The sequence below is a fragment of the Heptranchias perlo genome, chromosome 6 (genome assembly GCF_035084215.1).
Source record: "Heptranchias perlo isolate sHepPer1 chromosome 6, sHepPer1.hap1, whole genome shotgun sequence".
In the NCBI taxonomy this organism is placed as follows: Eukaryota; Metazoa; Chordata; class Chondrichthyes; order Hexanchiformes; family Hexanchidae; genus Heptranchias; species Heptranchias perlo.
Genome location: NC_090330.1, coordinates 62,738,555 through 62,882,733, shown reverse-complemented (window position 1 = coordinate 62,882,733; position 144,179 = coordinate 62,738,555). Strand labels below are relative to the sequence as shown.

At 45.1% G+C, this 144,179-nt stretch overlaps 1 protein-coding gene and 1 long non-coding RNA gene across 2 annotated transcripts; one reads left to right on the top strand and one right to left on the bottom strand.

Moving 5' to 3' along the window:
* Nucleotides 1-83,873: 83,873 nt before the first annotated feature.
* Nucleotides 83,874-123,256, top strand: LOC137323037 (matrix metalloproteinase-20-like). The gene is made up of 10 exons (XM_067986400.1): nt 83,874-83,990; nt 84,129-84,367; nt 84,454-84,602; nt 96,386-96,511; nt 97,555-97,710; nt 118,111-118,231; nt 118,338-118,471; nt 118,802-118,961; nt 122,797-122,900; nt 123,156-123,256. The coding sequence occupies exons 1-10, from the start codon at nt 83,874-83,876 to the stop codon at nt 123,254-123,256; spliced, it is 1,407 nt and encodes a 468-aa protein (XP_067842501.1).
* LOC137323038 (uncharacterized) lies at nt 96,358-143,764 on the bottom strand. The gene is made up of 4 exons (XR_010963279.1): nt 143,423-143,764; nt 126,841-126,994; nt 118,383-118,441; nt 96,358-96,788 (listed from the first exon to the last, which is right to left on the bottom strand). It is a non-coding gene; the product is annotated as an uncharacterized lncRNA (long non-coding RNA).
* Nucleotides 143,765-144,179: the final 415 nt, after the last annotated feature.

Below are 144,179 nucleotides of genomic sequence, written 5' to 3'. Positions count from 1 at the left end.
TTGCAGATCATACCCCCAACACCTACATCTAGATCATTAATAAAAATAGTGAAGAGCAACGTTCCCTGCGGGACACCACTGATGACTGGTTTCCAAACAGATCTAAATCCCTCTATAACTAGTTTCTGCCTACGTCCTTCCAGCCAGTTCTCAATCCAGCTCAATATATTACCACTAATACTGGAGGCTTTGATCTTGTAGAGAAGCCTCTTGTGCAATACCTTGTCAAACACTTTTTGGAAGTATAAGTAGACAATGTCTACTGGGCTTCCCTCATCCACCATCTTGGTGACTTCTTCAAAAAATATAATCAAATTTGTTAGACATGACCTTTTTTTTTGCTTCAAGTCATGTTGGGTGGCCCCAGTATGTCCGTCTCTATCCAAGTAATCATATATTACATCCCTAATGATACCCTCAAGCATATTTCCTTTTACTGATGTCAGACTAATGGGCCTATAGTTATCCGGGTCCGTCTTGTTTCCTTTTTTAAAGATGGGGACTACATTAGCCTCCTTCCAGTCTACAGGAACCATCCCAGAGCGCAGTGAGCTATTAAAAATATGGGGAAGGGGCTCGCACAGCTACTTTGAAAGTAGATAAATCGTCAGGCCCAGATGAAATGTATCCCAGGCTGTTTAGAGAAGCAAGGGAGGAAATAGCAGAGGTCTGACCATCATTTTCCAATCCTCCCTGGCTATAGGCATGGTGCCAAAGGATTGGAGGACTGCTACCATTGTACCGTTGTTTAAAAAGGGAGAAAAAGATAGACTGAGTAATTATAGGCCAATCAGTCTAACCTCGGTGGTGGGCAAATTATTGGAATCAATTCTGAGGGACAGCATAAATCGTCATTTAGAAAGGCTTAGGTTAATCAAGGACAGTTAGCATGGATTTGTTAAGGGAAGGTTGTGTCTGACTAACTTGATTGAATTTTTTGAAGAGGTAACAAGGAGGGTCAATGAGGGTAGTGCATTTGATATAACGTACATGGATTTTAGCAAGGCTGTTGACAAGGTCCCACATAGTAGACTGGTCAAAAAAGTAAAATCCCATGGGATCCAAGGGAAAGTGGCAAGTTGGATCCAAAATTGGCTTAGTGGCAGGAAGCAAAGGGTAATGGTTGACAAGTGTTTTTGCGACTGGAAGGCTGTTTCCAGAGGGGTCCCGCAAGGCTCAGTACCAGGTCCCTTGCTTTTTGTGGTATATATTAATAATTTGGACTTGAATGTGGGGGGGCTTGATCAAGAAGTTTGCAGATGATGCAAAAATTGGTCGTGTGGTTGATAGCGAGGAGGAAAGCTGTAGACTGCAGGAAAATATCAATGGGCTGGTCAGGTGGGCAGAAAAGTGGCAAATGGAATTCAATCCAGAGAAGTGTGAGGTAATGCATTTGGGGAGGGCAAACAAGGCAAGGGAGTACACAATAAAAGGGAGGATACTGAGAGGTGTAGAGGAAGAGAGGGACCTTGGAGTGCATGTCCATAGATCCCTGAAGGTAGCAAGTCAGATAGATAATGTGGTTAAAAAGGTATACGGGATTCTTTCCTTTATTAGCCGAGGAATAGCATATAAGAGCAGGGAGGTTATGTATAATGTATATGTAACTGTATAAAACATTGGTTAGGCCACAGCTTGAGTATTGCATACAGTTCTGGTCACCACATTACAGGAAAGATGTGATTGCACTAGAGAGGGTACAGAGGAGGTTTACGAGGATATTGCCAGGACTGGAGAATTTTAGCTGTGAGAAAAGATTGGATAGGCTGGGGTTGTTTTCTTTGGAGCAAAGGAGGCTGAGGGGAGATTTAATTGAGGTGTACAAAATTATGAGGGGACTAGATAGAGTGGATCGGGAGGACCTATTTCCCTTAACAGTGAGGTCAGTGACCAGGGGTCATAGATTTGAAGTAATTGGTAGAAAGATTAGAAGGGAGCTGAGAAGAAATGTTTTCACCTAGAGGGTGATAGGGGTTGGGAACTCACTGCTGAAAGAGTGGTAGAGGCAGAAACCCTCAGCTCATTTAAAACATATTTGAATGTGCACTTGAAGTGCCGTAACCTCCAGAGCTATGGCCCAAGTGCTGGAAAGTGGGATTAAGCTGGAAAGCTCTTTTTCAGCCAGCATGGACACGATGGCCTCCTTCCATGCCATAACTTTCTATGATTCTGTGATGCTATGTCCCATCTCCCTGAGGACCACTAGTGAATATCATCTGGCCCGGCTGCTCTATCTATTTTCAGGTTCTTAATTCTATCTAAAACAATATGTTCATCTATGATAATATTTCTAGTTTTATTATTTCCATCTTAAATTGTAGCAGTCGAACTTTGTCTTCAAGAGTGAAGACCATTACAAAGTACACATTTAATATTTCTGCCTTACTCAGTGAGTCCTTTGTAACCTGTTCTTGAGCATCCTTTAATGGCCCATTACAGTCTTTTACAGTCCTTTGACACTTCACATAACTGAAAAAGTTTTCCCCAATACTTCCATAATTGTCTACAATCCTTTTTTCCCATTATCCTTTTAGCTGATCTAATAGCAGCCTTTGTTTTCTTTAGCTGTTCTTTGTACTTAACTCTGCATAGTTGATTATTAGATGCCTTAAGATTGTAGAAACATTTTTGTTTACATCTTATGGGCTCGAATTTAGCAGGCCTGCGGGTTCCCAGCGGGTGGTCCTCCGGGAGCGTGGAAAACGCGGACGGCTAATTGTGTGCGTCCCCCACGCGATCGCGGGATAATTGGACCCATTAAGCCCAGCTTCCGGGTTCTGCGCTCCCCAGCTGCGTGCCGGCCGGCTGCGCATGCGCAGTACCGTCGACGCGATGTAGGAGCTCCAGTTAAAGGGGCAGTCTCCCAAAGCCCCTCCTGCTGCAAGCAAGAGGTCTGGGAGAATGGCTCAACAAAGGGGAAAGGCTGCGCCCCGTTTTTCAGATCTGGCACTGCAGCTGATGCTGGAGGGCGTGAGGAGGAGGAGGGAAACACTCTTCCCAGAAGATGGGCGCAAGTTCCCTGCCGCCGCAACCAGGAAGGCATGGGCAGAGGTGGCGGCGGAGGTGAGCAGCAGGGGCAACACCCCAAGGACTTGGGAGCAGTGCCGCAAGCGCTTCAATGACCTGACTAGGTCTGGCAAGGTGAGTACACCAACGCACCCTCCCACATCCCGTCCCCATTATCACGCCAAGCAGATCACAACCCCCTCCTGCACAGCCACGACTGCGCTCCATCAGCAATCCTCACAGCCACTCATTCACCATCCTCGCCGTGCACGCAAGTACCCACCATCCCTGACCCCACCCGAACACTACCACACACCCCAATCCCCATGCAATGGGATGGCCACGTGGCCCACGCTTCCTCCCATCCGTTCCGCGCCACGCTCAACCCAACCACACCGATGCTCGATGCGTCTCACGATGCAAGACGCACCCACTCACACATCTGTGTTTTGCCTTCACAGGAGAAGAGAAGCAAGAACAATAGGGAAAGGGCACGCACCGGAGGTGGGCCGCCGCAAGTGGTGGAGCTCAGCGACGCAGAGGTGGAGGCGCTCGACCTCGCCCGCACGCGACATTGCCTGTCGGTGGCCGATGGCGAGTGTGTCGCTGCCGAAACGGCCGGTAAGGGAAAGCTGACACTCAACACCCATGATCGCGAGTTACCGTCTCATCACCTGCCATCAGGCGCACTGTCAAGTTGGTCCACATGCCTCAAAGTGCCCTCTGTTCTCTTGCAGGTCCGTCTTTGGGTCAAGCGAGCGTGGAGGGCGATTCCTCAGAGGACATGGCGGTCTCTGAGGGTGCATCGTCACATCAGAGCCAACCATCCACCAGCGCAGAGACACGCACCTCGGTGGGTCCCCCTCGCCAACTAGTTGGGGTAGCACTTGGTGAGTCACTGCGCACGAGTGAGCATGAGCAGACCCTGGTGGCAGGGGCAGCCGCGGAGGGTCCGCGACGGAGGGAGCACTCATCTCCAGGCTCTGCTCAGCCGGACCCAGATGCTGAACCCAGGGGGCCACCAGTGAAAAGGAGAGTCGTCGAGGGCCACCAGCTAATTGCTGAGGTACTGGCAGAGGTGCCGCGCGCATTGTCCACAATAGCGCAGGCGATGGAGGAGTCCACCTCCTGCATGTGGGCATTGGTGGCGCAGGCACAGGAGGGTACCGGCGACACAGTGTCGCGGGTAGGTGCGGGACTGTCTGCGGTGGAGGACAGGCTGGCCTCCCTTGAGCGTCACGCACAGCTCCACTTCGAGTCCTTGCAGGCCCTGACAACGTCTGTACGGATTCAGGGTGAGCAACATTCCGACGCCACCAACAGGCTGAGGGATACACTAGGGGTGGCCTTGCAAGGCCTCACACATGCCATCCAAACTGCCGTCCAGCAGGGTGGAAGGGGTGATGTGGGCCGAGGCCAAGAGAGGGATGATGGTGACCGGGGACATGGAAGCGGGGACGCCTCTCAAGGCGTCCCCACGTCCCACCCGTCGCCCACCTCTCAACCAGTACCCGCAATGGTGCCTCCTCTCCAGGTGGCCGAGTCTGCCCCTGCCCCGGTGCAGGAGGAGCAGTCTGTGGAGGTGCCCTCACGGGCACCGAAACCCAGGGGCCGTCCGCCAAAAGCATCTACCTGGTCAAGGCAAGAAGACGAGCAACCTGCCACTACCTCTGCTGGAGCCACAGGGGTAGCACCACGTAGGGGTTCCCGGAGAAGAATTGCAAAGGCCTTATAATCACAAAGGGAATACACCAGGGTGTTTATTATTTTGTACTTTGTTTCTTATATAATGTCACATTCCAGATATTAAATAGTCTATTCTCACCACTCCTGCCACCTCTCGTCCATTCTTCCGCGGCTTGTGCAATAGGTGCGTTCCGTGGAGGCCATCATGACGGCGAACACCTGCTGCCACCCATTGGGCACACTGCTGTGGGTGCAGGATTACTGGCAGCACTCTTCAGTGGAGGGGGCTGGTATGGCCGTTCGCATGTGCAGGTGAGGAGATGCGAGCGCCTCGCAGTGTCTGACTCTAGGAGAACCGTTGACGTATGAGTGCGTCCCTGGCCCGGCGACCATCCCGGTGAGTCGCGGCTCGGCGCATGGGTCGCCCAACATCCTCTGGCGCATCCTCCTCCTCCGCCTCCTCCTCCTCCGCCTCCTCCTCCTCCGCATCCTCCTCCTCCTCCTCGCCCTCGCCTTCCTCAATGTGGGTGGCGGGTGTGGATGGGGCCTCCTCCAGCGGCACCCCTCTCTGTTGGGCCATGTTATGCAGGGCACAGCAGACAACTATGATTCGTCCCACTCTGAATGGTGTGTATTGGAGCGCTCCCCCAGAACGATCAAGGCACCTGAAGCGCATCTTGAGAAGCCCTATGGTCTGCTCAATTGTAGACCTGGTAGCAATGTGGCTGTCATTGTACCGACGCTCCGGCTCGGTGATGGGGTTCCTCAGAGGTGTCATGAGCCACGTGTGGAGGGGATACCCCTTGTCGCCGAGGAGCCAGCCGTTGCCGGCGTTGGGTGCCTGCAGGATGGGCGGGACGGCGGACTCCCTGAGGACGAAGGCATCGTGGCAGCTGCCGGGGTATCTGGCGCACACGTGTAGGAATCTCTGGCGGTGGTCACAGATGAGCTGGGCGTTCATGGAGTGATACCCCTTCCTGTTGATGAACAGCCCTGGCTCATGCGGAGGTGCCCGTATTGCGATGTGGGTGCAGTCGATTACACCCTGCACCCGTGGGAAGCCGGCCATGGCATGGAATCCAACCACCCTCTCCATCTGGCTGCGCTCGTCCATGGCGAAGTTGATGTAGTGGGAGGCCCTGCGGAACAACCCATCGGTGACCTGCCTTATGCACTTGTGTGCAGAGGACTGACAGACCCCGGTGATGTCCCCGGTGGCACCCTGGAAGGAACCGGATGCGAAGAAGTTGAGGGCAGTGGTGACTTTGACGGCGACGGGTAAGAAGATGCTGCTTGGTCCATCAGGGAGCAGCTCGTCGTTAAGGAGGCTGCAGATGTCGGCGACTACCTGGCGATTGACTCTGAGCCTCCGTATGCACTGCTCCTCGGAGAGGTCCATGAAGCTGAGCCTCGCTCTGTACACCCTGTGCGGAGGGTAGTGCCTCCTGCGACGCATCTCTCTCTGCGGTTGCCCTCCCTCCTGCTGTGCAGGTGGGTGTGCCGCAGCACCGTGTTGGGGGGCCCCACCTCTCGGAGGCGGACGGCGTGGACTGTGAGGCTGCTGGGGCTGGTCATCCTGTTCGTCCTCCGACGATGTCAACGCACCACCCATCTGGCAGGTGTTGGTGTGAGGGGTTGTGCAGGGTAGGTGGGTGGGTCCTCGGACTGGGGCTGCGGTTTCGTGTCGGTCTGTCCTCTGGCTTGGCGGGGGGTGGTGGGGGGAGGGGTTGCCCTATGTGACGCGGTGGCCTCCTGCGTGGGTGAGGGCTCTCCCCCGTGGAGCGCACCTTGGCACCTGCCACAGGCTGCTGGCTGCAACACGCCTGGTTTGAAGGGTACTGTTTCCCCCAGTGTGGGAAACTGACTGCGTTGAACCTAAAATCCCACACTTCCTCTTTTGACAGCTGCTTCAGCTCATTAACTGACCACAACGAGCAAGTTAAGTGCTCTCAAGTGGAACCCCGCTGGCTTTAATTGCCTGCGGGATTCCCACCAGCGGGGCTTTCGCGCGCAGCCCCGCACGTCAGCGCGGTACCCGGAAGTGGCCGGGATTTCGTCCGAATCCGGTCACGTGATCGGAGATCGGGATTATCGGGGCCCCCCCGCTGGAAACCCGCAGGTAACCCGACCATAAAATCGAGCCCTATTTGTCTTTGTACATGACCAGTCAGCCACATTGGCTTTTTTTACCACATTCCCTTCTTTTGACTTTGGATACATATTTGCCTTCATCATTTTTTACCTTGTTCTTAAAAACTTTCCATTTGTATTCTACATTGGTCTCATCACCACCCAGCAGGGTTAGCCAATTAACCTGTTCCAAATCGTCTGCCATTTTAGCAAAGTTTGTCCTTCTGAAATCTGGTACGAATTGTAAATTTTCAGTACCTTTACTTCTAACAGCTAACTTACCTGTTGTAGATGGGTGGCCTCCAAGCTGTGTCATTTTCTGCTGCTTCCTGAAGACTTCCCACCTGGAACGGGTGGAATGTCAGTGGGCGGGATTTAAATAATGCCAGAGAAATACCTGGGCCTGATTTCTGGAGCAGCGTGTGAGTTTCTAACTCATGCCGCTGCTCACCCGCTGAAAACTGGCATGCAGTTAAAATCGGAGCCAATATTTATACATTAGTGAGAAGAGGCTAGATCAAAACACTAAGCTGTTTCATTGCTCAGATAGCAGATGAATGTACAAAGCAACAGTTATTATTAGACTCACTTAATTTGATCAGCACATGTCTTTGCATACCAATACAAAATAATGAACATGCTATGTTTCCCTACATCAGGTGGTCATATTGCTAAACTAAAAATGACTTCTAACTACCTTCCTGCACATTAACCTTCTGCGTCTGAACAAAAGTCTGCCCTAGCAACTTTCTGTTTTCAAAACCTGACTGTTAGTATGCGTTTCTCTCCCCCTTTTATCTCTTTGTGTTCATAACCAGAGAGGAGGGCCTTTGCCAGCCAACTCCCAACGAGTGCACAGGAACAAGGACTTTCCAATATAATGGATATGTGGTGTTTATTGATTACCATTGGAGACCAATAAATTGTTTATTATTTTCATTCTTTGGGGAAACAACTTCAATGCCTAGCTCATTAGTATTTTACCCATTTTTTATCTCAGTGCTTTTTAAAAAAAAAATACGTGAATACACTTTGCCTTAAAACACCAACATTTAAATATAACTCTTTTCTAAATCCTTCTATGGAAAAATGGTAATAAAGTCCTGAAATATGACACTTATCTTGATAAATAAAATCATAATGAACAATTATTTGTGATGAATCAAATAGAAAACTGTTAAAACAACTGGCACAAAGTAATTTCACCCGGACAATCAAAACAGAGGGCGGCTTTTCTTCTTTGCCGCAATGGCCGTCAATCTTCAGCGTCGCAGGACCTCTCTGCCACCATGTGCCTGTGCTCTAACCCAGGCCAATTGCCGAACTCAGGGTATTGTGAATAATTTGTGTAGGCTCCAGTGTCATTTCCACTACTGTTGGGTATCCCAGTTCAGTTGTGAGTGGAGGGAAATGGTTGCCATGCCTGTTGTAACGTAGTGTGACCAGCAAAGAGTGGCTGAACATTTCACTTTTTGTTTAGTTTAAATTTGATATTCTAATCCTTGCTGAGTGCAGTTGATTATTCCATGGTTGATTGTATTATGCAAGGCTGCCCGTAAAAATTGAAATACCTCCCTGCAGCCCATAGCAGCCCTGGATACCAGGATCGTGCTGGTGTTCCTAGTGCCCAGCATTGCTAAGATACAAATGATGGTAAGTGCATCATGTGATGTATTCCCACCAATTGCAACCAATTGCCTGTCTCTATGTTTGGGGCGTCATATTGTACACCTGACTTCACTTTCGATGGGAAATTACGGAGGTGAACATAGGCTGCTGGGGAATCGGTAGAATGGCTCCCCACACACCCAGATGACACTAGTCTTCCAGCATAATTGAAGAGAATGTTCAGCTGCCCCTGAAAATATTCAGATTCATGAAATGCGCCAACATTGTCATAGAGCCATAGAAGTATACAGGACGGGAGGTTATTCAGCCCAATGTGCCAGATCTTTGCAAGAGCAATGCAAAACTAACCTGACTGCCCTGCTGTGTCCTCATAGCCCCATATCTTCCTCTACTTCAAATGTTTATCCACTTTCCCTTTAAAAAATGCAATGGTTCGTACCTCAATGACTTTCTGTATCAAAGCACGCTCTATTACCTCTTTGCATAAAGAAATTTCTCCTAACCTCTCCTCACTGCCTCCACAAACAGGGGAAATAGTCTTTCCCTATTCACTATCAAAATCCGTCACAATTTTAAATGTTCATTAAATCTCCTCTTGGCCCTCTCTATTCCAGTTGAAATAGTCCCAGTCCGTTGTCTCTCCATGTAATTATAATTTCTCTTCCCTGGTATCATCATGGTGAATCTACCCTGTCCATTCTCCATGGCTTTAATTTTCTTTCTATAATGAGATACCCAAAACTGCATACAATACTTTAACTGTTGCCTAATTATTGCCTTGTACAAATTTATCCTTACCTCTTTACATGTTGAATTCTGTTTCCCCATTAATAAAAGTCAAAGTGGGTGGTCTTAGGAGGCAATTGTGGATCAGTTGTGGGGTGGGGGGGGGGGGGGCTCCAAAAATCGTGGCGTTTGGGTTTGGGTTTGGAAGCCGGATCCAAACCGCCGACTTCCGAGTTTCCCAGAGTGCGCCCGGGTGACCCGAAAAATGAAGTCCCGCTGGCAATTAAAGCCGGTGGGATGACAGCTAATGAGCCAATTGAGGTACTTAAGGCACTTTACCTGTGACAGATTAAACACTTAGAACGATTTTTAACCAACCTGGGCGGCTTGCCCAACCCTTCTGATTCACACTTGAAGGGCCGGATCAGGGAACAACAAACTAAATAAAAAACCATAGACAGAAGTGAAAACACTAAATGAACCTATCTTTGCACCCCGCTCCGATGTCCGATGTCTCCCGCTCCGATGTCCCCCTCTTCAGCCCCCCGATGTCCCCCCGGTATCCCCCTCTTCACCCCCCCCCCCCCCCCCCGATGTCCCCCCGATCTTCCCCTCTCCCCCCTGATCTTCCCTTTCCCCCCCCGCCCTCCGATCTTCCCCTCTCCCCCCACCCCGGTCTTCCAGTCCAGCGCCGGATCTTCCATTCTCTCCCCACCCCGGTCTTCCGTTCCCGTGCTGGATGACGTCTTGCTCTCTCTCTTTCTCGCCACCCCCCCTCGCGTTGCAGCTCCTGATGGCAGCCAGCCTGTCAATCAGGCTAGCTGCTGGGTGTAAAACCCGGAGAGGATGTTAATCATCAGCAATCAACGTGCGATCGCGACGGAAATGGTAAGTTTTGTTCATGCGAGTTTGCCACGCACACCTTCACCCCCCCGCTACCAACCTGCCACCATTGTAAAATCGAGCCCAAAGTGTTTTGTATTTGAAAATGCATTTGAATCCCCAAGTTTTCTGTTAATTCACTCTCCTCTGTATTTTTCCATTAATTGTATACTCCCATTCCTTGTTTTCCTCTCAAAATATATTACCTCACACATATCTACATTAAATTGGATCTGCTACCCAACTACCCATTCTGCTAACGTTTCTTTATTCTCATGAAGTCTTGCTGTTTGCCAAAAGTCCTACTTTTTGTTGTCAGCAAATTTCAATATGATGCTTCCTATGCTCAAGTCGAAATCATCAATATATATCAATAACGAAAGTGGAGCCAGCACTGACCCCCAAGGCATACCATTTCCAATCCTCTTCCAATCCGAGTACACCCAGTGAGCTGAATGCAATAGTCCCAGTTTTAAAGGGAGGGTGGGTACAGTGGCCTCTTCTCAGCGATTCCCACCATGGTTCGGCTGTTGGGGTTGGCCTCATGTGGGCCTCCTCAATCCCAAAGTTAAGATGCGGTCGCACCACCGATGACATCATCAGCTGTGACTTTTCGATGCTAACTGGGGCAGCTCTCCCATGCCTGTTCTCAGATAACTTAAGATGGTGGGGGGCGGGGACGCTGTGTGATCACCCCCTCACCATCTTAACCCCCCTTCCCCGCCCGCACTGTTCCTACTGAGCGGGTTGGGGCAAGATTAACATCCACCCCTTTATTTCACCTAAACCTTCAGCTTCTATTCCAACAGATTTATTAATCCTGTTCACTCTAGTCCCAAGGCTAAACTTTCCCTGCCCCTGTAATATTAATTTAAATCCTTCCCACTGCTCTATTTAGCCTCTCCACTAGGACATTGATGCCATTTCAGTTCAGGTGAAGCTTGTGCATTTTGTATTGTCTTCCCTTGTTCCAGAACTCACTGCAATGCCCACAAATGTGAACTATTCCCTGTCCACCAGCTCTGCGGCCATGTGTTAACCTTCCTAATCTTTCTCTCATTAACCTGTCCAGTGCATGGCACTTGGAGATAACCACTCTTGAGGTCTTTTTCAATCTAGTGCTTAACTCCTTAAACTCAAGTATATTTCTATGTCATTGGTTCTGACATGGACTGCAACTTTTGGCTGCTTTCCATCCCATCTCATAAGTTTTTCTATCTGCTCTGTGTTCTCCTTCACCATGGAGATATTTGGGACTTAGTCATAACTGCAAAAAAAGGTTGTCTATTCCTCTGGCTATGAAACCTCTCATCACTGCTACTCTCCTATTCTAGTAATCTACTTGCCTTTCACTCCCCTTGGTAGTCCCCTGTTCCATGGTGCCACAGGTTTGCTCAGGACTATCTTCCCCAGCGTCACTGCCATTGTCCACCTCACACTTGTCCAACACAAAGTATCTATTGCACAGTTCCAGTAACTCAGGGTTTCCTTGCACCTGTATTGCCTTTCTCTCTCAGCTGCCCCTGCAGAATGTCCCGTATCTCTTTCTATATTATCTCTGCCTCTGTCTAGCAATTCCCATTAAGTGACCACATTCTGGACAGTAAGATCCAGAATCCTTTGTTCTCTCTGATGCTGCAGAGTATGGCCATTTGCTCCTCTAATACAGAGATCCTCTGCTCCCGAGATTCAATTTTCTAATGTTTAGTGTAAACATGATACTCCTGAATACACTGAGGATCCATGATGGCAAAACATTGCAAACATCACAAGGGTTCCCTGCACTGCTATTCCTCTATGTCTAACTGACTTACAAACATAGATAGTATTAGCCTGAACTCCCATTTACACCAAACTCCACTTCCTCACTTTATCACTGCTTCACTCCAGTGTTGTCTTGCACTTGAGAAATCTGGGAGCTACCTTCCTTTAAATACCTCTTCTCTCAGCAGATTTAGCAGTTGTTTGCATCTATTTTTTTTTATTCGTTCATGGGATGTGGGCATCACTGGCGAGGCCAGCATTTATTGCCCATCCCTAATTGCCCTTGAGAAGATGGTGGTGAGCCGCCTTCTTGAACCGCTGCAGTCCGTGTGGTGAAGGTTCTCCCACAGTGCTGTTAGGAAGGGAGTTCCAGGATTTTGACCCAGCGACGATGAAGGAACGGCGGTATATTTCTAAGTCGGGATGGTGTGTGACTTGGAGGGGAACGTGCAGGTGGTGTTGTTCCCATGTGCCTGCTGCCCTTGTCCTTCTGGGTGGTAGAGGTCGTGGGTTTGGGAGGTGCTATTGAAGAAGCCTTGGCGAGTTGCTGCAGTGCATCCTGTGGAAGGTACACACTGCAGCCACAGTGCGCCGGTGGTGAAGGGAATGAATATTTAGGGTGGTGGATGGGGTGCCAATCAAGTAGGCTGCTTTGTCCTGGATGGTGTCGAGCTTCTTGAGTGTTGTTGGAGCTGCACTCATCCAGGCAAGTGGAGAGTATTCCATCACACTCCTAACTTGTGCCTTGTAGATGGTGGAAAGGCTTTGAATACCCAGCCTCTGACCTGCTGTTGTATCCACAGTATTTATGTGGCTGGTCCAGTTAAGTTTCTGGTCAATGGTGACCCCCAGGATGTTGATTGTGGGGGATTTGGTGATGGTAAGGCCATTGAATGTCAAGGGGAGGTGGTTAGCCTCTCTCTTTTTGGAGATGGTCATTGCCTGGCACTTGTCTGGTGCGAATGTTACTTGCCACTTATCAGCCCAAGCCTGGATGTTGTCCAGGTCTTGCTGCATGCGGGCACAGACTGCTTCATTATTTGAGGGGTTGTGAATGGAACTGAACACCGTGCAATCATCAGCGAACATCCCCATTTCTGACCTTATGATGTTGGAAGGTCATTGATGAAGCAGCTGAAGATGGTTGGGCCTAGGACACTGCCCTGAGGAACTCCTGCAGCAATGTCCTGGGGCTGAGATGATTGGCCTCCAACAACCACTACCATCTTGGCGCTCTTCCTAGGCTGATTTACTCAACCTGTTCCATAATCTCCAATTAACACCTTAACTTGTTTACTCCACTGAGCCAGAAACCGCTTTCCTGCAGTGCAAAAATTTAAACCCAACAGAAAAGACTAAATTTGTCTTCAACTTAATCACTATCTACAACTGATCTCTTACAAGAATCAAAATTACTCACCCTGTAGCTGCCTCAATTTATTGTTGCCATGCTCAATATTATCCATTTACTGTGATGCTCTGTGAATACTTTTCGTCCTGTACGAATAATCATAATCACACTGAGGGTTCCCTGGTGCTGATCAGTGCAACCAGTGAATCACAAACCCATATACTGGACAGCGAATCAAGGTCCCCACTGTGAATTATGCACAAGCTAAGTTTTCATCACAGCCAGGTCATCTGCAGAGACACCAAGAGAAGGGATGTCCACTTCCAGAGGCAGAAACAAAAATGGTACTTAGCTCAATCCATGCCACTCTTGCATTTCATTGTGGCAACCGGTTCAGCAACGCAATTGGCAAAGCTCACCTGCTTGCCCTCTTGAGAGATTTAAAAATTGGGATAAAACAATTTTCAGAATGAAGGAGGAAGAATTGATAAATCAAACTAAAAACCGTTAGGCATGCCGAGAGGGTTAGATATTTCCGGATTTCAATTAAATAAAATAAATCATCAACTCCATATAAATTCAGATATGCAGATAACTGTTGATGATTTGATCACATTGATGGTGATCTTTAAAAATTGTTTACTAGTGGACCACATCTGAAAGTATTTAAAATGCTGTTTTTTTCCCTTTAATGTACATCCTGCATTTGATTCTATAGCCAAAGCTGACAAAGTAACTTTTCTACAATTTTAGCACCCACCAACTATTTCTTAGCCACATGAGTCACCCTGTTGTTGACTGGATAAAGAGTTACAGTATGTATGAAGGTTTATAGATAAGCCAGAAGGAGGAGGAGAGACAGATGATGCCTGTAATGATCTTTATTGAAGACAATGAGGATGATGTATCTTTGGTTTTCGATGCCATTTATTTAAATTTATTTAACATTTTCTTCTACTGTCCCGCTGCTTTCAGAAATAGAGAAAAATGAGGATGGCTGGCAATATGCAGAGGTACTGCGTGGAATACAACTAACAAAAACTGGTCAGATTTCACTTATTTTATTTGACACTGCTGGTAACAATTCTAACACTTTTTGCTGATAGACATATTTCAACCATCTGTACAAACTTGGAGATAATTATGCAGGACTCCTGAAGAAGAACGAGAATTCTCTCCCAGACAACTCAGTGTCGGAGCAGATTAGAGAAATGCAAAAGTTCTTTGGTCTCCAGGTGACTGGCAACCTTGATTGGAAAACTATGGAAGCTATGATGGAACCTCGATGTTGTTTAATATAATCAGATTCCAAGGAAATTTAAATGGGAAAAAAATGGTGCAACATACAGATAATGGGAGGGGAAAAAAAATTGGATAAGGGCCGTTTTTTGGCGTGGATAGCGTGAGGAGCTATTACCCCATGCCCAATGATCCCTGCGCAGGCAGGTCACGAGTTTTGGCCAGCCCGAGTACTAACCTGCAATCAGCGTTCCATTCCGGGCCTTGCACCTGGAATCAATGCAATTCGCACTTTCCATCAGTCGGGGGAACTCAATCTCTTAGAGGGAGGATGTTTCTTCGAAATCGCTTAAAGGTAGCTGTGTTGACCGGAAGTCACCGGTTAACGGTTTTGGCTTAGTACACAGAGGAAGAGTCAATTCTCTCTTAATTCTCAATTCGCTTTATTAACGTTATTAGATCATGTACATACCGCTTATACGTCTAGTTAGATATAGGCATGTAGTTTACAGCAGGTTATACAGGTTTATACTCAAACTAGGATTTAAACGCACACCCACTAAGTTTCCGGAGTAATACTCCCCGAGTATTAGGCTTTAAACGCACACCCACTAGGTTTTCCTGACAACACTCCCAGAGTGGTCCCAGAATAGAAAGGATATTATATTACCCGGAAAGGAGAGACGCTGCTGGCCAGGCAATTCTCCCTCTTACTCCCGACGTCATCTCCACGTCCCTGACGCAGTCTTTACGTCCCTGACGTAAGGTATTCACTTCCACGAGGGTTAGTCTCCAGAGTCTCCCAGAGTCTCCTTCACAAACAAAGACACAAACACACACCAACAAAAACACACACTGACTCTCTCTCTTGCTCACAAACAAACAAAGACACACACTGGGACCAAACCAGCAACTCTTCAGTTTTTATTCCCCAAGTCTGTCTTTTCAAATGATGCTGTCTTCTCCGGTTGGCTCAAAGTTTCTGGAGTGACCGATGTCATCCCCTGATTGGCTCTGTTCCAAGGGCTCAGGTAGCATCACCGTTCCTTTGTCTCTGTAAGAAGCGGAACGAATTCAAACCAGTTCTGGCCAGTTCAGACCAGTGACTGAACTCCAGGTCACCTCAGTTCAAAAGGTCAGTGTCTTTGTTAGCACTTCGAATTCAGCTCAGCAGTCTTCTGCAGCCTCTGGCCAACAGCTGGTACATGTCATTTGCTGAAAATAACAGTCTACTGTCTGCATGGAGTCTGAACGGAGATCAGACACCGCACACGTAAAACACAGATGCAGGTCCCATCCCTATGTTTACACACAGATGAGTTATGTTAAAACATTGAATAAAGGTTGCGCACTACTAAATCCCACATCCTCCAATCTGCACACCAGACCTCACCAATCTGCCGATCTTTAGTTGGTACCAGGCCTGCCAGAGTGCATGCACCAAGGTTCTCTGCTGATGCACCAGAGACCTTGGTGCCAGAGGTGGACAGAAGGGGGGACATCCTATATTCTGCAAGGGTGGGGGGGTGGGGGGCGCAAGAGGCCCTCCAGACGTATATCCAAAAGGCAGTGGGAGGCAGTGGGGGACGAAGTCAATGCCAGGATCACAGCATCATGAACATGGATGCAGTGCAGGAAGAAGTTCAATGCTTTGACATGAGTGGTCAAGGTGAGTGAGGTCAACTGACAAATGGCGTCTCCTACCAACTGCACCACGCACTACACCCCCCCATCCCCCACATACCAACAAACTCTTTCCATCAGTACTCAATTCTTCCAACCAGATGCTTCCTCTCACCCTTACACATTACCACTGTTTCAAGCCGCCCACCCACAACTCACAGGCCACACACACTGGCAGCTATTCATCCACAACAGGCACATCACCCAAGCACATGCCTCACTTTCTTGCAGGAGAAGGTGGCGCATATCAAGAGGCAGCAAGTGGCAGTGGCATTTTGCCCCTCGAGCCTGTTCCACCATTCAATAAGATCATGGTGGACCTGTGACCTAACTCCATATACCCGCCTTAGCCCCATATGCCTTAATACCCTTGGTTCACAGAAATCTATCAATCTCAGATTTAACATTCACAAGTGAATGAGCATCAACAGCCATCTGCAGAAGAGCGTTCCAAACGTCTGTCACCCTTTGTGTGTAGAAGCATTTCCTAACTTCACTCCTGCACGTCCTGGCTCTAAATGTTAGACTATGTCCCCGCGTCCTAGTATTCAAGTCTAGGAGACCTCCAAAAATGGTTACAAATGTCTTGGCAGCCAGAGGCAATAATCCAGCCACTAACCTGTAAATCCTGCATGGTCCCTTTAAATAGCACTGGTGGGGGGTCCTCCGGGCACTCTAAGACACATTCAGATAGTGGGGGTTAAGACTGTGCGTTGAGTTGAGCGTTAAGTCCCAAAATGGTGTCTATCACTTTAAATCAGCGTTGCACACTGATTGAAGCCATTTTCTCCTTACTTTACATGATTCCACCCTTCGTTATCTGCACCTGCGCTTACTCCTATACCAAGATGGCATCTGGCGCACGTCACGCTGGAAATATGCGTGCGCATCCAAGATGCCATCTTGGCCCAATTTAGCGTCCAATATATTTTCACAGTATTTAGTACTTTTTTTAGTAGCTTATTAAATTTATAGATTATGGAACAGTTCCTGCAGATTGGAGGGTGACAAATGTAACCCCACTATTTAAAAAAGGGAGAGAGAAAATAGGGAACTACAGACTGGTGAGCCTAACATCAGTAGTAGGGAAAATGCTAGAGTCTATTATAAAGGATGTGATAACAGGACACTTAGAAAATATCAACGGGATTAGACAAAGTCAACATAGATTTATGAAAGGGAAATCGTGTTTGACAAACCTTGAGGATGTAACTGGTAGAATAGACAAGGGAGAGCCAGTGGAGGTGGCGTATTTGGATTTTCAGAAGGCCTTTGATCAAGTCCCACATAAGAGATTAGTGTGCAAAATTAAAGCACATGGGATTGGGGGCAATATACTGGCATGGATTGAAAATTGGTTAACAGACAGGAAACAGTGAGCAGGAATAAATGGGTCTTTTTCCAGGTGGCAGGCGGTGACTAGTGGGGTACCGCAGGGATCAGTGCTTGGGCCCCAACTATTCACAATATATATCAATGATTTGGATGAGGGAACCAAATGTAATATTTCCAAGTTTGCTGATGACACAATACCAGGTGGGATTGTGAACTGTGAGGAGGGTGCAAGGAGGCTTCAAGGCAATTTAGACATGTTGAGTGAGTGGGCAAATACATGGCAGATGCAGTATAACATGGATAAATGTGAAGTTATCCATTCGGAAGGAGAAACAGAAAGGCAGAGTATTATTTAAATGATGATAGATTGGGAAATGTTGGTGTAGAAAGGGACCTGGGTGTCCTTGAACACCAGTCACTGAAAGCAAACATGCAGTTGCAGCAAGCAGTTAGGAAGGCAAATGGTATGTTGGCCTTCATTGCAAGAGGATTTGAGTACAGGAGCAAGGATGTCTTACCACACCTGGAGTATTGTGTACAGTTTTGGTCTCCTTACCTAAGAAAGGATCTACTTGCCATAGAGGGACTGCAGTGAAGGTTCACCAGACTGATTCCTGGGATGGCAGGACTTTCACATGAAGAGAGATTGGGTCAACTATGCCTGTATTCGCTAGTGTTTAGAAGAAGAATGAGAGGGGACCTCATTGAAACATATAAAATTCTGACAGGGCTAGACAGACTGGATGCAGGGAGGATGTTTCTCCTGGCTGGGGGGGTCCAGAACGAGGGGTCACAGTCTCAGGATACAGGGTAGAACATTTAGGACTGAGATGAGGAGAAATTTCTTCACTCAGAGGGTGGTGAACCTATGGAATTCTCTACCACAGAAGGCTGTGGAAGCCAAGTCACTGAATATATTTAAGAAGGAGAAAGATAGATTTCTAGACACAAAAGGCATCAAGGGGTATGGGGAGAGAGTGGGAATATGGTATTGAGATAGAGGATTAGCCATGATCATATTGAATGACGGAGCAGGCTCGAAGGGCCGTATAGCCTACTCCTGCTCCTATTTTCTATGTTTCTACATTATATCTGGAATTAAATTAAATCAATAAAGGGGGGAGAGGGCTCATATAGAAATAAAAATAAAAACAGCCTAAACATTTAAAAAAGTGATGAGAGTGAAGTCGATGTCATCAATTATGTTGAAGGTAATATAAATACTTTAAGCTCAGAAAAAAATGTAGGAAATAATAACAAATCCAACTGATCAAAATACAATAGAAGTGATAAAAAACAAGGAATGTGATAAGTTAAAATATGTGTTCTAAACATCAGGGCATAAAGGCAGGACTGGGTCTATTGCCAAATTAAAAGTTCTATACACTAATGCACGTAGCAAAAAAATAAAACAAGTGAAGTAGAAATGCAAATTCAGCTAAAAGGGTATGACGAAGTGGCCATCACTGAGACCTGGCTACAAGCAGGGCATAACTGGGAGATAAATATTCCAGGTTATAAGGTCTTTAGAAAGGACAGGGAAATTGGAAAAGGAGGAGGAGTAGCAATATTGATAAGGGACACTATTACAGCATCAGAAAGAAGGGATATCAGAAAGGGTGAACAGGCAGTAAAAATGCTGAGGGTAGAATTGAGGGATGAAAAAGGATGCATGATTTTGGTGGGAGTTGTTATAGACCTCCACATTGCAGTGATAAAATAGTCGGATACATAAAGTTGATCATAGAAACTTGTTGCAAAAACAGCAGTTATAATGGGAGACTTCAATTTTCACATAGATGGAGGGAAGCAGAACAACTCGAGTCCCAAAGGCATCGAATTTCTTGAGTGTATTCGGGACAGTTTTCTGGAATAGTATGTTCTTGAACCAACAAGGCCATCTTGGATTTATTAATGAGTAATGAGCCTGAATTAGTCAATAATCTAACAGTAAGGGAACACCTAGCTAACAGTGACCATAATATGATCGAATTTGATATTAGGCTTGAGAGGGAGAAGGTGAGTTACGAACCAAGGTTTTAAATTTAGGAAAGGCTGACTTTGGAGGGATGATGCAGAAATTCACCACAATAGGCTTGGCAGAACTTTTAATGGATAAAACTACAGATGAACAGTGGGAGGTGTTCAAAAAAATATTTGGTAGAAGACAAGACTTGAACATACCCCTAAAGGGCAAGAACTTGACTTGTGTAATTAACAACCTTAGTCAACAAGGGAAGTGAGAGATAGTATAAAACTAAAAGAAAGGGCTTATACAAAGGCAAAGAACAGTAGAGATCCTGTGGACTGGGAGAGAAATAAAGAACAGCAAAGGGATACAAAGAAAGTGGTAAGAGCTGCAAAAAGGGAATACGAGAAAAAGCTTACGAGGGATATCAAGGACAACACTAAAGGTTTTTATGAATATATTAAGAGAAAGCGGGTGGCTAAGAATAATGTGGGCCCCTTGATGACAAACGCAGGAATGCATTCGGGACAGTTTCCTAGAACAAATACATCATGGAACCAACCAGGGAACAGGTTATTTTAGATCTTGTCTTGTGTAATGAGATGGGGTTAATTAATAATCTCATAGTAAAGGGTCCTCTGGGGAAGAGTGATCATAATATGATAGAATTTCACATTGAGTTTGAAAGTGACACACTTAAGTCTGAAACTAGAGTCTCAAACTTAAATAAAGCCAATTACATAGGTATGAGGGGTGAGTTGGCTATGGTAGATTGGGAAATTAGATTAAAAGTTGTGATGGTAGATAAGCAATGACCAAACGTTTAAAGAAATATTTCAAAATTCTTAACATATATACATTCCATTGAGAAATAAAAACTCCAGGGGTAAGTGATCCATCCGTGGCTAACTAAAGAAGTTAAGGATAGTATTAGATTAAAAGAGGCTTATAATGTTGCGAAGTAGAGTAGTAAGCCTGAGGATTCGGAGGGTCTTAGAAACCAGCAACGGATGACCATAAAATTGATGAAAAGAGAGAAAATAGAATATGAGGGTACTCTAGCAAGAAATATAAAAACGGACTGTAAGAGCTTCTACAAGTATGTAAAAAGGAAGAGAGTAGAGAAAGTAAACGTCAGTCCCTTAGAGGCTGAGACAGGAGAAATTATAATGGGGAATAAAGAAATGGCAGAGACGTTAAACAAATATTTTGTATTGGTCTTCACAGTAGAAGACACGAAAAGCATACCAGAAATAATGGGGAACCAAGGGGCTAATGAGAGTGAGGAACTTAAAATAATTAATATTAGTAGAGAAAAAGTACTAGAGAAACTAATGGGACCAAAAGCCAACAAATCCCCTGGACCTGATGGCCTACATCCGAGGGCTCTAAAAGAGGTGGCTGCAGAGATAGTGGATGCATTGGTTGTGATCTTCCAAAATTCGTTAGATTCTAAAACGGTCCCAGCAGATTGGAAGGTAACAAATGTAACACCACTATTCAAGAAAGGAGGGAGAGAGAAAACAGGGAACTACAGGCAACTTAGCCTGACATCAGTCATTGGGAAAATGCTGGAATCCATTATTAAGGAAATAGTAATAGGGCATTTAGAAAATCATAACATGATTAGGCAGAGTCAACATGGTTTTATGAAAGGGAAGTCATGTTTGACAAATTTATTAGAGTTTTTTGAGGATGTAACTAGCAGGGTAGATAAAGGGGAACCAGTGGGTGTAGTATATTTAGATTTCCAATAAGGTGCCGCATAAAAGGCAAAGGCTCATGGGGTTGGGGGTAATATAATAGCATGGATGGAGGATTGGTTAACAGACAGAAAACAGAGTAGGGATAAACGGGTCATTCTCAGGTTGGCAGGCTGTAATTAGTGGGGTGCCACAGGGATCAGTGCTTGGGCCGCAGCTATTTACAGTCTATATTAATGACTTAGACAAAGGGACCAAATGTAATGTATCCAGGTTTGCTGACGATAAAAAGCTAGGTGGGAAAGTAAGCTGTGAGGAGGACACAAAGAGTCTGCAAAGTGAGTGGGCAAGAAGATGGCAGATGGAGTATAATGTGGGGAAATGTGAGGATATTCACTTTGGTAGGAAGAATAGAAAAACAGAATTTTTTTGAAATGGTGAGAAACTAGTAAATGTTAGTGTTCAGAGAGATTTGGATTTTCTTGTACAAGAAACACAAAAAGTTAGCATGCAAGTACAGCAAGCAATTAGGAAGGCAAATGGCATGTTGGCCTATATTGCAAGGGGGTTGGAGTACAAGAGTAAGGAAGTTTTGCAACAACTGTACAGGGCTTTGGTGAGACCATACCTGGAGTCCTGATTACAGCTTTGGTCTCCTTATCTAAGGAAGGATATATTTGCCCTAGAGGCGGTGCAACTAAGGTTCACTAGATTGATTCCTGGGATGAGAGGGTTTTCCTATGAGGAGAGATTGAGTAGAATGTGCCTATAGTCTCTGGAGTTTAGAAGAATGAGAGGTGATCTCATTGAAACATATAAAATTCTGAGGGCTTGACAGGGTAGATGTTGAGAGGTTGTTTCCCCTGGCTGGAGAGTCTAGAACTAGGGGGCATAGTCTCAGGATAAGGAGTTGGCCATTTAAGACTGAGATGAGGAGGACATTTTTCACTCAGAGGGTTGTGAATCCTTAGAATTCTCTACCCCAGAGGGCTGTGGATGCTGAGTCGTTGAGTATATTCAAGGCTGAGATAGATAGATTTTTGGACTGTAGGGGAATGAAGGGATATGGGGATCGGGCAGGAAAGTGGAGTTGAGGTTGAAGATCAGCCATGATCTTATCGAATAGTGGAGCAGGCTCGAGGGACTCCTATTTCCTATGTTCTTATATTGTAATTGGAAACCAGGAAATGGCCAACATACTAAATATCTACTTTGTATCAGCCATGTTTATAAAGGCAGATGGAGGTACATTAGTATTTATACACAACTTGGTAATTGGTGTTTCCCAATTTGGATTGCAATCCAGCTTTGCTGTACTGAGGATATAATTTTTGGAAACACATGTGAGTGCTAGGATGACACTTCACAAGTCTCCAGGATGGGAGCCTCTTTTGGGATACCCCTATATTTGTGTTATTTGGAGGAAGATAAGGCCTCCAAGTACCCCTGAGCTGCTCAAGCAATTTCTGTCAGAACTTGATTGAGGACAGGTTCTCAGGATCATCTGCTCAAGCCATTCCAGGTCCTCACATCCCAACATATTTCCCATAGCCAGCAATTAAACTGATCCCACAACATTTCAAAGGAATACGTACCTTGGTCCCCAGCAGTAGTATCCTCCCAACATAAATGTGACATCTCCCTCAAATTTAGCCCTCACACAGCATCTGCTGGTGTCACAATTGTTCTGGCAAGACTGCAGCTACATCTAAATCTAATGCTTGCCACCACATTCCCTTTCCTTCCAGTGGGTGTGTTGTGCTTGCCTAACTAATCTCGTGCTTCTTCCTGGTGTGGGAGGATGGTCGATGAATATCAGTGCCAGGGTTGGGATGATGAGGTGGCTCTCGGTCTCTGTGGGCATGGCGCCCAGATGGATTAGCTTTAAGTGGCTGCTCTTCCGTTGCTGCGATTGCAACCTGGCCCCTGCAGGCGTTCAAGCTCTTGTGCAGTCAAGGTGGGAGGAGAGGTGGCCTGTTGTGAATGTGTTGCAATCTGCAAAGACTGCAATGTCGTGCACTGGCAGCAGGGGGTGGGGGGGGGGAGTGGTTGGATTAATGCATGAACCTATGGAGCCATTGTCCCAGCCAAAAGCCCTGGGAAAAACTTACCATAACGCAGAAAAATTGCTGGATCAGTTTCATTTACGCGTAGTATATTGTGATATGATTTTCTTTATTATCAATGCATTCTACAGGACTATTACTCATTTTAATACATGTTTGTATTTCAATGGATCAGGGGAGGCGGTTGTGCAGGAGGTGCAGAGGGGCCCCGAATGTTCTTGATACCAAGAATTCTTAATCTGGTTCTGCTGGCAGCTCAGAACGACCCCTTCTCCTTTACTTCACTCTGTCCACTTATCTGAGGATTAGTCAATCGCAGTTGTGACATTGTGCAAGGCAGTTACTATTTCTCTCATAGCTTAGGTAAGCCTGTCCAGTGAGGAGGTCTAAAAATTCATGAGAGAACCTAAGAATTGCAAAAAGGTCTCTACTATGATGGATCATGTAGCAGATGGCCTCCCCTATCAAGGACACCTGTATGCTTTCAATACCGTGCACCAACTCCCCGTATATGCAGGTTTCCGACTCTTCCACACTTGTTGCCTCATAGCAGAAACTGCTAGGCACAACCCCCAAAGAGTGCAAAAATCTTTCATGATCCTAAACCTAGTGGCCACCAAATGTTGCAAAGATATCTCCCTATGGGTTACAAGGCTGTAAGGCTGAACCATGCCGCTGCTGTAAGATGATGATGTTGGCAGCAAATTCTCTTTGCCAATATTTGTAAAGAGTGGAGGAGGGGCTTCAGAAGAAATGATGGAAGGTGCTCCATGGCTTCTGATGAGAAAAATTTTAAAGGTGTTAATTGGAGGAGGGGACAGGGCAGGTCATGGTATTGCCTTTCCTGTCCTAGTGAGGTCATTGAATTTCTTCCTGCACCAAAGTCACATCCTGTGGACAGTGCTGCTTGTCTTAATCGTTTCCACCCTCTTGCCTTGTTCTGTGGGCCACTGTCTTGAGGACTTTGCGGGATCCTGCAGTAATTGCTGAATGGTTTTGTCACTGAAGCAGATTGGCCTGATTCTTCCACTTCTCCTAGTGGACAGTTCAGCCTACTGTGTAATGGGAGGACAATCCTTTGAATGTAGTCTCAAACCCAGGAAAGTTGCCAATAAGACTGCCAAAACATAGTTTTAGACAGTTCTGTAGCTGCAACAGTGCTACAAGGCTCAAAGTGTCTCGGCAAAAAGCTCCCATACCTCTCCCAGCTGCAGCAGCTCCTTTAATTTGCAACAGACCTTTAAGGCTTGTAGTGGCACTAACATTTCCAGTCCTTCATGTGCCCCTCCCAATCTCAGCTATTTGAATGTGGTGGTTTCATGTGACAATAGAGAATTGAGAAACTGCTTAAAAGGTCTTTAGGAAATGCAGGCAGGACCTCCTCCCTGTGCTGTAAAAGGCATTACAAGTACTTCTACTGTTCATCTAGTTGGTTATGATTGTTAAACATTAACCACAGTTCAGTGGTGAGTGAACAGTACAAAACAATGGCACTCAGATACTTTATGACCTCACTCCCAGATCATCTATTTCTAATAAAATACATTGATCTTGGAGCATTACAAGTCTGCATAAATTCTCATTAGTATTTCTCCCATAAAGTTCGTAGAGATTTTCTTTGAACTGTCAGCTGGAATTTCAGAAGTGCGTGGAAATCCCATTTACGTGTGCAAACAGGAGCCAGGAAATTTCTTGGGATTGCTCCCGCTCCACCAGCGTTACATTGCCGGAGGAGAGGTGGAAATCCTGTTTACTCGTGCAAACTGCTTTTCCACCGCACTTCCGCCAAAGTAATGCCGACGGAGGGGGAGCAGCTCCGAGGAATTTCTCGGCTGGAATTTCCACGACATGTCCGGTGAAGTTACAGATGTGGAGCAGGAACAGCTCCGAGGAATTTCTCAACACTGATTTTGTTTTGTGAATTTAATTCTGTCTATGGTACTGCAGCAGTTAAACTAGTGTGGAACCTGACTTTAATTTTATTTATTCTTTTCCGCAGGATACATTTACTTCTTCATTGGATTCACTCAACGTGATATCAAGAAACGGCTGAGTGCACTGGATACAGCAAAGGCTATGGGCCCCGACAACATCCCGGCTGTAGTGCTGAAGACTTGTGCTCCAGAACTAGCTGCGCCTCTAGCCAAGCTGTTCCAGTACAGCTACAACACTGGCATCTACCCGACAATGTGGATAATTGTCCAGGTATGTCCTGTCCACAAAAAGCAGGACAAATCCAATCCGGCCAATTACCGCCCCATCAGTCTACTCTCAATCATCAGCAAAATGATGGAAGGTGTTGTCGACAGTGCTATCAAGTGGCACTTACTCACCAATAACCTGCTCACCGATGCTCAGTTTGGGTTCTGCCAGGACCACTCGGTGCCAGACCTCATTACAGCCTTGGTCCAAACATGGACAAAAGAGCTGAATTCCAGAGGTGAGGTGAGGTGAGAGTGACTGCCCTTGATATCAAGGCAGCATTTGATCGAGTGTGGCACCAAGGAGCCCGAGTAAAATTGAAGTCAATGGGAATCAGGGGGAAAACTCTCCTGTGGCTGGAGTCATACCTATCACAAAGGAAGATGGTAGTGGTTGTTGGAGGCCAATCCTCTCAGCCCTAGAGCATTGCTGCAGGAGTTCCTCAAGGCAGTGTCCTAGGCCCAACCATCTTCAGCTGCTTCATCAATGACCTTCCCTCCATCATAAGGTCAGAAATGGGGATGTTCGCTGATGATTGCACAGTGTTCAGTTCCATTCGCAACCCCTCAAATAATGAAGCAGTCCGAGCCCGCATGCAACAAGACCTGGACAACAACCAGGCTTGGGCTGATAAGTGGCAAGTAACATTTGCGCCAGACAAGTGCCAGGCAATGACCATCTCCAACAAGAGAGAGTCTAACCACCTCCCCTTGACATTCAACAGCATTACTATTGCCGAATCATCCACCATCAACATCCTGGGGGTCACCATTGACCAGAAATTTAACTGGTCCAGCCATATAAATACTGTGGCTACAAGAGCAGGTCAGAGGCTGGGCATTCTGCGGTGAGTGACTCACCTCCTGACTCCCCAAAGCCTTTCCACCATCTACAAGGTACAAGTCAGGAGTGTGATGGAGTACTCTCCACTTGCCTGGATGAGTGCAGCTCCAACAACACTTACGGACTGCAACGGTTCGAGAAGGCGGCTCACCACCACCTTCTGAAGGGCAATTACGGATGGGCAATAAATGCCGGCCTCGCCAGCGACGCCCACATCCCATGAACGAATAAAAAAAAAGGATCAAAACAGTTCTTGTACAACTATAGAGGGGAATGAATCATTCAAATTTCACAAGGAAATGCCTGGGTTGGATGCTAACTTCATTTTTTTAATACAGTATCCTTACACTATAGCAACACAGTTAGGACTGCTACTAGAATCTTTGGTATAACATGCCATTTGTATTAGTCTCTCACTACTGAGGGAGTGCTGCACTGTTAGAGGTGCCTCTCAGGTGAATGTAAAAGATCCCATGGGACTATTTCGAAGAAGAACCGGGGAGTTCTCCCTGGTGTCCTGACCAATATTTATCGCTCAATCGACATTACTTAAAAAAAACAGATTATCACATTGCTGTTTGTGGGACCTTGCTGTGTGCAAATTGGCTGCTGCATTTCCTACATTACAACAGTGGCTGAAATTCAAAAGTACTTTTTTAAAATTTATTCGTTCATGGGATGTTGGTGTCACTGGCAAGGCCAGCATTTATTGCCCATCCCTTATTGCCCTTGAGAAGGTGGTGATGAGCCACCTTCTTGAACCATTGCAGTCCGTGTGGTGAAGGTTCTTCCACAGTGCTGTTAGGTAGGGAGTTCCAGGATTTTGACCCAGCGACAATGAAGGAACAGCGATATATTTCCAAGTCGGGATGGGGACCTGGAGGGGAACGTGCAGGTGGTGTTGTTCCCATGTGCCTACTGCCCTTGTCCTTCTAGGTGGTAGAGGTCGTGGGTTTGGGAGGTACTGTCAAAGAAGCCTTGGCTAGTTGCTGCAGTGCATCGTCTAGAGGGTACACACTGCAGCCACGGTGCGCCAATCAAGCGGGCTGCTTTGTCCTGGATGGTGTCAAGCTTCTTGAGTATTGTTGGAGCTGCACCCATCCAGGCAAGTGGAGAGTATTCCATCACACTCCTCACTTGTACCTTGTAGATGGTGGAAAGGCTTTGGGGGTCAGGAGGTGAGTTACTTACCGCAGAATACCCAGCCTCTGACCTGCTCCTGTAGCCACAGTATTTATGTGGCTGGTCCAGTTAAGTTTCTGGTCAATGGAGACCCCCAGGATGTTGATGGTGGAGGATTCGGCGATGATAATGCTGTTGAATGTCAAGGGGAGGTGGTTAGACTCTCTCTTGTTGCAAATGGTCATTGCCTGGCACACTTCATTGGTTGTAAAGTGCTTTGGGATGTCCTGAGATCGTGAACGGCACTATATAAATGCAAGTCGTTCTTTTTTCTTTTAGTAATGATTCATGCAAAAAGTTGCCTCTAGCATCATTATCAACTTGCTATCCATGTCTTCCAAAATTGTCACGATTATTGAAGGGTGTATGATAATCTTACTTTATATAGTATTCTTTAGCATATTTGTAAAATAGATACTCTTAAGGCCACAATGTTGTATAAATCTATAATTACGTCATTTACAACTTTGACCCATCATTCTTACTTTATTAGTGTGAAGTTTAGAAGTAATATTAACATTTACATTAATTATTTATGATTAAAACTTCATTCATGAATTAAACGCTTTACTGTGGAATAAGCATGCAACCTATGCTTTCAAAGGTCTGTCCACTCACCTTTGAGTTATTTCACTGCTATTTATATCCCTGGTAATTATACTTCTTTCTGTATATTAAATCACAACATTTTTGAATTTTAAAAAATTATTGCATCGAAATAGTTATTTTTCATTTGAATGTTTATTCTGATTCTTATCTGAATATAAAACCTACAAAACTCTATTTCGTAATAAAATAAACTGACCTCACTATTAACAACCCGAGGGCTGAATTTCCTTGGCCATTCCCACTGACTTCTGCCATAACTTCATCAGGAGTCCACTGTAACCGCTGCAAACACAGGCCCAGCAATCCATTCCCTCCCTACGAAACTCAACCATTGATAGTTACAAACTTTAAGGTCATAGGTGCCATTTAGTTTTGAACATTTCTGTCTGGAGGTGAAATGTATACAAGTGACCTTTGGAAGAATGCAAACATGTAGCCAGTGAAAATTGTGGAGTTTATTTTACACTTGTCCAGTTAGAACTGAAAATAAAACAGACACTTCCACAGTTGTGACAGAACCCACGGCTTTCTAGGACCATTTCCCCATCAGACAGGGCTAATGACCTCATCTGATCCCTGTCACAAGCTACATCATCAATTAATACAATAATTTTCAAATACAGATTTAATATATCAAATTAACTTCCACAACACATAACCTCAGTTCTGTCTGGAATCACTATTTCGTTCAACAATTACTACTGACTATCCCTTTTCACCTGACACACAGATCTATACCTGCTTTGCAACTGTATTACTACTGCTTATTCCAAAATTGGAAAATTTCCTTTTTCCTCCCCATCACAATTTCACAACAATTAGGCACATTTCATTGCATTTAGGACTTTGTGTCAAGTCTTAGTTTTAAAATGAAATGCAAAAGAAAAAATCTATTAATATAACTAAATTAAATCCAAAATTTAGACATAAAACATTGTAAAAAAAATAATAACCCACATTCCACATTTAACTATTTTTCCAATCTACATATCTCCTTTTTACCATCTTCTTCACAGTCGCACCATCTCGCGCACATTCATGCATTGTCATACACAACAAAGTTTATGGATACAATCACATATTGAAATAAGATATGGACTCGTGTGTCTACAACGGGAGGCGGAAGAATTTTCTTTAAGGCTGGTAACACCGCTGGAAATTGGCTGGACTGGGAACCGACCCATTTTTATACAGGGACCATTTCATATACAGGGCAGGCTTCCTGTGGTATCTCCACTCTCCAAAGGGAGTCCACCACTGTCAGGGAGGAAACATTTGTTGTGCTACAATGGGGCACTCATTGCAGCACCTGAAATGAGGGGTGGGGAGGTGTTATTTTAAAGAAAGCAGAAGCCCCTAAGTGATTCGGAACTAAATTTTGAATGGAATCTGAATGAGCCCAGCAGACAAACAGCAAGCGTCTGGCAAGGTTGGGAGAGTGGCCACCCCCTATGTTTCAGCCAGTATCCCAGTCTCCTTTCTCACGGTCTTCCGTCTATCAGTGAGCTAAGGTTGGAATGAATTGTAATTGGCCAGAATCTCAAGCCCTGCACTCTTGCCATATTTTACAAGTGGCAGGGGGTCAGTCAACATCATTGGCATGGGGAGAGGGAGGAGGAAAATGTTGTTGGTCATTTTTAGGGGCAGGGATTCAGTGGTAGGTCTCCCTGCTCCAATTTTCTCTGAATTACAGTCTGAAACTCGGTGAAAATGCTGGGATTCTCAGAAGAAAATCCAGCCCAGAGTCATTTATGAAAAAAATACATAATTATCACATATCCTGGAATCAACTTAAAGGGTCAGAGCTGCAATTGCTCTTCCTCAAAGTAAAGTAAAGCAAGACAGAAGAGAGCACTCAATACATTTAAGAATAAAGATGCCAGGGTTGTCGTCTCTGATTTGTTACCTGCCATTGCAGGATCATTGGTTGAAGGCACTGAGTAAAAAGGAGAACCTGGTGTTTGTAGGCAACTGAAGGACATTTGCTAATAAAGGTTAAGTTTATCAGGAGGGACAGGATTCACTTAAACTGAAGGTTGAAAGATTGACTCTGATTGTAGAACAAACAATTGGAAGGCCTTTAAACTAATGGCACTGGAACTAATATAGTTAACTCGGTGAAGTTCCTCTAGCAGCTGATTGTAGTATTAAAAACATAGTTCTGATTATATAGAACAAGGCAATTTGTATCAGGGAAACCATGTGAGGCACGTAAGGAAGTGAAGAAGGGTGTATCGGGAGAGTACTGGAGGAAATAATCTATTGGATTTAGCAGTGATCTCGGAATGATGTTAGATCTCTATTCGGGGGAACATCTGGGCAATAGTGATCACTATTTCATTAAATTACAGTTCATTAGGCAAATTACTGCAAATAATTTCATATCAGTTCCAGATTTCAGGAGATTTCAATATTCATGTATGAAAGAAGATTTTTGGAAGGTAGATTGAGGTATGCTGCTAGGTAGAAATAATTGCTACAGAAGAAGAATTAAGTTCATTTAAATCTATATCATGGACATGGAAACCTTGGATATTCCCAGATAAAAAGGAGGGTCCATGGTAAAATAAAAAATCACTATGTATAGGGTGAATAATTGTCAAGCGAGTAATGACGGAAAGTAACAGTTGAGGATCAATAAAGTCACTATTAAAAATACTAAAAAGGCATCAGAGAAAGGATAGTGGTCAGGTGTAGTAATGACAGTAAAGCTTTTTTCAGTTAAGTCAGAATCCAGGAAATGATTTAAAAACTACACAGATCCTTTGAGAAATTTAGCAGGGCAGGTTAATTATATGTATCAGGTTATGACAAAAGTGCTAAATAAAGTACTTTGCTTTGATTTTCACTACTGAAGATGCTAAAGTTGATTCAAAAGAAGTACTAAGATTAAGATGTTCAAGACTGAGCGTGATGTTGTACCTGCTAACATTTGCCCCACAGTGCTGAAGGAGATGTGAGGTGTATTATGTCAGACACTGGCTTGTATGTTTAATAGTTCTTTTAGGGCTGGGCTAATTGCAGTAAATTGGAGGGAGGCTCATGTTAAGAAATTAAACCTTGGGAATTATAGGTCAGTTTGACATTAGTTGTAGGGAAGATGCTGGAAGGCATTATAAGGGACATGTGATCACCTGGAGAATTTAGCAGTTATTAGGGAATCCTAACATGGCTCTAGGAAAAAGAGGTCCTGCTTCACTCATCTGTGAGTTCTTTGATGAAGTGACCAAATTAGTGGATAATGGCAGTTCAGTAGATATTATATACCCTGATTTCCAGAAAGCTTCTGATAAAATGCTGCATAGCTGGCTATTGTTGGCTGGGTTATTTGAGATGGATAGAGATTATAATACTAGGAGGCCTGCATATAAAATGCTTCATCAAAGGATTAAGTTAGATGTTAGGAAATATTTCTTTACACACTGAGCTTTGGAACAGATTACTGAAGGATACGGTGTGTATGATTTTGCAACAATTGTTCAAAAGGGAGATGGACAAGTTCTTGTGGGAAGAGGGTATTTTCATTTCTGGAGGATCAACTGCAGGTTAACTGAAATTAGAAGGATTTATGGGTTACTGCGGTATCCTGGAGCTTTGCTTCATTGTGGTCAATTTTACCACAACCCGTCTGGAGGACACTGGGAGGGTAGGCAGTTAAAATTGACTTACCTGCCAATGTCACACCTGGATTCCACAGTCTATAATTTTAACCTGCTCTCCTGGGCAGGTGGCAAAGGCATCCATCTGTTGCCAGCGGGGTCCTTCTTTAAATGTGCAGGTTGGGGTTCGGGCCCCGACCACAATTTTAACTCCGACCTGTGCGCGGAAGCTGTTGCGGTGTTCCCACTAGGTAAAATCAAATGAGAAGACGATCGGAAGTAGAAGAGGCCATTCAAGATATTTTTTTTACTATCCTTTGTGGGGCCAGGAGGAGCAGGAGTGCTCCTTATGGACCCACAAGGAATCTTAGGTCTCCCCTGCTCCTGACTCCCCCTGCCCCTCCCCCCCTCCACCCTCATAAAAAGATGCAAAAGACAATTCAATTTAATTTAATCATGTTATTGTGAAATAAGCATTTTTTATCTTTCTATTTTATTTTGAATGTTAGAATCTTCAGTTACCAAGAAGAAAAAAATGAGGGATCAAAGATTTTCAGATGAAGGTTGACAATACCAAATAGTTGTAGCAATGGTCAGAGATAACTGTAAAAAAGGAATTGGTTCTGAAAAAATGAGCAAAACTCAAGATGAATATGTGACTGGATTCTGATGATGTGCATCCTAGGCTGTTGAAAGAAGTCAGAGAAGAGATAGCAGAGGTTCTGGTCAGTTTTTCAATCCTCACTTAATATGTAAATTATGCCATTGGACCTGAGCATAGCCAATACAATACCTTTGTTCAAGAAGGGTGAGAAGGATAAACTGGGTAACTATAGGCTAGTTAATCTACTGTCAGTTGTGGGCAAACTCATGGAATCCATAATTTGAGATAAAGGCCGCAATATTAGAGTGGTGGCGGGATGGCAGCGGCGGGGGGGGGGGTGGGTGATTGGGCGTGTGGGTAAACCGCCCAATAAAAAATGTCCATTTTGCACGCGATCACGAGTCAATTGGAGCCCACTTAACGTGGCTTCCGGGTTTGCCGTCTGAAAGCTGCGCAGTGGGCGTTCTGCACACCCGCATCACAGGCTGTCAGCTGGAGGAGCTCTATTTAAAGGGGCATTCCTCCAATGGCTTTTCCTGGAGCAAACACCCACACACCACAATGGAGCAGCACAGGGGCAAGGTTGCTCCAAGATTCAGCGATGCCTCACTCCAGGTGCTACTGGATGGAGTGAGGAGGAGGAGGGATGTGTTTTACCTGGCAGACGAGAGGAAGTGGCCTGCCTCTGCCACCGAGAAGGCCTGGCTCGAGGTGCCAGAGGAGGTCACCAACAGCAGCAACATATCTCGCACCTGGATCCAGTGCAGGAAGCGCTTCAATGACCTAACTAGGTCAGCCAAAGTGAGTACACTTACTGATTCTCCTATATTCCGTCTTCCACATCACCGCCTCCACTCCCCAACTCATTCTGCACTGCCAAGACTACTCTATCACATCACTCCTCATACCCACTTAAGGCTCATCCTTAACTTACCTGCACTTCCTTAGCACTTCCTCATCTCCCCGTTAGTCACCCCACCACTACCACTCAACCCAATCCTCATACAATGTCATGGCTCCGTCTCATACTCACCCTCTGATGCATCTCTTTCACGGTCAGTCTCACCCAAACCAATGCATTCATTGGTTGGCCACATCACCGTAACTCACTCATGCACCTGTACTTTCTCCCCTTATAGAAGAAGAGAGCTCAGAATGCACGGGAGAGGGCGAGGACCGGAAGGGGGCCGCAAAAAATCGTCGTGCTCACAGACGTGGAGCAGGAGGCGCTGGAGCTCTGCCAAACCCTCGAGTGCCTGTCTGTTGGGGACGCCGAGACTGGCACCCGACCAAACGTCTGGTGACGTAACTTTAACATTCAGCACACACAATATGAATTGATGTTAACATGCCTTGCCATCTTCAGCACCGCAGTATGCTTATCACAACATGACACATCTGTGATGATGCTCAATATTGCCTTCTGTTATCTAACAGGGCCTTCAGCGACTGCTGTGAATGCAGAGGATGATTCCTTAGGGGACTTGCTGGCCTCTCAGTGTGCACCGTCACATCTTAGCGAGCCATTCACCAGTGGCCATTCACACCTTGGTGGGTCCTAGTCCTCAGTTAGTTGGGTTGGCACCTGGTGAGCTAGCACACAAATGTGAGCACGAGCAGACACTGGTGGCAGGGGCAGCTTCCACAAAAAGCAGAACAAATCCAATCCGGCCAATTACCGCCCCATCAGCCTACTCTCAATCATCAGCAAAGTGATGGAAGGTGTCATCGACAGTGCTATCAAGCGGCACTTATTCACCAATAACCTGCTCACTGCTGCTCAGTTTGGGTTCTGCCAGGACCACTCGGCTCCAGACCTCATTAAAGCCTTGGTACAAACATGGACAAATGAGCTGAATTCCAGAGGTGAGGTAAGAGTGACTGCCCTTGACGTCAAGGCAACATTTGACTGAGTGTAGCACCAAAGAGCCCTAGTAAAATTGAAGTCAACGGGAATCAGGGGGAAAACTCTTCAGTGGCTGGAGTCATACCTGACACAAAGGAAGATGGTAGTGGTTGTTGGAGGACAATCATCTCAGCCCCAGAACATTGCTGCAGGAGTTCCTCAGGGCAGTGTTCTAGGCCCAACCATCTTCAGCTGCTTCATCAATGACCTTCCCTCCATCATAAGGTCAGACATGGGGATGTTCACTGATGATTGCACTGTGTTCAGTTCCATTCGCAACCGCTCAGATAATGAAGCAGTCCGTGCCCGCATGCAGCAAGACCTGGACAACATCCAGGCTTGGGCTCATAAGTGGCAAGGATCATTCGCGCCAGACAAGTGCCAGGCAATGACCATTTCCAACAAGAGAGAGTCTAACCACCTCCCCTTGACATTCAACGGCATTACCATTGCTGAATCCCCCACAATCAACATCCTGGGGGTCACCATTGACCAGAAACATAACTGGACCAGCCACATAAACACTGTGGCTACAAGAGCAGGTCAGAGACTGGGTATTCTGTGGGGAGTGACTCACCTCCTGAATCCCCAAAGCCTTTCCACCATCTACAGGCACAAGTCAGGAGTGTGATGGAATACTCTCCACTTGCCTGGATGAGTGCAGCTCCAACAACACTCAAGAAGCTCGACACCATCCAGGACAAAGTAACCCACTTGGTTGGCACCCCATCCACCACCCTAAACATTCACTCCCTTCACCACTGGTGCACTGTGACTGCAGTGTGTACCATCCACAGGATGCACTGCAGCAACTCACCAAGGCTTCTTCGACAGCACCTCCCAAACCTGCGACCTCTACCACCTAGAAGGACAAGGGCAGCAGGCACATGGGAACAACACCACCTGCACGTTCTCCTCCAAGTCACAAAGCATCCCGACTTGGAAATATATCGCCATTCCTTCGTCGTCGCTGGGTCAAAATCCTGGAACTCCCTCCCTAACAGCACTGTGGGAGAACCGTCACCACACGGACTGCAGCAGTTCAAGAAGGCGGCTCACTACCACCTTCTCAAGGGCAATTAGGGATGGGCAATAAATGCTGGCCTCGCCAGCGACGCCCACATCCCATGAATGAATTTAAAAAAAGCTGCGGAGAGTCTGCGTCGGTGGGACCACTCCTCCCCAGGCTCCGCTCAGTTGGACGCAGATGCTGAACCCTGGAGGCCATCCTTTAAAAGGAGAATGATCGAGGTACAACAGCACATTTGTGAGGTGCTGGAACAGGTGCGACGTGCACTCTCCACAATAGCGCAGAGAATGGAGGAGTCCAACTCATGCATGAGTGGAATGGTGGCACAGGTACAGGAGGCAATCTCTGAGATAGTGTCACAGCGACATGAGCAATTCTCTGAGATAGTGTCGCAGGGATGTGAGGGAATCTCTGAAATAGTGTCACAGGGATGTGAGCAACTCTGTGAGATAGTGTCGCGGGTGAGTGCGGGAACGTCTGCGATGGAGAGAAGGCTAGCCTCCATTGAGCTTGAAGCACGGCTCATAAATGAGTCCATTCAGGCATGACAACGGCCGTTCAGACTCACAGTGAACAACATTCTGCCGCCTTAAACAAGCAGGCAGATACACTAGCACTGGCCTTACAAAGCTTCACACATGTCCTCCAAACTGTTGTCCAGCAGAGTGGTAGGAGTGATGGGGGCCTGGCCCAGGGGAGGGATGATGGCGAAAGGAGACATGGAAATGGGGACGCCACTCAAAGTGCTCCCACATCTCACCCGTTGCCCCTCTCTCAACCAGTACCCGCAATGCTCTCTCCTCTCCAGGTGGCCGAGTCTGCCCCTGCACAGTGGAGCAGTCTTCGGAGGAGCCCTCACAGACACCAAAACCTAGAGGGCAAGGCCCAAAGCATCTAAGCGGTCAAGGCATGAAGAAGAGCAACCTGCCACTACCTCTGCTGCAGCCACAGGGGATGCACCACGTAGAAGTGGTTGGAAGAGAAAGGCGAAGGTTTTGTAAGCACGAAGGGTATGCACGAGGGTGTTTGATGGTTGGTCATGGTTTTTATATATATTAGCTTTTTGTTAAATTCACATTAAATATTTTTATTGTCACCACTACTGCCATGTCTTGGCTATTCTTGACTGGCTTTTGTAATAGGGCCCTTTCGTGAGATTCACCATGAACGGCAATACTTGATGCCACCCATTGGGTCACTTTACAGTGGGTGTATGTGTAGTTGCGGGACTATTTTGTGCAGGGAGGGGTGGCACTGGTGTGGGTGCTGCTCTTTCCAGGTAGTCTGAGGACTGGATTCGTTCACACTTTCTGATGTTAGGAGAAGCGTTTACATATCAGTGACTCCCTGGCCTCACAAGCAGCCAGGTGAGCCGCTGCTCTGCCCATGGGTTCCTCCTGCGCCTCTTCCTCCTCTCCTCCGCCTCCTCCTCCTCAATGTGGGTCGCAGATGTGGATGGGGCCTCCTCAAGCGGCACCCCCATCTGTTGTGCCACGTTGTGTAGGGCACAACACACTACTATAATGCGTCTCACTCTGTCTGATGCGTATTGAAGCACTCCCCCAGAATGATCAAGGCACCTAAATCGCATCTTGAGCAGCCCTATAGCATGCTGAATTGTAGACCTGGTGGCAATGTGGCTGTCGTTATATGGACGCTGTTGCTCGGTGATGGGGATCCTCAGAGGTGTCATGAGCCACGTGTGCAGGGGGCATCCCTTGTCCCCGAGGAGCCAGCCCTTAAGAGTGTTCGGAGCGTGGAAGAGGGGTGGGATGTTGGATTCCCAGAGGATGAAGGAATCGTGCCAGCTGCCAGGGAATCTGGCGCACACGTGAAGGAATCTTTTGTGGTGGTCACAAACGAGCTGAGTGTTGATGGAGTGATACCCATTCCTGTTGATGAACAGTCCTGGCTCATGTGGAGGTGCTCGTATTGCTATATGGGTGCAATTGATTGCACCCTGCACCTGTGGGAAGCCAACCACAGCGTGGAATCCCACTGCCCGCTCCGTCTGGCTGAGGTCGTTCATGGGGAAATTAACATAGTGAGAGGCCCTGCGAAACAAACCGTCGGTGACCTGCCTTATGCACTTGTGTGTAGATGACTGAGAGACTCTGGCGACGTCCCCGGTGGCAGCCTGGAATGATCCGGAGGTGAAGAAGTTGAAGGCAATGGTGACTTTGGCAGCAACAGGTAAGGAGATGCTGCTCAGCCTAGCCGGGAGCAGCTCAGCATGAAGAAGGCTGCAGAGGTCTGCGACTACCTTGCGACTGACTCTGAGCCTCCATATGTACTGTTCCTCAGAGAGGTCCATGAAGCTGACCCTTGGTCTGTAGATCCTGTGGCGAGGGTAGTGCCTCCTGCGACGTCATTCTCTCTGTTGTTGCCCTCTGTGCTCTTGTGCAGGTGCCTGTGGCGCAGCGCTGTGTTGTGGAGCTCCAAGTGGCGGAGGTGGACGCCATGTTGGTATAGGAGTTAGGGCATGCGCTAATACCGGACGCTGAAAGCATGTAAAGTAGGGAGAAAATAGCTGCAATCAGTGTGCAACGCTGATTTAAAGTGACATACGCCATTTTCCACCTTAACGTTCAACTCAAAGCACAGTCTTATCCCCGACCATCTAAACATTTCTTACAGTGCCTGAAGGACCCCCCACCAGCGCTATTTAAAGGAGCAGTGCAGGTGTTGCAGGTTAGTTGCTGGATTATTGCTTCTGGCTGCTGGAGGAGTAGGAAGTGTTTTTTGAAGCTCCCTATTCTTATTCAGAGTTCCTACACTACTTTTGAGAGTGCTTTGGCAGGTATTGCCTTACGGGTCGGAAAGTTACAACCCTGGTGGAACAACATTCCTGCCAACCCTGGGCGGTTTGCTAGGGCTCCCATTGGGCATTAAGCATGACTGGGAGCATGGAGAGAGGCCACGCCCAGCAGGTCAAGCTGCTAGGAGACGGAGGACGAGAAGGCGCAGGCATTGAGCAGGAGGCCCTACCCAATGAGGGCCTTCAGGGATCAATTTTCTTACCTCAACATGGCCGAGGAGGATTGCATCCGACGCCTGAGGTTCACCAAAGAAGCCGTCACCGAGATCTGTCAACTGGTGTGGCCACAACTGCAGCCTCAGAGCAGGGCGAGGACAGCATTCCTATGGCTGTGAAGGCCACCGTTGCGCTGAATTTCTACGGCTCAGGAGCATTTTGGGCCTCTGCTGGTGACATGTGCAACATCTCGCAGTATGCAGTGCACTGCTGCATAAGGGAAGTCACAGAGGCACTGTACCACATAAGGAACAGGTTCATCACCTTCCCTCTCAACAGAGACAATCAGAACGAGCGAGCACGGGGGTTTGCCCGCATTGCTGGCTTCCCCATGGTGCAGGGTGCCATTGACTGCAGACATATTGCTCTGCTTGCCCCTCACATCAACTCGGCTGTCTTCGTCAACTGAAAGGAGTTCCACTCCCTCAACGTGCAGCTGGTGTGCGACCACACGCATTGCATCATGGAGGTCGATGCCTGCTACCCTGGGAGTAGTCACGACGCCTTCGTCATGCAGCAGTCCAACGTGCCAGCTATCTTTCATCCGACTTGGCAAGTCACAGGCTGGCTAGTGGGCGACAAGGGCTATCCCCTACAAAGTGGCTCATGACACCGGTCAGGAATCCACGCACACGTGCACAGCAGGCCTATAATGAGAGCCATGCTGCCACAAGCAACATCGTGGAGCACACCATAGGCCTCCTCAAACAACACTTCCGCTGCCTAGACCGGTCTGGAAGAGCCCAACAGTACTCCCCTGAGCGGGTGGGCAGATTTTATTGCTAGGGGGATAGAATATAAAAACAGGGAGGTATTGCTGCAGTTATATAAGGTATTGGTGAGACCGCACCTGGAATACTGCATACAGTTTTGGTGTCCATACTTAAGAAAAGACATACTTGCTCTCGAGGCAGTACAAAGAAGGTTCACTCGGTTAATCCCGGGGATGAGGGGGTGGACATATGAGGAGAGGTTGAGTAGATTGGGACTCTACTCATTGGAGTTCAGAAGAATGAGAGGCGATCTTATTGAAACATATAAGATTGTGAAGGGGCTTGATCGGGTGGATGCGGTAAGGATGTTCCCAAGGATGGGTGAAACTAGAACTAGGGTGCATAATCTTAGAATAAGGGGCTGCTCTTTCAAAACTGAGATGAGGAGAAACTTCTTCACTCAGAGGGTGGTAGGTCTGTGGAATTTGCTGCCCCAGGAAGCTGTGGAAGCTACATCATTAGATAAATTTAAAACAGAAATAGACAGTTTCCTAGAAGTAAAGGGAATTAGGGGTTACGGGGAGCGGGCAGGAAATTGGACGTGAATTTAGATTTGAGGTTAGGATCAGATCAGCCATGATCTTATTGAATGGCGGAACAGGCTCGAGGGGCCGATTGGCCTACTCCTGCTCCTATTTCTTATGTTCTTACGTTCTTATTTGTGGTGGTCTGCTGCACGCTGCACAACCTCGCCATCATGAGGGACCAGCCTTTGCCACCAATGATTGCAGAAGATCCTGAGCCAGAGGTGGAGGAGGAGGAGGAGGAGGAGGCTGAGAAGGAAGAGGTGGAGGAGCAGGAGGAGGAAGAGGCTGAGGAGGAGCAGGAGGAGGGGGTGAAGCCGGAAGAGGAAATGGAGGAAGACGCAAGGGTGCAGCAGGAACCATATGCCTTGTCTGCAAGGGCTGTGCGTGCTCGCCTGATCCGTGCCCGCTATCAATTAATAGAACTACATCCCCCAACTCACCAACAGTCCTACATTCCCCAACTTTCCCCTCCCACAAGACAATCAAATCATCCTCCATCTGATTACACATTGGTGTCCCTCTCAGCTCATTGCATAAATAAAACCCACCACCAAATGCACACCACCAAATGCAAAATCAAACTCTCATTTATGGATGAATAAATGAAATTATGCAAACATAACAGAACTATTCCCTTAGTGCCTGTTGTTCGTGTGCCTTTACCTATCCTAATGTTTCTACGAGGTGCTTCCCTAGTGGCTGGAGCATGGGTGGTGGAAGGATGCTGGCCTTCAATGGAGGAACGTCCAGATGGCCTTGGAGGACGACCTCGAGTAGCTCTGGGCCTAGAGGGCCCGGCTTCAGACTGCTCCATCTCAGCATGGGCTACAGCAGTCTGGCCGAGAGGCAACAACAGGGGAACTGGCGGAGTGGCAGGGGTGAGAGCAGGAATGCTATCGTCCTGAGAGAGGACAGCAGGTCTATCGTGGCGCCACTGCCACTCTCCTGGGGCGGCGCCTCAGCAATCCTGGTGATCGGCTGGAGAATGGATTGCTGGAGTGCTGTGACGCCCTGGAAGCCCCGTTCCACAGTGGTCCCCAGAGCCACGATAGCAGCATTCTGAGCTTCCAAGGCAGCAGTCTGAGCTGCAAATCCAGCAGTCAGACCTTGGATGGCAGATGTTTGTGCTGCAATGGATGCTGTGACATCAGTCATCAGACACTGCATCATGGTGGGTTCCACAGGTGTGCTGATGGAGGTGACCACCCGTTCCATTTTGGAAAGGATGGGCTCCAAGCTCTGCGCCAAGTTGGAGCTGGACTCCTCCATGCCCCTTCTCATTGTGCGCAGGCTTTCTGGCAGGCTTTCCAGTGCCCCAAGCATTTGTTGGTGTACGCCCAACAGCCATCTTCTGTAGCCTGGCCCATCGAAGTCCTCATCTGACTCCTCCTCAGCAGAACTATTGTAAACAATTTTACAACACCAAGTTATAGTCCAACAATCTTATTTTTAATCCCACAAGCTTTTGGGGGCTTTCCCCTTCCTCAGGCGGTGTGGAAATGACATTTTCGAATCCTTCGCATTTTAAGATCACATGACATTTTCGAATCCTTCGCATTTTAAGATCACTTGTTTTGTGATCTTAAAATGCGAAGGATTCGAAAATGTCATTTCCACACCGCCTGAGGAAGGGGAAAGTCCCCGAAAGCTTGTGGGATTAAAAATAAAATTGTTAGACTATAACTTGGTGTTGTAAAATTGTTTACAATTGTCAACCCCAGTCCATCACCGGCATCTCCACATCTCAGCAGAACTAGTGAGCGACCTTGCCCTCCGGCGAGCTGGCACCTGTGGTATCTGTTCCTTCCACCCCGGCTCCTGCGCACTTGTGCTCGGTGCCTCACCACGTGCAGATCCCTCCTCTAACCTAACCTCTAAAGGACGCGCAGTGTCAGTCTCTGAGCTGGTGGAAGCAAGTGTCAGATCGAATGACGGTGTGGCTTCAGTGTCCTCCCTCTCCTCCTCCTCCTTGGGTGCCGTCACGTGTTCTTGGGTATCTGCAATGACAAAGCGAAACAGGTTGAGTTGTGGAGTGGGGAGAGGAGCAAGTAAGAGGTGGTTGCTGACAGCATGTGCAGCACGTGAGTCAGAAAAGATTATGGGAGGAGGGAGATGTGAATAAGGCGAAGGAGCATTAGATACATAAAGACCCCCTTCACCGGGACCTCCAGCGCGGCACGTTGTGACGGCTGCAGCGATGGCCCGCCCAATGATCCGCAGCACCGTCTCTTCTAGGGGGGTGAGGAAGTGCACTCGTGCCCGTCCAGCCTCAGGTCCCTCCTGCTGCCGGGTGTTATACGCCACCTTCTTCTGCAAAACAGAGGACAGTGTGTCAGTGAGTGTCCTGCAAGGTGTGTGGGTGATGTGCCTGTCATGGTCGAACAGCTGCCTGTTTATGTGACTTGTGAGTGGTGGTTGTGTGGCCTGCAAGTGTGGTACTATGTGCGGGTGAGATGCGGCATTGCGTATGGACGGGCAGTGTTTCTTGGTGGGTGGGTGGGTGACGGGAGGTGTCGTGCATGGAGTATTGGCGCAGTTGGTAGGATGTGCCACTTGACACTTGTATTCACTCACCTTGACCATTCGTGTCAAATCATTAAACTTCTTCCGGCACTGCACCCACGTGCGTGGTGCAATGCTCCTAGCGTTCACCTCCTGTGCCACAGCCTGCCAATGCCTGAGCAGCTGTAGTCTGGAGGGTCTCTGGCCAACCTGGGGGTACATGCTTGCCCTCTTTTGGTCCACGCCTTCCACCAGAGCTTCGAGAGCATCGTCGGAGAATCGTGGTGCCCTCTCTCTTGCCGGTACAGCTACTCGCAATGCCATTTTCCCTTCTCTTAGTTAGCTGTGTATCTGCCATTTGAAATGTGCCTGCACCTTTAAGTAGTGCAGGCTACTGATGACGTGCGCTGTGCACGCCCCATTTCCAACTTCCCCATTCTCCGTGCAGCCTGTCAGCAGTGAGGGCTGCGCCTGTTGCACGGAGATTTCATGCTAAGTAGCAGGCAGCACTAAGTTCACGTACTGCCCGCGTAGGGTCCGTTGCGCGCGGGGTGGTGCCCAGAACGGACCCTTATCCAAATTTTCCCCCATAGGATTTGTCAATACCTGTGTGAAATCCACTCGATGCTCTTCTGTTTAGAAACAATAGAATTTGGGGATAAATTTGCATACTAGAGTTGATTTCAGGAAAGTCAGGGATGAGAAATGGCTTTTGGCTCATTGAAGCTCATTTCTCTAGTATGCTAAATATCCTAACAGTAAAGAAGAAGCGGCTCCAAAATTGAGAAGAGGGAGGGAGGAAGGAAAGGAGGGAATGGAGGGGGAGGGAGGGGCAGCATGGACAGAGAGTAAGGGGTGTCTGGGAAGCATGATCAACAGGGCGCATGGAGGAAGGTTTGGTCATCGTGGAACCAGGGTGGGGGAAAGGCTGGTCTGGAATGGAAAATGTTGATTGGGGGAAGGAATGAGGGAAAGGGGAAGGGGAGAGGTGGAAAGGGAGAAAGGAAGGTGGAATGGGAAAAGAGGGAGCAGGGGACTGTGAAGGGAAGGGGAGATGGAGAAGTAAAGGGGAGAGCAAAGGAGGAGGAAGTGGGAAAGGAAAGGAGAGGAGGGACAGGAGGGCGAATTAGAGATGAGAGGTAGAGAGGGGAAGAAGAAGGTGTCCGGGAAACATGTTCAGTGGGGAGGAATGCTGGGAAGGTTTGCATGATGTTGATCATTGTGGGTCCAAGGTAGGGGAAAGGCTCGTATGGATTTGGAAAATGTTGATCGGGGTGGGATTCAAACAACCAAAATGTTGCCAAATTTTGGGGGTTGGAGGAGAAGTGGGAAGGTAGGAGAAAGGCTGATCTGGATGTGAAAAGTGATGAACAGTGGGTGGGAAGGCATCTGCAAACAGTTGCTCAATGGAGGAGGGAGTTGAATTCACCAAAAAGGTGCTCAGTGGGGAGGGTACTAAAGAATTGTTAAGGTGGGCCATTAGGCTGTTCCTCAGACATGCTGAAGAGTGGGGAGGCATCATCAGATGTTTGCTACAGCTGTTGGACAGAGGTTTTACCAGGGCAACAGGCCCATGCAGCGGGACTGCTTATAATAGAAATGCAACAGAGTTTCCGCCAGAGGTTCATTACAGTGGTCTGTGCATACAATTGGTGCTGAATTCAGGGGAGGTGATGGGAAAAGTCAACAATGGGCCATTAGGCAAGATACGTGTGAGTCATCATTTTGAGGTTAGGGAGCATTAGGGGGAAAAGTCTCCAGGGTGTTTGCTTGCAGTTCAGCAGGGTGGTGAGGCTGGTGGAAAGACCAAAATTCAGTGGGCCCATTATGCCGAAATGCTTCGGGTCTATGATTCAACTCTGTCAATTGACAATATTAGGTTAGAATGGAGGTTATTAATTACTTTTGTGGCTCAAATGGATAGCAGAGCTGGAGAGAAAGTAAAATCACTTGACCTTATTTATCTTTACCAAGATGTTCGTCTTGCTCCAGTACTTTCACTGATGCAGTGGCATTTAGTGGTGAATGTTAGGAATTGCAGCGGAAGTGCAAATAAATAGATTAATACCAGTTGATTGACGGTTACATAACTTTAGGTGTCAGCTTTTTTTATACTCAATTAGTCATGTAATGTTACATTTACAGTGCCACCTACAGGCTCATTACTTGAGACCAGTCACCAATTTTAACATATAAAATTTTTGTGGCTTGTGGCAAATCTTGTAAGACTGCGTGGGAGAAATGCAACTAACACCAGTTTCCAGTGTGAAATGGTTGGAGCGATCCCAACACACGCTCAAAGACATTGACCGAGCAAAATTGGACCTCGGGCTTCATTTGCATTGAACTGGTGAGCTATGGACACCAATCGGCCATCCTGAATCAGCTCCCTGATCGGGGTCTGACCAATTCCAGCTGACACCGAGCTCACCTGCACTCCTGCTCTTCCTGTGTCAGAAATAAAAGTATTTAAAATTTTGCTTAATTTTTTGAGTGGCCTCCAGCGGTCCCTTTAAGGACCACTGGTTAGACCACTGAAGACCCGGAACAATGGGACAGAGCATGCGCAGTGTAAGCTCCACCCATTTACTGACCAATTTCAATTGGGGTCCCCCAACCAGCGTTACACGGCTTCCAATTACTCTCTCTCTCAGTTGAGAATAGGAATCAACCATATGTGATTAAAAACAACTTTTATTTGTGACTGAGGTGACTTCATCAAGTTGATCACACTACCAAAATTGAACAGCCTCGTAGAAAATGGTAATTACCTCAATAAACCAAAGGTCACATAACTTACTTTAAAACCTTTTCTTGTTTCCTTCATGTGTTGGTCTACAAAATGTAATGTTCTAAACAAAATTAATGTAAATCATGACATTCCAGAGATAGTGAACAAATTAGGCTTACCTACAAAATTGAACAAATTCTGATCCATGGGGCTAGGGGATGTTTGTTTTTATATACTGAGAATCAATAACCCAGAACTCAAGAAAATATTAATCCAACTGGCAACATCTCTTCTTCATCAACATTTCTGCAACAGGACTAATTGTTAAATATTATATCTAAACGCAGGACTATTAATATAGACATCTCCTTTTGAAAAATAGTACAGTCCTTCCAAGAGTTCAGGAATTCAACTCGCGCTGGCTTCCGGCACAAAATGGGCAGCACAATATCAATGAACACCTGAAAACATCAGCCTCAGGCCTGATCAAAATTGGGCCTTGGGTTTCAATTGCATTGAACCGGCAATCTGTGGATGCCAATTGAGCGTCCTAATGCAGTTTGCTGTAAGTGGCCTCAAGGTTTTCAGCTAGCTCCAACATCGGTCCAGCCCACAAGTAGGTCCTCAGATGGGGTGGGGGGCGAAATGAAGCAGGGGCGGTATGCCAGGCTGGCAGTGGCCAGCAGTATTTTTGTGGAGCCAGGAGGAACATTCCCGCTCTTGTTGGCTCCACAGAAATAATACTATTGTAGTTTTTATTTTACTTTTTCTGGAGTAGCCTCCAGCAGTCCCTTTAAGAAGCGCTGATGAGGCCATTCAAGACCTGGAACAACTGGGTGGAGCGTGCATGGTGCAAAACCTTTATAAATCACTGGTTAGGCCTCAGCTGGAGTATTGTGTCCAATTCTGGGCACCGTTCTTTAGGAAGGATGGCAAGGCCTTGCAGAGGTGCAAAGAAGATTTACTAGAATGGTATCAGGGATGAGGGATTTCAGTTATGTGGAGAGACTAAAGAAGCTGGGTTGGCAGAGAAGGTTAAGGGGAGATTTAATAGAGGTGTTCAAAATTATGAAGGGTTTTAATAGAATAAATAGGGAGAAACTATTTCCACTGGCAGGAGGGTCGGTAACCAGAGGACACTGATTTAGGGTAATTGACAAAAGAACCAGTGGGGAGATGAGGAGAATTGGTCTTCCTAACCTTCATTTTTACACCAAGAAATGGACGAAACGATGTTCAATTTCGCCCTTTGCTGCTCTGGTATTTATGCTGTCTCTCAGATTCACACTAATGCATGTGAATAAAAGAAACTGAACTGCCTTAACCACTCACAGCATGTTACAAAATAAGCAATTAATGCAAAATTCTATTGCCACACTTATTCCTTCTCGCCTTACTAAGTCATTACAACACAGTCATATACTGCACCACAGCAGCCAGACACACAGGGTTGATGTTTCAAAATTGAATTTCTGGTAGGGCGTCTCGCCCACCAGGAGCACATACATTGGGAAAATGCTGGTGCACACCCTTAATTTTAATGGATGGAAAATTGTGGGAGGTATGCCAACAATTTTGTGATATGCGCTCCCAGTGGGCAAGATTCCCTGCTGGGAGCACATTCATAAAATTGACCCTATAATATCTCGCCTTAGAAGCTCTGTTTGAAGGGCTATCTTGCTGCCACCATTTAACATGTGTTCCTTTTCTGTTTCTATAGGGTTCCACATAAGCAGATGGCAGTGGTTTGATGAATCCAACACTTCACATTACCTTGCATCACTCACCAACTGTTGCCAGCACTAACACAAGTAAATCCACTACAGGCAATGTAGGTACTGAGATTCAGGAAGCAACTTTGTCCAAAGAATTCACTTCTAATGGGGTGGGATAAGGATGCACTCATATCCATGGTAATTGAGATAGGGCAGAGAGAACTGTTGGTTGGTGTATTGGGTTACCTAATTGCGCACATGTGGACAGGACTGTTTGTGAATTGGGTGGATAAGGCACTTAGCTGAAGATCTGCAGAAATTTTATCTGAAGCAGTCTATTGCTAATATAATCTTCAGTGCATGGGATGCCAATACCCCACATTATTGGGCACCCAATGGGGGTAATTTTGATTTTGGGTGATAGCGTAAAACGGATGAAATCAATTCAGCCGCCCGTTATATATCTCTCCTGATTTTCATTTCCATTGACGTTGATGGGCTCCTTGGCTTCCACTGGGGAGTCTGTCTGATTGGTTGGTCAGTGGATCGTAGGATGCTAGGAACAAACAGGCATCCCTGGTATCCAGTGTTGCTAGGGCGCAAAGGATGGAAAATACGTTGAAGGATGTATTTCTGATAATAGTATTTGTATACTATTATACTTGCATATATTATATATCACCTGTCACTGTCAGCAGGACATCCCAGAAGTGGTGGGGATTAGTATAAAGCAGAAACTTACCACCCATTCCGGCTCCAGCAGAAAATGTACACCTTCATCTTTAAGTTCAAAACTAGACTTTAATAGAATTGTTGACAGTTTATTTCTTACCAAAGAATATGGTGTCTTATTAGCTATGCAACTAATATTGAGTTTAGAATTGAGTTGTAGGGAACATCAATATCCATTAAAAACAGCTAATGGCAATAGATTGATACCATTCCTCTTCTTTAATTCTTGCCCAACCATAGGACATTGGGTGGTGCAGTTAGTTAATATGTTGTCTTTTCACTTCTGGGATCTGGATTTGAATCTAGTTTTGTAAATCTGTAATATTGTTTCCTTAGCATCTTTAAAGATGTGAAATTTAACAAAACCATGATCACTAGTGTTCACTTTTAAGTTATTTATCAATTCTGATCATTCGCTGCATCTGTGAATTATTTACACTTTCACTTCTCCTTTAAGATTGTCCATGGCTTACCCCAGGAATATTGAAATCCCTCATGATTCTTCAGATCTACGATTTGCACACTATTTCAGTGATGTCTGGACTTTGTAAACACAATGTTGACTTTGTGCCAAGAAATAAAACCTTTTGAACAATTTATTGGTATAAATGAAGCATTATGCTGCTCATCACATAGAATTACCCCTTTGACATACAGGTATGGTAGCATAGTGGTTACTGGACCAGTAATCCAGTAGGCCTGAACTAATAATCCGGAGTCATGAATTCAAATCCTGCTACGGCAGCTGGGGAATTTAAATTCAATTAATTAAATTAAATTCTGGAATAAAAAAAACTAGTATCAGTAATGGTGGTCATGAAACTACTGGATTGTCGTAAAAAATCCATCTGGTTCCCGAATGTCCTTTAGGAAAGGAAACCTGCTGTCCTTACCTAGTCTGGCCGAAATGTGACTCCAGATCCACAGCAATGTGGTCGATTCTTAATTGCCCTCTGAAATGGCCTAGCAAGCCACTCAGTTGTATAATCAATTGTATAGAAAGTCACAATAAGAATAAAACCGGACGACAGACCACCCGGCATCAGACCACTAGGCAACGGACACGACAAAGGCAAATCAAGCCCAGTCGACCCTGCAAAGTCCTCCTCACTAACATCTGGGGACTTGTGCCAAAATTGGGAGAGTTGTCCCACAGACTAGTCAAGCAATAGCCTGACATAGCCTTACTCACAGAATCATACCTTTCAGCCAACGTCCCAGACTCTTCCATCACCATCCCTGGGTATGTCCTGTCCCGTCCCACTGGCAGAACAGACCCACCAGAGGTGGCGGTACAATGATATACAGTCAGGAGGGAATGGCCCTGGGAGTCCTCAACATTGACCCCGGACTCCATGAAATCTCATGGCATCAGTTCAAACATGGGCAAGGAAACCTCCTGCTGATTACCACCGACTGCCCTCCCTCAGCTGATGAATCAGTTCTCCTCCATGTTGAGCACCACTTGGAGGAAGTACTGAGGGTAGCAAGGGCACAAATGTACTCTGGGTGGGAGACTTCAATGTTCATCACCAAGAGTGGCTCAGTAGCACCACTACTGACCGAGCTGGCTAAGTCCTGAAGGACATAGCTGCCAGACTGGGCCTGCGGCAGGTGGTGAGCGAACCAACATGTGGGAAAAACCTACTTGACCTCGTTCTCACTAATCTACCTGTCGCAGATGCATCTGTCCATGACAGTATTGGACCGCACAGTCCTCGTGGAGACAAAGTCCTGTTTTCACATTGAGGACACCATCCAACAAGTTGTGTAGCACTACCACTGTGCTAAATGAGATGGATTTAGAACAGATCTAGCAGCTCAAAACAGGGCATCCATGAGGCGCTGTGAGCCATCAGCAGCAGCAGCAGAATTGTATTCCAGCACAATCTGTAACCTCATGGCCCGGCATATTCCTCACTCTACCCTTACCAACAAGCCAGGTGATCAACCCTGGTTCAATGAGGAGTGTAGAAGAGCATGCCAGGAGCAGCAGCAGGCATACCTAAAAATGAACTGCCAACCTGGTGAAGCTACAACATAGGACGACAGGCATGCTAAGCAGTGGAAGCAACATGCTATAGATAGAGCTAAGCGATTCCACAACCAACAGATCAGATCAAAGCTCTGCAGTCCTGCCACATCGAGTCGTGAATTGTGGTGGATAATTAAACAACTAACGGGAGGAGGAGGCTAGGTGAACATCCGCATCCTCAATGATGGCAGAGTCCAGCACATGAGCGCAAAAGACAAGGCTGAAGCATTTGCAACCATCTTCAGTCGGAAGTGCCGAATGGATGATCCATCTCAGCCTCCTCCCGATATCCCCACCATCACAGAAGCCAGTCTTCAGCCAATTCGATTCACTTCATGTGATATCAAGAAACAGCTGAGTGCACTGGATACAGCAAAGGCTATGGGCCCTGACAACATCTTGGCTGTAGTGCTGAAGACTTGTGCTCCAGAACTAGCCGTGCAACTAGCCAAGCTATTCCAGTACAGCTAGAACACTGGCATCTACCTGACAATGTGGAAAATTGCCCAGGTATGTCCTGTCCACAAAAAGCAGGACAAATCCAATCCAGCCAATTACTGCCCCATCAGTCTACTCTCAATCATCAGCAAAGTGATGGAAGGTGTCATTGATAGTGCTATCAAGCAGCACTTACTCACCAATAACCTGCTCACTGATGGTCAGTTTGGGTTCCGCCAAGACCACTCGGCTCCAGACCTCATTACAGCTTGGTCCAAACATGGACAAAAGAGCAGAATTCCAGAGATGAGGTGAGAGTGACTGCCCTTGACATCAAGGCAGCATTTGGCCAAGTGTGGCACCAAGGAGCCCTAGTAAAATTGAAGTCAATGGGAATCAGGGGGAAAACTCTCCAATGGCTGGAGTCATACCTAGCACAAAGGAAGATGGTAGCGGTTGTTGGAGGCCAATCATCTCAGCCCCAGGGCATTGCTACAGGAGTTCCTCAGGGCAGTGTCCTGGGTCCAACCATCTTCAGCTGCTTCATCAATGACCTTCCCTCCATCATAAAGTCAGAAATGGGGATGTTCTTTGTTGATTGCACAATGTTCAGTTCCATTCGCAGCCCCTCAGATAATGAAACAGTCCGTGCCTGCATGCACCAAGACCTGGACAACATCCAGGCTTGGGCGGATAAGTGGCAAGTAACATTTGCGCCAGACAAGTGCCAGGCAATGACCATCTCCAACAAGAGAGTCTAACCACCTCCCCTTGACATTCAAAAGCATTACCATCACCAAATCCCACACCATCAACATCTTGGGTGTCACCATTGACCAGAAACTTAACTGGACCAGCCACATAAATACTGTGGATACAACAGCAGGTCAGAGGCTGGGTATTCTGCGGCGAGTGACTCACCTCCTGACTCCCCAAAGCCTTTCCACCATCTACAAGGCACAAGTCAGGAGTGTGATGGAATACTCTCCACTTGCCTGGATGAGTGCAGCTCCAACAACACTCAAGCTCGACACCGTCCAGGACAAAGCAGCCCGCTTGACTGGCACCCCATACACCACCCTAAACATTCACTCCCTTCATCACTGGCACACCGTTGCTGCAGCGTGTACCATCTACAGGATGCATTGCAGCAACTTGCCAAGGCTTCTTCGACAGTACCTCCCAAACCCGCGACCTCTACCACATAGCAGGCACATGGGAACAACACCACCTGCACGTTCCCCTCCAAATCACACACCATCCCGACTTGGAAATATATCGCTGTTCCTTCATCGTTGCTGGGTTAGAATCCTGGAACTCCCTACCTAGCAGCACTGTGGGAGAACCTTCACCAAATGGACTGCAGTGGTTCAAGAAGGCTGCTCACCACCACCTTCTCAAATGCATTTAGAGATGGGCAATAAATGCTGGCCTTGCCAGCGATGCCCATATCCCATGAACAAATAAAAAAAACACATCCTGATGATCAATGAAGATATGAACAATAAATAACCATCTACCGGTGGGTGCATGTTTTTGTGCAGTTGGGTTGTTGATTATTAATTAGAAATCTAGCCAGTTCATCTTTTTTGTTTCCTTTTCCTTTTGCGCTGTTGCAGATAGTTCAATTCAAATACATTTGAACACCGTACAAACTGTAGTCACACCTCTAATTACATTTGTTTAAGATGATTTGTTGTTGTCAAATAAAGTGCAGCTGGTACCATAACAATAATTTGCTTTTAGAAGATTGAAAGCTGTACTAAAATACTTTGAATCAATACAAGCTCACTATGTGAAAATTATAATGATACCCCTAAATATGTATTTCATTTAATTCAATCCCTGATAGTGTCATCGAAGGTAGGAAGGAGCCCTTGTGTTAGGCATGCTTCCAATACCTGTATAAATTTGGATTATAATACTATCATCACAAATACCAAGGGCACAGAAAGGACATTCTATTTAATGGTATCACCTGAGCCATTCTTGGCAAATGTACATCAGTGGTTTTCCAACTTGGATCAACCCTTTGGGATCTCCAAGGTCATAACTACTAGAGGTGCGTAGGAAGAGAGCTAAGTGGTGAAGCAGGATTTGAGGTAGTGAGGGGGGTTATGAGTGAGAACTAAGTCCCAGATGCACTGTGTGAGACTGTAACAAAGGACAGGAAGGAATGTTTGAACGATTTACTGCAGTTCAGCAACCCGCTGTCTCTGACAATGTGTAGCCATGTTTCGGGATCAGGAAATAGAACTTGATCATTCAGGATAGGTGCCTCCAATCACATTGTGAAACTTTCCCTCTCTGATTCCCCTGGCAGATTCTGATGGAAAGCATAAGTATTATGATCATTGATTTGCTGTCTGAAATATCGAAAGTGTAAATAAAAATGGCATTGATGAAGATGCCAAAAATGGATTTTGGCATCTTCATCATTGGTGTTCAGCAAGTTTCACTTCATCATCATGACAATAATCCACTTAATTAATGAGAATCAAAGAAACATGAAAGGGAAGGGTTGGTTTTCTGAATGTTAAACAATAAATGATTACAATTTTATTTAACATCCCGGTAGATAAATAAGAGCGAAATTTAAAAATCTCATTACTAGAGGGTGTAAGGTTGCAGGTTACATTGTGTCCCTTTGAAAGTTTTAGGACAAGAAGTCCATGTGAGTGTATCATTTTTTTCCAGACTGTTCTCCACATATCAAAGTTTGGATTACATTGATGCAGGTGACAATTGATGTATTTTTCTGTCACACCTACAAAGGCTTGTCATGTTCCACTCAATGCAGTGGGGAGAAATGGTTGCAAACATAGCATTATTATCATCCTCATTTTATGAAAGATGGCAATTGTGTTCACTGGGTCAAGTCTAAACTAATCTCAGGATTCAGGTGACATCCTCTGATTGTGGGGAGTGAGGGGCTCTGGCCTACACCAACCTGGCTCTGAGAATCATAGAAGGGGACTCAACCTCATGGTGGTTTCACTCCTGTCTATCCAAAAGCAGCCAGTATATCTCCAGCAATTTTCACTTCCTGCCCCTGCACTGTCACCTCCAGGGTCTCCAAGGTCTTATACTTGGCCCTCTTCTTCTTCTACATGATACTCCTTGGCAACATTATTTGCAGGCACGGGGTTAGCTTCCACATCTGGACATAGGCAACTAGAGTTCCTGCCTGAGAAAGGCCGGAGCCTCAGTAATGTATGCAAATTGGGGTCCAATGATGCCAGTTGGACCCCAATGTCATTTTCATTAACTTTAACTTGGTGATCGCTTAAAGTTGGACCTGACCTGTCCATAGTACAGGGTGGTACAGGTTGGAAACAGAGATTTTTGTAAAAAGTCAGATAGCCAGGTGGTGAAGGATAGAATACTAGAGCCTGGTCTTCAGTTGCTTCCAAGCCTTGATTCACAGAGATCACATTTACACATTGTGCACCCCCTAGATAAGCTCCCTCCTATAAATGGATACAAGAAAGTCCCCAATTGATACCCACCACCTGAATATAATTAACACTCATTGATATAAATCACCTGGATACAATTAACAATTTTCTGCAAAATTTAAAGGGGTACTCACCTACAAGTAGTCAGATCATTGGTTTCCATCTGAAACAGCTTTTCTGAGAATGTTTTTTGACTGAAATTGCATGGAGTTCTTTTGCATTTCTTGCCATTTTAAACATTCTGTTAGCACAGTGAGGTATTTGCTTAACTGGAGGAAGGAGTGATATCGGGCACCACTTATTGGCTGCAGGAAGCGGAGTATCAGGAGCAGCAGCCGCAACAAGTGGAGGGAGCTTCAGGGAGCAGCACATGGCTCTGCCAGGAGTCCAGGCTGGAGGAGGGCTGCTCACAGGGGGCTTTACCTTGCTCATTGGGCTTATATGCCCAGACTGAGCTACCTAAACTTCAGTGAGATGCAGCGTAGGAGGAAATTGCATTTATCAAGAGAAGCCTGCTCCTATTTCTTATGTCTTGCTCCTATTTCTTATGTTCTTATCAAGGGATATGGGAATCGGGCAGGAAAGTGGAGTTGAGGTTGAAGATCAGCCATGATTGAATGGTGGAGCAGGCACAAGGGGCCGTATGGCCTACTCTCGCTCCTATTTCTAATGTTCTTATGTTCTTAAGCCATATCAGAAATCTGCACAATGGTACAGCTGCAGCTGCAGCCACCACCACAGCTAGCATTGCATTGCCTGTGGCATTTAAGGGTACCACAGCCCTGAATTTCAAAGCATCAGGGTCATTCCAGACTGCAGCTGAAGATGTATGCAATATACGTCAGGCTGCAGAGTATTCCTGCATAAAGCAGGTCACTGACATCCTGTTGGTGAGGACTAATGATTTCACCACATGCCCAATGGCCCTAGAACCTAGAAGGAAAGTGCTGTGGGTTTTGCAGTCATTGCAAGATTCCCACAATTGCAGGGTGCCATTAGCTGCACATGTGTGACCATCAGGCTTCCTCCCACTCAGCTCAGCACCTTCATTAACTGAAAAACATTTCACTCCATTAATATTCAGGTGATGTGACCACCGACAGCAGTTCATGCAGGTGTGTGCCCATTTGTCAGCAGCTCTCAAGATGACTACATCCTGCTACAGAGTAGTATTCTCCTTCTCGTTGATGAGGAGCTATGAGATAACCCCTCCACACTTGGCTTTTGACCTCACTCCGAAATCCACGGACACCTATGGAGATCAGATACGACAACAGTTATGGCTCAATCAGAGCAGTCATTGAGCAGTGCGTAGGGGTCCTTAAACAACGAACCCGCTGGCTGGACCATTCTGGCGGTTCTCTACAGCACAGCTCTGAGTGTCAAGGATTGTGGTGGTGTGTTGCCTCCTGCATAACATCGGTATGCAATGGGGAGAGTTACTGTTGTGAATAGATGACGAGGACCATCCATCACATGAAGAGGAGGAAGCCGATGAGCTGGAAAATGTAGCTGCAGCAGGAGGTCTCCAAATAGTAGTGGCTCCAACTCCAAGCGCTGGGCCACACCACTCAGGACTTCCCTGAAGTAACTCCTCTAACAAGTACTCAATGTTTTCTACCCTATTTATCTATTTCCTAGATTTACCTTGAATCTCCAGAGCTTTGAGCTTTACTAATAGCCTTTCATGTGGAACTTTATCAAATGCCTTTAATATTGAAGCAGTGATTATCCTCCTTGTGAGGAAGACATGTGGAATGTCTTCCGGGTCTCTTTGGCTCCATAAGGTGGAGGTGATGGAAGATTGAAACCGAGTCAAATTTCTGGCAAACTTGGTAATCCCATGCACGATCCAGGTAGATCCACAGTAGTCCAGGACATTGTTGATGATTGATTGGTCAACTGGAAATAAAGAAAGAATTTTATATATTTATATAATGCCTTTCTTGACTGTAGCTTTACAGCCAATGACGTACTTTCGAAGTGTAACCACTGTTTCTTAAGTGGGACCTTGTTGGGGGGGAGGGGTAGAACTTTCACTGAAAGCCAGGGGGATTCTTCCCACTCTGCTCCAGCTAACCCTGCAAACTGGTTGAATAAGCAGCATGAAGCTTACCAGTGCTCTGTGCTGGTAAACTGGGCAGTTTTAGGTGGCTAAATTCCAGCAGTTTTCCTGTGCACATTTGAGGGCCTGTAACCTTGCCAACCTGCAGCGAATGAGGATTTGGATAAATGCAATGTGTCCTTATGGGGACAGAATGTGCAGTCTATATCAGGTAAACAGAAATACTACCTGCATGGATTTCTGAGTAGCTTTTAATTCCAAGTCAATGTCAATTTGCTTTCAGAGGGTTAAAATAAAATTTCTTTAACTGTTATGCCAGGTAAACAGATGTTCTATATTCACAAAAGCACATTCCTCTGAGATTATGTAAACCTTAAGGCATGATTGAACCTGAGATTCTGAGAACTCAAAGGTTAGCACTCATTAGGGTTAAATAATTATTGTAGGCAAGAAACCATGGAACAACTTCTAGATGTGGAATTCCTATTAAATGCATAAAGCTTATCAATAAAATAACAATACTGATATTGTAGTTCCAGCCCTTTATATCAGAGGAGTTGAACATAATGGGTTAATTTTTTTATTGAGAAAATATTTAAAATATATAAAATAAAATAATTCACATATTTAAAAAGAATTTGGAATTTCACCAACAGTATATACAGATAAGAGTAATGAGTTACCAAATTTTTTCCCTCCTTATTGACCTTAAAATATGATTTTTTTTTGTGGAACAACCATAGTTCACAATATGAAATTGAGATTACAATGGCTGACTTAATGATAATCTGTTTGGCAATAAGCAGCATTATATCTTTATTTCCTTTGCCATAAAATCATGAAATTTCAATTTCTATGTGGGTTAAGTTATTTTGTTAATAGTAGTTTCAATATTACAAGAAACAGACGTTAAAGTGTTTCTTTAATACTTCAGAAATTAACACCAATGATAAGTCCTAGCAGAATTTTGATGATTTTGTTTTGCTCCCTAATATCATCAGATCGGGAAAGAAAACATTAACTGATTTAAAGTGATAATGTAATACAGTCACAAGTAAATGTCATTCCTGACCAGGGCGGAAACATTCCTCTTGGAAATGAGTAGATCCAACTCAGAAATTCCAAATGTGCTGGACAAATAGTCTATTGTGAAGCAAGTATCATCCCAGATAGTGGCTGCAATGGAACCCTCTTTGACCCAGAGTCTCAGCGAGATTGAGGCACCAGTCTGTAATGGTCTGCTGCTGCTATTTCGATGGAGGGCTAATTACACAGAAGGCCTTGTTCAGTCATGAGAGAGAATTTCTGTAATCTTCTGGATACAAAATGTTCTGTCCTTAGCTATGAAGAGATGTTCACTTAAGTGCCCTAAATAGGGTACCATAGAGGCAGGAGTTTTAAACTAATGCCTGCTCTCTATTCTGAATGTCATTTGTCTTTTACGTCTTTTAATGCTTTCCTTGGAGTTTTTACTTGAAAGACTCAGCCTCATCCAAAAGCCTAGGGCTTGAAGGGCTTAAAGTTAATAGTTTTGCCGAGAGCTGTGAATCGGTAAGCTTAATTTAGATTGTGCAGTCTGAGTATTTGTAATATACTTAATTTGCCAGGGTGCATCAGTACCATTTGACCAGCTGTACAAAAATCTATCTATCTCAGCCTTGAATATACTCAATAACTTAGCATCTACAGCCCTCTGGGGTAGGGAATTCCAAAGATTCACAACTCTCTGAGTCAAGAAATTCCTCCTAATCTCAGTCTAAACAGCCGACCACTTATCCTGTGACTATGCCCCCTAGTTCTAGATGCTCCAGCCAGGGGAAACAACCTCTCAGCATCTACCCTGTCAAGCCCCCTTCGAATCTTACATGTTTCAATGAGATCACTTCTCACTCTTCCAAACTCCAGAGAGAGTATAGGTCCATTCTACTCAACCTCTCATCATAGGACAAACCTCTCATCCCAGGAATTAACCTAGTGAACCTTCATTGCACCGCCTCTAAAACAAGTATATCCTTCCTTACACAAGGAGACCAAAACTGTATGCAGTACTCCAGGTGAGGTCTCACCAAAGCCCTGTACAATTGTAGTCAGACTTCCTTACTCTTGTACTCCAACCCCCTTGCAATAAAGGCCAACATGCCATTTGCTTTCTTAATTGCTTGCTGTACCTGCATGCTAACTTTTTGTGTTTCTTGTACGAGGACACCAAAATCTCTCTGAACACCAACATTTAATAGTTTCTCACCATTTAAAAAATATTCTGTTTTTCTATTCTTCCTACCCAAGTGAATAACCTCACATTTCCCCACATTATACTCCATCTGCCACCTTCTTGCCCACTCACTTAATCTGTCATGATCCCTTTGCAGACTCTTTGTGTCCTCCTCACAGCTTACTGTCCCACCTAGCTTTGTATTGTCAGCAAACTTGGATACATTACACTTGGTCCCTTCATCTAAGTCATTAATATAGATTGTAAATAGCTGAGGCCCAAGCACCAATCCTTGTGGCACCCCACTAGATACAACCTGCCAACCCGAAAATTACCCGTTTATCCCTACTCTCTGTTTTCTGCCTGTTAATCAATCCCCTATCCATGCTAATATGTTACCCCCAACCCCATGAGCCCCTTTCTTGCGTAACAACCTTTTATGTGGCACCTTATTGAATGCCTTTTGAAAATCCAAATATACTACATCCACTGGCTTCCCTTTATTTACCCTGCTAGTTACATCCTTAAAAAGCTCTAATAAATTTGTCAAACACAATTTCCCTTTCATAAAACCGTGTTGACTCTGCCTAATCATATTATGATATTCTAACTGCCCTATTACCACTTCCTTAATAATGGATACCAACATTTTCCTGACGACTGATGTCAGGCTAACTGGCCTCCCTCCTTTCTTGAATAGCGGGGTTACATTTGCTACCTTCCAATTCGCTGGGATCATGATAGAATTCCTCATTAAGATGGAGAGTGACATGACAGAATTCCTCATTAAGATGGAGAGTGAAGTAGTTGAATCCGAAACTAGGGTCCTGAATCTAAATAAAGGAAATTACAAAAGTATGAGGTGTGAGTTGGCTATGATAGATTGGGGAACTTTACTAAAAGGGATGACGATGGATAGGCAATGGCTATTACTATTATTATTCATCCCTGTCTGCCGCAAAAATAAAACCGGAAAGATGGTTCAACAGTGGCTTACAAAAGAAATTAGGGATAGTATTAGATCTAAAGAGGAGACATATAAAATTACCAGAAAATGCGGCAAGCCTGAGGATTGGCAGCAGTTCAGAATTCAGCAAAGGAGGACAGAAAGATTGATTTAGAGGGGAAAAATAGAGTATAAGAGTAAACTAGCAGGGAACATAAAAACTGACTGTAAAAGCTTCTATAAATATGTCAAGAGAAAAAGATTAGTGAAGACAAATGTAGGTCCCTTATAGTCAGAAATGGGGGAAATTATAATGGGGGAACAAAGAAATGGCAGAACAATTAAACACATACTTTGGTTCTGTCTTCACAAAGGAGGACACAAATAACCTGCCAGAAATGTTAGGGAACCAAGGATCTAGTGAGAGGGAGGAACTGAAGGAAACCGTATTAGTAAAAAAATAGTGCTAGGGAAATTAATGGGGCTAAAGGCTGACAAATCCCCAGGGCCTGATAATCCACATCCCAGAATACTAAAGGAAGTGGCCCTGGAAATAGTTGATGCATTGGTGATCATCTTCCAAAATTCTATAGATTCTAGAACAGTTCCTACAGATTGGAGGGTGGCAAATGTAACCCCACTATTTCAAAGAGGGAGAGAAAAAACAGGGAATTACAGACCAGTTAGCCTAACATCAGTAGTGGGGAAAATGCTAGGGTCCATTATAAAAGATATGATAACAGAACACTTGGTGGACATTAACGGGATTGGACAAAGTCAGCATGGGTTTATGAAAGGGAAATCATGCTTAACAAATCTACTGGAGTTTTTTGAGGATGTAACTAGTAGAATAGATAGGGGAGAATCAGTGGATGTCGTGTATTTGGATTGGTTGACAGACAAGAAACAGAGAGTAGGAATAAATGGGTCTTTTTCCGGGTGGCAGGCAGTGACTAGTGGGGTACCGCAGGGATCAGTGCTTGGGCCCCAGCTATTCACAATATATATCAATGATTTGGATGAGAGAACTAAATGTAACATTTCCAAGTTTGCAGACGACACAAAGCTGGGGTGGAATGCGAGCTGTGAGGATGCAAAGAGGCTCCAATGTGATTTAAACAAGTTGGGTGAGTGGGCAAGAACATGGTAGATGCAGTATAACGTGGATAAATGTGAGGTTATTCACTTTGGTTGTAAAAACAGAAAGGTAGTTTATTATCTGAATGGTGGTAGATTGGGAAAAGGGGAGGTGCAATGAGACTTGGGTGTCCTTGTACACCAGTCGCTGAAAGCGAGCATTCAGTGCAGCAAGCAGTTAGGAAGGTGGATGGTATGTTGGCCTTCATTACAAGAGGATTTGAGTAATTTGAGTACAGGAGCAGGGATGTCTTACTGCAGTTATACAGGGCCTTGGTGAGACCACATCTGGAGTATTGTGTGCAGTTTTGGTCTCCTCAACTGAGGAAGGATGTCCTTGCCATGGAGGGAGTGCAACAAAGGTTTACCAGACTGATTCCTGGGATGGCAGGACTGACGTATGAGTAGAGATTGGGTCGACTAGGCCTATATTCACTAGAGTTTAGAAGAATGAGAGGTGATCTCATCGAAACATATAAAATTCTAACAGGACTAGACAGACTAGATGCGGGGAGGATGTTCCCGATGGCTGGGGAGTCCAGAACTAGGGGTCACAGTCTCAGGATACGGGGTATGCCATTTAGAACCGAGATGAGGAGAAATTTCTTCACTCAGAGGGTGGTGAACCTGTGGAATTCTCTACCACAGAAGGCAGTGGAGGCCAAGTCATTAGATGTATTCAAGAAGGAGATAGATATATTTCTTAATGCTAAAGGGATCAAGGGATATGTGGAAAAAGCGGGAACAGGGTACTGAGTCAGACGAACAGCCATGATAATTTTGAATGGCGGAGCAGGCCCGAAGGGCCGAATGGCCTACTCTTGCTCCTATTTTCTATGTCTATGTTCCTATGGGACGGTTCTAGAATATAAGGAATTTTGGTAGATTGCAACCAATGCATCCACTATCTCTGCAGCCACCTCTTTTAGAACCCTAGGATGTAGGCCATCAGGAGCGGGGGATTTATTGGCCTTTAGTCCCATTAGTTTCTCCAGTACTTTTTCTCTACTGATGTTAATTACTTTAAGTTCCTCACTCTCTTTAGCCCCTTGCTTCCTCACTATTTCTGGTGTGTTTTTTGTGTCTTTTACTCTGAAGAACGATACAAAATATTTGTTTAACGTCTCTGCCATTTCCTAATTCCCCATTATGATTTCTCCTGTCTCAGCCTCTAAGGAACCCACGTTTACTTTTGCTACTCTCTTCCTTTTTACATACTTGTAGAAGCTCTTACAATCCATTTTATATATTTCTTGCTAGTTTACTTCCACATTCTATTTTCTCCCTTTTAATCAATTTTTTGGTCATCCTTTGCTGGTTTCTAAAACCCTCCCACTCCTCAGGCTTACTAGTCTTCTTGGCAACACTATAGGCCTCTTCTTTTAATCTAATACTATCCTTAACTTCTTTAGTTCGCCATGGATGGATCACTTTTCCCGTGGAGTTTTTATTTCTCAATGGAATGTGTATTTGTTGAGAATATTGAAATATTTCTTTAATTGTTTGCCATTGTTTATCAACCATCATACCCTTGAATCTAATTTCCCAATCTACCTTAGCCAACTCGCCCCTCATACCTATGTAATTGGCTTTATTTAAGTTTAAGACTAGTTTCTGACTTAAGTACGTCACTCTCAAACTCAATGTGAAATTCTATCATATTGAGATTACTCTTCCCCAGAGAATCCTTTACTGTGAGATTACTAATTAACCCAGTCTCATTACACAATTCAAGATCTAAAATAGCCTGTTCCCTGCTTAGTTCCATGATGTATTGTTCTAGGAAACCATCTCGAATACATTCCATGAACTTGTCCTCCAGACTACCTTTGCCAATTTGATTTGCCCAGTCTATATGAAGATTAAAGACCCCCACGATTACTGCATTACCTTTGTTACAAGCTCCTATTATTTCTTGATTAATACTCTGTCCAAAAGTATAGCTACTATTAGGGGGCCTATAAACTACTCCCACCAGAGTTTTCTGCCCCTTGTTATTTCTAATTTCCACCCATATAGATTCTACTTCCTGATCTTCCAAGCCAAGATCCTTTCTCACCACTGTCCTTATGTCATCCTTTATTATTAGGGCTACACCCACTCCTTTTCCATTCTGCCTGCCTTTTCTAAATGTCATGTACCCTGGAATATTTAGTTCTCAACCTTGGTCACTTTACAACCATGGGCTCGATGTTAGCAGGGCTGCGGGTTCTCGGCGGGGGGGGAGGGGGGGGGCTATCGGGCGCGTGGGTAACGCGCCCGGTGAAATTAGTCAGGGTCCCGCGCGATTGTAGCAGCCAATCCACTAATTGGATCCACTTACCTGCTCCTCCAGGTTCCCCACTGCTGATCTGCGCGTCGGGCGGGCTGCGCATGCGCAGTACAATCTGTCAGCTGGAGGAGCTCTATTTAAAGGGGCAGTCCTCCACTGACAGATACTGCAACAAATAGGAAAAATTACAGCATGGAGCAGCCCAGGGGGAAGGCTGCTCCCAGTTTAATGATGCCTCACTCCAGGTATCACTACATTGGGTGAGGAGGAGGGGGAGGACAGAGATCTTCCTCCCGGCGTGCGGGAGGAAGCGGCCTGCCTCTGCCACCAGGAAGGCCTGGCTCAAGGTGGCAGAGGAGGTCACCAGCACCACCAACATATCGCCCACCTGCATACAGTGCAGGAGGTGCTCCAATGACCTCAGTAGGTCAGCCAAAGTGAGTACACATAGTCTTTCCTCTACACTCCATCTGCCACATCACCGCCCCCACCCCACATCTCCTTCAGCATTGCCAACACCACTCTGTCACATCACCCCTCATACCCACTCAAACCTCATCCTCATCTTACCTGCACCTACTCACCTCGCCAGTACTCATCCCGCCACTACCACTCAACCCAATCCTCATACAATCTCATGGCTCAATCTCATACTCACCCTCTCGTGCATCTCTTTCACAGCCAGCCTCACTCAACCTGCCACTACCTGTGCTGCAGCCACAGGGCATGCATCACATATGTGCAGTAGGCAGCGTAAGGCAAACGTGTCGTGAGCATGAAGGGGATGCACAAGGGTGTTTGAGGGTTTGTCATGGGTGTTACTTATATTGAATTTCTGACCAACTCACATTACATATTATATTGGCACCACTACTGCCATGTCTTCGCGAATCCTGTCTGGTTTGTGCAATAATGCCCTCTCCTGAGGATCACTATGAGGACCCACAACTGATGCCACCCATTGTGTCACTGCAGAGTGAGTGTAGGTGTATTTGCAGGGCTCTTTTGCGCAGACGACTGAGAGACATCGGCGATGTCCCCGGTTGCAGCCTGGAAGGATGAGGAGGAGAAGTTGTTGAGGGCAGTGGTGACTTTGACAGTGACAGGTAAGAAGATGGTGCTCGGGCCAGCCAGGAGCAGCTCGGCATGAAAGAGGCTGCAGATGTCCACGACTACATGTCGAGTGACTCTGAGCCTCCGTGTGCACAGCTGCTCAGAGAGGTCCAGGGGGCTGAGCCTCGGTCTGTGGACCCTGTGGCGAGGGTAATGCCCTCTGCGACGCATCTCTCTCTGCGGTAGCCCTCCCTCCTGCTGTACAGGTGGATGTGTCACTGCACTCTGTTGTGGAGCTCCACGTGTCAGAGGTGGACGGCGTGGATGGCGAGGCTGGTGATGCTGTTCGCCCTCCGAGGAGGTCATGACTGCAGCTACGGCGGCCCCCATCCGGAAGATGTACATCTGAGGGGGTCCACAAGGTAGGTACATGTCTCTGGACCCCGGGGTAAGTGTGCAAGTTGGCGACTTTGACTGTCAGGAGGAGGGTGGTGGAGGCCAAACTTTGTCCCAAGTGACAGAGTGGCCTCCTGCAATGGGTGAGGGTCTCCCCCCCCAACCTGTCAAATGGACCTTTGCAGCTGTCACAGGCTGACAGCTGCAACACGTCCATTTGACCTGGGAGTGTTTCCCCCAGTGTGGGAAACAGTCCCAGTTTGCTCTAAAATCCCACCCCTCCTCACATAATCCCTTAATCAGGTCAGTTAATGACCTGAAATACCTAAATAAATACTTTCAAGTGGCATCCCGCTGGCTTTAATTGCCTGCGGGATTCCCACCAGCGGGGGCTGCGCGCGCAACCTGGAAGTGCGCGGGTTCGAGGCGGGCTCTGGTCCAGCTCCGGGATTCTCTGATTTTCGGAGCCCCCCCCGCCAGGAACGCACCCGATAGCGGGTGCTAAAATGATGCCCCATGTCTCTGTAATGGCTATTAGATCAAACCCATTTATTTCTATTTGTGCAAATAATTCATCTATCTTGTTACAAATGCTCCGTACATTCAGATAAAGAGCCTTTAATTTTGACTTTTTACCATTTTTTCCTGCTTTAACCTTATTTGCTTATGCACTATAATTGGTAAACTCTCTGTCCCTTCCTGCCACACTCTGCTTATCTTTACCCAAATCACTACACTGCTCTGTTGCCTTGTCTTTTCTCATTAGATTTCTAAAATTCCCCTCATATGACCTCCCCCCCCCGCCTCTTTTTTAGTTTAAATCCCTAACCACAGCCCTAGTTATTTGATTCACCAGGATGCTGGTCCCAGCCCGGTTTAAGTGGAGCCCGTCCCAACGGAACAGTTCCCTCTTTCCCCAGTATTGGTGCCAGTGCCCCATGAACCTAAACCCATGTCCCACACCACTCTTTGAGCCACACATTTAACTCTCTGATCTGATTGTCCCTATGTTAATTTGCACATGGCTCAGGTAGTAATCCAGGGATTATTTTCTTTGAGGTTCTGTTTATTAATTTAGACCCTAGCTCCTCAAACTGCTTTAGCAGAACCTTATTCTTAGTTCTACCTATGTCGTTGGTTCCTACATGGACCACGACAACTGGGTCCTCCCCCTCATGCTCCAAGAAAAATTGGATTAAGAGAGAGAGAAAAAAAAGACAGAAAAGAAAAGTAAGAAAAAATTTAAATGTAAAATTTAAAATTGAAAAAGTCTCCAGGAACAATTTATCACCTGCAGAAGTGAGAATCCACAATTTCAGTTGTTCTCTTTCTGGGCCTCCAAGGTTGAATTTCATGCAAGGACCATAAATCAACAGGCTCCTTACAACATGAACATGCCCTAAATATCTGCGCGAGATGCATTCCTATTTACGACGCAAATCCAGCAATTTCTTGCTACTGATGGGGAGGCTGACGTCAAGCTCCCGTTTTGGGAAGGCTAATGACGGAGCAGCATGAATCGTTCAGCAATTTATGGCAATTTTCAACTCATGGTGTATCTCTTCCTCACCACAAGCTGCTTTTGTTTTTATGCAGTAATAACGGCACGGTAGCATAGTGGTTATGTTACTGGGCTAATAATCCAGAGGCCTGGACTAAAATCCAAAGTCATGAGTTCAAATCCCGCCACGGCAGCTGGTGAATTTAAATTCAATTAATCAAATAAAAATCTGGAATTAAAATACTAGTATCAGTAATGATGGCCATGAAACTACCGGATTGTCGTAAAAACCCATCTGGTTCACTAATGCCCTTTAGGGAAGGAAACCTGCCGTCCTTACCCGGTCTGGCCTATATGTGACTCCAGACCCACAGCAATGTGGTTGATTCTTAATTGCCCTCTGAAATGGCCTAGTCAAGCCACTCAGTTGCAAAATCTCACTACGAAAAGTCAGAATAAGAATAAAACCGGGCGGACCACCCGGCAGCGGACCACTAGGCACCGGACACGACGAACGGCAAAACACCAAGCCCAGTCGACCCTGCAAGGTCCTCCTGACTAACATCTGGGGACTTGTGCCAAAATTGGGCAGAGCTGTCCCACAGACTAGTCAAGCAACAGCCTGACATAGCCATACTGACAGAATCATATCTTTCAGCCAACGTCCCAGACTCTTCCATCACCATCCCTGGGTATATCCTGTCCCACCGGCAGAACAGACCCACCAGAGGTGGTGGTACAGTGATATACAGTCAGGAGGGAGTGGCTCTGGGAGTCCTCAACATTGACTCTGGACCCCATGAAATCTCATGGCATCAGGTCAAACATGGGCAAGGAAACCTCCTGCTCATTACCACGTACCGTCCTCCCTCAGCTGATGAATCAGTCCTCCTCCATGTTGAGGAAGCACTGAGGGCAGCAAGGGCACAGAATGTACTCTGGGTGGGGGACTTCAATGTCCATCACCAAGAGTGGCTCGGTAGCACCACTACTGACCGAGCTGGCCGAGTCCTGAAGGACATAGCTGCCAGACTGGGCCTGCGGCAGGTGGTGAGCGAACCAACACGAGGGGAAAAACTTACTTGACCTCGTCCTCACCAATCGACCTGTCGCAAATGCATCTGTCCATGACAGTATTGGTAGGAGTGACCACCGCACAGTCCTCGTGGAGATGAAGTCCCGTCTTCGCACTGAGGACACCATCCAACGTGTTGTGTGGCACTACCACCGTGCTAAATGGGATAGATTCAGAACGGATCTAGCAGCTCAAAATTGGGCATCCATGAGGCGCTGTGGGCCATCAGCAGCAGCAGAATTGTATTCCAGCACAATCTGTAACCTCATGGCCCGGCATATTCCTCACTCTACCATTACCAACAAGCCAGGGGATCAACCCTGGTTCAATGAGGAGTGTAGAAGAGCATGCCAGGAGCAGCACCAGGCGCACCTAAAAACGAGGTACCAACCTGGTGAAGCTACAACTCAGGACTACATGCATGCTAAACAGCGGAAGCAACATGCTATAGACAGAGCTAAGCGATTCCACAACCAACGGATCAGATCAAAGCTCTGCAGTCCTGCCACATCCAGTCGTGAATGGTGGTGGACAATTAAACAACTAACGGGAGGAGGAGGCTCTGCAAACATCCCCGTTCTCAATGATGGCGGAGTCCAGCACGTGAGCGCAAAAGACAAGGCTGAAGCGTTTGCAACCATCTTCAGCCAGAAGTGCCAAGTGGATGAATCATCTCGTCCTCCTCCCGATATCCCCACCATCACGGAAGCCAGTCTTCAGCCAATTCGATTCACTCCATGTGATATCAAGAAACGGCTGAGTGCACTGGATACAACAAAGGCTATGGGCCCCGACAACATCCCAGCTGTAGTGCTGAAGACTTGTGCTCCAGAACTAGCTGCGCCTCTAGCCAAGCTGTTCCAGTACAGCTGCAACACTGGCATCTACCCAACAATGTGGAAAATTGCCCGGGTATGTCCTGTCCACAAAAAGCAGGACAAATCCAATCCAGCCAATTACCGCCCCATCAGTCTACTCTCAATCATCAGCAAAGTGATGGAAGGTGTCATCGACAGTGCTATCAAGCGGCACTTACTCACCAATAACCTGCTCACCGATGCTCAGTTTGGGTTCCGCCAGGACCACTCGGCTCCAGACCTCATTACAGCCTTGGTCCAAACATGGACAAAAGAGCTGAATTCCAGAGGTGAGGTGAGAGTGACTGCCCTTGACATCAAGGCAGCATTTGACCGAGTGTGGCACCAAGGAGCCCTAGTAAAATTGAAGTCCATGGGAATCAGGGGGAAAACTCTCCAGTGGCTGGAGTCATACCTAGCACAAAGGAAGATGGTAGTGGTTGTTGGAGACCAATCATCTCAGCCCCAGGGCATTGCTGCAGGAGTTCCTCAGGGCAGTGTCCTAGGCCCAACCATCTTCAGCTGCTTCATCAATGACCTTCCCTCCATCATAAGGTCAGAAATGGGGATGTTCGCTGATGACTGCACAGTGCTCAGTTCCATTCGCAACCCCTCAGATAATGAAGCAGTCCGAGCCCGCATGCAGCAAGACCTGGACAACATCCAGGCTTGGGCTCATAAGTGGCAAGTAACATTCGCGCCAGATAAGTGCCAGGCAATGACCATCTCCAACAAGAGAGAGTCTAACCACCTCCCCTTGACATTCAACGGCATTACCATCGCCGAATCCCCCACCATCAACATCCTGGGGGTCACCATTGACCAGAAATTGAACTGGACCAGCCATATAAATACTGTGGCTACAAGAGCAGGTCAGAGGCTGGGTATTCTGCGGCGAGTGACTCACCTCCTGACTCCCCAAAGCCTTTCCACCATCAACAAAGCACAAGTCAGGAGCGTGATGGAATACTCTCCACTTGCCTGGATGAGTGCAGCTCCAACAACACTCAAGAAGCTCGACACCATCCAAGATAAAGCAGCCCGCTTGATTGGCACCCCATCCACCACCCTAAACATTCACTCCCTTCACCACCGGCGCACTGTGGCTGCAGTGTGCACCATCCACAGGTTGCACTGCAGCAACTCGCCAAGGCTTCTTCGACAGCACCTCCCAAACCCGCGACCTCTATCACCTAGAAGGACAAGAGCAGCAGGCGCATGGGAACAACACCACCTGCACGTTCCCCTCCAAGTCACACATCATCCCGACTTGGAAATATATCGCCGTTCCTTCATTGTCGCTGGGTCAAAATCCTGGAACTCCCTTCCTAACAGCACTGTGGGAGAACCGTCACCACACGGACTGCAGCGGTTCAAGAAGGCGGCTCATCACCACCTTCTCGAGGGCAATTAGGGATGGGCAATAAATGCTGGCCTCGCCAGCGACGCCAACATCCCGTGAACGAATAAATTTAAAAAAACCGTGAACTCGCCATTATTTTCCCAGCAATTTCTGGGTCCATTGTGATTAATAGACAAGCTTTTGGCCACCCGTCCTAATCTCTCCTTATTTGGTTTTGTATCTGTTTTTTTTCTGTGAAGTGCCTTGAGATATTTGTTTTTATGTTATAGATGCTATATAACTGCATATTTTGTTGTTCAGTCCCCACCACTTACACCATCCAGGCTTAGTACAGGCTGTCACCTATACCAGGCAAATGGCGATACCCATTTACCATCACCATAGCAGTCAATTACAAAGGCGCTGCTTATAATGAATTTATAAGCGGTGGGGGACTATTGTTTCAATTGCTATCAGGTGTCAAAGCTAACTGTTAGATGAGTAGGAAGTCACAATTCACAAGTGTTAAAATTATTAATTTTAATTACTATCTATTGTGAAGAAATCTTTTCATCATCAAAGGGAAAGACACCTTATAATCCATGGATTGCTTCAAGTCTTTAGTTCCTCACCTATGTGCTAATAAGTTTTGAGGAATCAATCCTACAAAACCTACCCTCCCAGATTTCTCCATCACCATCCCTGGGTATGTCATGTCCTATAGGTGGGATGGACCCACCCGAGGTAGGCGCACAGTGGTATACAGTCAGGTTGGCTTGGCCCTGGGAGTCTGCTGGGCAGACAGGATTAAAATCTCCCTTTCTGTTTTTCTCCACCCAGTCTTTCCCTTATAGATTTTTCCTTCTTCTGCCCAGTTGCAACTCGGCCTGACTCAACTGACTGCTCTGATCTTTTGTGTCTAAAACACCATCTTTTATACATTTAATTCTCAACGCAAATTCCTTCAGTTCCATTTCAACCAATCTCTGTGATACACTTATTTTCAATTTTTAAATACTGGCCAATCAGAGTGATACATTTGTGGCAGAGATTCCCTTGTTCGGTGACACATATATCAGACTGCTGCGTCAAGCACTTATAATGAACAAGTTCTTAATTATTTGGGGAACAGGCCAGAATGTACCATAAACTGCAAATTGTTTATTTTGCTTGACCATAAGTACCTGTAGTAAGGTCCTTAAGTAAGAATCAGGTCCCCTGGGGCTATTTGTGGAAACTCCTTTCATTTTGTTGGCCATAATCATAAGAAGAGGACAAGGTAAAGGATGATTGCTCCTGTGGTCATCAGAACATTACCATTTATTCTCCTTTGAAAAGTTTGAGTGTTTTGGTTCCAGTATCCAATTGGAACCAAACGCTAACTGTAAGAGAGATTCCTTTTCTCACAGTATAACAGTACCTTGAAGTCCCCATAGGCATTAACTCTTTCTGTTTTCCTTGAGTTCCACAGGATTGCTGAATTTTAACTCCATTTTAAGGATACCTCTGGGCATTTTCCTGACAACACATGTCTTAGAATGAGGCATAAACATAGTGAAGCTACAATACAGAGTTACTTGCACACTAAACACCAAAAGCAATAGGTTATAGGCAGAGCTATGCAGCCCCACAACCAATGGATCACAGCAAAGCTCTGTAGCTTTACCACATCCAGTCAAGAATGATAGTGGAAAGTCAGGCAACTAACAGGAGGAGGAAGCTCCATGAATATCTCCAACTGTGGTGGAGCCAGATATCTGAGTACAAGAGACAAGGCTGCAGTGTTTGCATCCGTCTTCAGCCAGAAGTGCCAAATAGATGATCCTATTCAGCCCTTTCTTGAGTTCCCCACGATCATATGCATGTCCACCTAATTTAGTTCACTCCATGTGACATTAAAAGACAGCTGAATACACTGGGCATAGCAAAGGCTATGGGCCCTGATAACATTCTGGCTGTTGTGCTCAATACCTGAGCACCAGATTTAGCTGCCCCCACTAGACAAGCTATTCCAGTGCTGCTATGACACTAGCATCTACCCAACAATGTAAAAAAAATTACCCCGGTATGTCCTAGCCAGGAAAGCAGGAGAAATCCAACCTGGGCAATTACTGCACTATCAGCCTCCTTGTGTCATGGTTACAGTATTTACTATCTACACTGTGGCAACTCACCAAACTCACTTCAACAGCTTCTACCACTGAGAAGGACAAGAGGAGCAACATCATGTGAACACCATCACACCCAAGTTCCCCTCCAAGTCACACCCCATCCTGACTTGGACATATTAATGCTGAGTCAAAGTCCTAGAATTCCTACCTAACACCACCGTCAGAGCACCATCACCACAACTACAGCAGTTCAAGGGTAAGGCCCACCACCACCACTATGTCAGGGCAACTAGTGATGGGTAATAAATGCAGCTTTGCCAGCAATGCCTGCATCCCAAGAACAAATTTTAAAAAGCTGGGAGATGAACTAAAAAGAGCAGAAAAGTAGCAATTAAAAAAATAAGCAGCAGAAGTGGTACAGAAAAATATGACTGCAAAGGGGTAAATTTTGACTGTGGGCCAGCACATAACTCATTCATCCTGAGCTAGTTGTGCTTCAACTAGTTACAGCACAACCACTACCTGGAGATGTAATTACAGAATGACAAGGTTACATTGGCAAAACCCAGTATAAATATTGACATGAGAATTTATAATGGGAAGAAAGGTACTAAAATATGGCAAAAGCCCAGCAACAGGAAGTCAAGTGGGGCAGACAGGAATTGTGTGCATGCGTAAGATTTTATGATAGATAAATACATAGATAGATAGATAGATAGATAGATATGTACTTGAACTGATGTAACAAATACAATGGTAGATGTAAATATTTCCCGTCTGCATCAATCATACAAAACTATGCAATTAAAGCAAAGAAATGAATCACAGAGATTGTTGAAGTAAATAAAACAAGCAATTTAATCTTTGTGAGAAGTATGTTTCAATCCTCAGATTATACTCTCATAAAAAAACCACGTGCAAAATTGGAAGATTCAATCATTCAAGGTTGGTTTAAAATTAAAATTGCTGTTCATGATTGACATATATACAGATATTAGTGCTGATTAACATTCTGAGGGATCTTGCTCTGACCTTTCATTATATGTTTTGTGCAATGTTAGCTACAGTAAGACTAATTGATATGGTCGGTTCATAACAGGAGGTTGTCCTTAAAAGGAGATGTTTATTGGTGAATTCGTATCCTTCATTCAGCCATAATCTCTGCAATTGCTAGGTCTTGGTTATACATACAAAATATATAGAAATGTACAGGTTTGAAAGCAAGAACCTAGCAAGTACAAGCCAACATTATAGTACCTCAAGCAACCTAGATTTTTTTCTTCTAAACCCCTCTGGATGTGATTTTGGTGTCTGAGCAGTAAACTGGCAGACAGTGGTATGGGCGAGAGTGGCGACCGATCAGAGGAGCTGGCAGAGGTCCTGTGTGATTTTATGGGTAAATCCTCATTAGCATGCTTCCAGTCTAAGTCATGGTCCCCATAGGCAACTCACCAATTAGGAGGCGAGAAATTGGGTGATGTGGATGCTTCTTAAGGGCCTGCTGCAGTTTCTTAGAAGGTGCATTTTTTCATGGGGAACAGAGAGACGCAACACTGTGGAACAGCAGGCAACATGAGTTCCAGCAGGTTTTCTGAGTGGTGGAGATGTGGGTAGAGATCAGGAAGGAGATCCTCTTCCACATGGGTGATCAAAGGGCATCGCAGCAAATTAATGAACAGGCATGGATAAAGGTGGCACAAAACATTGATGCCATCAGCACTGTCACCAGGACCTGGCTACAATACCACAAAAAATTTAATGATCTCACCAGCAGCCACAAGGTAAGACTCCCCTTCACATCTCTCATATGTTCTGCACAGCCTGTCAAAGACGCTACCATTGCCCCGGCATTATCAATCCCGGCCTTCCCCACTTCCCATGGCTCTCTATAAGTCAAAGGGAAAGACATCACTACACTTCCTTCCTGTTTGCACTCATAGCCTCAAAAGCTGCTACAGCCATCACAACGACCTCCTTCTCTTGGCCACACTTGCTGTTTCTTCTCGTCATCGTATACATTATGGTAAGCTGGCTCATACATGCCAAAAGCCCTAGTCCAGTGCACATATTAACCCATTTCAACTCTACTTGCAGGAGAAGCTGGCACACAACAGAAGGGAGAAAATCAACACAGGAAAAGGTCCTTCCATTCTGGAAACACACAATTATGGAAGAGGCCATCATCGACATCATTGGCAGATAAAGACCGGGCAAAATCGGAGATGGCCAGACTGGAGGCTAGGCACAGCAAGGAGTGTTGGCATCTTGTCTTCTTTTTCTCTTTCTACTTAACTCTCTCAGTCGCACACTCGCACAGTCACACACTGAACATGACAACCCGGTGGTGCAATGCACTGCCATTGATCTGCTAATGCTGACCCTTGCAACCATATCCTAACCCTAGTCCGTCTCCCCTTTTTCTAGGTGAATCAGACTACTTGGTCATTCCAGTCAGATAGATTGAGGAGGATATCACTCCAGAAGATGCACCATAGCTTTCTCTTTCCCTGCTAAGCAGCAGTACAGAAACTGGCACTCTGCATGACTCAGATAGTAAGTTAGAGATGATTGCAATGGGGGATTCACCAAGCACAAGTGAGCAGGAGCAGTTGGCGGTGACAGGGAAGGCCTAAGAAAGAGTTTACTGGAGGGCCAGCTCATTTCCTGAGCCTGCTGAAAAGGCCAGAGATTCAGACTTCTGGGACCAGCCTTTAAAAGAAAGATGGTTTATTGCTGAATGCAATGGCCTGCCTGCCAGGGAGCTTCCAAAATATGTGGGAGGGTGTGGAGGAATCCACTACCAACTTGTGTGAGTTTTCATACATGACAGTCAACCATGGCTCCTTCTGGCCTCACAAAAATCGACCCTCCCCCCTCAATGCCTGACCTTCCATGATCCTCCCCAGGATCTCCTCCTTTTACCTACTTGGACTGGCTGAGCTCCGCAGTGGGGTCGCCTGACTTCCTGTCCCCGCCGATCGGTGAGCTGCTCCACTGACAGGATGCTCTTAACGCCCGACCATGAAAATGGTTCAGGCCTTCGACCACCCTTATCAGGTGGGCAATGGGCTTGCTCCGCCCACCTCTTACCTGATGGATGCTGTCACCGGGATGATCGAACCCATTGACCCTACCTAACACCCATAGCCAGAAACATCAAACTAAATGAACAAAATAATGATCTCTCTCCACTTATTGTAATGTTATAACATATCATTAGGATAAATTTAATAACTTGTTAATGTAGTAATGCAATAGTGTAGCCGTGTAATAAGTTTCCCACTCTACTGCTGGGGCAATTTTATGAATTCATGCTCCCAGCATGGAGCTTCACCTGCTAGGAGTGCATATTGGGTATTTGGGTACACGATAGCCACAAGTTTCCATCACATAGATGGAAAATCGTGGTGAACACGTGTCCATATTCCCAGTATGCGCTGCCGGTAAGTGAACTTCTGTACCGGGAGTGCAAATTCACATAATTACCACATTTGTGCCTGGACTAAGTACCGAGGTCTAATCAGTCCAGTAGATTGATAGAGGAACCAGCAGAAGCACAAGAGAACCAGAAAAGCTTTTCTTGATTACTTTCAAACAACACTTTTTTTATTCAGAATGTACACCACGCTGGTTTAGGGCATATTAGCTTAGAAATTAGGTAATGTTTTTCAAACAAAAATGGCTGAATTCTGGCATTGGTTTAAACCGGAGGCCAGAGCCCGGTCTCTTTTGCCCTGCACAGTAAATTATCCCCATGGGCCCAGCACCTCTGCCGGTCCCCTTTAATTCCCAACAATAGTTTAGGGGTGTATCCTGGGACCATTCTTGTGCTACCCTGGGAATCTTTCCAAATGTGCTTCTGATTGGCCCAGTGGTACCTAAGTCTGTTGGTAGGCTGTAAGTGGGCCCCACCAGAACAACCTTTAACTTCAGATTGCTGACTCCAAGCTGGTCTAAGTAAAGATAAGGTCATAGATGTGCTCCTATCAGAATGGGAGCTTTGTTACTGTTTCTGGCATACCTGCAGTCTTTGTCCTGACCATGCCTAGGGCTCTTTTTCTCAGAGGGGCAGCATACGGCTCTGAAATTTGTGCTGAGAGGATGCCCAGTCACATGTACGTGCATTCGCCCCTATTATTTAAGGACAATATCCCCGGGATTTGGAATGGGGTCTTGACAGGATCAGAGCAGCAGGTGGAAGATCTGCCCTGTTGCCTTTCTCCCCTAATTTCTAGGCTCTTATTTTCAAAAGGACACAATGCATTGGAAAAGATTCAAATTAGAGTGTTTCTGAGACTTAGGAAAAAGTTATGAGCAAAGACTCACAGAACTGTTGTTGTATTCACTTGAGGATAGGTTGATCCATGTCCATAAAATGCTGAAAAATAAAAGTAATACAGTTGCAATTGCGTTGCACAACTTCAACTATGATTGCAGAACGAGAAGACACAAGCACAAATTAGAAAGCCTCAAACCTCAAGTGAGACTTGAGGGTAATTTCGGAGGGTAATTTTCAACTTCGTCACCTGGGCAGCAACTTGGTGGAGCAGATTGCCTGTCTTTTATAGAATCCGCCCAATTTTCATTCCACTGGTCACCGCCCAGGCGGCGAAGTTGAAAATTACCTCCTAAATTTCACACAGAGTAGTATAGTTGTGGAACATATTCCCATCAAAAGCAGTTCATGCTATGTCAATTGGTTCCTTTAAAGGGGAGCTGAGTGTTCTCTGGTTATGTATGGGACTGAAAGTTGTCAGAGTAAGTGCAAGGAATTGGAGGTAACCTTGTGAAATGGGTTGGTAATGGTTTGGGAGGTAGAAGACAGAGTGGGGATATAGGGAATGTTCTCTCATTGGTGGGATGTGACCAGTGGTGTTCTCCAGCGATTTGTACTGGGGCCTCAGCTTTTCACCATATATGTTAATGAGTTTGATGAAGGAATAGAGAGTTGTATATGCAAGTTTGCAGATGACACTAAGTTAGGAGGCACAGTAAGTTGTGTCGAGGGCAGCAGGAAGTTACAAAGAGATCTAGACAGACTAAGTGAGTGGGTAAAACTGCGGCGATGGAGTTCAATGTGGGGAAGTGAGAGGTCATCCAATTTGGAACAGAGATAGACAAATCAGAATATCATCTTAATAGAGAGAGACTAAAAGATAGAAAAGGACTTGCATTTATATAGCACCTTTCTCAAACTCAGGATGTCCCAAAGTGCTTTACAGCCAACGAAGTACTTTTCAAGTGTAGTCACTGTGTAATGTAAAGAAACACCACAGCCAATTTTGAGCACAGCAAGGCCTCACAAACAGCGATAATCTATGTTTTAGTCTCTGAGGTGGGGGTTGGAGTCAGTACCTTCTGACTCAGACGTGAGTGTGCTACCAATAAGCCAATCAAGGCTGACTCCTAAAGGCTGTCTAGGAGCTGTGGAGGAACAAAGGGATTTGGGTATCCATGTGCACAGATCATTAAAAGCTAGTGCATAGGTACAAAAAGTAGTCAATAAGGTTAATGGGATGTTGGCTTTTATTTCAAGGGGATTGTAATACAAAAGTGGGGAATTTCTGCTTTGGTTGTACACAGCCTTAGTCAGACCTCATCTGGAGTACCGCATTCAGTATTGGGCACTGCACCTCAGGAAGGATACATTGGCCTTGGAAATAGTACAGCATGGATTCACCAGAATGATACCAGGGCTTAAAGGGGTAAATTATGAGGACAGATTGCATAAACCTTGTTTAGAAGGTTGAGGGGTAATCTAATTGAGGTCTTTAAAATAATAAAGGGATTTGATAGGGTAGATACAGAGAAACCATTTCCTCTGGTGGGAGAGGCCACTTAGGACTAGAATCAGAAAGCACTTTTCACATAGAGCTTAATGGAAATCTTGAACTCGCTCCCCTAAAAGACTGAGGATGTTGTGACAATTGCAATTTTTAAGAGTGAGATGGATAGATTTTTGTTAAGTAAGGGTATCAAGGGATATGGATCAAAGATGGTAAATGGAGTTAAGGTACAGATCAGCCATGATCTAATTGAATGGTGGAACAAGCTTGAGGGGCTGAATGGCCTACTCCTGTTTCTATCTTCCTATGTCCCTATATTCCATCTGGAGTTTCAATTCATAAGAAATAGGAGCAGGAGTAGGCCACACAGCCCCTCGAGCCTGCTCTGCCATTCAATAAGATCTTGGCTGATCTTCGACCTCGTGAGTGCAAAAGACAAGGCTGAAGCGTTTGCAACCATCTTCAACCAGAAATGCCGAGTGGATGATCCATCTCGGCCTCCTCCCGATATCCCCACCATCACACGTGATATCAAGAAACGGCTGAGTGCACTGGATACAGCAAAGGCTATGGGCCCCGACAACATCCCGGCTGTGGTGCTGAAGACTTGTGCTCCAGAACTAGCTGCGTCTCCAGCCAAGCTGTTCCAGTATTGCTACAACACTGGCATCTACCCGACAATGTGTAAAATTGCCCAGGTATGCCCTGTCCACAAAAAGCAGGACAAATCCAATCCAGCCAATTACAACCCCATCAGTCTACTCTCAATCATCAGCAAAGTGATGGAAGGTATCGTCAACAGTGCTATCAAGCGGCATTTACTCACCAACAACCTGCTCACCGATGCTCAGTTTGGGTTCCGCCAGGACCCCTCGGCTCCAGACCTCATTACAGCCTTGGTCCAAACATGGATAAAAGAGCTGAATTCCAGAGGTAAGGTGAGAGTGACTGCTCTTGACATCAAGGCAGCATTTGACCGGGTGTGGCACCAAGGAGCCCGAGTAAAATTGAAGTCAATGGGAATCAGGGGGAAAACTCTCCAGTGGCTGGAGTCATACCTAGCACAAAAGGAAGATGGTAGTGGTTGTTGGAGGACAATCATCTCAGCCCCAGGACATTGCTGCAGGAGTTCCTCAGGGCAGTGTCCTAGGTCCAACCATCTTCAGCTGCTTCATCAATGACCTTCCCTCCATCATAAGGTCAGAAATAGGGATGTTCGCTGATGATTGCACAGTGTTCATTTCCATTCGCAACCCCTCAGATTATGAAGCAGTTCGAGTCCGCATGCAGCAAGACCTGGTCAACATTCAGGCTTGGGCTCAGAAGTGGCAAGTAACATTCGTGCCGGACAAGTGCCAGGCAATGACCATCTCCAACAAGAGAGAGTCTAACCACCTCCGCTTGACATTCAACTGTATTACATTGCTGAATCCCCCACCATCAACATCCTGGGGGTCACCATTGACCAGAAACTTAACTGGACCAGCCATATAAATACTGTGGCTACAAGAGCAGGTCAGAGGCTGGGTATTCTGCGGCGAGTGACTCACCTCCTGACTCCCCAGAGCCTTTCCACCATCTACAAGGCACAAGTCAGGAGTGTGATGGAATACTCTCCACTTGCCTGGATGAGTGCAGCTCCAACAACACTCAAGAAGCTCGACACCATCCAGAACAAAGCAGCCCACTTAATTGGCACCCCATCCACCACCCTAAACATTCACTCCCTTCACCACCGGCGCACAGTGGCTGCAGTGTGTACCATCCATAGGATGCACTGCAGCAACTCGCCAAGGCTTCTTCGACAGCACCTCCCAAACCCGCAACCTCTACCACCTAGAAGGACAAGAGCGGCAGATACATGGGAACAACACCACCTGCACGTTCCCCTCTAAGTCACACACCATCCCGACTTGAAAATATCATCGTCGCTGGGTCAAAATTCTGGAACTCCCATCCTAACAGCATTGTGGGAGAACCTTCACCATACAGACTGCAGTGGTTCAAGAAGGCGGCTCACCACCACCTTCTCAAGGGCAAATAGGGATGGGCAATAAATGCCGGCCTCACCAGCGACGCCCACATCCCATGAACGAATAAAAAAACCCTCCACTTTCCTGCCTGCTCCCCATATTCCTTGATTCACCTGGAGTCCAAAAATCTATCTATCTCAGCCTTGAACATATTCAATGACTCAGCATCCACAGCCCTCTGGGGTGGAGGATTCCAAAGATTTACAACCCTCTGAGTGAAGAAATCCCTCCTTATCTCAGTCTCAAATGGCCGACCCCTTATCCTGAGACTATACCCTCTAGTTCCTTTCCTTTCATTCCCTTCCTGTGGCTTAAGAGTTTCTGGCGCAATCACTTGCTCCACTGAATGGCTGAAGCTAGTCATGTTCCATGCCCTCACTATCTGTCTACACATGCTAGTTTGAAATCAGAATATGTTTGAATGTAACTAGGTTACACTGCTCCTCAGCTCTGGTAAAACATATGAGAAAATAAAATATTTACTAAACAGATATTTTATTACAGTTATTTTCTAAGTTTTCTCATCCAATATCATCTCAGGAGGCCGCAGGTTGCATCTCAGTGAGATGTGACATGTGATGATGTAATTCCACTATCTCTGTTGACCCATACAAAATAGAACCATAAACAGCAATTTTGAGAAAAAGTGGGGGTTAAAAAGCACGCACAGTGCCCATTTTTCAGGCACTAAGGCCTCAAATGTGCGCACACTTCCAACTAGAAGTGCGCGCCCACCATATTGGATAAGGACAAACAAGAGGCGTCCTTTACCCATGCCTGAAACAGGCGTTATGCTAATTGCATATGCAAATAAGGGGCCTAACAACTACTTCAGGTCCCTGCTGCAATATTGGTTTGCCCTGAGGCAGCCAGCACCAGTGCCAGTGCTGGCTGCCTCGGGGAAAACCAACTCTAAACATTGAGGGGGTGAAATTGGGCTATGTAGCGCCCGTTTTGTAAATGGTGTCCGAGATTCGCACGTACACTTCTGACGTGAAGTGTGCAGGACGCCACCTTGGTAAGTGCGTGCACTTAACGAATGCCGGCAGCGTGTAAAGTAGGGAGATAATGATGCGAATCAGTGTGCAATGCTGATCTAAAGCAGCCAGCCACATTTTGGATCTCCATGCTCCAGCCTCTAACCTTGCACAACTGAACAGGACTTAAATGGCATGAAAGACCCCCCCACCAGCACTATTTAAAGGAATCATGAAATACTTACAGGTTAGTTGCTGAATTATTTATTCTGGCTGATGGTGCAATTGTACGTGTTTTTGGAAGTTTCCTATATGTGGTTTAAGTTTAAGTACTCTATAGAGAGTGGTCTTTCTGGTCTTGCAGTCCTTTTAGTGCCATTTTAAATATTGTGCTGAAAAAAGTTGCCTCCAGACATGGGTAGCCTGGTAGGGCTTCCTCTGGGAATTGAACATGACTGGGAGAATAAAGAGAGGCCATGCAGAGCAGGACAAGCTGCTAGAAGAGGGAGGGGGAGGAGGAAGAGACAGAGGAAGAAGTGGAGGAGGAGGAGGAGGAAGATTCGGAGGAGGAAGTGCAGCAAGAAAGTGGAGGAAGAAGGAAGAAGGCTACAAGGTAGACAGGCCATGTCTGCCAGGGCTCTGTACAATCAGATTATTAATGAGCGATACCAGTAACCTCAACGACACCTCTCCATTCACCAACAGTCCTACACTCCTTACCTTTCCCCTCTCACATGACCATCAAATCGTCCTCCTGCTGATTACACCTTGCTTCCTCCCTCAGGTTATCGCAGAAATAAAAACCACCACCAAATGCAAATTCAAATCCACATTTATAAATTAACACATGAAATGATGCAAACCAAATGAGACTATTCACCCTTGTGCATTCCCTTAGTGTCTGTCATTCATGTACCTTTACCCTTCCTAGTGCTCCTACGAGGTGCATCGCCAGTGGCTGGAGCACGGGTGGTGGAAGGCTGCTGACCTTCAATTGAGGAGAGTGCAGATGACGACCTTGAGCAGCTCTGAGCAGAAAGGGCCCGGCTTCAGACTGCACCATCTTGTCCTGGGCTGCAGCAGTCTGGACTGGCTGGCTGACAGGCAACAGCAAGGGCACTGGCGGAGTGGCAGGGGTGAGAGCAGGAATGCTGTCATCCTGACAGAGGACAGCAGGTTTCTGTTCTAGAGAGCCACTGCCACTCCCAGGGCGACGCCTCAGCAGTCCTGGTGATCTGTTGGAGAACAGATTGCTGGACTGCTGTGACGCCTTGGAAGCCCTTTTCAACAGTGGTACCCAGTTCTGCGATAGCAGCAGTCAGACCTTTGATGGCAGATTTTTGTGCTGCAATGCAAACTGTGACATTGGTCATCAGACGCTGTATCATGGTGGGTTCCACAGGTGTGCTGATGGAGGTGACCACCTGTTCCATGTGGAAAAGGATGGGCTCCACACTCTGCGCAAAGCCCTGATCCAAGTCGGAGCTGGACTCCTCCATGCACCTTGGCATTGTGCACAAGCTTTCTGGCAGGCTTCCCAGTGCACCAAGCATTTGTTTGTGTACGCCTATCAGCCTTCTTCGGTAGCCTGGCACATCGAAATCATCATCTGACTCCTCTGAGGGAGAACTAATGTGTAACCTCGCCCTCCAGCAAGCTAGCACCTGCGGTATCTGTCCCCCCCGCCCTGGTTTCTGCGCCCTTGTGCCAGTGTCTCACCACGTGCAGATCCCTCCTCTATCCTAGCCTCTAAACTACACGCAGTGTCAGTATCTGAGCTGGTGGCTGCCAGTATAAGATTGATTGACGGTGTATCTTCACCATCACTGTCATCTTCCTCTGCCTCTTCTGACTGGGCAGGTTCCAGTTCTTGGGGATCTGAAATGACAATGGGACACGGGTTAAGTTGTGTTGAGGGGAGAGGAGAAAGTAAGACGTGCGCGCTGACACCATCTGCAGCACCTGAGTCAGAAGAGATTGTGGGAAGAGGGAGAAGTGGGAAGTGAGGAGGATTCGGTATACAGTGAACCTCCTCATCAATATCTCTAGCACCGGCAGTAGCCATGGCCTCAGCGATAGCTCTTCCAATGATGGCGAACACTGTCTCCTCCATGGGAGCTCGGCACGCCTGTCCTCCTCCAGTTCTTTCTTGCTGCCTCCTGTTATGCGCCACCTTCTCCTGGAAGAAAGGGGGAAGCGTGTCAGTGCGTGTCCTGCAAGATGTTTGTGTGATGTGGCTGTCATGGTTGAATAGCTGCTAGTGTGTGTGAGCTGTGAGTTGAGAATGTACGGCTTGCAACACTAGTAATGTGTGAGGGTGAGAGGAAGCATCTGATTCGAAGAGTTGAGAACTGACTCAGTTTGATAGTAGGTGGGTGATGGGGTGGGGGCGGGGGGTGTGTAGTGCATGGAGCAGTGGATAGTGGTACAGTTGGTAGGATAAGCCAATTGACAGTTGATCTCACTCACGTAGACCACTTGTGTCAAATCATTGAACTTCTTCCTGCACTGCATCCATGTTCTTGACACTAGACTCCTGGCATTGACCTCATCTGCTACTGCCTCCTACTGCCTCTTGAGCATATGTCTAGAGGGATTCCTGCCCCCCTGCAGATACAGGATCCCCCTCCTTCTCTCCACCTCTTCCACCAAGGCTTCTAATGCATCATCTGAGAACCTTGGTGCACGCTCTCTCGCAGGCGCAGCCATTCTTCAGTATATTGCAGCACAGATTCACTTCACAATTGACTTCCATCACTTGCTGCAGCCACAGTGCACCTCCCCTTTAAAAGAGGCAGGCTAGAGTTAGCCATTCCCGATATTGGGGCCTCCTGCTGATGAGTGCAGCCAATCAACAACGCAGGTAGGTGGCTGCACGCAGCTATCATTCAAATCATCAGGCAGCACGAATATTACATGCTGCCTGCGTCACAACCAATGAGCAAGGGTTAATTGCGCACCCAGCGCTCGTTTTCAGGGGTTATCCAATATAACCCCCTGCATAAGTAAAAAAAAAGTTAAGTACTTACCATCACAATCCCGACCTCCGACCCCAGGCCCTGGCCCAAACCCCCGATCAATTCCCCACCGGTCCCCGATGTCGACCTCAACCCCCGATCAATCCCCCTCGGTCCCCGATGCCGACCTCAACCCCCGATCAATCCCCCCCCGGTCGCTGATGTCGACCTCGACCGCCTGATCACTCCTCCCCGGCCCCTGATGCCAACCTCGATCACTCGCCTAGCCCCCAATGCCAACCCTGACCCCCAATCAATCCCCCTAACCCCTGATGCTGACTCCAAGGCCTCAGTCCCCTGATCACTCCTCCGAGCCTCAATCCAAAGTTGAAGCCCCTGATCCCGACTCACCTCCTGATCCTGAGCTTAAGAACCTACCTGTAGAGCAACAGCTCAAATTTAGAACACCTACCTCCTCCCACAGTCCTCGGACCTCACCATTTGTGCGCAGGGGAATAATGCTGTGCTGGGGGGCGTCCAAAAGTGGGCGCTTCCAAATTAAACCCCCAGTCTGCTGCTTCTTAGGTGTCAGTTAAATAATTAATTAGCATAAAATTTACTTCCCAGTTATCTATTGCTGAATAAAGCTTACAATACTTTTGAAAATTTTTCACCACCTTTCTTTACTTCCTTGAAAATGTTGACCCTTTTTTGGGGTACAGTGCGTTATTATTCAGATGTGAACTTTTACAGTGCGTACTGTTAAACTATTCTGTACTGGGGGCATCACAGTTAAACCTGATTCTGTCTTCATCCAATGTTCACAAAAGCACATTTCCAATATGGAGCAGGAAGAATCCTGACTGACTTTCCCCTCCCTGACCCTGGGCTGCTGAGGCCATTGTAGTCTCTGCACCATCATTACCTAACTGAGCAAAGAGTGGGGATCAAACCTGGGACCTACCTAGGCTGTATTGTTCACCTGCACTTTAAGAAAGATGTGAAGGCTTTAGAGAGGGTGCAGAAGAGATTTACTAGAATGATTCCCGGAATTGAGGGGCTTTAGTTACATGGATAGACTGGAGAAGCTGGGCTTGTTCTCCTTGGAACAGAGAAGGATGAGAGGAGATTTGATAGAGGTATTCATAATCATGAAGGGTCTAGACAGAATAGAGAGAAACGGTTCCCATTGGTGAAAGGGTCAAGAACCAGAGGACATGGATTTAAGATGATTGGCAAAAGAACCAAAGATGACATGAAGAAAAACTTTTTTACACAGCGGGTGGTTAGGATTTGGAATGCACTGCCAGGGTGGATGGTGGAGGCAGATTCAATCATGGCTTTCAAAAGGGAATTGGATAAGTTCTTTAAAGGAAAAAAATTTGTAGGGCTACAGGGATAGGGCGGGGGAGTGGGACTAGCTGGATTGCTCTTGCATTGAGCTGGCATGGACTCGATGGGCTTAATGGCCTTTTTCCGTGCTGTAACCTTTCTATGATTCTATACTCAATGAGCCATCAAGAAAGACCCTTTAGAACATCTTTTAAAAATCCTAGGTGGCTTCCACTATTGCCATTTTGGTTTTTAACTGACTGAAAAGGACTGACTGTCCTATAAACACGCATATACTGAGCTGTGCTTTCTTCTTATTAGTATGAGTGGCAATATAACAGTGGCACATGGGTGCACTGCTGCTCAAATGATGCCAGTACCGTCACTGCATCACCGGTATCTTGGCAATGTTAGTCAACTTGACTTTATAAAAGCTGTCTAATTGCACGTGAACAATGCAGAGTATTTTGTAATTACCATAAGTGTAGGATATCTGCCAGAGGGAACATACCTGCATTCAAGAGCATTTGCATGTCAGCCTGAGCAAGTATTTTTATGAGTTATATATCCAATTATTCTTACATCATTTCCCTCCCGATTAAAATGTAACCTATTGGTGTAAGCTTTCTTTAGCTAGAAATGAATCATCAAGGCATGAAATAAACAATTAACTGCAGGAAGATTTCCAGTCCCAGCAAGAAATGATTTAGCACATTGGGATCAGCTGCGAAGATGATGTATCTTTCTTTTGCATTTTCTATTCTTTTTGTGAATATTGCTTTTTCTTTGCCTGTGTCTCCTCATAGAGAAGCAAATGAAATAACTCAAAGTGACTTGTACTATGCACAGGTTTGAAATATTTAACAATGATTTTCAAATGTGTTGAGAGGTTGTTAAGTTTGATATTGTAATGATTTTGCCTTTTATAACAATTACAGGGTAGGTTTATGAAATAGATTTGATCTGATCTTTTATTCTTTTAAACAGGAATATATTAAACAGTTCTATACCTTAGAAGATGGCTCTGAAGGTCTCATAGAAAGTAAGGACTCCCTATCGGGAAAGATTAAAGAGGTGCAAAAATTCTATGGACTTCAGGTAACAGGGAAATTGGACACTGAAACTATGGAAATAATGAAAGTGCCTCGATGTGGAGTTCCTGATCTTGCTCAATATAGACTATATCCAGGAAAACCTCGATGGAAGAAACCAATCGTCACATACAGGTAGAGAATTCAAGCAGTGTATTTGTTACTATTTTAGTTTAAAAACGTAAATACAATGACCTAAACCATTTTTTTCCTTCCTAAAGAGTAATGAACTATGTACCTCAACTAAGCTACTTTGAGATAGAAAATGCCATATGGAGGGCTGTGAATATTTGGCAAAAAGCAATCCAGCTGAATTTTGTCAGAGTCCATAATATTGAAGCTGATATCATGATTTCATTTGAAGGACGTGGTATGTTATTGTTTTTAAACTTGTTGCTCATTAGCAAAGGAATAATTTATCTAATGTTTATATTTTATTAATTTTCTTTACATTCACTTCACAGTAACATAGATTGTTTAGTAAAACATATATGATTTATGGGCTAAATCTAACTGAAATTTGGATTGTGATCATTTACTAGTAAGTGTTAATAATATTACAATTGACAGTGTATACCATTATTCAGTGTTTGTCACACTCACTTGAGTTGAATTTGAGTAAGTTGTGTCTTTCGAGAGAACTGGCAGTGTTTACGAGAACAACGATGCCACTGGAGAGGGTAACTATGGTGGCAGCAAAGGCTCACCTTATATGATTGGAGCAATTGCCTCAAGCATAGTGCAGTATTTTCAATGATCATTGAGATAATCTTGTTGAAAGAAAGGGTAAACTTGGAAAAAAAACCTGTCAGCTACTGCAGGGAGAATGGCAGTAATTGACTGACGATGGCAGTTTCTTAAAGAGGTATAGTCACTCCTGAAAAGTTGTACTGCACGATTTGGGCTACTGTTTGATGCATTCACAGCATTTCGTCCAATTGAAATGACAACATTCACTTTGACATCAATTATTGACTAGAATGTTATTATGTTGCTTGTGATATAACAAAAAAAAATTTGTAGCTTTTTTGATCTATTTCCCTTCCTCTAATGGTCCTTTATTTAGGATGTTCATAGCACCCTCATGGTAATGATGACAGCCTTTGAGGAGATGAGAGCGATTTTTGGCTCCTAGCATGTTAATAGTCGATAGACTTTGCAATGGTCCTGGTACTCTCAGAGGCTGAAAGTGATATTTTGAAAATCACAGGCATAAAATCACATCATACCATCGAGTCTACAGCACAGAAATAGGCCATTCGGCCCAAGTGGTCTATGCTGATGTTAAAGCTCCACACGAGCCTCCTCCCTTCCTACTTCATCTAACCCTATCAGCATACCCTTCTATTCCTTTCTCTCCCGTGTGCTTATCTAGCTTTCCCTTAAATGCATCTATGCTTTTGCCTCAACTACTCCTTTTGGTAGCGCGTTCCACATTCTTACCGCTCTATGGGTAAAGAAGTTTCTCCTGAATTCCCTTTTGGATTTATTAGTGGCTATCTTATATTGATGACCTCTAGTTTTGGACTCCCTCACAAGCGGAAACATTTTCTCTACATCTACCCTATCAAACCCTTTCATTCTCGTAAAGGCCTCTATCAGATTACTACTCAGCCATCTCTTTTCTAGAGAAAAGAGCCCCAGCCTGTTTAGTCTTTCCTGGTAAGTATATCCTCTCAGTTCTGGTATTATCTTTGTGAATGTTTTTTGCACCTTTTCTAATGCATCTATATCCTTTATAGAATATGGAGACCAGAACTGTGCACAGTACTCCAAGTGTGATCTAACCAAAGTTCTATACAACATAACTTCTCTGCTTTTCAATTCTATCCCTCTAGAAATGAAACCTAGTGCTTGATTTGCCTTTATTATGACCTCATTAACCTGCCTCGCTACTTTTAATGATTTGTGTATCTGTACCCCGAGATCCCTTTGCTCCTCTACCCCCTTTAGACTCTTATTATCCAAGTAATATGTGGCCACTTTATTCGTCCTACCAAAATGCACCATCTCACACTTATCTATATCGAAATTCATTTGCCAACTACACACACATTCTGCAAGCTTATTAATGTCTTTTTGCATTTTGACACATTCCTCCTTTGTATTAACTACACCCCCCAATTTGGTGTTGTCTGCAAATTTTGAAATTGTACTTCCGATTCCCGAGCCCAAATCATTAATGTAAATTGTGAACAACTGTGGTCCCAGTACCGATCCCTGTGGAACACCACATCCCACCTTTTGCCAGTCTGAGTAGCTACCCTTAGCCCCTGCTCTCTGTTTTCTGTTTTGTAGCCAGCTTGCTATCAATTCTGCTATCTGTCCCCTGACTCCACACGCTCAGACTTTAGTCATGAGTCTACAATGCAGTACCTTATCGAAGGCCTTTGAAAATCCAAATATGTTACAGCTACTAAATTACCCTTTAGACATTTGGACTAAATAACGGCTGGCTGTACACTAAAACACTTAAGAGTGCTTACTGGACCCTGCTTTGTTTGACTATCATGTTTGGATGCTTTACCACGAAATAATCACTGCAGCAGTTACAAAATAAGTTAATGATAGCATTCTTCCAAAAATCTCCCTTTTTGATACAAAACAATCGCTAGCGAATTATTTCTGTTTATTGCAATTGGACTAACTATGGCCAACTTTTAGAAAACGAGTTAAGCAACCAAAATTACATGGAATTTGAGGTTGATTTAATCAATTTTATTTTTATGAATACTCGAACAGTATTCTGACCCTTGTTTACTCTTTCTGTTACTTCTTCAAATAATTCAATAAGCTTGGTCAAACATGACATTCCCTTCTGAAATCCACGCTGACTATTCTTTATTATATTTTTGTTGTCTAGATGTTTTTCTATTACATCTTTGAGTAAAGATTCTATTATCTTGCCTACCACCGACGTTAAGCTAACTGGTCTATAGTTCCCTGGATTTGTTCTATCACTCTTTTTAAACATAGGAATAACATTAGCTGTCCACCAGTCCTCTGGCACTATTCCCTTTTCTAATGAATTTTTATATATGTGTAATTGTATCTGTGCTACCTCTTCCCTAACTTCTTTTAATATGCACGGATGCAATAAATCTGGATCAGGGGTTTTATCCTCTCTAAGTTTGATTAGTTTATCAATTATTTCCCTCCTTTCTACCTTAAATGTCTTTATATCTTTTTTGATCTCTTTTTCTAATGTCATGTTCACCTTGTTAGTCTCCCTGGTAAATACTGAGGCAAAGTAACTATTCAATATTTCTGCCATTTCACTGTCGTTACCTGTGAGTTTATCTTGTGCATCCCTTAGTGGCCCTATCCCTATCCTAATTTTTCTTTTGTTATTTATGTGTCTGTGGAATACTTTACTATATATTTTATATTCCTTGATAATTTAATTTCATAGTTCCTCTTTGTTTCCTAATTGACATCTTTCTGACATCTTTCCTAACTTTTTCGTATTCCCTTTTATCATCCTCTCCTTTATTGTCTATATGCACTTAGAGTATGCCTTTTTCTTTAGTTTCAATTTTACCCATATCTCTTTATTCATCCATGGTGTTTCATTATTGGCTCGATTGTTCTTGCTTTTTAGAGGAATATATTTCTCCTGAATCATGTCATAAATCAATTCTGAAATTGGGATTCCTATACAATATCATAATGTTTTGGTATTTTTTAATTTTAGTTTATAATTAACAATAATAAAAACCTCATCTTTGTTATTGTAACAGCTACTCATTCACTAGAAACCATGGGGAAATTTGAACTGGGATAAGAAAAATGATGCACGTCCTCACAGAGATATTAGCCGAGATGTTCTACTGGCAGCTACCCAAATTTTGGGGTGGTAATCAGGCAGGAGGCAGTGGGAAATGGGGTGGAGATCCATGATGTGGATCTTCACCCATTTTAGTGCCTGTCCCATTTTCTGCTACCATTTCTGGTGGCTGTGGAAGTGCCTGTCTCAAAAAGGCAGAAACTTAAATTTAAATAGGGTGTGCCGAGATGTTCTGCTGTAATTTCTCACCGTTCTGTCACGCAGGGCTACGACTGCTACCACTAAATTCCCATCCATCAGCTCAGCAGCGATGATGGAGTTGACTTCTAGTTTCAGAGGTCTAGAATTTATCAAGTATTCCAGGAATTCTCCGAGTATTCAACCTTAGTGTAAGATTTTTTAAAATTCATTCATGGGATGTGGGCGTCACCGGCAAGGCCAGCATTTATTGCCCATCTCCAATTGCCCTTGAGAAGGTGGTGGTGAGCCACCTGCTTGAACCGCTGCAGTCTGTGTGGTGAAGGTTCTCCCACAGCGCTGTTAGGTAGGGAGTTCCAGGATTTTGACCCAGCCACAATGAAGGAACGGTGAAATATTTCCAAGTCAGGATGGTGTGTGACTTGGAGGGGAACGTGCAGGTGGTGTTGTTCCCATGCGCCTGATGCCCTTGTCCTTCTAGGTGGTAGAGGTCGCGGGTTTGAGATCTGCTGTCGAAGAGGCCTTGTCGAATTTTTTATTCGTTCATGGGATGTGGGAGTCGCTGGTGATGCTGGCATTTATTGCCCATCCCTAGTTGCCCTTGAGAAGGTGGTGGTGAGCCACCTTCTTGAATCGCTGCATTCCATGTGGTGAAGGTTCTCCCACAGTGCTGTTAGGAAGGGAGTTCCAGGATTTTGACCCAGCGACGATGAAGGAACGGTGATATATTACCAAGTCGGGTTGGTGTGTGACTTGGAGGGGAACGTGCAGGTGGTGGTGTTCCCATGTGCCTGCTGCTCTTGTCCTTCTAGGTGATAGAGGTCGCAGGTTTGGGAGGTGCTGTCGAAGAAGCCTTGGCGAGTTGCTGCAGTGCATCTTTGGATGGTGCACACTGCAGCCACAGTGCGCCGGTGGTGAAGGGAGTGAACGTTTAGGGTGGTGGATGGGGTGCCAATCAAGCAGGCTGCTTTGTCCTGGATGGTGTCGAGCTTCTTGAGTGTTGTTGGAGCTGCACTCATCCAGGCAAGTGGAGAGTATTCCATCACACTCCTGATTTGTGCCTTGTAGATGGTGTAAAGTGTTTGGGGAGTCAGGAGGTGAGTCACTCGTCGCAGAATACCCAGCCGCTAACCTGCTCTTGAAGCCACAGTATTTATATGGCTGGTCCAGTTAGGTTTCTGGTCAATGGTGACCCCCAGGATGTTGATGGTGGGGGATTCAGCAATGGGAATGCCGTTGAATGTCAAGGGAAGGTGGTTAGACCCTCTCTTGTTGGAGATGGTCATTGCCTGGCACTTGTCTGGCGTGAATGTTACTTGCCACTTATCAGCCCAAGCCTGGATGTTGTCCAGGTCTTGCTGGATGCGGGCTCAGACTGCTTCATTATCTGAGGGGTTGCGAATGGAAATGAACACTGTGCAATCATCAGCTAGCATCCCTATTTCTGACCTTATGATGGAGGGAAGGTCATTGATGAAGTAGCTGAAGATGATTGGGCCTAGGACACTGCCCTGAGGAACTCCTGCAGCAATGCCCTGGGGCTGAGATGATTGGCTTCCAACAACCACTACCATCTTCCTTTGTGCTAGGTATGACTCCAGCCACTGGAGAGTTTTCCCCCTGATTCCCATTGACTTCAATTTTACTCGGGCTCCTTGGTGCCACACTTGGTCAAATGCTGCCTTGATGTCAAGGGCAGTCAGTCTCACCTCATATCTGGAATTCATCTCTTTTGGACCAAGGCTGTAATGAGCTCTGGTGCCGAGTGGTCCTGGCGGAACCCAAACTGAGCATCGGTGAGCAGGTTATTGGTGAGTAAGTGCCGCTTCATAGCACTGTTGACGACATCTTCCATCACTTTGCTGACGATTGAGAGTAGACTGATGGGGCGGTAATTGGCTGGATTGGATTTGTCCTGCTTTTTGTGGACAGGACGTACCTGGGCAATTTTCCACATTGTCGGGTAGATGCCAGTGTTGTAGCTGTACTGGAACAGCTTGGATAGAGGCGCAGCTAGTTCTGGAGCACAAGTTTTGAGCACCACAGCCGGGATGTTGTCGGGGCCCATAGCCTTTGCTGTATCCAGTGCACTCAGCCGTTTCTTGATATCACGTGGAGTGAATCGAATTGGCTGAAGACTGGCTTCTGTGATGGTGGGGATATCGGGAGGAGGCCGAGATGGATCATCTAATCGGCACTTCTGGCTGAAGATGGTTGCAAACGCTTCAGCCTTGTCTTTTGCACTCACGTGCTGGACTCCGCCATCATTGAGGATGGGGATGTTTGCAGAGCCTCCTCCTCCCTTTAGTTGTTTAATTGTCCACCACCATTCACGACTGGATGTGGCAGGACTGCAGAGCTTTGATCTGATCCGTTGGTTGTGGAACCGCTTAGCTCTGTCTATAACATGTTGCTTCCGCTGTTTAGCATGCATGTAGTCCTGAGTTGTCGCTTCACCAGGTTGGCACCTCATTTTTAGGTACGCCTGGTGCTGCTCCTGGCATGCTCTTCTACACTCCTCATTGAACCAGGGTTGATCTCCTGGCTTGTTGGTAATGGTAGAGTGAGGAATATGCCGGGCCTTGAGGTTACAGATTGTGCTGGAATACAATTCTGCTGCTGCTGATGGCCCACAGCGCCTCATGGATGCCCAGTTTTGAGCTGCTCGATCTGTTCTGAATCTATCCCATTTAGCATGGTGGTAGTGCCACACTACACGTTGGATGGTGTCCTCAGTGCAAAGACGGGACTTCGTCTCCACAAGGACTGTGCGGTGGTCACTCCTACCAATACAGTCATGGACAGATGCATTTGCGACAGGTAGATTGGTGATGACGAGGTCAAGTAAGTTTTTCCCTCGTGTTGGTTCGCTCACCACCTTTCGCAGGCCCAGTCTAGCAGCTATGTCCTTCAGGACTCGGCCAGCTCGGTCAATAGTGGTGCTACCGCACCACTCTTGGTGATGGACATTGAAGTCCCCCACCCAGAGTACATTCTGTGCACTTGCTACCCTCAGTGCTTCCTCCAAGTGGTGCTCAACATGGAGGAGCACTGATTCATCAGCTGAGGGAGGGCGGTAGCTGGTAATCAGCAGGAGATTTCCTTGACCATGTTTGTCCTGATGCCATGAGATTTCATGGGGTCCAGAGTCAATGTTGAGGACTCCCAGGGCCAGTCCCTCCTGACTGTATATCACTGTATTGCCACCTCTGGTCGGTCTGTCCTGCCGGTGGGACAGGACATACCCAGGGATGGTGATGGAATAGTCTGGGACATTGGCTGAAAGGTATGATTCTGTGAGTATGGCTATGTCAGGCTGTAGCTTGACTAGTCTGTGGGACAGCTCTCCCAATTTTGGCACAAGTCCCCAGATGTTAGTGAGGAGGACTTTTCAGGGTTGACTGGGCTTGGTTTGCCTTTGTCGTGTCCGGTGCCTCGTGGTCCGATGCCGGGTGGTCCGTCCGGTTTTATTCTTATTGTGACCGAATTGCTGCAGTGCATCTCATGGATGGTATACACTGCAGCCACGGTGTGCGGTGGTGAAGGGAGTGAATGTTTAGGGTGATGGATGGGGTGCCGATCAAGCAGGTTGCTTTATCCTGGATGGTGTTGAGCTTCTTGAGTGTTTTTAGAGCTGCACTCATCCAGGCAAGTGGAGTGTATTCCATCATACTCCTGACTTGTGTCTTGTAGATGGTTGAAAGGCTTTGGGGAGTCAGCAGGTGAGTCACTGACTTGCTCTTGTCGCCACAGTATTTATGTGGCTGGTCCAGTTAAGTTTCTGGTCAATGGCGACTGCCCAGGATGTTGATGGTGGGGAATTTGGCGATGGTAATGCCACTGAATGTCAAGGGGAGGTGGTTGGACTCTCTCTTGTTGGAGCAGGTCATTGCCTGGCACTGGTGTGGCACAAATGTTACTTGCCACTTATCAGCCCAAGCCTGGATATTGTCCAGGTCTTGCTGCATGCAGGCACGTACTGCTTCATTATCTGAGGGGATGCACTGTGAAATCATCAGCAAACATCCCCACTTCTGACCTTATGACATTTTTGTGATATAGCTTACTGACAGGTGATGCAGGCTACAGTAAAATGAGAACCAGAATCTCATCAATCTGCAGCTGCCACCTGCCTTGCTACTTCCCTTTCTCTGACATCCTCCTTTCCCAAGATTCTAAGAGGTTCCTCCTCATGGGGGTGAGAAGGTGGAGGTTTGTGTGGGCTGTTTTGTCAATGAAAAAAAGTGAGAATTACCATTGTTTAACATAAGATGCAGTAAAAGATGCGGGCCACTGTAGATTTGGTATATGCAGCCAGCAATTACATTTCATGTGAGACTTTTATTGGATGAATGTATGTCAGGTTGTGAGTGAAGAAACACTTCCAAGCGAGGGTTTGGGTGTGAAGGCCTCCTGGGCATTGATGTTAAACAATTCAAGCACTGTAACACAGTGAAGGGGTGGTCATTGAAATGACAGACATGCTTTCTACATTGCATTCTTGCAAGATATGGCTGGTTCCTCTCACCTTTCCAGTCCTGGTAAGTTCATTGAACTTTTTCTGCTACTGAATGACTGTACGTGAGGTGTTCAATTTGGCTGTAGCTTGACCACCTCCTTCAATTGCTGCTCTACTTAGGGGCCTGCATCACTCCATGCCAAACAAGACCTCCCTCCATTACCTTACTTCACTCAGTGGCAGTTTGATAGCTCGTCTGAGCACTCGGGGCTTCCTGCCCTGCTTCAAGCCTGCCAGCAACCTTGCTGCTGGGCTCACAAGCCATTTATTTAGATCCCATATCTTTAAGCTACTGCTGGCATTAAATCCCACAACGGCATTCTAGTTCCTACCCACCGCAAAGGGCCCACACTGAATCAGGAACATTCCTGATGCCTGGAGTTCATGCCAATTATGTTAATTAAGTTGACCCCAAAAACAACAGTGGAGACAGCTCACCTGATATTGGGCGGGTGCAAATTGTGGTATACTTCTGCTCGGGACTCCACCCGAATGGAAAATCTATGCTATTTTATCCCTTTGCAGTTGGCCATTACCCTGTTTCTAAAGAGGCAGACCAGCTGAAATCTGAAGCAGGGGAATTTCCAAGGAGTGTCTCCTGCTCGTTCATCATAACTTCGGCAGAAGATGTGCAGAAGCCACGGAGAAACAACGCAAATGCTATTTAAGCCGTTTCTCCAGGGTTTCTGTGGATCTTCTGCTGAAGTTATATTGGACGTGCCGTGAGTAGCCGTGGAAGTTTGACCCACAAAGTGCATAAATTGGGCCAGATTTAACTATTTGATTAAATATCTAATACGACTCACTAAGTTTTGCATTTGATTTGAACTAGCTTTTGGTTCAAGAATTCAGGATTTTTGTTTGTATTTCTGTACCAGTAAAAATACAGTAGTTCCAAAAATCTGTTGTTTTTAATGGCATTTTTAAAACATACTGTCATATGTAAAACTGCAGTTTCAAAATGCCTGCACTGTTACTGAAATTTAAAATGCTGTAAACAATTTCAGAAAAATATGCTATACATTGCACAGCAGAGATCAGTTTTTTTTTAATTATCTAATGGTACCAGCCTAAAGGACTCACAATTGGACACAATGCAGATGATGGTACAAAAATAACTCAAAAATGGCAATTCGAACTTTGATAATAGAAAAAATGACAGGAACAAGAGAATAGGAGAGAAATAAAGAGAAGGGAGAAATAGAGGACAGCAAAGTGAAAGAAACATTAAGTGATAGAAATTTTATCTACTGTAACAGTTTAGAGAGCTCTGAAATTCCATGGCTCAATCCGGCATACTCCTGAGTCCAATGAACTTCCTAGAAACAAGTCCAGGACCAGAAAATGCCAGGTTCCAACCTTGCGCTGAAGTACTTGGGATGATCTGTCGTTGCCTGCCACCAACATGGCCATTGTCATAACGGTGAGGCAGTCTCAGGGGTTGGGATTCGTTGCAGAAGGTGTTCTTGAGCCCTGGGCCCTATGCCCAGGAATATGATTGCCTGTCAAGAGGTGGAAGTGGGTCATAGCCTGGCATTCTGAAGGGGGTCGGGGTGGCAGGGGCCCCCCGTAGCCCAGCCATCTCCGGCAGATATTCACAATGGAGCAGGCCCTAGACGCGTCCCTAGTGACATGGGCAAACACTACTGGTAGATAAATGAGGGAATCTGCCCCTAATCCTGGGGCCAGGCAGAGATTCCTAATGGACGTATCTTGGCACTTATACTGAAATGTGCCAACTGTGGATTTTCGGGGCCATTACCTTTTACGCTGCCCATTAATGTTCGCTTAGTGAAGCAAACTCTACCTGCAGTCTATTTCCATTTAACACTCTTGTGTAGTCAGTTCAGAGCCAAAACCAAGTCTGAAAGCTTTGTGACAAACCCTTGAGCTATTTCCAAATGTTTTCGCATTGTGTTTACACTACTGTGGACATGGAAAAATTGATAGAAAATACAGGATAAAATTGATTATATATTTGAAGAAAGGTTGTGATGCTAGAGCTTCAAGATTTAGCATTGATATAGTTACGTGGATAGACTTGAGAAGCTGGCATTGTTCTCCTTGGAACAGAGAAGATTGAGAGGAGATTTGATAGAGATTCAAAATCATGAAGGGTCTGGACAGAGTAGATAGAGAGAAACTGTTCCCATTGGTGGAAGGGTCAAGAACCAGAGGACACAGATTTAAGGTGATTGGCAAAAGAAACCAAAGGTGACATAAGGAAAATCTTTTTCACACAGCAAGTGGTTAGGATCTGGAATGCACTGCGAGAGGGGGTGGTGGAGGCAGATTCAATCATGGTTATCAAAAAGGAACTGGATAAGTACTTGAAAGGAAAAAATTTGCAGTGCTATGGGAATAGGGCGGGGGAGTAGGACTAGCTGGATTGCTCTTGCATAGAGCTGGCACGGACTCGATGAGCCGAATGGCCTCCTTCCATGCTGTAACGTCTCTTTGATTCTAAGCATTTGCAGTGCATTCTCACTTCAGTTGTATATCAGGCACCCTTATCAATTTCACAACCATACTCAAAATGCTGGTCAGTCCACATTATCAACTCCATAATGAAAGGGAAATTACATGTGGGCAGTTTGAAAGCCACTTAGTCCATAATTGTGTATTATATACAAATGGGGCTGAAATTCCAGGAGTCACGCTCCACTGGTAGAAGTGCGGTAGAGTAGGACTCCCATTCACCCAAATGCTACAATGCAGACCCTGTCCCAAATCCCATGATGGGGTCATATGCAAACTCAGGCTGGGTCGCTGGCGCATGACTAGCACCCTTCCCAATGGAAACGTGGAAAATCATTCTGCTCCAAGGGTAGAAGAAAGGCTCAGGAAGGTCCAACAATCCAGGTTGATTTTTTTTTTAGCTCCCAACGGAGCCAGTGGCACTTCTGGTCAGGGTAATTGATTCCTTCCAGGATCATTCACTTTTTCATGCTGAGTAATTGGGTCCTTTCAAAATGCCTCTATGGTATTCATGCCAGCTCTCAGCTGACGAGAGTTTCGTTGATGCCTACCAAGGGCATACTGGACTGAATTCCAGTGGGTGCTTGGGAGCTTCCTAGAGATGTCCTCTTGACATCGGGAGATGAACTGAAGATATACCCATGCCCCTCCACCAGAATTTCTCCTAAGGGTGCAAATGGTGCAGAATCCCATCCGAACTGGGATCCGCCCCATTTCCCGGTTCTCCAACCAGAGATCTGCCCCATTTACGTATTAGCTCTCATCAGAATTTTGCGACTGTTAGAATTATTCAAAGCAACATTTTCAACTCACCATTCTAATTAAGTGCATAATACAGCAATGCAAAGATTGATTTTCCCCAACACAGCTGAAAGTTAACTTGTTCACATTAAGCTTATTCCTAAGCATTTTGTCTGTGCTAAGTTAGATCTGGTACCAAATACGATACAACAAGGCAGTGCAAAGTAGAATAAGATCCTTAGCGTTCAATGCAATATCAATACTTACCAACTACCAATGAGGTCTAATCTTTTTCTCAGCCTGCACAGGCTGCTTTTAATCATAGATGAAATAGTATAGTGATTAGATGCAATGCTTGGTCAATGAAGCTATCTAACTGCAGTTGACTTCATGACAATGCTGTGTTCTTATTTCAACTCTTCTTTATTAGTTCATGGTGACAATTTTCCATTTGATGGGCGTGGAGGGACTTTGGCTCATGCATTTTCACCTGGACCGGGTATTGGAGGGAATATTCACTTTGATCGGGAAGAAAATTGGACAGTGAGACGCAATGGTAAAGAGTACTGAATACTCACTAAATGCAGATGAAATCCAGGACTTATGGTGAGGGCTAAATATGTAGGAGTCTGTCCAGCTTGCAGAGGTATGGATTGGCCTAATTAGTTCTGCTAATTTATTTAGTTCTTCTGTAAAGTACGCATCTTCACAATGAAACTTTTATTGATCTCTGGCTCAGATGAGTGGATAGTTTCTTTCCTGGAAACACTAGCGAGTATTAGAATCTTCATTCCCGGCCTCCTTCAGTCTGTGATTCTCCAGAGGGTAACACTCTAAAATTCAGGGAAAATATTCTTTAATGTCCAATTTGAAACACTCTTAGTTAGATTTGGTCCAGTTAGGAGAAAATTCCTCTTAATTTGGAAATCAGTTTTACACATACTTTTTAGCCTACTTTCCGATGAGTGCTAATTGGGTAGAAATAAAGAAGGAAAAAGAAAATGCTAATGGGAATTCCAAGGTGTAGCTGTATTACAAAACAGTACATGACACACATTAAACAGGATTAAAATAAAGTTGCAGCATGTACAAAATACCACACAAGCTATAAGAAAATACCATACAAGCTTAGATTGTCAGAATTTAATTTTCATAATATGTGAGTTGCAAAGATATTTATTATATATTTTTAATTGGCAGATAGTGCCAAAATCAAAACATTAGTAATTTTACTTCAACAATAGGAATAGCATTATTTCTTAAAGAATTAAATTATCTACATTATTTAACTTTAAAAAGTTGATTGAAATATACATTGAAGTGGATGTATTTTAAGAATTTATTTTTTTCTTGATAAAGGTGTCTATAAAAATTAGCAAAAATAATTATTAACTCACTAGCCTAGAAATTACTGCTGGCATAATTGGACTAAATCTATTTCAAATAAATGCTTGTGTTAAAATAGCAGACAAACTTCATACAAACATGTTAAATGTTCAGCTGCTGATATTGGCAACAGCAATTTCTAGGCTATTACCTCTTATCTACAATTATATATTTGGAATTTGTTCATAACACAATTAACGATTGTCTTTGCAGGAGTCAACTTATTTCATGTTGCTGCCCACGAATTTGGTCATGCATTGGGGCTTGGTCATTCCAGTCATCGATCTGCTGTGATGTATCCCACATACCGTCAATCAAATGTATTCTCACTTTCATGGGATGATATTAGAGCAATACAAAATCTGTATGGTATGACCAAATATTTTCTAATATAACAAACAGAAAAGCTATGATACTTGTTAAATGAATGGCTTTTTCAAAACTATAGGGTAGACTTTCCGATTGTTAATGCTAAATTTTGTTTTAGGTATTAAGTGGGCATAACTAGTTGGGAAACTGGGTGGACAACTATTACACTAGATCCCTACCCTTTATTCATCCAATCTTGCAAACATAATTTTCACGGTTCCAGGAAGCATGCTGTATGCTTTGCACATGTTTCCTATTTGTGGACAGATGCATGTAAGGGAGGTGAAAACAACATCACAATGTCGTGCACTCTATTTTCTGCAATTTCTGCTTCGTTAGCACTGTTTCCATTACTCGCCCATATAAATTGAGCAAGTTTAGGTTCTGAATTGTATATGTAAGTAAGTTTAGTTTAAAGAAGCACAGTAAGAAGACTGTCAAATTGCTGGGTTATATTTCAACTATTTTTCTAATGTTTTTTTCTGGGTACATTTGTGGAAATTGTTCTGCTGCTGCCTCAGAAGCTCCTATAGTGGGCTTTCACATGGGAATCCCCATATGTCGAAGCTTATCAGAGAAGGAAAATGAGGCTCTAGGGAGGGTTGCTAAGCAGATCAGTCTATACCAGAAGGGTTTTGCCCCCCCCCCCACCACCAAAGTACCCCATAACAAAATCTACAGACAGAAGTGCACATTTGTTAGAGGAGTGGTGCTTGTGGAAATTGTGATTTACAAAGGATGCCATGATGGAGTTCTATCACATAGGAACAGGAATAGGCCATTCAGCCCCTCAAGCCTGTTCCGCCAGTGAGATCATGGCTGGTTTGTATCCTAACTCCATATCCCTTAATAGCCTTGGCTAGCAAAAATCTATCGATCTCAGATTTAAAGTTATTAATTGAGCTAGCATCCACTGTTTTTTGTGGGAGAGAGTTCCACGCTTCTACCACCCTTTGCGTGAAAAAGTGTTTCCTAACTTCTCTCCTGAATGGCCTGGCTCTGATTTTAAGGTTATGTCCCCTTGTCCTAGACTCCCCCACCATCAGAAAAAGTTTCTCTCTACCCTATCAATTCCTTTCAAAAATCCTAAAAGCCTCAATCAAATTACCCCTTAACCTTCTCAATTCCAGGGAATACAAGCCTAGTTTATGTAATCACGCTTCATAATTTAACCATCGGAGCTCTGGTAACAATCTGGTGAGTCTGAGCTGCACTCCTTTCAAGGCCAGTATATCCTATCCAGAACTGTACACAATACTTCAGATGTAATCTAAGCAAGGCTTTGTATAACAAAGCTTCATGCCCTTTATATTCCAGCCCTCTAGTTGTAAAGGCTAACATTCCATTGGCCTTTTTGATTATTTTTTGTACCTGACCACTATATTTTAGTGATCTGTGCACTTGGATCCCTAAATCTCTTTGGAACTCCATTTTTCCTAGCTTTTCAACATTTCATAAATACTCAGATTTATCCTTTTTTGGTCCAAAATGGATGACCTCACACTTACCTGCTTTGAAATCCATCTGCCACAGTTTAGCCCACTCACTTAATCTATCAATGTCTCTTTGTAATTTTATGCTCCTGTCTACACTACATACCGTGTCACCAGTCTTTGCCTCATCGGCAAACTTGGATATATGGCTCTCTATTGTGTATTCTAAGTCATTAATAAATATGGTGAATAGTTGAGGCCCTAACACAGACCCTTGTCGGGCACCACTAGTCACTTCCTTCCAATTCGAGTACATACCCATTATCCCTACTCTCTGTCTTCTACTGCCGAACCAATTTCCTAACCAGGTCAATAATTTGTCTTCAATTCCATGAGCTTTAATTTCAGCTAACAGTCTCTTACGTGGAACTTTATCGAATGCCTTCAGGAAGTCCATATAAACTACACCCATAGACATTCCCCTGTCTACTACTTTAGTTACTTCCTCAAAAAATTCAATTCGGTTCATTCAGCATGACCTACCCATTACAAATCCATGTTGGTTCTCTCCAATCAACTCAAATTTCTCTAAGTGCTCAGCCACTGTGTCATTAATTATAGATCCCAATAACTTCCCCACAATAGATGTCAGGCTAATGGGTCTATGATTTCCTGGTTTCTATTTCACCTTTCTTAAATAATGGAGTTACATTTGCAATTTTCCAATCTAAAGGGACAATTCCTGAATCGAGACACCTTTGGAAGATTATGTCTAAAGTATCTGCAATTTCCTCACCTACTTCCTTTAAAACCCTGGGGTGGAAACCATTAGGTCCTGGAGATGTCAGTTTTTAGTGATATTATTGTTTCTAATACTGTTTTCTTGCTTACATTAACTTTAGTGAGTTCCAGTCCTTGATTCATTATTAGTTTCCCTGGAATTTCTGGTATATTATCTTCTTCCTCTACTCTGAAGACTGACACAATGTTATTTACCAAGTCTGTTATTTTCATAATTTTATTTGCAATATTAACCACATCTGTTTTTAAAGGGCCCACGTTAACCTTGACTGCCCTTTCTCTTCTAATATAATTATAAAAATTGTGTTAATCTTGATATCCCTCGCAAGTTTCTTTTCGTATTCCCTTTTCTAGATCTTACTATCTTTTTTGTCTTCCTTTGCTGTTCTTTACATCTCTCTCAGTCCTCTGGATCTACACTATTCTTTGCACTTTTGATTGCTCTTTCCTTTAGTTTTGTGTAATCTCTCCCCTCTTTTGTTGGCCAGGGCTGTTTTATTTGGTGAGTAGAGCTCTTGCCCCTTAGGGGTATATACTGGTCCTGTATTAAGCTAAATTCTTTTTTGAACATCTCTCGCTGTTCATCTGTAGTTTTACCTGATAACAATTTTGACCAGTTTGCTATCGTCAATCTCTGTCTCATCCTGTTAAAGTTAGCCTTACAAAAACCTAGAATCTTAGTAACTATGTTAAGTTTCTCCTTTTCAAACATAACATTGAACTCGATCATATTATGATCACTGTTGGATAAATGTTCCTTTACTGTTAAATTATTAACTAAGTCTGGCTCATTACTCGTTATTAAATCTAGTATGGCCTGCCCTCTTGTTGGTTTTAGAACATATAGCTCTAGGAAACTATCTTGAATGTACTCAAGAAATTCACCACCTTTCTGACTTGAGCTACTCTGCTCTTCCCAATCTATATGAAAATTAAAATCTCCCATTAAAACAACTCTGCTTTTACTAAAAGTCTCTCTAATCTCAGAATTAATACACTCTGCCACTTCATTGCTGTTGACAGGAGGCCTGTAGGCAACTCCCATTACAGTTTTAAGTCCTCTCTTATTCCTCAATTCTAACCATAGAATCTGCGCTGATTGCTTTCCTTTACCTATATCCTCTCTTGCTAATGTTGTAATAGTATCTTAAATCAATAAGGCTATCCCCCTCCACTTCCAGTTTCCCTATCCTTATAAACTGGAATATTTAACGCCCAATCATGACCAGCTTGCAGCCATGTAATGGCCACCATATGTATAGGGTCAGTATATGAAACACTTATTTGGGCGAGAGACCCTAACCCGTCCGTCTGCCCTGATGCTGTCTTTCTCACACCATTGAACTGAACACGTTTCTTCTCATATCATAGTAGGTACAGCACAAGAAGAGGCCATTCGGCCCATCATGCCTGTGCCAGCTCTTTGAACGAGCTGTCCAATTAGTCCCATTCCCTTGTTCTTTCCCCATAGCCCTGCAAATTTTTTCCCTTCGTCTATTTATCTAATTCTCTTTTGAAAGTTACTATTGAATCTGCATCCACCACCCTTTCAGGCAGTGCATTCCAGATCATTACAACTCGCTGCGTAAAAAAATGTTTCCTCATGTCGCCTCTGGCTCTTTTGCAGATCACCTTAAATCTATGTCTGGCTACTGACCCTTCTGCCACTGGAAACAATTTCTCTTTATTTACTCTATCAAAACCGTTCATGATCTTGAACACTTCTATCAAATCTCCCCTTAACCTTCTCTGTTCTAAGGAGAACAACCCCAGCTTCTCCAATCTCTTCACATAATTGAAGGCCCTAATCCCTAGTACCATTCTAGTAAATCGCTTCTGCACCATCTCTAAGGTCTTGACATCCTTCCTAAAGTGTGGTGCTCAGAATTGAACACAATATTCCAGCTGAGGCATAACAAGTGTTTTATAAAGGTTTAGCATAACTTCCTTGTTTTTGTACTCTATGCCTCTATTAATAAAGCCCAAGATCCCATATGCTTTTTTAACAGCCTTCTCAACCTGTCTTCAAAGATTTGTGTATGTGCACCCCCAGGTCTCTCTGTTCCTGGACTCCCATTAAAACTGTACCATTTAGTTTATATTGCCTCTTCTCATTCTTTCTACCAAAATGCATCACTTCACACTTCTCTGCATTAAATTTCATCTGCCATGTGTCTGCCTATTTCACCAGTCTGCCTATGTCCTCCTGAAGTCTGTTAGTATCCTTTATATTGTTTACTACATTTCCAAGTTTTGTGTCATCTCAAACTTTGAAATTATACCTTTTATACCCAGGTCCAGGTCATTAATATATATCAAAAAGAGTAGTGGTCCTAATAATGACCCCTGGGGAACACCACTGCACACTTCCCCCCAGTCTGAAAAACAACCGTTCACCACTACTCTCCACTTTCTGTTCCCTAGCCAAATTTGTATCTTTGCTGCCACTGTCCCTTTAATCCCATGGGCTTTAATTTTGCTAACAGGTCCATTGTGTGGTACTTTATCAAGTGCCTTTTGAAAGTCCATATACACATCAACCGCACTACGCTCATCAACCCTTTTCATTACTTCATCAAAGAATTCAATCGAGTTAGTCAAACACGATTTTCCTTTAACAAATCCGTGCTTATGCGTCACTCCTGCTGTAAATATTTTAATTATTTTAGTATTCTCTTCATCTGGAGCATCTATATCACTTTTTGTGACCTGAACTCTGCTTTTATCCCTTTTTAAAAATCTTTAAACTATCATTTTTACTATTGTTTCTGATTGAGCCTCCCCCCCCCATTATTAGTTTAAAATCCTTTTTACCACCCTATTTATCCTTTCCGCCAGGACTTTGGTCCCAGCCCAGTTCAGATGCAGCCCGTCCCAACAGTGCAGCTCGCTCCTGTCCCAGTAATGGTGCCAGTGTCCCATGAAATGGAACCCCTCCTTCCCACACCACTCCTTTAGCCGCGTGTTCACCTTACTGATCTGTTTGTCCCTATGCCAATCAATATGTGGCTTGGATAATAATTCTGAGATTACCACCCTTGAGGACCTGCTTTTTAAACTTAGCTCCTAACTCCTAATATTCCCTCAGCAGGACCTACTCCCTTTTCTTCCTTACATCATTGGTCCCGAAATTAGCCATGACAACTGGATCTTCCCTCGCCCTTTCCAAATTCCTTTCCAACCGGATAGAGATATCATTTACCTTGGCACCAGATAATTGTAAACAATTTTACAACACCAAGTTATAGTCCAGCAATTTTATTTTAAATTCACAAGCTTTCGGAGGCTTCCTCCTTCCTCAGGTGAACGTTGTGGAAATGAAATCCTCGAAATGAAATCGCATTTATAAATCACAGAACAACGCTTGGTGATTACAAACAGTTTTTTCAACTGCCCGTTGCCAAGGCAATCAGTGTGCAGACAGACAGGTGTTACCTACAAGGTCTCCGAATATACAAATCACCAAAAAAACCCACAGAGATAGAGAGGTAGAAACATAGAAAAGACAGCAACTGACCCGTTATATTAAAAACAGATAACATTTGTTCGCTGGTGGGGTAACGTGTAGCGTGACATGAACCCAAGATCCCGGTTGAGGCCGTCCTCATGGGTGCGAAACTTGGCTATCAATTTCTGCTCGACGATTTTGCGTTGTCGTGTGTCTCGAAGGCCGCCTTGGAGTACGCTTACCCGAAGGTCGGTGGCTGAATGTCCTTGACTGCTGAAGTGTTCCCCGACTGGGAGGGAACCCTCCTGTTTGGCGATTGTTGCGCGGTGTCCGTTCATCCGTTGTCGCAGCGTCTGCATGGTCTCGCCAATGTACCATGCTCTGGGGCATCCTTTCCTGCAACGTATGAGGTAGACAACGTTGGCCGAGTCACAGGAGTATGAACCATGCACCTGGTGGGTGGTGTCCTCTCGTGTGATGGTGGTATCTGTGTCGATGATCTGGCATGTCTTGCAGAGGTTACCGTGGCAGGGTTGTGTGGTGTCGTGGACGCTGTTCTCCTGAAAGCTGGGTAATTTGCTGCGAACGATGGTCTGTTTGAGGTTGGGTGGCGGTTTAAAGGCGAGTAGTGGAGGTGTGGGGATGGCCATAGCGAGGTGTTCGTTGTCATTGATGACATGTTGAAGGCTGCGGAGAACATGGCGTAGTTTCTCCGCTCCGGGGAAGTACTGGACGACAAAGGGTACTCTGTTGGTTGCGTCCCGTGTTAGTCTCCTGAGGAGGTCTATGCGATTTTTCGCTGTGGCCAGTCGGAACTGTCGATCGATGAGTCGAGCGTCATATCCCGTTCTTACTAGGGCGTCTTTCAGCGTCTGTAGGTGTCCATCGCGTTCCTCCTCGTCTGAGCAGACCCTGTGTATTCGCAGGGCCTGTCCATAGGGGATGGCCTCTTTGACGTGGTTAGGGTGGAAGCTGGAAAAGTGGAGCATCGTGAGGTTGTCCGTGGACTTGCGGTAGAGTGAGGTGCTGAGGTGCCCGTCTTTGATGGAGATTCGTGTGTCCAAGAAAGAAACTGATTCTGAAGAGTAGTCCATGGTGAGCTTGATGGTGGGATGGAACTTGTTGATGTTATCGTGTAGTCTCTTTAGTGATTCCTCGCCGTGGGTCCATAGAAAGAAAATGTCGTCGATGTATCTGGTGTATAGTGTTGGTTGGAGGTCCTGTGCAGTGATGAAGTCCTGCTCGAACTTGTGCATGAAAATGTTGGTGTATTGGGGTGCGAATTTGGTCCCCATGGCTGTTCCGTGTGTTTGGGTAAAGAACTGGTTATCAAAGGTGAAGACATTGTGATCCAGGATGAAGCGGATGAGTTGTAGGATGGCGTCTGGAGATTGGCTGTTGTTGGTGTTGAGTATTGATGCTGTCGCAGCGATGCCGTCATCGTGGGGGATACTGGTGTAGAGTGCCGAGACGTCCATCGTGGTGAGAAGTGTTCCTGGTTCAACTGATCCGTGGGTACAGAGTTTTTGTAGGAAGTCTGTAGTGTGGCGACAGAAGCTGGGGATTCCCTGTACGATGGGTTTCAGGATGCCCTCGATGTATCCAGAGAGGTTCTCACACAGGGTTCCGTTGCCTGATACGATAGGACGTCCGCACCCACCAGCTCAACAAACTGATCAAGACCTTCGATCCAGACCTTCAAAGCATCCTACGCACTCTTATCCCACGTACTCCCCGCGTGGGAGACTTCTACTGCCTCCCAAAGATACACAAAGCGAACACACCCGGACGTCCTATCGTATCAGGCAACGGAACCCTGTGTGAGAACCTCTCTGGATACATCGAGGGCATCCTGAAACCCATCGTACAGGGAACCCCCAGCTTCTGTCGCGACACTACAGACTTCCTACAAAAACTCAGTACCCACGGATCAGTTGAACCAGGAACACTTCTCACCACGATGGACGTCTTGGCACTCTACACCAGTATCCCCCACGATGACGGCATCGCTGCGACAGCATCAATACTCAACACCAACAACAGCCAATCTCCAGACGCCATCCTACAACTCATCCGCTTCATCCTGGATCACAATGTCTTCACCTTTGATAACCAGTTCTTTACCCAAACACACGGAACAGCCATGGGGACCAAATTCGCACCCCAATACACCAACATTTTCATGCACAAGTTCGAGCAGGACTTCTTCACTGCACAGGACCTCCAACCAACACTATACACCAGATACATCGACGACATTTTCTTTCTATGGACCCACGGCGAGGAATCACTAAAGAGACTACACGATAACATCAACAAGTTCCATCCCACCATCAAGCTCACCATGGACTACTCCTCAGAATCAGTTTCTTTCTTGGACACATGAATCTCCATCAAAGACGGGCACCTCAGCACCTCACTCTACCTCAAGTCCACGGACAACCTCACGATGCTCCACTTTTCCAGCTTCCACCCTAACCACGTCAAAGAGGCCATCCCCTATGGACAGGCCCTGCGAATACACAGGGTCTGCTCAGACGAGGAGGAACGCGATGGACACCTACAGACGCTGAAAGACGCCCTAGTAAGAACGGGATATGACGCTCGACTCATCGATCGACAGTTCCGACTGGCCACAGCGAAAAATCGCATAGACCTCCTCAGGAGACTAACACGGGACGCAACCAACAGAGTACCCTTTGTCGTCCAGTACTTCCCCGGAGCGGAGAAACTACGCCATGTTCTCTGCAGCCTTCAACATGTCATCAATGACAACGAACACCTCGCTATGGCCATCCCCACACCTCCACTACTCGCCTTTAAACCGCCACCCAACCTCAAACAGACCATCGTTCGCAGCAAATTACCTAGCTTTCAGGAGAACAGCGTCCACGACACCACACAACCCTGCCACTTTAACCTCTGCAAGACATGCCAGATCATCGACACAGATACCACCATCACACGAGAGGACACCACCCACCAGGTGCATGGTTCATACTCCTGTGACTCGGCCAACGTTGTCTACCTCATACGTTGCAGGAAAGGATGCCCCAGAGCATGGTACATTGGCGAGACCATGCAGACGCTGCGACAACGGATGAACGGACACCGCGCAACAATCACCAAACAGGAGGGTTCCCTCCCAGTCGGGGAACACTTCAGCAGTCAAGGACATTCAGCCACCGACCTTCGGGTAAGCGTACTCCAAGGCGGCCTTCGAGACACACAACGTAAAATCGTCGAGCAGAAATTGATAGCCAAGTTCCGCACCCATGAGGACGGCCTCAACCGGGATCTTGGGTTCATGTCACGCTACACGTTACCCCACCAGCGAACAAATGTTATCTGTTTTTAATATAACGGGTCAGTTGCTGTCTTTTCTATGTTTCTACCTCTCTATCTCTGTTTTTTTTTGGTGATTTGTATATTCGGAGACCTTGTAGGTAATACCTGTCTGTCTGCACACTGATTGCCTTGGCAACGGGCAGTTGAACAAACTGTCTGTAATCACCAAGCATTGTTCTGTGATTTATAAATGTGATTTCATTTCGAGGATTTCATTTCCACAATGTTCACCTGAGGAAGGAGGAAGCCTCCGAAAGCTTGTGAATTTAAAATAAAATTGCTGGACTATAACTTGGTGTTGTAAAATTGTTTGCAATTGTCAACCCCAGTCCATCACCGGCATCTCCACATCATGGCACCAGATAAGCAACGCACCCTTCGGGACTCTCTATCATGGCTGCAAGGAATACTATCCATCCCCCTAATTATTGAATTCCCTATAACTACTACATTTTTATTCTGCTTCTCCGCCCTTTGGACTGCCCTCTGCTTCATGGTGCCTAGGCCAGCATTGTGGCTGCCCTCCCTAGTCTTTCTCCTTATCCTTACAGGTATCAAGTACATTGGGCGCTAAATTGGGCCATGTAGTGCCTGTTGTTTCGGCACCACACGGCCTCCAAAAATGCCAAAATGGCGTCTTGGCTGTGCACGCATGTTTCCAGCATGACGTGTGCCGGATGCCATCTTGGTATAGGAGTTAGCGCAGGCGCAGATAACGAACGCCGGAAGCATGTAAAGTAAGGAGAAAATGGATATAATCAGTGTGCAACGCTGATTTAAAGTGATAAGACACCATTTTGGGACTTAACGCTCAACTCAACGCACAGTCTTAACCCCGACCATTTGAATGTGTCTTAGAGTGTCTGGAGGATCCCCCACCAGTGGAATTAAAGGGACCATGCAGGATTTACAGGCTAGTGGCTGGATTATTGCTTCTGGCTGCCGAGACATTTGTAACTGTTTTTGGAGGTCTCCTAAACTTTAATACTAGGACAAGGGGACATTGCCTAACATTTAGAGCCAGGACGTGCAGGAGTGAAGTTAGGAAACGCTGCTACAAGCAAAGGGTGGGAGAAGTTGGGAACGTTCTTCTGCAAACAGCAGTTGATGCTAGCTCAATTGTGAATTCTAAATCAGAGATTGATAGATTTCTGTGAACCAAGGGATATGGGGCTAAGGCGGGTATATGGAGTTAGGTCACAGGTCCACCATGATCTCAATGAATGGCGGGACAGGCTCGAGGGGCTAAATGCAACTGCCACTTATTGCCTCCTGATATTCACCACCTCCTCCTGCAAGAAAGCGGGACATGTTCCTGGGTGATGTGCCTGTCATGGTTGAAAAGCTACCAGTGTGTGTGGCCTGTGAGTTGTGGGTGGGCGTTTTGCAACAGTGGTAATGTGTGAGGGTGAAAGGAAGAATCTGATGGAAAGAGATTGTTGGTATGTGGATGATGGAGGTTGTAGTGCGTGGTGCAGTTGGTAGGAGACGCCACTTGACAGTTGACCTCTCTCTCCTTGACCACTCATGTCAAAGCATTGAACTTCTTCCTGCACTGCATCCATGTTCATGATGCTGTGCACCTGACATTGACTGCATCCCCTGCTGCCTCCCACTGCCTTTTGGGTATATGTTTGGAGGGCCTCTTGCTCCACCCCCCACGGATATAGGATGTCCCTCCTTCTGTCCACCTCTTGCACCAAGGTCTCTAGTGCATCAGCAGAGAATCTTGGTGCACGCACTCTCGTAGGCCTGGTACCAACTCAGATCGGGAGATTGGTGAGATCTGGTATGAAGATTGGAGGATGTGGAGTTTAGTAGTGCGTAACCTTTATTCAATGTTTTAACATAACTCATCAGTTTGTAAACATAGGGATGGGAGCTGCATCTATGTTTTACGTGTCTGATGCAATGTCTGATCTCCGTTCAGACTCCATGCAGACAGCAGACTGTTATTTTAAGCAAATAACAGGTACCAGCTACCTTTAAGAGATTTCTTAACAGACAGCCTGCGTTTAAGAGATTGGAGCTTCCCCTGCTGGTGGAAAGTGCAAATTGTATGGAATCCTCGTTCAATGATGATTTCCAATGCAGATTACAGGTAAGTCCTCAGGCCTGACCAAAGTCTTGTCCTGCCTGCGCAGGGGCAATGGGCACGAGGTAATAGCGGCTCGCGCTACCCCTGCCCAAAAACAGGCCCTAACCAATTTTTCCCCCATTGTACCTGTTGGAAAAGAGCAGTGTGTGCGGGACCTCCTCCTCCTCTATATCCCGTCGGTTCCCCCTACCTTGCTGACTGACAAATACACTCTCCCCTTCGTGCACCTTTTTTAAAAAAATTAGTTCATGGGATGTGGGCATCACTGGCAAGGCCAGCATTTATTGCCCATTGCTAATTGTCCTCGAGAAGGTGATGAGCAGCCTTCTTGAACCGCTGCAGTACGTGTGGTGAAGGTTCTCCCACAGTGCTGTTAGGTAGGGAGTTCCAGGATTTTGACCCAGTGAAGATGAAGGAACGGCGATATATTTCCAAGTCGGGATGGTGTGTGACTTGGGTGGGGGGGGGGGTGGGGGGGGAACGTGCAGGTGGTGTTGTTCCCTTATGCCTGCCGCCCTTGTCCTTCTAGGTGGTAGAGGTCGTGGGTTTGGGAAGTGCTGTCGAAAAAGCCTTACCAAGTTGCTGCAGTGCATCCTGTGGATGGTACACACTGCAGCCATGGTGCGCTGGTGGTGAAGGGAGTGCCAATCAAGCGGGCTGCTTTGTCCTGGATGGTGTCGAGCTTCTTGAGTGTTGTTGGAGCTGCACTCATCCAGGCAAGTGGAGAGTATTCCATCACACTCCTGAAATGTGCTTTGTAGATGGTGGAAAGGCTTTGGGAGTCAGAAGATGAGTCACTCGCCACAGAATACCCAGCCTCTGACCTGCTCTTGTAGCCACACTATTTATGTGGCTGGTCCAGTTAAGTTTCTGGTCAATGGTGACCCCCAGGATGTTGATAGTGGGAGATTTGGCGATGGTAATGCCGTTGAATGTCAAGGGGAGGTGGTTAGACTCTCTCTTGTTGGAGATGGTCATTGCCTGGCACTTGTCTGGCTCGAATGTTACTTGCCACTTATCGGCCAAAGCCTGGATGTTGTACAGGTCTTTCTGCATGCGGGCACGGACTGCTGCTTTATCTGAGGGGTTGCGAATGGAACTGAACACTGCAATCTTCAGCGAACATCCCCATTTCTGATCTTATGACGGAGGGAAGGTCATTGATGAAGCAGCTGAAGATGGTTGTGCCGAGGACACTGCCCTGAGGAACTCCTGCAGCAATGCCCTGGGGCTGAGATGATTGGCCTCCAACAACCACTACCATATTCCTTTGTGCTAGGTATGACTCTAGCCACAGGAGAGTTTTCCCCTGATTCCCATTGACTTCAATTTTACTAGGGCTCCTTGGTGCCACACTCGGTCAAATGCTGCCTTGATGTCAAGATTATTGCTGAATAAGTGCCGCTTGATAGCACTGTTGACGACACCGTCCATCACTTTGCTGATGATTGAGAGTAGACTGATGGGCCGGTGATTGGCCGGATTGGATTTGTCCTGCTTTTTGTGGACAGAACATACATGGGCAATTTTCCACACTGTCAGGTAGATGTCACTGTGGTAGCTGTACTGGAACAGTTTGGCTAGAGGCACGGCTAGTTCTGGAGCACAACTCTTCAGCACTACAGCTGGGATGTTGTCGGGGCCTATGGCCTTTGTTGTATCCTTGCTTTCCTCTGAGATGTGACTGTACTCTGGAGAAAGCTATCCAGAAATATCACTGCTCCAACCAGATCTGCAGCCGAATCCCTCCACGGGCAAGGCACTGCCAATGGCTTTCTAGGTCTGAACGACCCTGTATTTTTATGCTTTAGGATCATTTCAGATTGGCTTATGTTGCTGATGTTCTCAATGATAATTAGCTGTCCATAGTTGTGTGAAACAAGTGTCTGATGCTTTGTTTGCTCAAGCAAGCAATTTCATCTCCTTCCCCATGGACACCCAACAGCATCCTGAATGTGCTTTGCAATTTTATGGTGATTGGATTCCTGAAGGACCAGAGGTTATAGAATATATCCATGTGGAACTATATGCTCTACTGAACAATGCCACTACCTATGTGAATACGAAAGGATTACAAGTCTCAATATGCAGCCATTTGTTTCCAACAGCACCTGATTGTGCAAAGCTATACTCACTTCCCCCCAATTTTCACAATGCCTTCAGCTTAAAGCAGACCGCCATTCCACAAAGGGAAGTATCAGGGCAGCTCCTGGGTGATCAAGACTATCGGGGCCATGGATCATTGCACTTGTATGATATTCCAAAACACTAGCTGAATACAGCTATAGTGAGGTGCTGACATCCATCAGAACACTCACTGAGCAGTTGTAAAATCTCGCTAAAAAATGTCAAAATAAGAATAAAACCGGACGGACCACCCGACATCGGACCACTAGGCACCGGACACGACAAAGGCAAACCAAGCCCAGTCGACCCTGCAAAGTCACTAACATCTGGGGACTTGTGCCAAAATTGGGAGAGCTGTCCCACAGACAAGTCAAACAACAGCCTGACATAGCCACACTCACAGAATCATACCTTTCAGCCAATGTCCCAGACTCTTCCATCACCATCCCTGGGTATGTCCTGTCCCACCAGCAGGACAGACAGACCAGACGTGGCGGTACAGTGATACACAGTCAGGAGGGAGTGGCCCTGGGAGTCCTCAACATTGACTCTGGACCCCATGAAATCTCATGGCATCAGGTCAAACATGGGCAAGGAAACCTCCATGCTGATTACCATCTACCACCCTCCCTCAGCTGATGAATCAGTTCTCCTCCATGTTGAACACCACTTGGAGGAAGCACTGAGGGTAGCAAGGACACAGAATGTACTCTGGATGGGGGACTTCAATGTCCATCACCAAGAGTGGCTCGGTAGCACCACTACTGACCGAGCTGGCCGAGTCCTGAAGGACATAGCTGCTAGACAGGGCCTGCGGCAGGTGGTGAGCAAACCAACACAAGGGAAAAACTTACTTGACCTCGTCTTCACCAATCTACCTGTCGCAAATGCATCTGTCCATGAGTATTGGTAGGAGTGACAGTCCTCGTGGAGATGAAGTCCCGTCTTCGCACTGAGGACACCATCCAACGTGTTGTGTGGCACGACCACCGTGCTAAATGGGATTGATTCAGAACAGATCTAGCAGCTCAAAACTGGGCATCCATGAGGCGCTGTGGGCCATCAGCAGCAGCAGAATTGTATTCCAGCACAATCTGTAACCTCATGGCCCGGCATATTCCTCACTCTACCATTACCAACAAGCCAGGGGATCAACCCTGGTTCAATGAGGAGTGTAGAAGAGCATGCCAGGAGCAGCACCAGGCGTACCTAAAAATGAGGTGCCAACCTGGTGAAGCAACAACTCAGGACTACATGCATGCTAAACAGCAGAAGCAACATGCTATAGTCAGAGCTAAGCGATTCCACAACCAACGGATCAGATCGAAGCTCTGCAGTCCTGCCACATCCAGTCATGGATGGTGGTGGATAATTAAACAACTAAAGGGAGGAGGAGGCGCTGTAAACATCCCCATCCTCAACGATGGCAGAGTCCAGCACGTGAGTGCAAAAGACAAGGCTGAAGCGTTTGCAACCATCTTCAGCCAGAAGTGCCGAGTAGATGATCCACCTCAGCCGCCTCCCGATATCCCCACCATCACAGAAGCCAGTCTTCAGCCAATTCGATTCACTCCACGTGATATCAAGAAACGGCTGAGTGCACTGGATACAGCAAAGGGTATTAGTCCCAACAACATCCCGGCTGTGGTGCTGAAGACTTGTGCTCCAGAACTAGCTGCGCCTCTAGCCAAGCTGTTCCAGTACAGCTACAACACTGGCATCTACCCAACAATGTGGAAAATTGCCCAGGTATGTCCTGTCCACAAAAAGCAGGACAAATCCAATTCGGCCAATTACCGCCCCATCAGTCTACTCTCAATCATCAGCAAAGTGATGGAAGATGTTGTCGATAGTGCTATCAAGCGGCACTTACTCACCAATAACCTGCTCACCGATGCTCAGTTTGGGTTCCGCCAGGACCACTTGGCTCCAGACCTCATTACAGCCTTGGTCCAAACATGGACAAAAGAGCTGAATTCCAGAGGTGAGATGAGAGTGACTGCCCTTGACATCAAGGGCACCAAGGAGCCCTAGTAAAATTGAAATCTATGGGAATCAGGGGGAAAACTCTCCTGTGGCTGGAGTCATACCTAGCACAAAGGAAGATGGTAGTGGTTGTTGGAGGCCAATCATCTCAGCCCCTGGACATTGCTGCAGGAGTTCCTCAAGGCAGTGTCCTAAGCCCAACCACCTTCAGCTGCTTCATCAATGACCTTCCCTCCATCATAAGGTCAGAAATAGGGATGTTCGCTGATGATTGCACAGTGTTCAGTTCCATTCGCAACCCCTCAGTTAACGAAGCAGTCTGTGCCCGCATGCAGAAAGACCTGTACAACATCCAGGCTTTGGCCGATAAGTGGCAAGTAACATTCGTGCCAGACAAGTGCCAGGCAATGACCATCTCCAACAAGAGAGAGTCTAACCACCTCCCCTTGACATTCAACGGCATTACCATCGCCGAATCCTCCACCATCAACATCCTGGGGGTCACCATTGACCAGAAACTTAACTGGACCAACCATATAAATACTGTGGCTACAAGAGCAGGTCAGAGGCTGGGTATTCTGCAGCAAGTGACTCATCTCCTGACTCCCCAAAGCCTTTCCAACATCTACAAGGCACAAGTCAGGAGTGTGATGGAATACTCTCTACTTGCCTGGATGAGTGCAGCTCCAACAACAATCAAGAAGCTCGATACCATCCAGGACAAAGCAGCCCGCATGATTGGCACCCCATCCACCACACTAAACATTCACTCCCTTCACCACCGGCGCACAGTGGCTGCAGTGGGTACCATCCACAGGATGCACTGCAGCAACTCGCCAAGGCTTCTTCGACAGCACCTCCCAAACCCGCGACCTCTACCACCCAGAAGGACAAGAGCAGCAGGTACATGGGAACAACACCACCTGCACGTTCCCCTCCAAGTCACACACCATCCCGACTTGGAAATATATCGCCGTTCCTTCATCGTCGCTGGGTCAAAATCCTGGAACTCCCTTCCTAACAGCACTGTGGGAGAACCTTCACCACACAGACTGCAGCGGTTCAAGAAGGTGGCTCACCACCACCTTCTCAAGGGCAATTAGGGATGGGCACCCACATCCCATGAATGAATAAAAAAAAATGTTGAAACTCTCCAGGTGCCTCAATAGGATTGGGAGAAAGCTGCAATGCAGTTGGGCACAGGTTTCACGAATTGTTGTTGTTTGCTGCATTCTGCATAACTTCATCCTGCAAAGAGATATTATCATAGAAACCCCAGAGGCACGTCAAGAGAACTACCAAGAGAAACAGAAGGTTTGTGAAATGGCTGCAGAGCAGAAACCATTGTCAGCTATGAGAGTCTTTTGGTAAGTTCTCAGACTGGAGACCGTATCTTAGTTTGCAAATGTGGCCACTGCATTAACAGTTCTATCTATATCTTGCTCATGCCCTCAACAAATATGTGTTCACCTACAGTGCCTTATTTCTTCCAGACAACTCACAAATACCACATTTGTGCCATCTGATGAAACGTGCTTAAAAATCTTTGCATGGACCATCTCTTCACACAGCTTTCTGCTATGAGATTTGTTTTATTTACTGCCATATCAGATGTGACATCGGTGCTCTCAACCCTAACCTTGTGCTTCATCTAGCTGCAATCTCTGTAGCAGGAATATGTAAGCTGGCTGGCTACTCTGTTGCACAGAGGAGCATTTTGAATTGAGAACTTCCAGTAGCTAAGTCCTGAGATAAGACCATAAGAGATAGAAGCAGGAGTAGGCCATTCGGCCCCTCGAGCCTGCTCCGCCATTTATTTAATGAGATCATAGCTGATCTGATTTTTACGTCAACTTGTGGCTTGTGGGCTCCTCCACCCAAGCCATCATCTGCACCAACATTTGTTGCTCAGAAATCATTCTTTTAATAAAACGGAGGTGCTGCAGGCTACACCACTTCCACAACTGCATGGAGAGCTTGATCCAGTGCGATTTCTGGCACCCATACAGGCATCAGAAGGGGCTAATAGGAGGACCCGGATGTGTTGACCTCCTTAGAAACAGCGCTATCGCCGTGCTTCTGGGCACTGTCACACCTGGTCACTGATCAAAGTGACAGCAAACCTAATGTCTTCAGTTAAGTCAGTGAGGCCCTACTTCATTGTTCTTTCTAACCAATCAAAAAGCCTATCAAAGAGATAGCCATTCCACTCTGGAATCTCAGACCTCCATGATTATGATCTCTGCTGTAGATATCCCTGGAGTTGACACTTGCTAATGGTGGGCTGCAGTACTGAGAATTGCAAAACTGCACACTTGTGGCTAGTGGGCTCCTTCACCCACGCCATCATCTGCAGCACACTGCATGGTATGGTACGTACTGACTGCACCAACATTTGTTGCTCAGAAATCATTCTTTTAATAAAAACTCCTGCAAGGTCCAGATTCCTAGGCTCATCGTTGGGACACACGTTCCTCCTTCTCCTGTATCAGCTACTATTGTTCATTCATGATATGTATCTCACCCAGTGCGCTCCTCTCTAGCTAAATCTCTTAATCCCAGGGATGTATATATCTCAGCTGGTACTTAGAGTGAAAGTGTGAGTGATAGTGTGTGCTGTAAAGTGCTGGCATAGAGGGATGTACTGGGAACTGGCTTGCCTTTCTCTGGTACATCTAGAGAAAGAAAAGAGGAAGACATCTTACAGTTGTGTCCTGATGAGTAGTCTTCACACATTGCTTTAAGTAGAAGGAGTGATTTGGTAAACAGCTTCAGTATATTCTTTTCTGGCAGTTAATCAATGAGAGAATAGGATGACCGCGGAGAGCAGCAGTCTGGTATTGAAGCCCGAGTTGGCAGCAAACCAACTATTTTCCTGTATCTTTCTGCTTTATTGTCTCTCTTCCCATAATTTAAAGGACTTCTTCCTCACATGGGGTTAATGGTTTAAAGTTAGGGGGTCTGCCTCCTTTAGGGATGTATCATGGTTGTTATGGGTTGTCTACTCCTGCCAGAAGAACTAAAGAAATGAGAAGTTCTAATTATTAAGATGACATGCAATGATGACCGCACATCAGCATACAGGGTAGAATGGGTGTGATGACATGTGCATGCAGCTGTTGGTTATATTAGGTGGGAGGATTTTTAAAATATTTGTTCTCGGACATGGGTGATGCTGACAAAACCAAATTTATTGCTCATGTTTAGTTGCCCTAAGATGGTGATGGGTCTTCTTCTGTAGCTGCAGTCCTTGTGGTGATGATGCTCACATAATGGTGTTGGTAGGGAATTCTAGAATATTGACCCAATGACAATGAAGGGATGGTGATATATGTCCAAATCAGAATGGTGTATGTTTGGAGGTTAATTGTTAGATGATGATGTTCCCATGACATTGTAGCTCTTGTTCTTCTCAGTGGTAGTAGTTGCGATGCTGGGAGGTGCTGTCAAAGTAACCTAGGTGATTTGCTGCAGTGCAGCCAGTACATAGTATATTCTGCAGCCACAGGGCACCAGTGATGGGATGTTCAGTGAGTCCACTAGCAATGGCGCCGATGGAGTGAACAGCTCTGTCCTGGATGATATTGAGCTCCTTAAGAGTTATTGCAGCTTCAGCTATTCAGATGAGTATTCCATCACACTCCTGATGAGGTTAGGAGCAGAGTGGTTCTAACAGACTCAAACTGAACATCGGGTAGCAGGTCACTGATGAGTAGGTTGTTTGGTGGCATTATTGATGATTCCTTCCATCACTTTATTGATGATTGAGAAGAGGGTGATCAGGTGGTAAGTGTCCAGATTAGATTTATTGTGTATTTGTGGATAGGACATAGCTGATTAATCTTCCACATTGTTGGGTCAATGCCACTGTTAAGAATGTACTGGAACAGCTCGGCTGGGTGAAAGTAGCTCTGATGGACAGGTCTTCAGCACTCAGCCACTTCTTAATGTCATGGGGAGTGAACTGAATTGCCTGGACATTGGTCTGTATGATGACGGGGACCTTAAGAAAAGGCCAAGTAGGATCTACGTGGCACTTTTGGCTGAAGGCACTTGTTTCTTCCACGAATGTGCTGGGCTCTGCCATGGTTGAGGATGGTGATGTGTATGGAGCCTTCTCCTCTTCCTGGTAGCTGCTTGGTTGTCCCCCCACCATTCTTGGCTGGATGTGATAGGGTTAGTGTCATGATCATTGTATGTTAGCTTAGCTCTGTCTATAATCTGCTACTTTGGATGTTTTGCATGCAAGTAGCTCTGTTTTGTAGCTGCACTTGACTGGTACTTCATTGTAAGGTGCTCCAAGTGCTGCTTGTGACATGCCCTTCTACATGGCAGTATATGAGTGAGGGATGGGTGTCAGTTCTAAATAAAGACTCCAAGCTCTGCCTCACTTCCACTAGAAAGAAAGAAAGAAATATGGTGCCATTTGCTTCCTGAGAATGTCCTAAATGAACTGCTTTTGAAGTGCAGTCACTGTTATTTTATAGGCAAAAGCAGGAGCCAAATTGCACATAGCAAGGGTCCACAGCCTTGCAGCCACCTGAGGGGGCAAACAGGGCCTCAGTTTAACATCTCACCTAAAAGACAGGTACTGCACTGAAGTGTCAGCCTAGATTATATGTTCAAGTTCCTGGAATGGGGCTTGAACCCATGACCTTCTTATTCCAAGCATGAGATTAACCACTGATCAAAGGATGTTGATAGCCTCATTGGAGAACTGGGCTGATCAGTAGCCTATTCCACTCTTGCCAAATATAATTTTCCCCAAAAATTTACCTGCTCTTTTAAAACCTGTAGCAGCATATGATTTCCCACCCATCAACAGGCAAGTTCCCAGTGAGAGTTGTTTTCCATGCCTGGAATCTGTCCATGATACTAAAATTAGGCTGACCCGAGGAATTCTCAGAGCGCATCACAACTGAAATAAGTGCAATTCGTTCTCTGCTTGACTTCTGATCAGGCTTATACCCAATCCAAAACTTTATACCTGTGTGTTCAAACAAGATAATATTGATAAATGTATCAGTAGACATATTCATGTGCTCTAGACAATAAAATGCACAATATAAAAGCAAGTGCACCTTTGCACAATGATTTTCATTAGTTGTGCAGTAACCTTAATCTTTGTCTTTGTTCCAAACACTTCTTTCCCTCTTTAGGAACCATGCAAATTTATAACCAAAAATCTGCAGAGCCAATGATGCCAGATAAATGTGATCCCTCCATTTCATTTGATGCTGTTACCAAGGCATATGGAGAAATTTTGCTCTTCAAAAATAAGTAAAGTTACTACTACTTATGTATTTACCATGTGTAACACAAACGCTCACACTACCTTAACCCAAGTAGTTCATTTGATGACATTTCTCTTTTGATTGTTGCTTAGATACTTTTGGCGTAAATACCAACAAGTGGCAGATGCCAAGATTACCTCCATTCAAGATGTCTGGTTAGACCTCCCATCAAATATTGATGCTGCTTGTGAAATTCCTGGAAAAGATACAATTTATTTTTTCAAAGGTGATGCAAACCATTCAATATTGTTTTCATATTAGTTGAAACATTGTAATAACTTAGCATTAAGAGAGATCGAGATTTTGATCACAGGATATTATACAAGAATTCTTGTTTAATTGCTATATTTGAGCAAATTAAATAAAAATGTATGGATTGGCAAAGGCTATTGTGGTCCATCTGACCAATTCCAAAGATCAAAAAATATCATGAGACTATGAGGTAAATTTCAACTTTGGCAGGGGTGCAAAATGGGCAGTAGCTGATCAGCCATCTGTTATACACCCCACCTGATCTTCCTTGAAAGGAATTCTTAATATTTTTTTTCATTTGCAGGATCAAAATTTTGGACCTACACACATTATGAACTTAGCCAAAATTCATCTGAGTCTATTTACCTATTTGGACTTCCAACATTCGTGAAGCAAATAGATGCAGCAATATTTATACAACAGGCAAAGAAAATACTATTCTTTATAGGAAATATGTATTGGAGGCATGTATTATTCACTTATCGCTTTTAGCTGTCTAGCCTTTAGTCTTCCATTTGCCAGGAAACTTCTGCAGCTGTCAATGTCCTCAATTACTCCCCCTCCTTTTTGATGCCTGTGTCCCCAGTAAAACGTTTACTCTTCCATCCTGGGTGTTCTCCCTGGTATGGCCCTCAGCTTCGTTCCCTCAAGTACAAGGGGCACAGACTTCATTCAGGGTGTCTGGCGCACAACTGGTTCAGCTATCCATCATCAGATCTACCTGAACTACATCAAGTGCTATTGGGCCTCACTCTCCTCCGTTAAAGCCATTCACTACTCCTGGATTATCCTGGAGTGTAGAAATAACCTGAGGCTTTTTCTCTCCACTACTCTCTCTTTAAACACCTCTCCCTTACTCCCTCTACCCTCAACTCCAATAACAATTGAGAGGAGCTCATGGAATTCTTTGTCACTAAGATTGAGACCATCCATTTAGCTGCCTCTGTTGCTTCCCCTCCATCCCCTTTCCCACCAAGCCAAACCTCCCCCAGGTTGCCCACTGCCTTAGCCCTGAACCCATGTCTCTCTAGTTTCTCTCTTTCCTCTTCATCTCCTTGAGCTTATCTCGTCTATGGAATCCACTTCCTGCTCCTTTGACCCCATTCCCACTATACAGCTGACCATCTAACTTCCCTTCTTGGACTTCATGCTAGCTGATATTATAAATGGATCCCTCTCCTCAGGTGCTGTACCCTTCCCTTTCAAAAATGGTATAATCACTCCCATCCTCAAAAAACCCACCTTAGACCCCTCTGTTCTTGCAAACTTCCACCCCATTTCCAACCTCTCTGTCCTCTCCAAATTCTGCAAACGTGTTATCACCTTTCAAATCATTCTTTCCCACAACTCCATGTTTAAATCTCTCCAATCAGGTTTCTTCTCTCGCCATAGCACTGAAATGGCCCTAAATGAAGTCACAAATGACATCCACTGTGACTGTGGCAATGTTTTTCTCCCCCTCCTCATCCACCTTTACCTCACTACAGCCTTTGACATGGCCGCCTATATCATCTGCTCCAATGCCTCTCCTCCATTGTCCATCTCAGTATGACTGTCCTTGCTTGGTTACACTCTTGACTATCTGATCATAGCCAGTAATAGCTTCTCTTCCCAAACCCACGTCACTTTTGGAGTCCCCTAAGAATCAATCCTTGGCCCTCTCCCGCATCTAAATGCTGCCTCTCGGCAACATCATCCAATGACGTGGGGACATCTTCCACATATATGCTGACAACACCCAGCTCTCCCTCTCCAGCTCCTCTTGCAATCTCTCTACTGTATCTGTGCTGTCAGGCTGCTTGTCTGATATCTAGTCTTGGATGAGCTGCAATTTCTTTGTTACCATCGTCTTTGGGCCATGCCACTAACTCCGTACTCTCACCACTGATTCCATCCCCCTCTCTGGCTGCTGTCTCAGGTTCAACCATACTGTTCGCAACCTTGCCATCCTATTTGACCTGAGCTGAGCTTCTGACCGCATATCCTCTTCATCACAAAGACCATCTAATTCCACCTCAGCAACATCGCCCGCCTCAACTCATCTGCTGCTGAAACCTTTATCCATGCCTTTGTCCAGACTCGATTATTCCAATGCTTTCCTGGCCGGCTTCCCATCCTCACCCTTCATAAATGTCAGTTCATCCAAAATACTGTTGCCAGTATCCTATTCTGCATCAAGTCCTGCTCATTCATCACCCCTGCCCTTGCTGGTGTACACTGGCTTCCGGTCCCCCACTGTCTCAAATTTAAAATTCTCATCTTCATGTTTAAATCCCTTCATGGCCATGCCCCTCCCTATCTTCTGTAACCTCCTCAGCCCTACAACCTCCGCCAATCTCTCTGTTCCTCAGCTGCTTAGGCCCCACTCTCTGGAATTCCATCCCTAAATCACTTCAGCTCTCCACCTCCCTCTCCCTCTCCTCCTTTAACACACTCCTTAAAACACATGTGTTTGACCAAACTTTTGGTTACCCTCCTAATATCTCCTTCTTTGGCTTGGTGTTCACTTTTGTCTGGTTATGCCTCTGTAAAGCACCATGGTATGTTTTTTTTACATGAATGGCGTGTATAAATGCATGTTGTTGTAAAGATATTTCAAAATTGTTCTGAACAAAAAGGAAATAATTAATCAGTATACTTCACGTTTAAAAATATAATTTTAAAAAGCCCACTCCATTTGTTGCACTACAAGCTTATTCTGTTTGTAGCACCTACGCAGAATGTTGACTAAAATGAAACTCAACTAATTTTTTTTAGACATATAGGTAAATTTCAATAATTTGCATGCTAAAGGAAACTTCTGCCAAAAGCTTTAAATCAGAGTAAAAAATAATCAAACTTGTATCATTGCGTTCGAAGAGTTCTATTTCTTTTCTTTCTCAAAAAGAAATCTGGGCAAGGTGGCATTCTTGATGACAAACCCATTTTATATTGCAGCTGTGCAATGCAATTTTTCACAGAATCACTGCCTCAGAAATAAAGCCTCAATTATATAACATATTGTAATCTGGGACTGAATCATCTCTGAGTGTGCGAGGGGTGTTATAGACCTGATTTATACTGCCACTCCAAGTCCCTGGAATGCCAGCAAGATAACAAATTTCATTTGCGTACACATGTGCACAACAGAACAAAAAACATCATGATACAGTGCACTGAATACACATCCTGCCATACACCTGAACTCCAGGAATCCAGTGTTGCACTGTCATCAATGAATTCATATTCAGCCAGAGTCAGGGATGCGTCCTTGTGATGGGTGGAAACTTCCACCTTGAAGATGCGCCGGGATTTCACAACAGCGGAAAATCTCAGCCAGTGTGTTTATTTTTCTTAAATACTGTGTGAAACAATAAAGATATGTTCAGTGATCCCAATCTCCCAATGGAGAGCTGCACTCAAAGAGCCTCACGTAGATGGGCTACAACACTGCAGCGCCAATTCTCCGACCTGTGCTCCTTGAATTTAGCTGGCAGTTCTAAGAAGGAGATGGTATGATTGGAGAAGTGGAGTCAATGCTGATGCATGTTTTCATAATAGTTGAAATGAGAATTCAAGTAATTGCAGCCCTAATCCAGTATGAAAACCTAAGCCCAAAAATCCTACATTGTTGTTGATAGAGTAGATCATTGCACAAAACAAAGCCTGATTGCATTAATTGTGAAATGGAATGCCAATAAAACTTTCCTGCATTTTAAAAGAAAGAAAGAAAATCTTGCATTTATATAGCACCTTTCATGATTCAGGCTATCTCAAAGCGCTTTACAGCCAATGAAGTACTTTTGAAGTGTAGTCATTGTTGTAATGCAGAAATGCAGCAGCCAAATGGCGCATAGCAAGATCCCTCGAATGTGATAATGACCAGATAATCTGTTTTAGATGTTGGCTGAGGGATAAATATTGGCCAGGACACAAGGGAGAACTCTCCTGCTGTTCTTCGAAATAGTGCCATGGGATCTTTTATATCCATCTGAGAGGGCAGATAGGGCCTTGGTTTATCATCTCATCCAAAAGATGGCACTTCCAACAGTGCAGCACCCCCTCAGTACAGTACTGAAATGTCAGCCTAGATTTTGTGCTCATGTCCCTGGAGTGGGACTTGAACCCACAACCATTTGATGGCGAGTGTGCTTCCACCAAGCCACGGCTGTATTAAACAAATAACTTTTAGTACTAGAGCTTTCCGAAGCACAGATCTCAGACTAATAGGAACTGTGCAATATTATTTATCTGCTTAGTAAGGATATGCAGTATGACGAGCCATTTTTACTAAATTTAGTTTTATTCTCTACTGTTCAGTTACAATGAAGAAATAAAGACTATGGACTATGGCTACCCAAAACAGATAAGTAGCAGCTGGCCAGGAATCAATGACAAAATAGATGCTGCCTTTCAGAACAACGGTATGTGCATCCATAGTGGCAGGAGTTTGTTAAAACTTAAAATGGACAACAGGATATACTGCCATGTACTCGAACTTGCCACTCGCTAATTTAAATTCTGCGAGATAACTGAGAGCTCTGTATAATTAGTTCAATAAATGGCATGATAAACGTTTTGATTGTTGATGAAACACAGAATATTGTTAATAGAATTACAGGACCAATCCTATTCTTTTCCCAAATTTATTAATGTAGTGCTTTTCTGTCCTTTCCTAGGATTGATTTACTTCTTCAGTGGGCCACGACTGCTTGAGTATGACTACTGGAGAAAAGAAATTGTTCGCACTTTAAATTCCAACAACTGGCTGGGATGTTAAGTACATGAATTCTGACCCACTGGATAGTGTATCTTTTCACCCGTCATTCAAGTTTCTGTTACAAGATCCTTCCAAGAGAGAGCTGGTACAGGACTAAATTCATTAAATAATCTCAATGCTACAAGTTCTTTTACTGCATTAAACTTTTTAGGACTAAGCAATAAAAACATTAAAAAAGCATGAAATGAGAAATGGCCTTTCAGACCATTTAGCCTATTTCTTTCACAAACCATCTACCAGTCCAATGAATTGATAGGTTTCAACACATAAATACAGTAAAAGCATCATTGGAGGCTTTGTTCATTATTGAGTCAATCTCTATGAAGGAGGAGCTAACAGTGTCTTTTGTAACCTTTGAACTAGATTATATTTTACAAACAATTTCCTTCTTCTGTGAAGTAAATCTTCTTCTGTGCTGTCAATTCTGTAGCCTAGAAATCGGATCGCGCCAGAAGACGGGCACACGGCAGGGGGTGCAAGACATGGACTGCCCGTGCCAGTTACTATCAATGCAGGCAGCATGCAATATCCATGCTGCCTGCTAATTACAATCTTTCGTGCATGCTGCTAGTGCTACCCGCGCTATTCATTGGCTGCCGCCTATTGGAAGGGGCCAATGTCAGGAGTCCAGAACACTACTTAAAAGCAGCCAGCACTTCTTAAAGGAGGTGCATTCTGGCTGCAGGAACACAAGAACAAGTTGAGGAAGAAATGGCTGAAGGAGAGAGTGAGCGGGCACCAAGGTTCTCTGATGCTGCACTGGAGATCTTGGTGTAGGCAGTGGAAAAGAGGGACATTCCTCCTCCCCCCCACCACCAACCAGGGGGCAGGAAGCCCTGTAGGTACCAAGAACATGGTTGCAATGCAAGAAAAAATTCAATGACTTAACTAAAATTGTTACGGTAAGAACACTGCTAAAATACTTTCTGATCACAGCTGCACCACTCGCAGCCTCCTTAATTCCAGCACTGACAGCACTCACAACACTGCCCTGCACTGTCCTACAATTCACTAAACCTCCTACTCCTCATGCTCACACTCACCGTTATTACAACCCTCACTCACCCATAACTCACATCTCACAGACTGTCAGCTATTCTTCCATGACAGCCACATTCTCCAAACCCCTCACAAAATTCTCACTGACACACTTCCCTCTTTCTTGCAGGAGAAGATCGCACACAATACAAGGCAATAGGTTACCACCGGAGGAGGAGGAGCCCATCTACACGCTCTCTTCCCTCTTGAAGAGGGCTTGCTGACCATCATGGAATGGAGCACAGCAGAGGCTGTGGCCATTAGCAACGCTGGAGGAGACGTTGCGCAGGGCTTCTTTATACTTAACCCTCTTCGTTTCTTCTGACTTCTACCTCATACCACCCACTCTGCATGACAAGCTGCAGATGCTTTCGACATCCACTTCTCTTTCTTTGGTCTCCCTCACAATGCAAACTAACTCTTGTTCCTTTCTTTAATATCAACTACTGAGAATGTCAATGCCCCTCAGCCAGTTAAGGAAGAGGTGCACAGTATTTCTGAAGATACACTGTCCCTTGATCTGGGTCTCACAAACACCAGCGCACATACTGACACCACGCAGACTTGAGGCTAGGTTTGAGGCGGCGTCTACACATGGTGACTCACCGGGCACAAGTGTGCAGGATCTAGAGCAGGGGGATAGGATGCCAGAGGTGCCTTGTATGCGAAACCTAGTGCTCTGAAGTCCTGCTTTGCTCTGCCAATAGGGAAGGAGATGTACGTGTTTCTTCTGGTGTAGAGAGCCTCGGTGACCTCCCTGATACATCATTGTACTGCGAACTGGGAGATGTTGCTAATATCACCAGTTGCAACCTGAAAGGAACCTGTGGTATAAAAGTTGAGGGTGATCGTGACCTTGACAGCCACAGGGCAATGCTGTCTGTGCCCTGGTTTGAGGCTCGAGTTGTGGCTGCAGCAGGTGACAAAGTTCAGTGACAACCTCCTTGGTGAAGCAAAGGTGCCACATACATTGCTCCTCAGTAAAGTAAATGTAGAAGAAGTGTTCCCTGAAGACACCTGCAGCGTGTCATAGGAGTATGATTCTAAGTGAGTCTAAAATATTTGTCAAAAGTGTCGAGGAGAGCTGTTTCCCTAAAAGAGAAAGGAAATTGGAGGGCAAAATGACTTGATCTGATCTTATATAGGACCTATCTGAAAGAAACAGGCAGTGATATGCAAATATATCAACTAGATATCTTGTTCGGCCAGATATAATTGGGGGAAATCTAAATGCTGATGGACATACATCAAATAAAGATTTCAAATCAGGCGCGGTGTAAAACGGGCTCCCGATTCGCTATCAGCCAGCCCATTTTGTGCTACTGGCGTTGAACAATTTCACCTCCGAAGAATTTAGCAGAAAATATGTATATTCTAAGTCTTCATCCAATGCCTGGCATTCTACACAAACACAGCACTAAAATATAATTGATGATGGACAGTTGAAGAATAAGACTGAGTCAGGCCATTGAATCAATCAAATTTCAACTGCCTACGTCAGCAGTTGCATGAGTCATTATTAGTTCTGATCATACCTGTTAGATCACCTGAGTAGATTAATCCAAATGATACAGGTTCAGATGCCAGAGATCAATTAACTTGTTGGTTTTATTAATAGAAAGTACAAGCAAGTTATACGTCTATATACTTACTATAGTAGGATATCGCCGAATCCCCCACCATCAACATCCTGGGGGTCACCATTGACCAGAAACTTAACTGGACCAGCCATAAAAATACTGTGGCTACAAGAGCAGGTCAGAGGCTGGGTATTCTGTGGCGAGTGACTCACCTCCTGACTCCCCAAAGCCTTTCCAACATCTACAAGGCACAAGTCAGGAGTGTGATGGAATACTCTCCATTTGCCTGGATGAGTGCAGCTCCAACAACACTCAAGAAGCTCGACACCATCCAGGACAAAGCAGCCCGCTTGATTGGCACCCCATCCACCACCCTAAACATTCACTCCCTTCACCACCGGCGCACAGTGGCTGCAGTGTGTACCATCCATAGGATGCACTGCAGCAACTCGCCAAGGCTTCTTCGACAGCACCTCCCAAGCCCGCAACCTCTACCACCTAGAAGGACAAGAGCAGCAGGCACATGGGAACCACACCACCTGCACGCTCCCCTCTAAGTCACACACCATCCCGACCTGGAAATATATCGCCGTTCCTTCATCGTCGCTGGGTCAAAATCCTGGAACTCCCTTCCTAACAGCACTGTGGGAGAACCGTCACCACATAGACTGCAGGGGTTGAAGGCGGCGGCTCACCACCACCTTCTCAATTAGGGACGGGCAATTAGGGATGGGCAATAAATGCTGGCCTTAGCCAGCGATGCCCACATCCCATGAATGAATTTTTTAAAATCCCTTGGGTCTGCCTTTAACTCTAATCAATCCAGGTAGTTCTCAGTATGGAATACCGAAGAATTACTGAAAATGATCCTATTTATACACCTAGGTGGACAATGTCAGATGACTTGCTCCAAACCAATCAATTCTGAGATTATTGTCATGTGATCTTTATGTGACAGCTACTCACCAGTAGATGACAAAATGCGACACCACATGCACTCCATTCTCACTGGAATATGGCTTTGTTTATGTAGGTAAGACAATTCATTCTGCATGGTAATAAGCATCACACCTTAACAAAAACAGAAAATGCTGGAAACACTCAGCAGGTCAGTCAATATCTGTGGAGAGAGAAACAGAGTTAACGTTTCAGGTCGATGACCTTTCATCAGAATGGTGCTATATTACAAACTGTTACAGTACCTGATAAAATAACTGTCCAAAGTTTGCTGGGGGGAGATGAAATCATGTACGAGTTGTATCTATACAAAATATCCACTGATATTCACTGTTTGAAAACAGAATCATTGCCAACTTCGGGTGGTATTAGTGCAAGGGTGTACAAAGTGCCTCAGGAGAACTGGTATCAATGGAGGGAGGTGTAGGATGTCTCACTCAGGCTGGCAATATTGGTAATATGTCCCTTCAAATGTGGCAACAGTGAAGGGGACTCAGCCTGTCTTGTTAATGATGGCAACAGTGCAAGATGAGTATTTAGTAAACATTTATCTGGAGGTAATCAATTCTCCATATGTTCTATTGAACCAACTTAAATCTTCAATATGTCACAAGATCATAAAGTATCATTCAGTCCACCTTAATTCATCCATCTAGAAATACACTAAAGTCCACCCATTTTGGCATCTAAGTGTTTCTTAAAATATTCCAGGGTTTTTGCTTCCATTATTCTTGAAGTCTTTTCCAAATGTTGATCACTTTTTCTGTGAAAAAATTTCTGACATCAGTCCTAAATTTACCTTTTTCCTAATTTGAACCTGTACCACCTTATCCAAAGTAAAGCCCAAATCTCTCCAGCCTTTCCTCATAATGCATGTATTCTCTGCATTGCCTCTAGCACTTAAAATGTTCCCCTTATGTCTCAGTGACCAGGATGTTATGCAATATTCAAGGTGCAGTTTGACCAGAACACTATACAGTTTGGTTCCAACTTCCTTGGACTTGTATCCTAGTGTTTTGGCTATGCAGGCCAACGTTCAGTTGGCCATACTGATTGCTACTCTGCATTGGTGGGACATGCTGAGTGTTGAGTCTACTAACACTGATATTTTTCAGGTCCATCTTTAGCTATTTTGTGGAATATGTGTTGTTGTTGCTTCCTATGTGCAGTACTTTGAGTGTCTGCATTAAATTTTATCTGTCATTGTTCTGCCCACTTGCATATTTGTAAGATGTAACTTTGCATCGGTTTGCTATCTAGTTAAAGTTGGTGTTTTAGTGCAATAATGTTAAACAATCATGTGATTTCCACAATTAAGATGCAAAAGAAATCTGTAAACAGTCTAACTTTACAAAACCCATGATATATGATTATGACTGTAAATCATGAAATTAACATTTCTACCCAACAAATGTGTAGCAACTATCTATCTCAAGCATTTGTTTGATCATAAGTTGGCAATGATTCTGTTTTAATAACATATTTAGACCAACGTTGCCTGTGCTCCAATATGGCATTATCATTTAGACACGACTGGTTAACTGGATTATATCAGTCTATAAATATTACAAAGTATAAGGTTTGGTTTTGACTATATGACAAGATGACCAAGTAAAAGCATTTGCCCAAAAATTGCTTTTAAAATAACGGCGAGCCTAACAGTGTTCAGTCATTAAGGGCGAAATCAAAGAGCAAGTTTCAGCGACCGCACGTGCGCAGTTAAGCGCGGAAATCTGTAACTTGCTCTTCCTGGTTCGCCGGTGATGTGACAGCTTCATCTTAAAGAGATATCGCCAGCTGCAATCAATAGAATCAATGGACCAGTGCCAACTTGCTCTCCTGCTCAGCTGCAAATTAACTAATAGAACCATAGAAAAGAAGCACAGAAGGGGGCCATTCGGCCCATCGTGTCTGCGCCGGCTCGAAGAACAACCAGATGCCCATTCTAATCCCACCTTCCAGCATCCGGTCCGTAGCTCTGCAGCTTACAGCACTTTAGTTGAAGGTCCAGGTACTTTTTTTTTTTTAAAAAGAGTTGAGGGTCCCTGCCTCTATCACCAATTCGGGCAGTGAATTCCATACACCCACCACCCTCTGGGTAAAAATGTTTTTCCTCATGTCCCGTCTAATCCTTCCGCCAATCAGCTTAAATCTATGTCCTCTAGTTCTTGAACTCTCTGCTAGGGGAAACAGGTACTTCCTGTCTACTCTATCTGGGCCACTCATAATTTTGTACACCTCAATCAAGTCACCCCTCAGCCTCCTCTGCTCCAAGGAAAACAACCCCAGCCTATCCAATCTCTCCTCATAGCTGCAATTTTCAAGCCCTGGCAACATTCTTGTAAATCTTCTCTGCACTCTCTCCAGAGCAATTATGTCCTTCCTGTAATGTGGTGACCAGAACTGCACACCAGCTGTGGCTTTACCAGCGTTTTATGCAGTTCCATCATTACATCCCTGCTTTTGTGTTCTATACCTCGGCTAATAACGGAGAGCATTCCGTATGCCTTCTTCACAACCTTATCTACCTGTACTGCCACCTTCAGGGACCCGTGCACAAGCACTCCAAGGTCTCTCACTTCCTCTACCCCTCAATATATTCCCATTTACTGCGTATTCCCTTTTACTGTTTGCCCTCCCTAAGTGCACTACCTCACACTTCTCCGGGGTGAACTCCATTTGCCACTTTTCCGCCCACTCCACCAACCCATTAATATCTTCTTGGAGTCTACGGCTATCCTCTTCACTATCAACTTCACGGCCAATTTTTGTGTTGTCTACAAATTTGCCAATCATGCCCCCTACATTCAAGTCCAAATCATTAATATATATCACAAATAGCAAGGGACCCAACACTGAGCCCTGTGGCACACCACTGGAAATGGATTTCCAGTCGCAAATACATCCATCGACTTTTACCCTTTGTTTCCTGTTACTGAGCCAATTTTGGATCCAATTCACCACATTTCCCTGTATCCCATGGGCTTTTACCTTTATGACCAGTCTCCCATGTGGGACCTTGTCAAATGCCTTACTAAAATCCATGTAGACGACATCCACTGTAATACCCTCATCAATCCTCCTTGTCACTGCCTCAAAGAATTCAATCAGATTTGTAAGGCACGACCTTCCCTGAACAAATCTATGCTGACTATCCCTGATTAAACCATGCCTTTCCAAGTGACAGTTTATCCTATCTCTCAGTATTGATTCCAGTAGTTTGCCCACCACCGAGGTAAGATTGACCGGCCTATAACTGTTCGGCCTTTCCCTCATGCCCTTTTTAAACAATGGTACTACGTTTGCAGTCTCCCAGTCCTCCGGTACCTCCCCTGTATCTAGTGAGGGTTGGAAAATGATCCTCAGAGCATCCGCTAGTTCCTCCCTGGCTTCCTTCAATAGCCTAGGAAACAATCCATCCGGCCCTGGTGACTTATCAACTTTCAAGGATTCCAGTCCCTCTAGTACTTCCTCTCTCATTATGTTTACCTTATCCAATATTTCACACCTCTCCTCTTTAACTATTACGTCCAGATAATCCCTTTCCTTTGTGAATACGGAGACAAAATATTCATTTAAAACCCTACCCACATCCTCTGCTTCTACACACAAGTTACCCTTATCATCCCTGATAGGTCCCACCTTTTCCTTAGCTATCCTCTTATTCTTAATGTACTGATAAAACATCTTTGGGTTTTCTTTAATCTTATTAGCTAATATTTTTTCATGCCCTCTCTTTGCTTTCCTTATTTCCTTTTTTATGTCACCCCTGTACTTTCTATACTCCTCTAGGCTTTCTGCAGTATTTAGTTTTCTGTGACAGTCATAAGCTTTCTTTTTCTGCTTTATCTTGCCCCGTATACTTCTAGACAACCAGGGGGCTCTAAATTTGGCAGTGCCACCCTTTTTCTTTAAGGGGACGTGTCTGCATTGTACCTGTAAAATTTCACTTTTTAGTGCCTCCCACTGATTTCTCCTCAAGTAGTTGTGTCCTGTCCACTTCTGCCAAAATCACCTCTTAGTTCTTTAAAATTTGCGTTCCCCCAATTTAAAACATTTACTCCTGATTTAACTCTGTCCTTTTCCATAATAATGCTAAAACTAACTGAATTATGGTCACTATCCCCAATATAGTCACCCACTTGCTCAACTTCATTTCCCAGGACTAAATGTAGAATGGCATCCCCTCTTGTTGGGCTTGTCACGTACTGGCTAAAAAAGTTCTCCTGGACACCGATCAAGAATTTTGCACCCTCACACTACTTTGAATCCCAGTTGATGTTAGGGTAGTTGAAGTCCCCTACTATTATTGCCCTCTTATTTTTGCACTCAGAAATTTGCCTACATATTTGTTCTTCTATCTCCCTTTCTCGCCACAAGACAGGAACGCTCAGTTGTTTAGATCTAAATTAATTTTTAACAGCGTGGTAAGCCTTAATGAGTGCCAAACAACTGGTCTGGCTTAAAAAATTACTTTTAAAAACGTGGAGTCTCATTACTCCTGATTTTAAGAGTTTTTGGACATTCAAAAACATTTTCTTAAAAAATAAAAATTTTTATTTTATTTTACTTTTTCCTTCCGTCTCTATCTCAGTCTTTTAATCTTATCCGCTCTTTATTTCACTTTCTCTATATCATTTTATAATACCTTAGTGGGCACATTCAGGTTTTTAGGCTGCGCTGCTTGTATATGAACTGGTTCTCATAGCGTTGCTTGCTTCAAGCTGATTGGCTGAGGGGCTTAGAGTTCCTTTCCCCACTCACACAGTCCGGGAAAGAACGGTGATGTTTTTTGAAGTCGCAGTTCAAGGACGTTGCCGGCAAAAAGAATGCGGAAAGTTAGTGGGTGAATTTAAATCTAATGAACGGCGACCACTGCTGGTTCACCGCTTGGAGCAATTTCCGGCCCACTGGGTTGTGCAGTGGGTTAGACTGCTGCTATTTTACATCTGTGATTAGGACTTGAATCAATCAGCAGGATGAAAATCTCCTCTCTGTTTTTACCCAGTTCCAAATGATTGTGGGTTCAAAGCACAAAAATATGCAAAATTACATTTTTTTTCTAAAAACAAAAACTGAGAAAGACAAGTTAATACTGCTCTTCTTCAGTCCCATATTTCTGTGTAACAAATCTAAACTCACCACTTCAAGGAAATTTACATTTGTATTTTAGCTTCCTTCCGTTTGTAAATTTGGGACGGTCGTAACTGCGCTCTGTCATCTGCTACATTCAAACCTGGAAGCATCTGCTCACATCAGTACTGCACTCCCTGTGGTGTTAGCGTTACTGTGACCCCATACGTCTATGGCAATGGGTCTTTTTAGTCATCTGCTGCAGACTTCCTTGGCATCACAGTTTGCTGTATAACACTACATTAGAAATGCAGCAATGTGGTCTCTTTAAGTACATAAATTCAGCAAAGACTATCAGAAGCAAACCACTGGAGGAAAAGTCCTCACAAAGGCCAATGATCTGAGTGATCCCTCTCCAATGCCATTTATCTGTTCAAGCCATTACTTGTTAGGTCGTAAATTTTAGACCCAAATACATTCCCATCACTGGGATTATTCTCAACACATGTGGTGCCTGTGTACATGAGGTCAGCACTGCAGATACCAGCGATGCTCCACGTCAGAGTACATGTGGAGAACCCATTACTACATAGATATGGTTGGTGGTCCTCACTATTCCGGAAACCTTGCAACATGTATTTTATGGAGAAAACTGACTGATGTGGATGATGATGCTCAAGCAGCATCCCATATTTTCAAGTAGGCCTTTGAAGATATGAATGTGGAGGGGAGGTATTACAGCTAGTAACTGTCCTGGATCCCCATCAAGCACAGATGTCTGCTTGTTAATCAATAGCACCCATATTTTGTGACATTCTTTATTCTCTATTAAAATTATTGTATTCCTCTGAAGTCCATGAGAGTTGCTGCTTGTTTGAGGTGGTGGTGCCAACCCAGGGTTATATACTTTGAGATCTTGATGGTTGGAACCGGATTCATCATCACTGCCTTCCTGTGAAAATAAAAACTACTACATGTTGAACTTATAAACTAACTTGTCAATTTTGCGGCAGTACTTTTGGATCACTTTATCATAGAATCATACAGCAAAGACGGCGGCCATTCGGCCCTTCGTGCTGGCTCTTTGAAAGAGCTATCCAATTAATCCCTCTCTGCTACTCTATCCCCATTGTCCTGCAAATTTTTCCTTTTCAAGTATTTATCCAATTCCCGTTTGAAAGTTACTAATGAATCTACTTCCATCACTGTGCATTCCAGATTTTAATAAAGATTCGATCTGACTCCAATTGGATATAGTGATACTTTATTAACTTGACACAAGGATCAACATATGCAAGTATCTAAGCTGTAGTTATCAATACAAAACAAGAATTATATTGCCCAGCCTTGGGTAGAAGGTGTGTCCGTTTCTCACTCCTCTGGTTACTGCTCCCTCTTGCTCCTCTCGCTTCTGTTTTCTTTCTTCTCTTCTACTCTGAGTTGATTTGGAGTTGCCTCCTTATACCCTGAACAGTCCTGATCCCTTTGCACACATTTCAATATTTTAAAAAAGGGATAAGAGCAGAATTCAGGTCACAGCCAGTGAGATAGTTACTCCAGGTGAAGGAAATACTAAAATAACTAAAGTAGTTACAGCAGGAGTGACAAATAAGAAAGGTGAAGTTAAACAATGTGAGAAAGACAACATTAGAGCAGAAGGACAGGTTAAGATCTCTTGCCCAAATAAGGGTTTTATATACTAATACAATGAGTACAAGAAATAAATCGAGTGATTTAGACGCTCAAATACAGCTTAGAGGGTATGACATGGAATAGGGCAGATTTTAGAAAGATGAGAAGTGTGTATTCTAATTAGAAAACCAGCATAATTTAGTGCAAGTTAACAACTGCAAGTTCAGCGCACTAGAGGACGAGATTTACAGTTTTGTGGGAAAATGTGGGCCAATATATCTGATCTTGCTTTTAACCAATTCAAGATTTACCTCCTTCCCAATATCCTTCTCTCTTGTAAATGCTGACTCAAAGTAAGTTGTTAAGTATCTCCACCAATTTTCATTTATCCTCTAACTCACTACCCTCCCCTTTTAGGAGCCCCACCTCAAACTTAACAATTCTTTTTACTGTTTATTTTTTTTTAAATATTTTTTGAGATTCTCTCCTCAAACTCCCTCCTTGCTTTTCTTTTCCCTTAACCTCTTTCCTTATTTTCTCACATTCCCTTATTTTATCATACTGTAAGCCCCAAATGCCTTCCTCTTCAATTTTATTTTGCTTCTAACCTCTATTTATCTACATCATCCTGAACTTTGAAGTCATCTTTTATAATAGTATATATTTATTCTACACTCTTACAATCTTCTCTTTAAAAAAATCCATGTTGTTCTACAGTCCTGTGCCAACTTCCCTTTCCACCTCATCTAGTTCACTTCTCATCTTTCCAAAATTAGCCCTATTCCAGTCTGGTGCTCTTGGATTTGTACTAACTTTTCCCTTTTCTATTTGGATCTTAAAACCTTGTCTTATTATGGTCACTACTCCCAAAAGGGCTCACCCACCTTTATTTTTGCACTTAAATTTTGTTACTCATAGCTACATCAAGCAATGTCTCCCTCTGCTGCTTGAAGAAGGGGCCCTGCACACATTTTAGGAATTCTATTCCCTTTTCTCCATTCTCCCTCTCCCTGTTCCAATCAATGAATGGGTAATTAAAATCTCTTAGAAAAATAATTTTGTTATTCCTACTCTTCTCTCTGATCTGTCTACAGATTTCTTCTTTTATTTCCCTCCCACAATTAGGGGATCTATAGAACAACCCCACTAAGCTGAAGCGTTCGCAACCATCTTCAGCCAGAAGGGCCAAGTGAATGATCCTACTCAGCCACCTCCTCAGATGCCCACCATCACAGATTACAGTCTTCAGCCAATTCGATTCACTCCACGTGATATCAAGAAACTATTAAATGCATTGGACATAGCAAAGGCTGCAGGTCCCGACAATATTCCAACAGTAGTGCTGAAGACCTGTGCTCAAGAACTAGCTGCACCTCTAGCCAAGCTGTTCCAGTACAGCTACAACACTGGCATCTAAACGACAATATGGAAAATTGTCCAGGTATGTCCAGTCTACAAAAAGCAAGACAAATCGAACCTGATCAATTATCAACCTATCAGTCTACCCTCAATCATCAAAGTGATGGAAGGTGTCCTCAACAGTGCTATCAAGTGGCACTGACTCACCAATAACTTGCTCACGAAAGTCAGTTTGGGTTCCGCCAGGACCACTCAGCTTCAGACTTCATTATAGCCTTGGTCCAAATATGAACAAAGGAGCTGAATTCCAGAGGTGAGGTGAGGTGAGGTAAGAGTGACTGCCCTTGACATCAAAGCAGCATTCGACCGAGTGTGGCATCAAGGAGCCCTAGTAAAACTGAAGCCAATAGAAATCAGGGGGAAAACTTTCCAGTGGCTGGAGACATACCTAGCACAAAGGAAGTTAGTTGTGGTTTTTAGAAGCCAGTCATCTCAGCCCCAGGACATCGCTGCAGAAGTTCCTCAGGGCAGCATCCTCGGCCCAACTACCTTCAGATGCTTCATAAATGTTCTTCCCTCCATCATAAGGTCAGAGGTGGAGCCGTTTGTTGATGATTGCACAGTATTCAGCTCCATTCGTAATTCTTCAGATAATGAAACAGTCCGTGTCTGCATGCAGCAAGACCTGGACAATAAGTGCCAGGCAATGACCATCTCCAACAAGAGGGAGTCCAACCACCTCCTCTTGACATTCAATGGTATGATCATTGCCAAATCCCCCAAGATCAATATCCAGGGGGTCACCATTGACCAAAAACCCAACTGGATCAGCCACATAAATGCCAAGAACAGGTCAGAGGCTGGGTATTCTGTGGTGCGTGGTGTAGGGTAACTTTACCCCTCTGCCAATGATCGACGTGACACCAATATGGTACAGTGGAGTTTTATTAAGTTTCACACAAGGTTCAGCACTATGTACATTTAAGCAGTAATTAATAGTACAGAACTAGAGCCATATCACCTGGCTTGGGTAGAGGGCATGCCCACTTTGCACAGGAGTCTTGACAGTCACCCCGCCCAGAGTCTCTTCCGTCGATACCGCTGTAGGCTCTTGGCCTTACCCCACCTGGGGTTTCCTCTTTTCATCCTGTCACCTTGCTAGGGACAAGGCTCCCATTGTAGGCCTCTGACCTTGTTGGATCTGGATCCTCTCCTCAGGGATGCCTGGTTTTAATCCAGAGTCAACCCTTACTCCCGTTTGCGTCCTCTACAACCTGACTCTCATTAGGGGTCTCTTCTATGCCACTTTTGAGGGCGGACACAGGGGCTATTACTGACATAGGTGTTTAACCCTACTGGGACCTTTCAAAATGACGTGGTGGCCAATTGAGCAGCAAGCACCTTTCAAAGGACGAAGGGTCAGCATACTCCTTATCTCTTTTTTTTGATCGACAGGAGGTGATGGAGTAGCCCCCCTCCAATGCCATACCGCTCTGATTAACCAATCACCAGTTGCCGTCATTCCCACGGGATTGGCCCCTCACCTTATCCTGGTGTGTTTCTCTCAAGGCCACTTTCAGCAACTTCTAGGTCTATTATCCGATATTCCTGTCTCGATCCCAGGCTGGTAACTCCAAGACTCCACTGTCTCGTTTGGACAGTTAGTCATACCCACGAGCCAAGAACCTGAGTGACTTGTTAATTGTTACAGCCTGTGTGCTGCACTGGCAATTTCATATTTTCATTAGTTTTATTAAGGGATTTTTAAGGGTTTTTGCAAAGCCTGACCGATTCTAAGTTATGTGGTTAATTACTATATACTTGCTTAATTAGTACCGGAGAGAGAAATGTGTTCATATAAGGATAGCAAAAGGTACATATCACCAATACATGTGGCACAATGAGTCAAGGTACAGGTGTGATTACAATACATTATAGAATTATAGAAGGTTACAGCACAGAAGGAGGCCATTCAGCCGATCGAGTCCACGCCAGCTCTATGCAAGAGCAATCTAGCTAGTCCCACGGCCCTGCCCTATCCCCATAGCCCTGCACATTTTTTCATTTCAAATACCTATCCTTTTGAAGGCCATGATTGAATCTGCCTCCACCACTCCCTCGGGCAGTGCATTCCAGATCCTAACCACTCACTGTGTAAAAAAGTTTTTCCTCATATCAACTTTGGTTCTTTTGCCAATCACCTTAAATCTACACCCTCTGGATCTTGACCCTTCCGCCAATGGGAACAATTTCTCTCTATCCACTCTGTCTAGACCCTTCATGATTTTGAACACCTCTATTAAATCTCCTCTCAACCTTCTCTGCTCCAAGGAGAACAATCCCAGCTTCTCCAGTCTATCCCCATAATTTAAGTCCCTCATCCCTGGAACCATTCTAGTAAATCTCCTCTGCACCCTCCCTAAGGCCTTCACATCCATCCTAAAGTGCGGTGCCCAGAACTGGATACAATACTCCAGTTGTGGCCGAACCAGTGTTTTATAAATGTTCATCTTGACTTCCTTGCTTTTGTACTCTATGCCTCTATTTATAAAGTCCAGGACCCCGTATACTTTTTTTAATCGCTTTCTCAACCTGCCCTGCCACCTTCAACGATTTCTGCACATATACCCCCAAATCCCTCTGTTCCTCCACCCCTTTTAGAATTGTGCCCTCTAGTTTATATTGCCTCTCCTCATTTTTCCTACCGAAATGAATCACCTCGCATTTTTCCGCATTAAACTTCATCTGCCACGTGTCCGCCCATGCCACCGGAATGTCTATATCCTCCTCACTGTTCACTACACTTCCAAGTTTTGTTTCATCCGTAAATTTTGAAATTGTGCCCTGTACTCCCAAGTCATCAATATATGTCAAGAAAAGCAGTGGTCCCAGCACCGACCCCTGGGGAACACCACTGCATACTTCCCTCCAGTCCGAAAAACAACCGCTCACCACTACTCTGTTTCCTGTCATTTAGCCAATTCTGTATCCATGTTGCTACTGCCCCCTTTCTTCCATGGGCCACAATCTTAATAGCAAGCCTACCATGTGGCATTTTGAAAATCTATATACACCACATCAACTGCATTGCCCTCATCTACCCTCTCTGTTACCTCATCAAAAAACTCTATCAAGTTGATTAAATACAATTTGCCTTTAACAAATCCATGCTGGCTTTCCCTAATCAATCCACACTCGACAAGTGAGTGTTAATTCTGTCCCAGATTATCGTTTCCAAAAGTTTTCTCACCACCAAGGTTAAACTGACTGACCTATAGTTGCTGGGTTTATCTTTACACCCTTTTTTGAACAAGGGTGTAACATTTGCAATTCTCCAGTCCTCTGGCACCACCCCTGTATCTAAGGATGCCTGGAAGATTATGGCCAGTACCTCCACAATTTCCCCCCTTACTTCCCTCAGCATCTTAGGGTGCATCCCATCCGGACTGGGTGACTTGCTATTTTAAGTACAGCTAGCCTTTCTAGTACCTCCTCTTTCTCAATTTTTAGTCCATCCAGTATTTTAACTATATTTTCCTTTACCGAGACTATGGCAGCATCTTCTTCCTTGATAAAGACCGAAGCAAAGTACTCATTTAATGCCTCAGCCATGCACACTGCCTCCATGAGCAGATCTCCTTTATGGTCCCTAATCGGCCCCACCCCTCCTCTTATTACCCATTGACATAGAAACATAGAAAATAGGAGCAGGAGTAGGCCATTCGGCTCTTCGAGCCTGCTCTGCCATTCAATATGATCATGGCTGACCCTCTGACTCAATACCATATTCCCGCTCTCTCCCCATACCCCATGCTTACTGTTAACACGTCTAAAGAAGACTTTTGGATTCCCTTTTATGTTGGTCGCTAGTCTATTCTCATACTCTCTCTTTGCCCCTCTTATTTCCTTTTTCACTTCCCCTCTGAACTTTCTATATTCTGCCTGGTTCTCACTTGTGTTATCAACCTGACATCTGTCATATGCTGCTTTTTTCTGCTTCATCTTACTCTCTATCTCCTTTGTCATCCAGGGAGCTCTGGCTTTAGTTGCCCTACCTTTCTCCCTCGTTGGAACGTACCTTGTCTGTACTCGAATGATCTCCTCTTTAAAGCTGCCCACTGTTCAATTACAGTTTTGCCTGCCAATCCATGATTTCAATTTACTCGGGCCAGGTCTATTCTCATCCCACTGAAATTGGCCCTCCTCCAATTGAGTATTTTTACTTTAGAGTGTCTGTGTCCTTTTCCATAGCTATTCTAAACCTTATGATACTATGATCGCTGCTCCCTAAATGCTCTCCCACTGACACTTGCTCCATCTCATTCCCTAGAACCAAGTGCAGCATTGTGTCCTTCCTCGTTGGGCCAGAAATGTACTGGTCGAGAAAGTTATCCTGAACAAATTTCAAAAATTCCTCTCCTTCTTTGCCCCTTATATTATTGTTATCCCAGTCTATATTAGGATAGTTGAAATCCCCCGTTATCACTACTCTATGGATTCTGCACCTCTTTGTAATTTCCCTGCAAATTTGCTCCTCTATATCCTTCCCACTAGTTGGTGGCCTATAGAATATTCCCAGTAGTGTAATGGCACCTCTATTGTTCCTTAACTCTAGCCAAATAGATTCTGTCCTTGACCCGCCAGGACATCCTCTCTCTCCAGCACTAATATTCTCCTTAATCAATACTGTCACCACCCCCCCCTTATCTTTCCTGAACACCGTGTATCCAGGAATATTTGTGCCAGCAGCTCACCAACCTTGTTTACCATGCTTCGTGCATTCACACGCACGCACCCCAAACCCGTCTTAGACTTTCTTGTATTCTCTCTTGGACTGACCCCATCTAATACCTTACTACTTTTTACTCTAGGGCTATCCTTCTCTCCTGATCCTTTGTGCCCCTTGTTTCCCCTTTCCAATGCTACATTCTGGTGCCCACCCCTCTGCCAAATTAGTTTAAATCCCCCCCCCCACCCCACAGCACTAGCGAACCTCTCCGCGAGGACATTGATCCCAGCTCCGTTAAGGTGCAACCTGTCCGGCCTGTACTGGTCCCACCTCCCCCAGAACTGGTCCCAATGCCCCAGGAATCTGAAGCCCTCCCTCCTGCACCATCTCTCCAGCCACGCATTCATCTGCTCTATCCTTCTATTTCTATACTCACTAGCGTGTGGTATCGGGAGTAATCCGGAGATTACTACCTTTGAGGTCCTGATTAACAATCATCAGATATACGTTTAATCGATACAAATGGTGAATTAACCAAACTACATGTACGATACGGATTCCACAGGTGACGGTATAATCTTACAATGACTCACCCCCTGACTCCCCAAAGCCACTTCACCACCTACAAAGTACAAGTGAGGAAGAAGAGTGATGGAATGCTCTCCATCTGCCTGGATGAGTGCAGCTGCTACACAAAAAGCTTGACACCATCCAGGACAAAGCTCATCCACCATCTTAAACATCCACTCCCTCCATTACCGGCATACTGTGGCTGCAGTGTGAACCATCTACAGGATATACTGCACCAACTCGCTATGGCTTCTTCGACAGCACCTCCCAAACCCGTGACCTCTACCACCTAGGAGGACAGATGCATGGGAACACCATCACCTCCAAGTCACCCACCATCTTGACTGGAACATATGTCACCGCTCCTTCACCGTCAGAGTCAAAATCCTGGAACTAACTAATAGTACTGTGGGAGTAGCTTCACCATATGGACTACACCACCTTCTCGAGGGCAACCAGGGATGGGCAATAAATGCTGGCCTTGCTAGTGACACCCATATCCCAAGAATTAGCTTTTTAAAAAAAACTATCACTTTTTTATCTTTGATCTCTAACCATTTTGACACTGTCCGAACCTGTGTTTTTTTTTTATGTACATCAGTCCTCTCTGCACCATGTACCACTCCTCCTTTCTTACCTATTCTATCCCTCCTAAAAGTATTATAACCCAAAATGTTTATTTTCAACTACTGCCAAGTTAGTATTATTGCATCTATATCATCCTGTGACATAATTGCTTATAATTCTCCCGGAATATTTCCCACACAGAATTGCAGTACATGCATTTTATCTTTTTCTTTGTATTTAAAGCCACTCCTTTCATCCAAGCTAACACTTCATTGCTTTATCTCAGTCTTTTCTGTTTATAACTGGTCGATTTTGTTTTCCTCCTCTACTCCCTTTATTTCTTCTGCATGGTATCCTTTTTATTTGTATATTAACCTAATCTATTTCTACTTTGTTATTTCCCTGCCCCCTTCCTCCCCAGTTTAAATGACACTGTACTTCCCTATTTAGCACTTTGCCAGTTCATTACCTTCCTGTTCAGATGTAGCCCATTCTTGTATAATGGTTCCCATCTTCCCCAGAACTGGTTTCCAATACCCCATAAAATAGAAACCCTCTTCCCGACACCACCTACTTAACTACATGTTCAGCTCCCCAATCTTCCTTTCTTTCCCTATTCTAGCATGTAGCTAGGACATTCATCTAGAAATTACAACATTTGAAGTCCTGTTCCTAAACCTTCTAAACTTCTTTTGCAGGATGTCAGGTATTTCCTTTCCTATATCATCTGCTCCCATATGGGCCATCATGACTAGCCACTTCCATAATCTTTTTCAGTCTTTACAAAATGTTTCTTATTCTAGCATTTTGGAAGCATCCAGGACTCTCAGTGTGGACTGCAAAAGATAGCGTCCACCTCTCTATCAAGTCTCCTATTACTATCGCATTCCTGATGAATTATTAATCTCCTTTCCCCCCAATCCAACTCATGGTTTTTCATTGGAGTTTATAAGAATGAGAGGAGATCTTATCGAAAGATTCTGAGGGGACTCGATAGGGTAGATGCTGAGAGGATGTTACCACTCATGGGGGAATCTTAATCTACGGGGCATAGTCTCAGAATAAGGCGTCACCCGTTTAAGACGGAAATGAGGAAGAATTTCTTCTCCCAGAGGGTCGTGAATCTTTGGAATTCTTTACCCCAAAAAGCTGTGGAGGCTGAGTCATTGAATACATTCAAGGCCGAGTTGGACAAATTTTTGATCAGCAAGGGAGTCAAAGGATATGAGAAAAGGCAGGAAACTGGAGTTGAGGTAAAAATCAGATCAGCCATGATATCATTGAATGGCAGAGCAGGCTCGAGGGGCCAAATGGTCTATGCCGCTGTAATCCATTTGATGGTTCTTCCAGACTAATCATCCTCCCCGCCAAAAAAAGTGCTTCAAACTTGAAGAGGATAACATATCCAACAGCATTCTTGCTCTAGCCTATCCCTCCTCACTTATCCTTACTTGTGGATAGTGACCACTCCTTCCTCTACCATTATCAGCTCCCTCTCTCTCTCAACAGGGCAATACTCTTTGAAACCCTTGCTCCAAAAACTTCCCTCCCTGATGCATCAGACTATTGCCAACTCTGCCTCAAGTTCTGAGATTTTGATTTCACTCAGACACTTCCCACAAATATGTTTGTCCAAGTTAATATCTGCTACTCTGAACTCCCACATCCTGCAAGAACGATGCATCACTAGCCCTTCCAGTGCTGCCATTCTTACTATAGAGTTAAATTATAGTTAAGTTTATATTCTTTATCCACCTAATTTTCAATTAAACCATTCTGCTCCTTCTTCCCCTCTTCTCCTGCTACCCACTCTAGCCAAATTCCCAATTTAGAAGTACTGTTTTCACTCTGTTCCTACCTCACTCCTTTACCAGCTCACTCTAGAGTTCTATCCAAAATCTCTTAACAATAAATGCTTTTCAACAGCTGCTTCCTTTCCAGTCCCACATATGTTGGATAAATAATCACTCAAATAGCATTTTCAGTGTCTCTGGGCAGCAGATCACAGTATATTATTTGGTACATGTAGACATTTGCAATACAAAAGCAAAATACTGCAGATGCTAGAAATCTGAAATAAAAACAGAAAATGCTGGAAATACTCAGCAAGTCAGGCAGCTTTTGTGAAGAAAGAAACAGAGTTAACGTTTCAGGTCTTGACCAAGGGTCATCGACCAGAAACGTTAACTGTTTCTTTCACCACAGATGCTGCCTGACTTGCTGAATATTTTCAGCGTTTTCTGTTTTAATGTGCAACACTTGTGTCACAGAAAATCACTTCCCCGCTGTTGGGATATAATCAAGTAATCACATAACAGTATTGGGTCAGACATCCTCCTCACAATTTCTTGGTCGTCCTGCAAAAATGTGACACTGTTTTTCTTGTGACTGCTATTTTGTTTACCGCCTCAATGCCCTTTATTACAGCCATGATGTGGAGATGCCGGTGATGGACTGGGGTTGACAATTGTAAACAATTTTACAACACCAAGTTATAGTCCAGCAATTTTATTTTAAATTCACAAGCTTTCGGAGGCTTCCTCCTTCCTCAGGTGAATGTTGTGGAAACTTTATTACAGCAGTAGAGTGACCATCTGTGCTATAAATGTAACTTTTACTATATTACATCAGTGATTGGAGGATAATGTCCTGAAATCTTACCTTTCTATCTCTCACGGTCTTACACTCCATCGGGACGATTTTCACTTGGGAAAATCAGCACTAACGGGTGGTGAGAGCCTTAAACTGGGGTTTATAAACTTAGCGCGACATAAACGGTTTAACCACCGCCATTTTAAAAGGGGGCCTCCCCGTGGGCGGCCGCAACATTGCCTGAAATAGGCAGGAGGCCCGGGCCCGGGCCCGGTCCCTGTGCAAATCAGGCTGCGAATCACGTAGTTAGGACCCTGGTCGGGACACATGGGCAAAGCCGAAAAAAGCAGGTGTGCTCTTTGACACTCCACGGAAATTATGAGGGCCGTTGCTGCCCCAGCTTCACCCCTCCCTGGAACTGCCGTCGTCACAGCTGATCGACATTCCTGAAGCCGATGACCAGCGATCTGCACCGGGACGCACCCATATGAAGCAACCCTCCCCCCCCCCCCGTTAAAACAGCTACGTGGCTAATGTATTGATTAAACAACAATGATGCTGTATTATTATAGCTATAATCTGACTGGCTGTTTCATTGTGTATTACAAATAACACATTATCTAACAGAGAAGGAAATTGTTGCAAGTAATTGGTTGTGTGCTCTTCTCCAGTGTGTCTGCCCAGGATTTGGAGAGCTTCCTCTTCCTGCAACAGTTTCCTTCTCTGGGGGTCTCACACTGTGGTGGTATTTCTTTGGCTCTAATTATAGGCCAGCTTTTCCTTTTGGAGGGAGAGAAGACAATGTTACAGGCCCATAAGAGGCATA

Bases quoted from the DNA above. Each gene is read 5' to 3' on its own strand.
- LOC137323037 (XM_067986400.1), top strand. From the start codon at position 83,874: ATGATGTATCTTTCTTTTGCATTTTCTATTCTTTTTGTGAATATTGCT. The intron at 83,991-84,128 runs GTTTGAAATATT...TCTTTTAAACAG, and splicing joins GTGACTTGTACTATGCACAG to GAATATATTAAACAGTTCTA. The intron at 84,368-84,453 runs GTAGAGAATTCA...TCCTTCCTAAAG, and splicing joins AAACCAATCGTCACATACAG to AGTAATGAACTATGTACCTC.